Source organism: Seriola aureovittata, chromosome 1, assembly GCF_021018895.1.
Source record: "Seriola aureovittata isolate HTS-2021-v1 ecotype China chromosome 1, ASM2101889v1, whole genome shotgun sequence".
Lineage (NCBI taxonomy): Eukaryota > Metazoa > Chordata > Actinopteri > Carangiformes > Carangidae > Seriola > Seriola aureovittata.
In genome coordinates, this window is record NC_079364.1 from 15366243 (window position 1) to 15467595 (window position 101353).

Consider the following 101353-nt stretch of genomic DNA (forward strand, 5'->3'; position numbering starts at 1 on the left):
CTGGCTGGATGACAAAGACTGTTATTAGCAAGGATAATATTGGAAAATACTGTCAAAACACAATCAGGACCTTGAGGACAAATATAGCAGAAGACCTGACATTGATTTAGATACTGCAATTTTCATCTGCATTTAGAGGATCCTCAGTGAAGCTGCAAGATGTCCTCAAAGAAGAAAATGATTTGATGTTCTTAAAGAGTAGGAGGATGACTTGCAAGAAATGACAAGTCACCCAGCCTTACATACACACAGAAAAGGGGGGAAATAAATATAAACAAAATCCAGAGAGTCTGCTGCACTCCTGCAGATGGGAGAATTATTGCATAGTATTTTGGAGAGCGAACACGGGCAAAAAAACCCACTACACGATGGCATTTTGAGCTTTTTCTTTCTGCTGTGCCATTTAATGAGCTCCATTCTTCTCCTTGGCAGCACAAATAACAAGAACTGAGACCAGAACCATTCATAAAATTCTGGTATACTCTGGGACTGATATTTACAGTTTGGTGGGGGGGCGGCAAATTGCTTCAGGAGGTTAAACTGCTGCTCTTCAAGATCAGTTTGTCTGCAGTATTTTCCCTTGGAGCAGATCTGCTGTAGCCTAATTAGTCTGCCTAGTATCTTTTCCTGCTCTGGTCTAATTACAGAAACACATGGGATGAGAACAGCCTCTTCTCTGCATCCGGTGTGTCTCACAGTGAGCTGGACCAAAGCCAGACCTATAACATGACACCCCCCCCCCCCCCCCCCCCCCACCGCCCCCACCTCCACCCCGCCACACCTTGATTTCTCCCGGAGTCCCGCTGTCTCTATCTCGTGGTTTGATCCAGTATTGCAGCAGGTAGCTTACTCTTTCATTTTAGATCTCATGGCAATAAAACTCCAAAAGTGCTTTCTAGTCGTGCTCGGAAGGATGAAAAAAAAAAAAAAAAAGTCTCAGAAATCCTGCGCTTCAGCCGGATGTGTCTCACTGCTCAGGGATGGAAAGCAAACATCAAATGTGCACTGTTCGGGTTGTTGTGGCGCAAATGTCTCGTCGTTTGGACAGAAATAGGTTATAAGACTTTGTGTCCTGGTCTTATGGAAATGGTCCGGTCAGATCCACTTTCACAGTGAATCAGTGCGCAGCAGGGACGCGTGCAGCAGGGAGGCTGTCAGTCCTCACCATCCCTCCCATTGGCTGCAGCAGGATGCTCGGCGTCTCTCCTGTTTCCTTGATCCTCAAATGCAGCTGGAGCCGATGCAGGTTTGCCACGGAGCGGGAGAGGGAACCTTCACCTGTAGATATTTGACATTAACCGGTGTTTCACCGTCTCCGAAAAACCACAAGCCACTTCTGAAGTAAAGGCTGGGCGCATCGGATATTGCATCGCTGCACAGTCTCTGGAAATAACTTCATTATTCCAGTTTTTTTTTTTTTTTTTTTTTTTTCGCGGGCGACTGTCGCCCTGTCCTCTGGTATAACGGGTATAGTGCAGGCTGTAGTGTATGGAGGGATGTTGGCATGGCTTGCACCAGGAGAACCAAAACTTTGGTGTCCACATGCGTGATCCTGAGCGGCATGACCAACATTGTTTGCCTGCTCTATGTCGGATGGGTAACTAATTACATCGCCAATATTTACATCAAAGTCCCGATGCCTTTGCCGGAGAGAAAGTTAGAGGGTGACAAAAGAGGCGACACTCTCCGGATCATGCAGAGGCTGGATCGGCTGGAGAATGTGGTCAACCAGCACATACAAGGTAAAGCATGAGAAAGTTTCACTGTGTTTATACCTTTTACTTCAAAGTGTGAATTCACAGTGTGTGTGTGTGTGTGTGTGTGTGTGTGTGTGTGTGTGTGTGTGTGTGTGTGTGTGTGTGTGTGTGTGTGTGGTCTGGAGAGGGATAGAGCAGGAATTTCTTTTGTGTGTTAAAGATCAGGTTATTTGGAGGGTGTGATAGAGGACAAAACGTCCTCAGTACAGAGAGGCTGCAACCTAACACATCTGAGAATGACACCTCACATACAAGAGATTAATAATTAATCATAAGTAGGCTGCAATATAATAATATTATATTACATTTCTTCCTCAAACGGAAGAAAGCAGGTCAGATAAATTTAGGCGGAGAAGAATTTATATACAACATTTATGTCATGATTTACAGCGACAGACTCTGCCTCTCCTTCATTAGTGGGCTATACCTTTGCCTTTCGTTAAGGTTAATGCGAATGTTCAGGTTCTGCTGAAACCAGCTGCTCATTCTGTAGAAAAGGGCTCCTCATATCTTGTACTGCACTCCACCTGAAAATGTGGCGTGAAGCAGCATTATGCATCCTTACTGAGAGCCATAATCCAATAAAGTGCTCAAGATTCCATGCAGCAGTAAGAGTTTCATACCTCCCTCAGTAACTCCTTACCTCATCTGAATGAACTGGGATTATAAATGGAACTGTTAAAAAGAAATTCTCCGCACCTTGTTTAGCCCACATCATTCGACTTGAACTTGCTCTTTTACTTTTAGGAATGTCTGGAATCCCTTTCTTCTCAAATTCCTTCAAGCCTTTGCTCCACTCCCGGTGTACAGTTTCTTTACGCTTGATCACACACAGTTAATTTGTCTCCACTCTTGTGTCTTTAGAGGAGCTATTCTTGTCATCACATGAGGGCTCATTCTGGGCAGGTCCCAATTTCAAATGGCACAGAGCTGGTGCAAAAAAAAAAGAAAAAGAAAAAAAAAGCAAAGAAATGCAGACAGAAATCTATGCATGCTTCTTTTTGAGCAATAAGGCTCTGTGCTGAGCTGGGTTAAAAATTCCTCCAGGAGGCAGGTCTCTATTTCACCTTGGCACCCATAGGCATCTGTGGGGAGGAACTTTATATTTGTCAGCGTGGTCAGGGAACATTTCTACAGGGATTTTTCCACTTTAGCAAAATTAAAACTAAAAAAAGACACTTTCAACTTATAGCTTATACATTGAATAGCTTGTTTTGTCCATGGTCTCTAGAATCTGTAGGCTAACGTGTGCGTTTTTGGCAGTTTTAAGGAATAGTCCCACATTTTTGGGAAATACACTTACAGTGGGGTCCAAAAGTCTTAAAAACAACTCAGACATTTGGACCCCACTGCATTTGTTTCCTTGCTCTAAGTTAGACGAGAAGATCGAAAACAGGGGTAAACAGCTAGCCTGGCTCTGTCTGAAGTTATGGCACCTGCCCAGAAACGGTTTCACACACAACCCCCTCCATAAAACCGCGACATATCGTACACTTAGGTGTTTGATTGGAACAATATGTAATGTGTTAATTTGTGAGCTTTCAAGGTGCTTTTCGAGGTTTCTTTATGCTACGCTAAGATAACTGACTGCTGGCTGTGTAGCTTCATATTTGCCATAAACACATGACAGTGGCGTCAGTCTTCTCTTCTTAACTCTCCACCAGAAAGAGCATAAGTGTATTTCCCCCCAAATGTTGAACTCTTCCTTTAAAAACTAACCGTGGCTCATTGTCTTTTTATGCCACTTTTAAAACTAGGACACTCATTCTGTAATTAGTTTTTAAAAAGTCCTGCATATCAAACATTTTCACCCATTCTCTCATGAGCTCAAACACTGTCAGCCAGCATCATTAGCGGCTGCTTTGGGTGTTTGTACCCATTTCAGTTTACGAACCTGTTTCCAGGCCCCAGACGTGAACTGCAGGGACGTGACAGAGATCACATTAATACCAACAGTAAGTCCCTGTGCGTGTCATTGTGGAGGTTTGGAGCGCAGCGTCGTTGTTGACAACAGAATCTGGTGGGGATAATGCCGCAGGAGATTGTTGATGCCGTATAAGTGCACATTCACGACAATAAGAACTCTTGCCATAAAATGACCTGTCACTTTAAATACGAGCCACATTGTCTGGGTTTCCCTGATAATTGCTCTGAATTTATTTGCTACAAATAAAGGCCCGTAATCTTGAGTCTGTGAGTGGCTGACGGCATCAACAGTCAGTGAGCTTCAGGCAGAGCCAGAGATTCATTAGTGCACTTTTGACATCTCTAAAAATACATTTCCTTCCCATATAGTGTTGTGAGACAAGTGCAGAAATTGTAGGCTGTATTGTGACACTTGCATCCTCCAGTTCAGTACTGTCCTGGTCAAACAGTCACACACTCTACATGATGCACTTAGTTTTAGTGCTCCGGAGGCCAGTGTGAGCTCCCAGAGCAACACTGCATGTGAGAATGAAACATTTACTGCAGCTGAATCACTGTGGACAGTCAAGAGGGATGTCTCTGGTGTCGTCTTCACACTCATGGAAATATTCCACTACTGTAACTGTGAGATGGAGTGAAGTGGCCTGTTACCAGGACAGAGCAACATGGCAACAGCACGTAAAGCGGCTGAAGTCTCTCTTGTATTAAGTACAGTCAGCCGAAGAGAATTTATTGGATAGTTGGACAGAGCAGGTTCACACATGCTCACCATGAGGGCTGTTTGTTACACTCACTGCTTTATGCTACCAAAAAAAAAAAAAAAAAAAATCAGGGAAGAATTTAGCAGCTGCTTGTTATTGAACTAGAGACAGTCTGCAGAAGACATTGGCAGGTTATACCTCAGTATATTTATGATGTGGTAGGAAAATAATAATTGGAGTACTTTATGTTTGTTTACTTGTTACTCTAATTCAATCATTTTTATGCTTTTGTGCAACAAGGTTACTGTGCATATGTTTTCATCCTTTTGAATATTTCCATTTCTTTACAGAGGTTTACGGTATATAATCAGATTTCCACATAAAGCTATTATTGTGTTTTGCTTTGCTATCAACGCTGTGTGGCTGTTCGTTGACCTGGGTGAGCAGCTGCATACAATTACCCTTGCACGGATAAATAAGTTTAAGTAGTGTTCAATTAAAGCGAGTAGATGGTTTTATAATGTGTTGATCATGCTGTTGATTTAGTCTATGAAATGCTGGCACACACAATTTCTCAAAGCGCACGGTCATCTCTTTTAATTGTCATGTTTTTTGTCTAGACATATTCAATTTGCTGTCACACATGACAAAGAAAAACATTATCAAAACAGGTGATTCATTTTCTTTTCATAGACTAATCCATTAAGTTAGTTAGTGATTTACTAATAATTACAGCTGTTTGATCGAATTCAATTAAATACAGTCAATGCCTCAGTTGAATAGTTCGGGTTTAAAAGGTGATTCATTTTTTATGTTGACAAACTAAAACAATCAAAACTTTATGTGGATACTGATACTGTCGATGCAGAGTTTGTATTGTTAGAAAATCTGTAGTCCGAGCAAACAGTGTCAGATATATGTACATGACTTTGTTTTAACAAAGGCCTGTTTTATTAGCATGGTGTTCATGAAAAGGCAGCTTAGTTCATGGTTTGCTTTGACCTCTGAGGATGTGCGTTACCAGCGTGTTGTCTGATTGAGGCCTGCGAGAGCTAGTCATCAACACAGCGCTGATCTAGCTGCAAATGATAGTGACAGTTCCCAAGATGGCTTCAAGCAAATCCACCCGTCAAGTCAATTGAGAAGCACAAGTAAATCAGCGCTTCTGCTGATGCTCAGAGGACAGTTATATTTGGGTATTTATCTGATGTGATTTTCCAGAGTGACATTGAATGCAGCAGAATAAATGAATGACGGAGAGAAATAGGAGAGGGGTGGGAGCACATGTATATATGGATGTGTGCTAGTGTTTGTGTGCATGCTTGTGCTTGCAGGTTATGGAATGCAGCTCAGGAAAATACAAGTTACACTTGTACATACAGTACTTCCAGTTTCTTAGTCCTCTGTCCTCTGGGAGGAAAAACTGACAAAATACAGTGTAAAAGGAAGGCAGCCTTCTTTCTTACAGAATAAATAATCTGTTCTTAATAAAAATTAAAAAACCTATTAACTAAAGTTTTGGATGATAATATAACACTCTTACATATAAAATGCATGAATGGGTGTCATAAAGGTATGAAAGAAGTGTTAAATGCAGTACAAATTATCAAGGTGTAAGTGCATATTGATGCTGCTGCAGAAATTGGGGAACATTTCTCCTTTTAAAATGATCTTAATTTGCAGAGACCTCACTTCCAGTGATGATTGTGCTGTTTCAATCTGTCGTGTAACTTCCTCTACAAAAATAAATTCATTTGGCAACTGTGAGAGCTCGTTACCTCAGCAGGTAGGAGATTGCAACAAATCACAGAATTGCTGCTGCCATGGTGAAGGCAGCTGTTTTTTTCTTACTTTCTTCTTATAGAGGCAGGTAGTAGATTTATTTATAGAAGGTGATGATGATGATTTTGTAGTATTATGCGTATTTTAAGTGTAATAGATGATGACTGTTATGTGTCGACAGGGAACAGTGACAGAGGACTAGTGGTTCATGAAGTGAGTGGCTAATCAAGGTGGATGAGGGGCAGGTGTGCTGGCAGGTGATGCTCAGGTGACGGCAGAAACAGCTGAGGGCCGTTGCTGGGTGGAGAGAGGAGGCAGCGACCGGGCAGGTTACAGCCAGATGGAAAGAGGGATGGGCGGACCATGGTCACCATTTGAATTTAGTGTGTTGTTTTTTTAATGTGTAACTTATCCTGAGGGGAACATGAACATCATCATCCATCAAAGAGTGGTTGAGATATTTAAGTGTGGACCAAAGTGGTGGACCGACTGACAGGCGGACGTCACTGTGTTGGAGCGAGGTTTATATTCTTTCATTTATTTATTTATTTTCAAATGCAACATAAGCAAACATTTTTGAAAACAATAAAATTTGTTTATGATCGACCAAGTACTGGGCTAGGTATTTTACAGCTGGTAGACAAACTGAGTACTGGCAACATTTGTTCTAAATGACTGCAAACGTATCTTTGGCATTTCTGTACAGCAGTTTAGCAAGACATTTTGATTTATATATGTCCATATGATAGCTCTGCCATCAATAATATATGTCGGCTGAGTTATCCGTCTGGCTTTACCTTTAAAAGATTATGTGATAAATAAAATATATGTTGAGGGAATATTTTTGTCTTGCTGTTCAGAAAGCAGCCAGGTAGGACACTGGGCGCGCTGAGACACACAAAAAGCTGCATACAAATTTGAATGCCTACCGTAGCTTAGAAGTTGTTATGAATTCATCACTGTACACTGATCGTGCTTCTCAGGTCAGTGATTGTAACCAACATATAATTGGCTCCTGTTGAAACAGAGTGAAGAGAAGAGGCTTTACTGTTCTCCACACTTGATACATATAAAATGAAAGTAACTGTGGTTTCTATAAAACCTTCTGCTGTACATTTATTGAAAGATTGATTATCTCCCAGCAGTTGCTGTTTGCACTGCCTGTCTGTAGGCAGGGCTGCAGCCGAGGTGAGAGAGACAGAGTCCGGGGTGAGGAGTGCGAAAATAAAACAGGATATTCTGGGTGGTAATTCCAATAAATCTGGGAGTTATTGAAATATAGGGATATGAGTGCACTGGAGAATATTTGGTAATGAAAACAATTAATTATCCCGACTCCAGAGGGCAAAATCATCATGAAGAGAATAAATTAGATGTGTAGAAGCCTCGTACAAGAGTGTCGATGCAAAGGTCGTCCCTTGACAATTTGTACTAAATAGATCAGTTCACTATTGCAAATGTTCTCAGTGTAGTTCTTGTCCCCTCTGATTTTCTGCAGCCTCAACAAAAATATGAAAACAACGCTTGTAAGTCTGATGGAAATCTAGTTTAGCTGTGGCTGTATGAGATTTACATTAAAGCTAAAGTTGACAGCAAGTCATTTATCTGATATACACTGATATACCGTGATGTATTGCTAAACGCTTCATTGATTGGTCAAAGAAACACTGTACATATTTTCAGGGTGGATGTAGAGCTGCATTGAATTATTTTTGACCAGTAATAGAAAGTGTCTAAAACACAGAAACTCATGTACTATCAGCTTATCAAATACTGGTGACGGACTTCCTGTAGCAAATATAGGATGTCTGGAGTCCTCTCTCTTGCCTGGTTTGATCTGCAAAATAATGTAAAGAATCATATCTGTAGCGATAGCATGCTAAACGTTCAACTTTCCAACCTCGTCTCCTAAAAATGTCATTAAAATACTGCTATCAGCATAACAAAGAGGCATGTACATTTAACGTATCTGCAAAGCGCTCACTGCCACACAAAACCTGCAGTGTGATTTGATTTTATTCCCAATAACCGGATCCTGGCAATTCAATAATCCATGTTTTTGTGGTTGTGTTTTCGCAACTGAAGCTACCAAAAGTGGCAATCTTGAAGGTTTCGGTCCTGATTGATTTGGTGACACCTGCAGTCACTGGTGGCAACAGCAAATGCAGTTTAATACTGCAGGTCACAGAATTCAAACTATTATCGTTTTTATAAAGAAGTCAGGAAATAATTTGCCTTTTTCCATCATTTTGTGAGCAGCCGTGATCTGATTTTATGCTGCAGACAGCATGAGTCTGAGAGAACAGCAGGGCACAGTGAGAGGAGTTGGTTTCACAAACAGCTTTTTTTCCCCCCTTAGCCGTCAGGACTCACATTCCACTAACATGCATTGTGTGCTGTTGCCCATTGATGTACTTGTCTGATGTTGTCCATTCATGTTTTGCAGAAAATAACATACTGCACTGAAAACAAATTCCACTGGCCTTGGTCGTCTGGCTAATAAGCAATCTATATCTACACGCTGAGAAGTTGGAGGTGTGCAGCCTGTCGTCTGCAGCTCTTCATGTAACAGCTCACCGAGGCTGCTTTGTGTCATTCCATTATCCCCTGCAATATTTCAAACCTATTCGCTGTCAGAAAATGTCGAAAATGACCGTTGTCTTGTTTTTTTAGATGCATTTTTGATTAATGATAGAAACAAACACTTTGCATTAATTTTTCAGCCCTTCACTGAATTCAGTTTTATGCTTTTAATGTGAAGCTGCAGCAGTGATGTTCGGTTTGCATTAGCAGAAACTTAACAACAGCATTTTTCTGGGAATGTCGCCACAGACACCCAGTTCATAATACTGCAAATATACAGTATAAATATTGCAATACTTTCATCAGCCGGCCACAGAATCAATCACCGGCAATTGTTCAGCAATAGATAGTGATTAACAGACATCTAGTTAAATGAAAATCTTCAAGATTGAGTAATACTGAAGAAAAACAACCACAAGAGCAGAAGAAGGTTCAATAAATGAGCCCATCTTTTCCTTCTCCCTCCTTACAAAATCCAAGAGTATGCAATTCTTGAAATAGCTAGATCTGCACCCACCATCTCCGCTGGTCCCGCTATAGTTTGTTCCGAACACAGCAACATAGTAACGTGGCTCCACAAACCCTACATTATTAATGTTGAAGAGCTGAATTTGTGTGTTTTCACATTCAGTAATAATTGTTCTACATGTCTGATTTTAGAGGCGTACTGCAGCCATCAACAGCTGGGGGAGTTCAAATTGTTATTACAGTGTTTTATCGACAACACTTCTCAAGCAAATACCATTAGAAAATGATTGCTACCAAAATACCCACCTGTTTGGAAACCCACTTGTGTGAGGTTATTATGAAAGTCGAATTCCCTGTGTGGGTTTCTCATAATAACACCATACTTTCTCATAATTCTCAGATTGAATATCATTATGAGAAAGTTTTGGTCTTATACTTAATATCTTAAACTCCGCTGTAACATCTTTACATATTACATATCGACAGTAAAGGCACCAGCACTAAGGACAAATCGAAGTGTTTTGTTGCTTCCTGCATTTAAAATTTGTCAGCAGTTTTTTTTTTTTCTCACTCCTCCTCTCTACTTTCTTTTTCATAATTAATGGCACTAAGTGAGGAAGTGTTCTCTGGTTCAAACACACCCATGCCATTATGTACAAAATGGTTTCATCTGCTGATTAACAAATGTAGACTGTCATTTCCTCGTCCAGTAGAGTGTTGTAAGTTTCTCTGTTTGGACTTTTTCTAATGATCTAAACTGTCAGTGCACATTTTCAAACCCATGAGATAGCTTTTAGCAAAATACGGCAAAAGCAAAAAGTTATTTGCCCATTTCTGGCTGAGATAGATAATACTTCAGGCAGACATTAAAATTAAATTAAAAAAATTTAATAAAATACATATATATATATTTAAAATAAAGAACTATTATTGAACTGAACAAATAATTCAGCACATTGATTCAAGTCACTACTAAGCAAATCACAATGAACTTCCCATAAGAGTCTAAAGTGGTAACAGAGCACAGTGTGTTTTATCACCCATATCATCAATTATTTTTTGATTGATCAGTTCATAGTTTGGCTATAAAATTACATTATATTGTTAAAAATGGGCTTTTACCATTTCCTACATCCCTAAAAACCCTCAAAAGCAAATCCTGACATTTAAGAAGCTGGATGAAGGAAACATTTGGTTTCGTTAAAAATAAATGACATAAACAATTACTTGAATACCAACGTAGTTGACAATTAATTTTCTGTTCATCAACTAACTGCCCAATCATTAAATCTCTGCACACAATCCTAAGAGGAAAACTGATCTGTGCTGCTGTGCCGCATTCACTGTCCCATGCAGTGTAAACCATGTCAGATTTATAATGTGCAGTTCATATGTGCTGTCAGTACATAAAGTTTATCTGTTCAGCCCTTCACTAAATTCAATAAAGTTCTATTAACTAACCTCTTAAACCTGACTACATGAGTTGTGTTTGCAGAAACAACATTTTTCATGCATTAGATCGAAGCTGCATTTTTTCCACTCAGCAGATCCATTTGTCTATACGACGGTCAGTATTCAATTCATCTTTATTGAGTCAGCTGATACTGATGTGAGGTTATGACGGGGCAGGGTGGAGATAGCTCACAGCATGAGACTCGACAAGACTGAAGTGAATTACTGGTGCCTCGAAATGAAATTCATCAAAGCTAACTATAATTGAGATCTTCTATCAAAATGCATTTTCCCAACCTTCATTCATCATTAATCCGTCGCTAATATAGACACAACTGGAACTGTCGTCATCTGCTACAAAGCATTGCACTAATGAGCCACAGACCCTCCAAAAAAACCCCCAAAACACAGTAGGCATGGATGGTAAGGTTGCTGTTCACCCACAAACGTCTGAGCATACTTGAACGCACCGCCAATGTAAATTTTCATCTCCCCAGCTTATCGCAGCTAAGCTGTGTTTGCTCAGGACAAGAATTACTTAGGGTCCTCCTGTGATTTGTAATAACTGCAGAGGTTGTCTGTCTTCATCATCCCGTGCAAATCTGTTGGCTTTGTAATCTGTAAAATAAAACATGAAGCTGTATTAAGTATTAAGCAGTGATTTTAACCCATAGAGAGTGCATATAGACTATTGTATGTTTGATATTATATTTCATGCTCTATGTCACCAGTAATTATAGTCCTTATTATTTACCTTTATTAATTATTACTTTTTTTCCCTTTTTTTCTGGCAATTTGAAAATACACATAAAAACATGTGGAGGGAAATGTAACAGAAATCCTGACTCTCTTGTCCACCACAGGCTTCCTCTTTAACACAACTGCACTTTTTACCTACTCCTCACAGGCCGACACGTTTTCTCTGCAAAATTTCCCCGAACAAATTACTTAAAACTTTTTAAATCCAATCAAAATGTATCACATCTCTTCCTGTTATTTGCACAATCCTCCACCAGAATGCAATTGTAATAGAGACAGAAGCATCTTCCCTGCAGACAAGCATCAGTGTGCTTCAGATCACTAACAGCAAAAATTAGGTGCAAAAGGCTTAGTTCCCAGTTCCCAGCTAATTTCACTCCTGTTTGAATTGGGCTTTAGGAAGAATGTTCACAGAATTAAGTCAGATCTCTTATTTACATAAATGCTTGAATTGATGTAATAGAAAAACTTGATTTCATGTCTTACGAGATGTTTCATATAGGTCTAAACATGTAGTCTTGTAGCATTATGTCGTAATATATCATGTACAATATGTCTATTGTCATACGTAATCACTATATACATATAAACCAGTCTGCAAAAGATGATGTTGAGCTCAAGTGGAAAGTGAACTTGATAATTTGTTTTCAGACGGGGTGAAATGTCTGAGTAAAGAGTAAAAACTAAAAGGCAAGTTTAACTCAAGGTTTTACTGTTTTTAAGTTCAACAGTTCAGTGCTTCTCTTTCTAAACTGAATTATTAAAAGGAAAAGTGCTTTCAGGCAGTTTTCATGGACAAAATTTGCAGACAACAAAAGCAAGTAGAAAAGATTTTTTTTATAATGAAATTAATGAGAGGAAATTAAATTAAAAATGTGAATGAATTTTTTACGTGATTAGTACAGCTAACTTATCTCACTGCCTATATATCACATGAATAAAAGTTGTAAAAAAATATTGAGTCAGTTTGCTGGCATGAAGAAAAAGGTGAAACTATCATAGTGAGAAGATTTCCTCCGCTACATTTCTGCCACTTTGTCTGACATCCTGTCCTAAAGTCCATATGAAAGTATCCAAAGTGCGATCCACCTGTGCCCCTGAAGATTTTATGAAAACTTACGATCATGTTCGTGAAATGAAGAGGTTGTAAAAGTGTTTCATTCCCTTGTTCTCAAACCTTTCAACCTTTTCCACCCATCACCGTACAGCTTATGGCTCCGTACAGTGACTGTCGAAGATCCGGTAAATGTGAGAAGTATCTACATGACTCAGCCGTCCTCTACTGTGTCAGACACATGTTGCCTCGTGTTCATGACTAACTGTAAGTGATGCTGCGAGGACTCTTCACCTGTGACCAAACTGCTTGCCCTGGCGTACAGACGTGTCATTTAGAGTTTAATTTAAAGTCAACTGCAACAAATTTAGAATTGACTTATGTATAGTAAACTGAAGGTCTTAGGATGTTTTTAATGTTTGCACGTGTGCTGGGCATTTTAAACAATCCTCTGATATTTTAAAGACCTAACAATTGATTTATAGATCGACTGTCATTATGTCATCATGTTGGCCAGATTTACTGATGATAAAAACAATAGCTAGTTGCAACCTCAGAGCAACTGTAGCCACCAGATTATTTCTGTAGGTGTAAAATATTTTCCTACGAAAACGCCAAGACAACTTCGCTCCCGGCTATTGGTTATCTGCTTTCAACACAGAAACCAGATGAAATTCTCACTAGCTTGGAAAGCTGGGGGAGGGCATCTGGTTATGGGGGAGCTAGAGAAATGGCAGCATTAAGTGACTTATATTTTCACAGCTTTTATTATACACCTTTGAGTTTATAAAAAAACTAAATCAAAACTTATTGTCACGATATGTGAGCTTTTAATTTAAAAAAAAAAAGACTACTCCAATATAAAGGAAAGATACAGAAGAGGAAAAGAAAAGTAATGGTGACTCACACAACTATTTGTACTGTTTCTGAATCCCCCGCTGCTTTAAATTAACAATACCATGAGCACACAAATGGTTTTGGTCGCATTATGGAACAGTTGATGCCTAAAGCTCTGCACTTGCATCCCCCGACTGTCTGTGCCTCTTCCTGGTAAAAGTGCAAGCCATCAAATATTCACAAATGCCTCTAGAATGCAAATGCTTAGCATAAAAATAGATCCAATCCATTTTAAGGAGGTGATTCGGTGCAGAAATGAAGTCATTACACTCCCCCCCCAAAGATAATACTCAGAACTTGGTCTGTATTTGCATGGGGATATCTCAGCTGAATTATACACTGAGGAGAACAACAGTTGGTGCATCGCAGCCCCAGAAATGATTTCTTTACAACACTTTCGGTTACCGTCCGTAGTCCTCTGAAGGAGGTGCATTTGTCGCTGTCAGAAATGTTGAGTGCAAGGTGTGTAAACTGTGTACACAGTGTACGCCGCAACATGTGGTCAGACTTGCCTCTCGTGTGTTAGTCACTCTGTCTAGAAATGCGGAATAAGATGATTCAACTTTTCATTTTTAATTGACAAATCTGTGAAAATGACAAACCTCGATCTTGACTTGTAAGATCACAGAGTCTTGATATTGCTTTGATGTTGATATTGGAACTAAAACTGTGCTTCTCTTCCCCACTTGTTCATAAGATTGCACTCTAAAAGCTTTTGGAAAGGTTTTGGATCTTCTGACAAAACATGATAGGGGGATGTAGCCATCAGGCAGCGCTTTGTCAGCTCGGTACAGAGGCCAGTGGCTGCCATCAGCAACCAGCCAGCAGCCAGTCCGCCTGGCCTGAGGTGCAAACCCACACTGCGCAAAAAAATCCCCTGTCATGTGCTTTTGTGGGGCATCTGCTGTGTGGTGATAAGGGCTGGGCTGTTTCACTTTTTGCAACACAGCACAGAGTTTTGGAGCTAATTATTTATCTCTTTGTATTGTTGTCGGAATTAATGTTAGATAAAACTCTCTCTCAAACTATACGTTCTGTGGCGGAGTCATGATTCGTGATAGTGAGTACACAGCAGGATGTTAAGAAAAATGTGATGTGCAAAATTTAAGAGCACATCTGCTACACTCTGATTACAGAACTGAAACACAGAGCAAATAAACTCTCATATTTCTGTGCTCAGAGCCGTCTTTGCCCGAGCATCAGAATCAGCAGCCTCAGGTTCAACACATTGAGGACTCACTGGGCTTGTCAGCGATCGCTGTGGCTCCACAGGCTGAAATGCTGCTTGGTGCCTCCTGGACAGAACATTAACTGTTGGTTGGTGGGTTCTTTTCAGGTGGTGCGCTGAGGCTCCTCGCGCCTCGCCTCAAGCTGCAAAACATTCTTTTCTGTATTCTGTATACAATAGAGGAATCATGTTCTCTTTGTATATTTGATAATGATGCTAATGTTGTAACAAAAATAATCAGTGTATATATATATATACAGATATATAATATATATATATAGGCCTATCCTTAGTGGTCTGACTAGTTTTCTTGTTTGGTTGGTCTTGGGGAGGGCTTTGTGCACAAATGCTCACTGTAGATGAATGTTTCTGGTACTGCCCAACAGTATGCTCATGGTAATTTGATTGATGCAATAAAAAATAGTTCTTAATCACTTCAACTCAACAGCCACACAGGCAGTTAACCAGCAGGGGGGCTGGTGTTGTTAGTCACTGCTTACTCCCATCTGTGATTTGAGCATTCCCTTCACTGAGTAACGTACAGAGTGCTGAGTGTGAGCTAGCTAGGCCTCTACTTTGTGTAATGTGGGATGAACACAGCACTGCGTCTGTGAGAGCCACAGATAGCTGAGTAGACGTTGAAATCGCATGAACAAAAAAAAACAACCTCTAGCTGCACTATCATATAGTTTCTATTTTCTTACAAAAAAATGAATTCAAATTTCACTTTAACATATTCCTCTCCCAAATGAGATAAGCTGTTTTACACATTCATAACTGTTGTAGCAAGTCTGGTGTTTCACATAGTTTGTTTATCACTGACAGGCTTTTTTTTTTTTTTTTTTACGTTTTCTACCAGAGGCATGATAAGCCTCATTACTGGCCTTTAGCTTGTTTCTTCACCCTGAACGGGTGATGTGAAAGGTGCAACACATTTAGCCAGCTGGTCTTGCAAATGGAGACAGCCTGAGGCTATTTTTCTCCATTTCCTCCTGAATGAGCACACCAGTTCATTCTTGCATCTGGACTGCGAGGTTTTATATGACTGAGGTTAATGACACCTATGATAATAAAATGCGTCTCATTTTGTGTCAAAGTCGATTTTAATTTCCATTTTATTTTCCCAGTTTTTATTTTTCTTTTTTTTGGGTGGTTTACTACGTGTTTTATCGATTGTATTCTTCAGGTGGATTTTGAATTACAAACAACTCTTGCAATATTATTTGTATTTTAGTCATTTACGTGATAGTCAATAAAATGAAAAAACAAACACACAAGAGAGCAGTTGAATTTCTGTAACAATCACTTTGTCCTCTATGTTTTATAGTAAGTGCGAAGTTTCTCAGGCTTTTACATCTTGTACTTTATGTTGTGTTTTTCAACCTCTGTTGAAATGAGCATCAAATGAGCAATGCATGGTTATACAGTGATATCCATCAATATTTATCATAGTTTGAAATGTTGGATTCTGTTTGTGAACCTTCAGTCCGTGATTTCTAGAGCTCTTCATTTACAACACACCATGTTTACTTCTACATGAAAGCAATAAACCAGAGGGAATGAGAGAAAACATTTAGATGAAGTACAACCTCAAAGGGCTCATTAAAAAATCTCTCTAAGAAAGGCAAGGGCAAACAACAAATAAGGACATTGAAAACCAATTGTAGCAGATGTCAACACGGCAAAACATGTTTGTTTTGTCTCCGTAAGATGTAAAATTTAATGTAATGTAAGCTGACCTCAAAGCTGCCTTTTTAAAGCGATTCTTATCTCTTATCAGATCAGTGTCGTTGGAAACGGTCGACAAAGACGTGAAAGATAAGATAACGATAAGATAATCATCAATGTATTGACATTGTTGAAAATATCAAGGAGCATCATGTTTCACACGGAGTCTACAGGTTTTCATCTGAAACAAAGACAGCACTAGTTTATTTGGAAATGGTATGACCGATAAAGTCTTCGTGTGAGTAAATTAGAGCAGAACAGAAAAATGAAATAAGGAAATACATAGGGAACATTTTTTTTGAATGTGTATTTCTTGAACTACTGCTTGAATTTTGAGACTACTGGGATTGACAGCAGCTTCATCACATTTCAAGCGGGTGTTATCCCTCCTCCACAGACGGCTGTACAGGTTGACCCAGAGGTTATTTCTCCTCCCTCTGAACAGAAAGGAGAAATCTTGATTGATATCATTGTCCAGGCCTTCAGCTAACTTGCAGATGTTGAGGATGGATAGTCAGTTACCAAACCTCAAGAGCTTAATCTTTTTTTTTTTTTTTTTCTGAGCCTCTCTGTCCATTTCCACTAGCTAGCTTTTGTCTCACTTTGTCTCGCACTCCGCTCTCTTGTCAGCATTTCCAGCCACAATAATGTTGAAATAACCTCCACTGATTTTAACCCACAACATTGACTCACATGCCTCGCATTTGTTTTTGTTACAGAAATGTCTTTCTCCAGCTTTTACTTCCCTCAGAAATGCACTTGTCCTGGTCCTTGATGGTTTGTCTCAGCTGAAGTCCAAATCCTTCCTGATGCCTGTGTCAGAGAGCCAAAGAGCAGGAAAAGTGACGCGGATTTAAGACAAGCAACACATTTTCCAAAACTAACTTCCACACTGGGATCAGTAAAATATCATCTTGCTTTCGTTTAGAAATCCATGTCAGTAACATTTTTATTTTTTACCCAAAACACACATATGTTTACTAGTTTACACAGGCAAAGTAACAATGCAATTATATACACTTTAGTACTGTTACTAAACCCTGTTTACACGCAGCGGGTCAATAATCAGATATTTCCCTAACCTCCTTTGTTAATGTGGAAGCACAGCTCACTTATTTTACAGTAATACTCATAATGACACAAGAAGTTGCCTCCTGAGTTGTATGGGTGTGCAACCCTGTCTCTGCAGACAATATATCCATATACTGCTCATTTGTTCAATTACATTTTGTTTTGATAAAAAAGAAAAAGTAATCCAGGTGGCATTACATTTCTTTCCAAACATAGGCTAATTGTTGTTGCATTGTATGGAAATCTAATTTGTAGGAGACAGAGTTGGTGTGTGTGTGTGTCAGGAGGCTGATGCTGCAGTTAGATCAAGGCTCTGTAGCGGGAGCGCTCAGCTTTACCTCAGTGTGAATGTGTCTGAATTACACAAATAGTCAACTGCTCAGTGGAGGAATCTAATTCTGGAGGATATTTTCAGTTTTAGTTGGACTTTTCATACAAAGCTTCATCCTGTCACACTGCTGTTAAAACTATGCTTTCCCTTTTTGAAGTCTTCGTCATACACGTGTACATTTAAAAACTCGTTCCGCCATGTTTCCTGTCTACGTGATGTTTCAGAAATCAGGTTATTGAAGTTTAAAAACAAAAGAAAAGGATTTTGAAGTGCACGTAAACACACTGAGTTACAGCAGCTCAGCAGAAGGTCAGAGTCACAAAACAAAACCTCAGCACAAATCTCCAGAGATGAGCAACTTTTTGCAATAGAGACCTGTTCTGGTTATTAAGTGACCTGTGCCTTATTTTCCTGAAAACTCCCCAACTGAAAAAATCAAGGAGCTCTCCATGTGAATAATTGATACTCGCCGGTACCAGCCATGAACAGAGGCCATGATCAAAAACAAAACATGAAATAAAATACTGGATGTCTGTATCCGCCATACAAATCCATGTAGACTTCATTAATATAGAGCAAAGACTTCTGTTTCTGTGCAGCGAGTATAAGAGAAAGACAAACTCTGCAGTGTTTTAAAGATCCTGTTAGTACTTGTCAGTGAAATATTAAACACAGCGTGTCAGAAACCTTCACACTTCTGAAGATCTTTTCCCATTTATTAAAAAAATCTCTTCATGGAGCGTTGCAGTTGGAGGTGAACATTACTGTACAGCTCAGCTGGAATTATTTTCATTGTTAGAAAGACATCAAAAAATCATTGTCAATCGTTGACGGACCTCGACTTACTTGAGCTTTAAAGTTGGTGTTCATATCATGATCCTTTAAGAAACTATAATGAACAGACTGCAGAGTCTGTTTTAATTTTTCATTCATTCATTCAAGTTTTTCTTTGTTAAATCATGTGGTTTAATCTAATGAATCTAATTGCCATTCTGGAGCAAAATTTAAATAAATTAAAATAAAAAAAAAAAAAGCAAAGAAACAAAAGATGTCTGTTCTATAACTTTCACTTTCTCTCTGCATCACATTAAACACATGCAAACACAAAGCTTTTGTCAGCTGTCTGTCAAACGGCCGGTCCAACACTTCCAGACTGAAATATCTCAACAACTATGGGATTGATTGCCATGAAACTTTGCACAAACAGTCATGGTCCCCAGGGGACTAAAATATTGATTTAGCATTGCACTCCTGTCAAACTGACAGTTTTATATCATAATCAGAACTGATGCATCAAAACCAGAGATAGAACCAGACCTCATTCCCCTGACGTTTCCTTTACTGCCACCAGCACAACAAATTCTTCACTTATCTTGACAAATATCTCAACAGCTTCTCAATGGACCGGGACAAAATGTTCTACAGACACTCACAGTTCCCAGATGATTCATCCTCATGACTTTGGCGATCATGAAGGTGATATTTATCCCCCCACAGGATGAATTACAAGTATAACCTACTTTTATACTTTATGAACACATGCCTGCAACACTAATGCGTTAGAGCTGCTGCTGTACTTTGTGTTTAGTGCTAATTATCAAATGTTAGCGTGCCAAACTAAGATGGTAAACATTAACTAATACTAGAGTTCTTTAAGCTTAGCTATTTGGATAGACAGTCAAGAAAACAATAAAATTCAGTCGCGTACAAAATAAAAACCACAGTAAAAGCACTACAACACATTACATCTTCCTACATACACAGTAGTTCAAGGTTAGGGGTTTATTTGCAGCTTTTTTGCTACTGGTTTAACTAAAGCACTCATCCATTTTGTCAGCTGCACTCTGAGTTTAAACAAAGACCTGACTTGCTTTTTCTCTTTAGGTCATAGGGGACGCTGAAATATTTTAAGACCCCTTTTCCCGGTCTTCTGCTCATGTATTTTTCAGGACTTTCTTTTTGTTTTGTGTCTTTTTTTTTAACTGTTTAAAAACCTCCACAGTGATCACAATTCAAATGTTGTTCAAGTCAATTTCCATTTGTCTGTCCCCATACAGAACAAAATGTTATCAGTTCCTCCCTAATTGAGCTGATTCTTACTCGTCAGGGTGTGCAAACCAGCAAATGGGTTTGATGGAAAATTAAAGGAAAAATAGGTCTTGCTTGAAAAATGCAAGGGGTTATACTTGAAACGTCATCGCCAGTATATAATTGATATTTGCTCCGAAAGATGGATGCCCTATGTGACAGATTAATGGCATTCTTCACCCTGTGTTTTTCCATGCCTTTTAAGTTTGCTCTCAGGTGAATGTTCTGAAATATTTCTGATTTATATCCTACCCTGATGAGTGCTTTTCTGAGGCTACACCCGAGACACCAGTTTATAAAGAAACCCCCACCACCCTCCCCATAAAGGACAAATGATGTTAAACGCAGGGCACAGATAAAACTTGCCAGATAAAAAGTGAAAAGATAGAGCAAAGATTTTTTTCTTTCACAGGCTGAGTGCTGAGGAAGTCAGATCTGATAGGGTGTTATAGAAAAGGCATTGCAGATGACTGGATTTAATGGAATGACAAATCCAGCTTTTCAAGTTGAACAGTGGGAATGAGAAATGCGGTGCAGGAGCAAAATGTCCAGAGCTTGATATCAAATAACGCCTGCGCTGTCTCATAAGATCTACTGTTGTTCAAAGGAAGGAAAATATTGCAGCGAGTTGCTCAGAATGTGTTGGTTTTAATGACATTGAATTTGTAAAGGAGAGTCCTGCTCCTATACAGGATGAAAAAGCACAAAGAAAGCTTTTGTAGCCTTCTGAGGGGCACGAGTGATTTCAGCGTTTTAATGAGGAGAAATGAACAAAAGCGGTAGAGATGACAAAGGCCACTGCAAGTAAACATGACCCTCCTCCTAAGTTCTGCCACTGCATATCCACTCGTGGGAATAAACAAAGAGACAGACAAAGCTACACACCCCTCTCTTCTTTCAAGAGGAAATTGTCAGTGTGACGTGCCAGCCACTGATGCATCCTAATGAGTGAATTTTCCCTTCCTCCAGAGCCAGTCACGGACTCCTGTACAGCGTCTTTACAGTAGTGGACACAGCTTCCCACCCAGTAAACAGACTAATTGGTTATTAGTTTTATTTACTGTCAGAAAAGAGAGGACTTCCAGTGAGCGAGGAGTAATATTTATACTGTAAACTGTAATTGTGCTGTATGTGCAAAGCTGGTCGCGGTCAGTGTGTAAGAGCGGCTGTGTTCTGCAAACACAAGCATCTTCTTCATAAGACACTTTACACAGGTAGATAGGTAGGGCTCCGGATGTCTACAGTGTTCTCATCTGTTTGTTTTTTTAAGCTCTGTTGACAAGCTGTTTTACAAGCTGGTCATCAGTTTATCAAACTCGCATTGATTGATTTCTTTCGGCCAATTAGGGGCATCACAACAAGATGTAAATACAGCATTGACATTCTGTCATCTTATATCTTTTAAGTTGTTATGGAAAAGCATATCAGTAAACACTTATCCAGGAGGAATATTAGCATTTATTTGGAGTCGTGTTTCAAGCCACCCAATCAGAGTGAATTCAGTCTTCACTCTTGTTGTAGCTCTGCTTTGTTCTCCACCAACTCCTGAGAGAAGTATATCCGTCAGTGTTCACCAGCTAGGCGCTTTGTGTGCAGGAAGCATAGAAGTGTGTTTTATCAAAGCTTTTTCACTGAAAACAGCCACCTGCTGATGAGAGCCAAAACAAAATAGTGAAGCTGTGGAACGTAAACCTGAAAAGACGGTGAAAGGCACTGTGCTCCACAAAGCTCAGAGGAACTGTAGAGTCAGGTGATAACGCTCTGCGGGTTTGTCACTGTAAGAAACACCTTTCACATTACACATTCTTTTGACCTACTTTTAATATAAAGACCTTAAATAGTGCTGCCGTAAAGCTGGTAACAAAACAAATCTTGCCACAAGGACTGCTGTCATCTTATGAAACCAAAACTTACAAAGCCCCTGTGCACCATTATTGTTGCCCTGTATTTTAGTCTGTTTTCTTCGAAGCTTTGCAGATTGCAGATCTTGGCACAACATGGAAGTAAATATCTTAGTTCATTTTGCGAAAAATCCCCAAAACAACACTCTACTGCCGTACAGTTAACAAAAACTTGTAAACCACCTGCAGAAAATTCCTGTGATGAAACCAGTTGTGTTTGTAATGAATCCTGCTGTGTTCATTAGCTGGCCGTTAAGGCACAAATTGCGAGCCAGTTAGTTACAGTAAAAACTAAAAACCTTACAGTCCTGGTGGTTTTATAACTGAAGGACTGACTGACTCACATGTGGTCTGCATCATTCTGTTCTTCTGTAAAATAAGAACAGGAATATTTTCAGCTTACACAGATAGAAAGCTGTTATATAAATGTCTGTGCATGGAGAGGACCTTGCACTGAGGGTGTATTCCACCTCAGTCTTTAGACTAGACTATGGACTAGCCAGAGGGTTGTTTCTTGGAGAACTAACCTCTTGTTATAAACGCAACAATGGCTGAAGCTCAGCGCCGCCACCACCCGCTCCCGGAAAGAACTCTTCCAGCCTGCCAGCAATATGTCCTACTACCTGCATCTGAAAAGGTAAAGGCATGAGCAGAACAAGCTTAGTCATAAAGAGATGAGAGCAAGACTCACCTCCTCTGTCACTGGAGAAGTAGAGCAGTTTTAGCTTAACAGTACTTCTGAACTGAACCTGTCTCTTCACCCGCTCGCATGTCAAAAACAAAAGGCCCTCTTTGAACACAAGCTACACATTTAGACGTGTGTGTTTGAAAGAGGTTAGAAGGAGGCCGTCTACGTCAAGCTGTTGCTTAATGTAAGTTGTTGTATTTTTCTATTTATAACTCTTACGTTCGCACTCGGAAGAGATGCCAACATGGTGAAGTCGAACTAGGGGGGAAATCTCTGAGCAGAACACAAGACAAACACATCTGAGCTGTGATGGATTCCAGGCAAACCCTCAGTCTTAGACTCTTAAGTCTGTTCGCACAGCAGTGAATTAATTGTGGGGACATTTGCTGCTCTGACCAGAACACCAAACATGCCTGATGTTTACATTTATAGACAGAACAAAGCCTCTTGAAGAAAGCGGAACACAAGACAAAAGTAAGAAACAACCGCTAATGGCTCCGGAGAGACACGTCGGAGACTCCTCTCTGGCAGCAGGGGGGTTGATGTCATGCCATGACTGTTGTTTAATCTCTGGGTCTACATATAGAAGAATGGAATATTTTCAAAGAAGGGACCAAATCAGCAGCTTAGTCCTGTGTCACTGCTTGATAGACATAACCAGAAAAGGAACTATCATATGTGCCTTAGCACATGTGCACTCATGCTACAATGTCCTGAATTTATTACTGTTCTTTGAATGTGTGTATTGGTATTCTTACTCCTGATAGGTTTGTTATCATTTATAGGTTGTGCCTTTGTTAAATTCATATGTTCATATTTCCATAACCAATAGACATAAACAAGTGTTTGATCTCCTTAAATAGTTATTTAGGAATTTGTTTTAACAAAGTAACATCATTAAGCATGTGACATTGGCCTCTACTAGACATCGTACCAGGAGGGGGTGTAGGGATGCCACCAACCAAAAAATGGTGAATGTGTGTGTGGAAGCATGCACTGTTGTCGAGACCGAACGTGAAAAGCAAAATGATCTGATTAAGCTGACAGCTGCTTTGATAGCAAGTCTTAGAAACACCTGTGTGCCCTGAAATTTTGATGTGGATGATGAGATCTGTTTTATGCCAAAGTCTTCTCCTCCCCCTCAGTCGAGTCAGTATCAATATACAAAGAATATTTTGACTTCACCACAGCTTTGATGTTTCGGCTTCATACGCCGCTCTCATTATGTTGGATGTAAAATGCCACAGTGACAGAGGATAAATTGCAAACCGTCTGCTTTAATTGAAGGGTATTTACAGACAGAGGAATCAGAAGAAGTACAGACTCATTTTTAAATTTGTCTGTTGACAAGGTCAAACAGGGATCCTCATCTGACTTAGACAATATTCATTTATCGCTTTTAGTTTGTAGTTAACTATCTATGATTTATATAAGCAGCTGACATTAATGTGGCAAAACAGAAATGAACTGTGTTTTGGTTTAGTGAGTAGTATGGCAACATACTGTAAATGATGTCTACATTATCCCTTAAATTCATGTTGGTGACTGATTTTTTTTTTTTTTAATTAGCTTTTTCCTCAACCATTTATACAGCAAATGTCGAAAACAGTTCTTTCACACCTAAGTGGCTCCCAGTTTCCCAATAATCATCTATCTTGGAAGTTAAGAGGGACTTAAATTCCTACTCATGCTTCCTGAAGCAGTAAACTGCATGTTTTTTTCCGCTACATCATAAATATAAGTCACTTTTCCTGTGTCTTCATCAAAAAAAAAAAAAAGATTTATATTTTATATTTCTTGGTTTCATGATGGTGCCCCAAAGTTTTTCATGAGTTCAACAGAAAACCATTCCGATATCTGTCTATGTAGATGGAAACCTTATTTCAATTCAGCCAGTCAAATCTTGCATAATGTGAGTGTTCTATCACAGGCGGAGCAGACGGTCGCACTGAACCACACAGAAGCAGCTACAAAAGAGCCACAGACAACAGCTCACATAAGCTTTTCTGCTAAACTCTTCTTCTTCTTATCCCCTGTCTTGTCCTGCACTGTAGCTTGTTGAACCAAACTGAACTACACTGCTAACATCAGATATGTTGCTAATTAGCTGCTCAGCTGCGGCGCATTAAGCAGCACATAAATGTACCTGCAAATGTCACTCGGTCTGTTTAAGTGCTGCTGTTTTCTTTACTCTTCAAAACCACTAACAAGGCACTGTCTTCTACAGAGCTTCTTTGCTTCTCCTTCCCTGTGGTGAACGTGCACTCTGGCAGCCCGCCAGCCGCTGTCAATCATAGACACCAACACACAGAGCAGGAGCATATCTGATATTTCCCCAAACACCTTGTTTTCTTCCTTTGGATAATATAAAATAAAATAAAACATTTTTAAAGTCTGTGGTACTGGAGATGATGCTTAGAGTGTATCTCCTACATACTGTATCTCACATCTCTAAAAACCACTCAAATATATGTTCAGCATCTGGTTCACACTGAAGATCTCTTGACCGAGATTTTGCCCTTTTATAGATTTTCACTAAAATTGTTATAAGCCCCCCCCCCCCAATAGAGTTTAGGGTTTAGACAGGCAGGTAAAAAAAAAATCTGCCCTACAGCACTTTTGTCAAAAGTCTACATCTGTACCACTGTGACTTAGTGTAGCACATGACAGAGTTATCTCCAAGGTGTCAAAACTGATAATGATTTGCATGTGAAATTCAAAACATTTTCCTCTCCACTGGCAGGAGGGGGATGAATAAACATAATTTGCTAAAAATCTTTGTGCATTCTGGCGCAGTTTCATCACTGTGAACTATTTTTTATGAGCTCCAATTTAATAATTTAAAATGGGCTGCTGTGCGTCTAAAAAGTTTCTGTAGGGCCTGGAGGGTTACTGTTCCTTTTCAGTGACTTCGTTGTCAAGTGTCTTAAGTTTGTTCTCTAGCCATTTTTGTTTTTGCCTGTGTTTATGACAATGAGTGTGCGCATGTATGTGCATATCTTTTCTACTGGCTCTCTCCTCTGTGACTGCACACAGCTATAACTCAGTTGCCTTGCTGTGCACGCACTGGAAGCACACTTCGTGCTGCAATCCACACACGCCCAGAGTGCTGCTGGGAAGCTTAGGGAATACTTCCCCTGTCTACACACATACACATACGCACACATGCTGTTCGCACTACTTATTGCCTCAGGTACTTGGCTGTGCTTTACTTGAGTTAGCACCGAGGTTAGTTGACTGAATGTGTACTCAGGGGGAAACCATTCTCCAAACAGCAAGGTTACAGTAAGTCACATGACCTGCTTGATTCAAAACACGTCATGTGAGATACTGTGAAATGTTTTCGCTTCATGTGATTCATGTAAACGACTTCAAAGATTGTACTAACATGTTTGTCAGATATCTATTGTTTGTATGTTGCCAAGGTTACCCTGTCCAAACAACACTACCCTGACCTAACCGCTGCTGTAGGGATTCACTGCTGAGGGAACCGTCTCTGTGGGTTTAATTAATCACCGCCACATGAATGGACCTTCAGGCATACTTGCCAGGACTGAAAGACTTTCAGAACTTTCATCCTGTCCTTAGTCTAATCACAGTTATGTCTTATGAAGAACTGAGACACTTTCCCTCTGCTTCACATCAGTGAGATTTTAACAGCTGTCTGTTGAATGTGAGGAGCTGAAGTTATTCCGCCTCAGGCTCGTAGCGTTCACTCTGCATTGTTCTCTCAGCTTGGATGTTGGTCGACTTTTTGATTTGTTAATGTTTCACAGATGAATAACTGCGTGTGTACAATGTTGTTTTGTTTTGTAAATGTGAGAGACTTTACTTTGGTATTTCTTAATTAGCCATAATAAATAACTGCAACTGTAGCTTTCATTACAGCTAAAATACAAACACTATTATAGAGAATAAAGCATTTTGTTTTGGTAAAATCTCATTGGTAATGTACATTATTACCACTGAATACATTATTATAGTAAATTTTTACACAGCTCCTCACCATTCAGAGCTAAAACACGTGCAGGTATTCTAGCTAGCTGACAGCATCTAAAGAAAGTAGTAATTTTATATTGGTTTAGCATTAAGCTTCATGTGTCATTAAAATTTAAAACAGAGCAGTTCAATATTTTGTAAAAGTATGCTTATTTGCTTTTTTGCAGTCAGTTGAGAAGAGACCTTTATGATGTCTGTCCGTTGAATATATATAGCTATAGCCCTCAGCCAGTTAGCTTGCCCGCAGCTAGTGAAGCAGCGAAGCCTGTAAAATGAACTTGTTGTACAACTATTTCTATATAAATTAAACAAATGAATAATAATGTTTAAATTAAATTAGAAATTCATCACGTAAATTTATGTAAACATAAACATGTCCTCAGATGTGTAAGAAAGGCACTGCATCGTTGGATTTTACAGAATACAGATCCTGTAACTATCACATTCCAAAGAAACTTACTGCAGCCTGAGCTCCTGCCTTTTCAGAGGCAGCTCTTTTTGTTTTGGTTCATAATGTAATCTCTTCACACCTGCCTTTGTGCTTTTGTCTTAGTCCTTACTTGGCTCTCTGCACAGTTTGTCACTCGTATGTTAAAACAATCTCCTCATGAATATTAACCTTTCCCAAGCTGCTTAAAACACACTAATGTTCAGACACGCACACGCACACACACACACACACACACACACACACACACACACACACACACACACACACACACACACACACACACACACACACACACCTACCTCTTTGTCTTACTATATTCATGGGGACTCATCATTGATAGAATGCATTCCCTCGCCCCTTCTCCTAACCTGACCCAGCACAACTGAATGTCTAACCCCTAACGTAAACCTAATTCTTACCCTAACACCAAATCTTAATCTTCTAACAGCCTTTAAATGTGCATTTAAGTATTTTGGGTCCAGCGTTTTCGTCCGGAACAAGGACCCTATAGGTATAGTGGGCTCCAGGGTTTCAACCCCCCCATCCCCCAAACACACACACAAATTTAACCTTGCCCTTTACATATGGTTTCACCAAGGTCCCAGCTTTTTCCCTCCTCTCCTCACAATAATGCCGTGGGTGTTTGAGGATTCTGAGTTCATGCTAATGTCTCACTACAAGATTTGTCTTCGTTTATTAGCCTAAAGTGTTCATTCATCTTTATCCTGCTCCTCTTCTTAAACTTAAAAGACAACATGATTTAAAACGGCTTAGATAAAAAATGGCACAAAACTACTACATGACAAACAATAATATTAATATTATTCAAAGAATAAATGATTCTTGTCACTCTTCTCCTAGCTTGCATTTCATTTCAATCTAAACAAGAAAACAAAACTGTTTATTATGTCTGGTAGACTGTGAATTGTTCCTGATAACCTCAGTCTGTCAGCAGCAACCTGAAATGTGAAGCTTTATAATGAAACTGGTCCATTTATTCTATTGTTGTATAGCTTCAATATGCTGCAGGGGACTGATGTCTTTGCTTTTAATGAAATTATTAAAAGACGATCCCAGAACCAATTTTCATTAGATTTAATTTCCTGCTGATTACGACATTTAATTGACAGTATGTCATTATTATCCATGACATGGAATTCAGTTTCACTCCAACCTTTGAAATTAGGTAAATTATTATGAAATATTATTTTCCCTCCATTTTCTTCTCTGGTCATTTTATTCTCTGCAGGAGTATAGGTGTGATAAGGTCAAACTAGTTTCTCTAAATTATACTGAGGCAACCTATCACACAGCTCACAGTGTTTTTCACCAGTTTCAGTGCACATCAAATGACATTTTCTTTTCTTAGCTTCATTGGGTCACCAGCAACCTCTCACCCCCACCCCCACCCCTATGTTTTCACAGTTCATAAATATCACTGTGCTGTTCAATAATGGTAAAGCTCATCTGACTGTGGCACATTGCATAATTTCCCAACAGGTACTATGAGTCAACAAAATTGCTGTTAAACAAAAAACCTGGGGAAGCTTTTGTGTGTTTTTTTTTTTTTTTTTTTTAATGTAGAAAAAAAATAAGGTTACACTTTCATTTCAGAGCGAGACACTGTAATCATGCAAGTGCAGTTGGGAAACTTTCATATATACTCTTCAAGATGATATCGTTTCATTTTTTTTTTTTTTTATCAGCTTTACCTACTGCATTTTTGGCATTTAAAGCACAAGCCTGTGGGTAAAGCACCCTGACTATTAAGCACACTCAGAGGTTTGCCTCTAAAGTGCATTAAAACCTCCTGGAAGCAGGACAGAATTTTTAACAGACATTTTTTTATGGAGTCTGGACATGAACTGAGTCCATCAACAAGGACCACAAGCAGTAATAGACTGTTTTTCACGCTAAGCTTGTGTTAAATGTCTCTCTGCTCTCAGTGCTGTCAGTGTTGCTCAGCTATACGATGAGTCAGGGCTGCTCTCATTTTGAGCCCTTTCAATACAAAAGGAGGTCTTGTGTGGGTTGAGAACACAAACAGAGAAAGCTACACTTTCTCCAAAAATGATCACACATTACCACTTGATTAATGATTACAGGAAGCCTGTGTGTTTTGGTCTAAAGATACCTTCAGGGAAATTAGTTTCGCTTTCCCCTCTGTTGGAGGTCAAAGAGCAAAGTCAGCTACAGAACAGTTCACCAGCTGCTGGTAGGAATTGAATCTTTTGTTCAAGGACATTATAGCTTCTCATCATGTGTATGAACTCCGGTGCTTCCTTTGAAGGACACAGAGTCAGTCTTTTTAAATCACAGGCCACCCTTCACCTGCTAACATATATTACAGCTCAAAGAAAACAGCATTTATCACTGTGATTATATTAGCGCTATCAATTTTCCACATTCCTTAAATGTCATCTTACGCACAACCTCACTGGAAGGTTGAGAGGCTGTGGCCTAGACAAATACTCATGCTATTTGTCTTCCTGTGCCTCCTAGAGACTCCAGGGAGAGGAGAGGACGGTCAGGCGGACACATCATTCTCTGATTCGTCGCTGTTCGCTCACTGGGGTCAGGAGCTCAGCCCGGAAAACCGGCGGGTGGCGTTAAAGATGTTCCAGTACTATGGATATAACGGCTACCTCAGTGATCGGCTCTCTCTAGACAGGCAAATACCAGACCTGAGGCCTGATGGGTAAGAGTGCAGGCAGAATGATGCTCAAACACTGTCATTTTTATATATGCTACTGGCATCCACACTAGATGCTAGCTGTTGGTATAGTATCCTATGTTGATTTTGATTGTGTGTAAACTGATGTTTCTCCTCACTTGCTTCTCTTGGTGATTACATTTGCCCTGAAAAGGTGCAATACTACATAAAAGTATCAAAACCAATGTGTGGTGCAGTGTAATCGTGGTATCAGTTAATATGTTTGTGTCTTCATGTAGGAGTGGGCAATTAATTCCTCTATCACAGTGCAGTGTATGTAATTTTATATTGTGATGTGATAATGAGTCTACAGCCACGCTAGAGGCACTGTGAGGCCGTGCACGAGCTTAATGCTCACAATCACAATGCTGACATGCTGTTGTCAAGCAGATATCGCAGATCATCATGTCTGTACTGTGCCATGTAAATATTATATCATGGTCCATGTTTACCAGCCATGTTGTAACATTTAGTAATTAGTAAAAAAAAAATAATAATTAAGTACAGCGGAGGCTGATTGACACTTTGTAGGTATTTGGTCATAAAACAATGTATTTGACCAGTTGGAATTTTGCCCTGATGGTGGCGCGAGATGAACAAATGTCATGGTGGCTTTAGAGATATGTCAGTCTGGACTAAGTAGCTGACAGACTGACATCGCCATCCCTGACTTTTTTTTTTTTTAATCCTATATTAACAAATATCTGCAAATATGATCTAACACACCCAGAGATATTAAAGGGGTAGCCACCATGCTATAACCAGCATGGTAAACTTACATTGTCTCAGTGCTGCAACTAAGTATAGCTACAAAGTTGTGAATTCATGCCCATTATAATTTCCCAGAGCCCGAGTTGCCGTCTTCAAATGAATTGTTTCATCTGACCAACAGTCAAACAATGAAAGAACTATGGAATTATGGCACTTTTGCTTGAAAAATGGGACAATTAACCAACTATCAAAATAATTTCTAGTTAGTTATATCGCAAACGATTAATTGAAAGATCATCAGTGCTGCATCTACAGTGCTGTTCTGTGCTGTTTTTTAAGTTCTGAGGACCTTAAGAGGCAGTTGCTCCGCAGAAGAACACACTGTTGTTCCCTCTCAAACACTGAGTGCCTCTAAGTGAAAACCATTAAAGAAAAAGACTGTACTTCTGCCTACAGCATTCAGTGCAAATACCTGCTGTTGAGTTGATTATATCATGTAGACGGATGAAAACTCTATTACTTGACAGTCAGCTTGATCAAGGGGTGATTCTTATTGTACCAATATGTCACACGTCCCCATGGATATCTGAAGCTGGCAGGAAAAAGGACATACTTTCCATTCACAGCATATAAAGTAATGGACATGTGCCTTTCAAAGCCTTCTGCTGTTATTCATGCACTGTGGGCACTTTGATTAAGTCCTAAGTCCTTTACAGGGAATTGTTCAGACCTTGCTGGCTGGCTGTGACTCTGTGACTGGTTTTCAACACAGCTTATATGTTCACATCACCAAGGTTACAGCAGCACACTGACATCCCGGTGCGAAAGTTTACACAGCTCAGAGAACTTCGGGGCATTTTCGCCACTGCACATCACTAAACTCCCTTCAGACCATCCGTTCCCACTAATACAGGCTCTGTGAACTCATCCAAAACTGTTCCAGGGGATACATTAATCACACACATTTTGAATCCATGTTTTCTTCACACATCTCCCAAACAAAGTGCCTTAACCATGCTTTTCTGTAAATAAAACATGCTCCTGTCAGTAATTAACAGCGTGATATGGTAACAGCCATGTGATTGTGGTTATATTCCACAGGCAGGTAAGACACCACAATCCCAGAGCAATTCAGTCTTCACGATTAAATTAAATTAAATGGTGATGTCAAAAAGATTATTATGGGGAGTTTGCAACAGATTTAGCCACCACCATCCACATACTGTTATTGAGGAAATAATTGCATGATGCATAATGCATTTGTGTCATTCCACACAGAAAACATCAATTTCAAAAAACATTATCTGCAGCTTTATGGCCATGTTTTTACAGCTCACTCTCTTATTTCTTAGAAACGAGCATCAGTCTTCTCTTGGGAGAAGAGGTCGGCCTCCTCATTCACAATGAAAATGTCAGGACACATTGTTTTAAAAGGAAAAGAGAGGACCTTGACTGACAGTCCTTAGCACATGGCCTTTTATTTATTGCTCCAAAACCAATCCCTTTTATAACTGCATCACTATTGCAGTAGCAATCTGATCATTATATTTCCAAATATCTGCTGGCCATGAACTTGTGCCAGTGCCTACATTTATACCTTGATTCATGAAAATAGGGTCCTGATACAGTCTGCCAAGTAGCTGGGTTGGCATGAAATCTGACATTCCCCGCCTCTCCGGGAATCAATGTCAAATGTATCTGTTAATCCTTCAGACAAGATGTAGATCTAACCATTGCCTCACCAAGGATTTGTTATTTCTCCTCCACAGGTGCAGAAACATCACTTATCCTTTAAACCTTCCTCAAGTGAGCATTGTGTTCATTTTTGTGAACGAAGCCTTGTCCGTCATCCTGCGGTCCATTCACTCAGCCATCAACAGGACGCCCTCCCACCTTCTCAAAGAGATAATCCTGGTCGACGACAACAGCAATAACAGTGAGCAGCATCATTTTTAATACAGCAATTGACCGTTTGTTAAACCCCCCCTCCCCAAACAGTGTGCATTTGTAGCAAGGTAACTATAGGCTATTCAGGCCTATTCAAGCTTTGGGTTTCTTGACATGTTAAGTTTGCATGTGGCTTCAGCAAGAAAGATACTCTGCATTTAAAGGATTTGGCGGCAGTGGAAGTATAAGGATAGATTTAACAACTTTCTGGGTTTTAACATCATCGGTTAATAATTTTTTAGAGAATCCAAGGGTCACCTACAGTATGTGACCTCAGTGTATGCAGAATCAGATCACAGACAGAGATTACTCTTAAAAGCCAAAAGAAACCAATGTGAGAATATGATTTATTATTATTATTGTGTGAGTTTGACTTAGGTGGAGGAACTTTGAGGCTGTTGGCTCCTAGTCTCACCCTTTCTTGACGATGTCTTGTGATCGTCATTCAGTTGCACACATTTCAAATGACTGGTCAGATGCTTATTGCCAATGTGGCTGACCTTTAAACTTGTTTTTTCAAACCAATTTTCATAAAGAAAAAAAATGGGGGGAAAAAAATGATTTGTTGATAAAAGTCCTTCAAATGTTCATACAAACTGGCTTCAGCACTACACACCACACGCATGCCGGTGCTATAAATCCTTGGGTGCCACCATAAACACAGTTCTTCTTCTGATGGTTTTTGGCATTTGGCAAACAGCTTTTTGGTGCATTAATGCCACCTTCATGTTCATTACTTGCAAATGGATTCATTCACCAGTTCAATGAACAGTGCTCATTTAGCACATTCATGCACAACACTGATCACAGTGTTGCCACCTGTCACACTTTTAGCTCAGAATATCCACTGTCAAATACAGTGTCTCACGCTGACCAAAACTATGTAGAATATCGGCTCCTTTTCCTCTTTTTCTTTGTGCACCATTTACACATGTGGCATAGTGGTAACTTCACTGTTTCGATCTTCTGATGTGGCATTGTGATCTTATGGTAGCCTTATCAACCTAAACCTTTTTCCTCACAGCAAACAGGCGAGCTGTTGCTCACAAATTCCAAGTTTATGCAGTGAAACGGTTTAAGGAACCAAGCTGCCGTGTTCACAATGAGTCAAGCACTTTCAAACCTTTCAGCACATTTTTATGTTTATTTTTTATGTTGTTTCCTCTGGAGAATGACTTTTTATTCCTGGCATGTCAGCTGAGTTATTAAAGGTAGTTATCAATTTTGCTGCTTAAATGTAATAATATTTGCAGTAGTGTCATTGCTGGAAGCATAGAACTTGTCAAATCACTGAAGTAAATAAAAATAAGGCAACAGATAATAGGCCTAATAATGAAAAAACTGTTTATTGTACTCAGCTTATTAGTTACTCTGCTGTTGTTTTCTCAGTGCAGAAATATCTTTATCTTTATGCATTCATAGGTATAGCAGTGGTTAATGAACCATAAATTCTATGTGTATTTGGATGTACGCCTGTATTTTGGTTTGCTGTGTCATTGCCTTTTGGAACTTCACAGTGCTTCACAGTGGTGGAATCTTTTTTTCCCCTCAAATTCATTTGATGGGTCATCTCACCCAAATTACCAATAAATAAATAAACAGATACATTCAACTAGAAATGAAACTGTTGTCACTTTTCCCTCATGGTGTCTGGCCACTTAGATAGCTAGATTCAATTTGAGATATCTGTCTCTAAAATTCCACCAATACAATGGAGGTGAACGGAATTATTTGGTACTGCGTTAACATCTCTTTCCACAAACAGTGCCATTGTTACTCCACACAACACAGTGTCATCCATTTTCACTGGAACTACTTTCTACTGCAAAAATAGTCCCTACAAAAACTGTCAATCATGAGGTCTGTGGAAACCAACCCACCAATACCCACCCACCCCCCCGCCATCCTCACTGGACAATGGCTTCCTGTCCTTATGAATCCCATTTTAACCCCTGAACAAAGTTTGAAACTAACTCATGGAGCTAATGTTATCATTTCATTCCAGCTGGCTAGAAAATAAAGTCTGCTTTTTTCTATATCTGAAGTGAAGGACCCAATTTTTAGTTATCGTTGTAAACTGTGCATCACATGTGCAACAATTGGAATTCAAACAACCATTTCAAAAAGTACTTTTCATCAGCTTTGTGCTAAAGGAGGCCTATAGTTTAAATATCACTGCTTCATGTGTGGAGAAATCGGTATCTGTGATATGTACTGCTCCTCTCATGGCCTCTAGACTCCTTTTAATGTTTTTAATTCGAGTCTGTGTTCACTGGATTGAACCGATAGATGAATAACACTAATTAGCTGCAGAGCCTGGATATTTGCCCTGAGGCAGATAACAATCCAGCAAGGTGATGAAGTGTTTGCAGATATCTTGTCTGCATTTGCAACCCTCATCCATACATCTGCATGCATTGGATGTTGTGTAAACAGTATTTGGTCGAAAAGATATCCAGTATATGCTGACAATGTGCAACTGCTGAGCTCTGTTCGCCCATTATTACAGAGACTGGCTGTGACTGATGTGTGAGAATACTAAAAGGTGACTTTAGTCTGCCGTGCAAAGCACAATAAGTTGTCTTGAAGTAACCTGTGAAAAGTGGACCTTGTAATTTACAGTGTAAGGCTTAACGACATTACAAAGGCAGAAAGCAGGCTATAAAACGGTAATGATACTGTGCCAAGGTCATTTATAGGCAATACACATTTAAATGGGCTGTTCTGCTTGTAACAAGGACTGAGACAACCATTAGGGGCAATCAACATGGCAAATACTGGCACTGGGAAGAATATGTTTACCAAAGTCAATTATGCAAAGCATGTAGCGTGGCCTGTAGCTTGCTGGAAGAGAATATAGATCACTTTGGTATTGTCTTGCTAACGTGTCTCAACATGTTGGCAAAAGAATGATCTCTTATTGACCAGGAAGGTGAATATATACAAAGTTATCCATTCATTAAAAAATGAAAAGGTGAAAACCCAAACGTTTGCTCCCATTCCTCCTAGCACAGGAGGATTATCACATCACATCTCATAAACATTCATATTTCATCACGTAATTGAGAGCTAGGAGCAGTCGCCTTTAGCTCCCTCAGATACCCAAATCATGCACTGACATTTTGCTGGTGGCATTTCACCCTGTTTGCTTGAGCACTCTGTCACACTGCGTCTGATAGGCCTGGTGTTATCATTATCACCATGACTGTGAATCTTATCTGTGCTAAATGTCATTAGCCCGCTGACCCGTGATGCTGCTGAGATTGCTGAAGGGGTCATCGTCCACAGCTAACCTCCCAGGCATCCACAGCTTTACATTAGTCATCCGCCACTGTCACAGCTCACCTCCGTGAGGCATTAGCATGCAGGAGAATGTGTAGCCATCAAGGGAGAGAAGGGCAAATTGACCTAGCTGATTCTGCCTTAATTGGATAATGTCCCAAGCTGTGGCCCAAGAAAGGCTTGTCTGTGTAAGAGCGAGGTTTTGAGAAGGGCTCACTTATTAGACAGGCTGTCAGAGGGCTTATGATTCAATACTTTAACTGAAATGATTAATACCAAGAAGTCTTGTATATGTGTGAGGGTGGACGATTTGGTGGCGAGCAACTAATTTCAAGCAAAATGTGCTTTGTCTATAAAAGAAATTAGTGGAAATGTCCATGACAATCTCTAATGGCCCGCAATGACTTCTTCCATTTGCCTGTTTTATCCTTTAAAATGTATAAATATTTTCTAATTTACTGACTTGACCAAGAAAAACACCAAATATTCCCATTTGAGAAGCTAAAACCAGTGAATTCTCTACCATTTTTTCTTAAAATTAAAACAATTACAATCAGATATTAAGATATTGCTGATTGTTGTCAATCGACTAATCAATGAATCAACTTGTCTTTTCAACTCCAATTAAGCTCAAGACCTGTATATTCATGTTTAGCATTTACAGCAGGTGACAAGTTATTACTGATCACTTGCTTCTCTTTGACACGTTCATCCAGCACCTCAGGTGTGCAAAGAAGTTCTAGCAACTGTTTAAAACCAGTTTGACATCCCGCAAGCAGTCTCTGCAGGTCTAGCCAATGAAAGCTGAATACACACAAAAGCTGGGACAATATCAGCACAAGCCAACAAAGCCGAGTTTACAGCACATACTGGCATAAAATAAAAGCAGAGCCCATTTGTACTGGAACTTCAGCGGCATGTGTTAAATGTTTTTTACAAACTGCCAATGGAGCCAGGGTTCGATATGAGCCTGTTGGAATTGTGGAGGACGAGCGAGTATCAGTTGGATATTTTAAACATGGATTTTCACAACCGCAGAGTTGTGTAGTCAGAAATTGCCAACTTGTGTAGTGCTAAGTACACAGCAACTGTGAGACCTGTATCCATGCCGATTTGCCATCTGCTGGGCCAGCAATAACGCCAGCGTGGTAATCAGTGGTGTTTAGTTTAAACACGCAGGAACAGAACATAGAGTATTTGGCACATAGACCAACAAGCTCTGTTCAGACATACAGTAACACAGAGTGATGGAGCGGCAACAGGTCGTAGATGAAAGGACACAGTTTATCCCATTCATCAATCAGAGATCCTTTGCCTGGTTATAAGCAGAACTACATATGAATGTCACTGTCACAATTCAATTCTGTGCACACTAAGAGAAAAGCTAAAGCCTTATAAGACTATAAGAGAGTGTTGTTGTGAATTAGAAAAACAATATCCATATTCAGGTAGTTATACACATTTTTATTCCATGTTATTTTGTCATATTGCACTGAGGATAGTATAGAGGTGAGCTAAATGGCATGTTCACCATTTCGTTGCTCACCATCAGCTTTGCTCTTTATCTTCTGAGACAGACCTTTACTTGTTACATTGAGAATGTGTTCCTGCATAACTGCACAGTGATGTAAGAAACCTGTTCGCATATTGTTCTAGTCCAACTCCATCCCAGAGCCCATTGCTTTCCAGCTGAGCTTCAGCAGGATATCGGTCCTGAAAGATTGATGACTGTTGGCCATCAGCCATTCCTGGTGTAATGAACTGTGCTTTATTATGATTTGTTATGAGGCATAGCACTTCATCTTTCTTGTTTTCAATTCACTCGCACCTCAGAATGTCTTAATTATTAATAGATTAGGAATTATTATAGACAGAGTAATCTGGTGGAACGTCATGAGCAGCTGCTTGCATGAGTAACTACAGTAGCTTTTCTCTCCGCAAACCTGAATTAGTAAAACTGAGTGTTTCTGAGCCGTGGCCTTCCTGGTCCAGAGTCCCTCTGCTTGAAGTTCTGAATATCTAATCAAGGGCAGGTTTACACCCGGGATGTTAACCGATTGCAATCAACAAAGAAGGACAGAAAACCAATCACTGCTCGTCTGAGTGGGATGCTATAATACTAAACATACATGTAGAGTACCATAGAGGTTCATGTTCAATGTAGCGCATATAGTGTGAGTATTATTCCTCTCAGGACTTGTTGATAGCAGCAGTTCATAATTTGAAATGACCAGCAGCTCCAATGGTATGATAAGTGAAACTCTATTTCTGACTGTGATATATTTTTACGAAATAATTGTATTTGTAATATTTGTATTTATTGACTCATGATGTCAGTTCTTGCCCAGGTACAGTTAAGACAAATTGAAGTAAGCGATGTCAGTATAATTGTGGCCACTGGTAGAGCTATGAAGCAATATTTTTACAAGCGGGTCTCTATTTTGTTAGTACAGTGCACATGTTTGAACACATGCTGGCAACAACAGACATCACAGTCCTACAGTGGGTTTGACAGGAAACCAGCAAAAACAATGTGACGGGTAGAAAATATGCTAATATTAAGTCATGAGCTGAATGAACTGAATGCAGATGGGCAGCGGCTGAAATAAATGAAAAAAACAAACAAAAAATAGTAATGAAAATAAGAAAACAATTTTTAAAAAGATCTAAACCAGCGTAATTTCTATCAAGCCATCTTGATTTTTTTTCTTTTTAGTGTGAATGCCTATGGCAACCTCTCACCCTCAGTTCATCATCAGCCCAAAGCTGTGAAGCTGTCCTCGACATGAAAAATCATAATCCTAATCATTCAATACTCATAATGGCCAAATACTATTTCGATTTTTAATTAAACTGATACATTGTTATTTTCTTATATTCAACAAAAACAACACACACTATACTTGCAATGTTGACATTTAACTTTTTTATTAACTTTAACTTGACTAACCTTTCACTAAATCAAGATGCCTTTGAGAGTTTATCTCTATCTACAATATTTATACAGATGGATGTCACATACAGTACAGTCTGTTTTCTCTTGCAATACTGTTGCTTGCATACTTGTAAATAACTAGACCTACCGCCTTGTAGTTGTATGCCTGCGCCAACCAGTCAAGTTGCATTTTACATCCATGACTGTCCAGATATATAGTGAAGACTTTGAAGAAATTTAAAAAAGGGATTGCGTTTGCACATTATGACATTATGATGTCACAGTGAAGTTGACCTTTGGTTTCAAGTTTAAGTTTATTTGTCATATGTACGTTTACACAAGGTTTTACCATTTGAATAAAAAATGTCATCACTTCATAATTTTATCCTATTAGAGATTTTTGTGAAATTTTGTAATCAGTATATGAATTTTTGAGTTATGGCCAAAAATGGGATTTGTGAGGTCACAGTGACCTTGAACTTTGACCTTTGACCACCAAATTTTCATCAGTTCATCCTTGAGTCCAAGTAAATGTTTGCACCATGTTTAAAGAAATTGCCTCAAGTTAATGAGATATCACGTTGAACCTCTGAATAAACAGTACCTAGATATGGAAATTCTTATATTAAATTCTTGTATTTTATATTAAAATTCACTGGTGTGGAGGCATGAATTGATCTGCTATGAGATGTGCTCACCAACAGGTGCCAACTTTAGCTACTTTTCTAACAGAACTCTTTTTCCAGTGTTGATGGATCAGAAAATCTAACTTTTCTTGACTTTATAAAATGCCGCACCTCTAAAGAAGCCGGGCGAAGCATGATTTCACGGCGACTGATTTCTGTCTGTTTGCAACTGCTCCCCATTCCCCTTAAAAAACTCAAAAGGTACCACCAGTAAAAAGTAAAATAGTGAGCTCACAGCCTCAGGTAATTTATGATGAAACACTGTGCTGATAAAAGTAAAAAAAGATTTTTCAAGCTTTATTCTGTTGATAATAGAGTATAAAGTTATGATATGGTGGTTTTGCTTACTCCCTGGCTCCTGCTGTCATTTGACAGTAAACTCAAAAGCGTGGCCTTACAAGGACAAGGTATTTTTCACTTGCCTTGAAATTTTTTACTTGAACCACATGGGAAACCTTTAATATTCTACCATAATTTATGTATTTTTTAGAAAATTTGCAGAATTATTGCTAACACTTATAACTTGTAAGGAAGACTATAGCACTGACTCTTTTGTCCTGCAGGGTATCTCACCACACAGTATATAGCTCAGGTAATAATGGAGGTAAACAATGAAGCCAAACATTAAACTAGACGGATGTCCTCCATCTCCTTCCCCCGTGATTTGAAAAGCATTGCAGGCTGAGTCTTCTATATTGCAATATCCCGTTATGACTGGTAAGCCCCATGGAGGTCTGCAGTGCTGGCTCAAGCTGCTGCCTCTTTGGTCCAGTGATCAAAGCAGTGAAGCGCAAGTATTTTTGGACCAATAAAATACTGCCCAGTGAAGGAGGACATGACAACATCTTGTGGGTGGAAGTTTGTTCACAAGCTTACTCACCGATCTCAAACGGGATCTTCAAAAACTGCTCAGATATTAATGTAAAATTCCTGTGTCTGTGTGCTTTGCAGATGAGCTGAAGGAGAAGCTGCAGGATTTTGTGTCTGAAACGAACAGCCAGCGTCCAGGGTTCATTAAGATGGTGCGGCATGCCAAGCAGGAGGTCTGATCCGGTCCAGAGTGAGTGGGTGGAGGGCTGCCACTGCCCCAGTTGTTGCCCTGTTTGATGCCCACGTCGAGTTCAGCGTCGGCTGGTGAGTCACACACAACATGTGCTGCATGAGGTTAGCACAGCTCAACACAAGAGCGCTGGTTCTTGAGTCATATCACCCTGTGTGGGTTTACTGAAAATAATTTAAAAACAAAGAGAGCAGATTGGCTCATTTTCTAGAGACAGTATTCTGTATCTATTACAAAACCTTTCATACGATGTACGTATAGAACACGCTCTGTGCACAACATCACAACAATCACTAATCTGCCATGGTACTCTAAACTAATGTGATTTTATACCCTTATTGTCCAAATGCCTAACTTCAAATGATCAAGACATGAACGTGTTAAATCAATAGCTCTGCATTTTCCAAAATACCTTTTCACTTTCTAAAGAAAGACTAGATGAGAACATCAGTGCCACTCTCATGTCTGTTCATATGTCTGTTAAATAAAAGGCTAGCAAGCAGCCAGTTAGCTTAGCTTAGCACAGAGACTGGAAACACAAGGAAACGGCTAGCTTGGCTCTGTCTGAAGATAATAAAATGTGCCTACACTTTGTTTTTTACTGTTCAAGGAAACAAGACAGCACTCATTAATTAGTAAGCTTTCTTCTCAGCCTACTCTCAACAAGAAAGAAAATGAGCTTATAATTATTATACTAAATCTTTACATGATATTCTTTTGAATTAATATGCTTGTAGTCATACATATAGAGCATGAAGAGCTTTGATCCCTTTTGCGGATATTCAACAGTAAAGTGTGAAGTGTTTGAATAAAACAAACAAAAAAAATCTTTCAGTTTATCTGATGGGAAAAAATGCTGTTTCAGACTATAATAAATTGAACTGAATCATCTCTTGAAATTGTTTTTTAAAAGGGGCCCTTACATGACAGACATGATCACCAAGCTAATGGAGGAAGTCTGTCAAAACAAACAGTCACAATAAAATTACTTCCTCTCTCCATATTTGAAGGGCTGAACCCATTCTGCAGAGAATTAAAGAAGACAGAACCCGCATCATCTCCCCATCATTTGACAACATCAAGTACGACACGTTTGAGATTGAAGAGTATCCGCTGTCTGCCCAGGGCTTTGACTGGGAGCTGTGGTGTCGCTACCTCAACCCACCCAAGTCCTGGTGGCACAAGGGCAACAAGAGTGCACCAATCCAGTAAGTGAACACCACAGTGTCTTCGTAGCCTTATTCAAATATGATATGATTAATATAATATATGTATATACATATTATCTGAAGTTAAGTAGATGAATATCAAATCTACAAAAAGGGTCATTTATGCAGCATTCATGACAAAATTATATGTTATACAGGGTCACATTTCTCCTCTCCTTGCGGCTGTTTCTATAGCAACTGAGCAAAGCTAACATTACCTGTGCAGACAACAGCAACAGACAAATAAAACTGATCTCCATTATCTTCAATCCCCCAGGAGCCCAGCCCTGATTGGCTGCTTCGTGGTGGATAGGCTGTACTTTGAGGAGATTGGGCTGCTGGATGAGGGGATGGAGGTGTATGGGGGAGAAAATGTGGAGCTGGGCATCAGGGTGAGTAATAATGTCATTCGCCATGGCCGTAGGCCATTTTTCATCCAGGTAATATGTGGAAAATTAACTATGATAATGACAGTTGATGGTTGTTAGAAGCAAGGTCAACGTGGGCCTGACTCTCTTCTTTGTATGTAAAATGCTAAATTCCTTGAAAAAGTGACATTTGGTTTTATATGATGTGGGTGGCATTTAAAAACTGTGTAGAGGTGGAGTGGCAGTTATTAAATTCAAATATGACATGGTCAAGCCATATACTACGTTTTGACCTAGTCTTGTTTCTGTTGTTGACCTAAAAATCCAATTTTTATATGGTGACTTTACATATAATTGAATCGAACTTACCATTTGTAAGTTTTTAATTGTACAACGTGAGCTCAATGCTGCGGACAAAGCTCCTAAAGTGTCAAAATCAATAAACACTGTTCATGTATGTGTTTTTTCTTTAGCTTTTGGACAGGAATGGAGGTCTATGATGAGACGTTGGCTATGTAGGAAATAATTGTTAGTAGGATCAATTCATTGGGATTTGTTTACAATAAGAAAATGAAAGAATATCATCAGCCTGTTTTTTTAAACCCTTTTAAACAGGCAAACTAATGTAATGCCAGTTAATACATGCTTTGACAGGAACAAGTGAATACAGTGGAAGAAATTATCCTTTAGCGAGTATTCAAAACACATTGTGACCTGCTCTCTCTTGTGTCATCCTAGCTAGAATAAATAATCACCTCTAATTAAGTCTGAATGATCACCTCCATCCCCTGGTGATTCCACAGGAACATGTGAGAGTTGTAGGACTCAAAGTCATCGTTACTGTTAGCAGTGATGTGTGACCACAATGCCGAAATTGTTCAAAGCAAATGGATGTACTGTCTCTCTAGTTGTGTTACAAATTATGGAAGGCCACAAGGCACCACATTAGAATGATAATGTAAACTTGAAATTGCAGTCCCACAATAGTTTTGTAGTTTTTACATATGTATGTGTAGTACGAGAGTAAAAATTTAAATGAAATTGCAGTAATCATATATTATATTATTTTCATATTCTATGAGCATATTAAAATAATAGATATAATAATAGAAAATAGAAAAACCTATTGTAATGCTTTGATGATTAGGGAATTGCAGGCAAATTGGTGTCCCTCCTTGCGCTGGTAGTGGGAGTAGTATTCATTTTCATTATGACACCGTTAGAGCCTGGTGACATGTAAGCGTAAAGGCAACAGATTGGGGGTGCTGTTTCGCATATAGCATCTGAATCCATGTTTCTAGAACCCTAAAATGTTATTCCATTCATATCTCAATGTATAGAAAGGGCATTTTTTAAGCAAGTCTCAGAATTTCTATCATGAAACAACCTCCTTGATCCAAATCCGTCGGGCTTTAAGAGTGGCCACTCCACTGAAACGTCTCTGTTGTCTGTGACAGAAGCCATATGGGCAGCTAGAGCTGCAGGTCAGTCCTCAGCTCTTATCTTACTGGATCTATCAGCAGCCTTTGATACAGTGAACCACCATACCCTGCTGTCCATACTCTCCAACATGGGAATCTCGGGCAAAGCACTTTCTTGGTTTGAATCTTATCTCACTGGGAGCTCTTTCAGTTTGTCATGGCAAGGACAAACATCCTTATCCCATCCATACTGGGACCCCTCTGCTTTGCAATAAACACTTCCTCCTTGGGTCCAATTATCTGCTCCCGCTACAATAGGTTCAATCTTTGAAAATGAAATGTCAAATGCTGATGTCATTTTCAAATCATTTCATGTCACTTTCAAAATTGCATTTTAAGTGACTTGAATATTACTTGCATCAGTGGAAAATCAGGTTAAATTTGACATTTGAATATTGTCCACTGTACAACCAGGTATGACTTTGAAAATTTAATGTCAAACAGCTTTTCCATATTCATTTTAATATGGCCATAGAACGCCCATACAAGTATGTGAAAAAGGAAATGCAAATTGGATTATTTCATTTTCATTTTCATTATTACTCACATATATATATATACACATACATATGTGAAAAAAATGAATGTTTTTTTGGGAATTTTCAAGTTTACAATTATATTAATATATTCCCAAGGCTTCCATATATTCTTCTCACAGTACTATACTTAATTTGTACTACATCATCAGCTTTGACTGGGGGCTGAAAATTGCTCGGTGTGTGTTCAGTTCAGCAGTACCACAAGCAGATGGGCTGAAGAAAGAACAACCCTCCTTAGGGATAGCTAATGATAACTCACATCTACTGTACAAAGATCATTAATGCAGCTATCAGCCAGTTCAATAGCAGCGAGAAGTGAGGGACAACTCCTCGGCTGCACTCTCACTAGATTGCACTGTGAGAAGGAAATGGAGACAAGCTTACAACAGGACGTCGAATGTGGCAATATCCATCCTCGCTAATGACACAGATGCAATCATCAGTAAAGAAGGGAGATTGGTCCCCTAAGTCATTTTCCTCCAGAAATTACATGCTTTTAGAATTCCTGTGCCTGATAATAGCCTCACTGACGGCTTTATAGCTGGACACATTGATGATTTTATCACATACTATATTATAAAACAGCGTTCTCCCCCTCCTTACGTATTAACAGTTTGATGAATCATTTTGGTTCATTGCTCTGTTTCTCAGTTTTGAGTTCAGTGTTGCCCTCCATGTTGTTTACTTGCTTGGTTCTGACAGACTGAAGGAACTCGCCCTTGCCTGGAGGTTAATGTAGTGTAGAGTTCAGTAATGCTTTTGGAACAGTGGGTGACACAGTGAGCTGAGAGCTACAAGACTGGAGGACCCTGGCTTGGCCCCGGATTAACAGTGCCAGAGAGCCCAAGCAGGGTCCGTCCGTCCGTCCGTCCGTCCGTCCGTCTGTCTGTCTGTCTGTCCGTCTGTCTGTCTTTCTGTCCGTCTGTCTGTCTGCAGTACATTGGTCATGCCTCCAGACCACCTGCCAGCACACAGACTGGCTGCTGACGGATCCTCTGAGACACACTCTAACCAGGCCAACAGCTACAGGCTTTGGCAGAGGCTTGAAAGGGCTGTCCTGGGTAGTGTGAGGGTGAAATGAACCGCTGCTCTCTGTTCACATTTGGTCAGAAAATGGAAGCTGAATTTTTCTACCACGATGTACAAAAAGTTGCATTCTCAGTAAGCACAGCAACACAAATGTTTCCGTTATTTTGTGTGTCAGTTTCATAAAACATCCTTCTGTACAGTTGTAGTGTAGTTTATATGTGCATATGTACCGCCACTACCACCCTCTCTATCTCTCTCTCTCTCCATTTCTTCCTCAACCCAACCGGTTGAGGCAAAACAACCGCCCACCATTAGCCGGGTTCTGGTCAATTCTTCCCGCCATTAAAAGGCAGTTTTTCCTTGCTCCAGTCTCCAGGTGTTTGCTCATTCGGTAATGTAGGGTCCCTGTAAATGATATTATAAAGTAAGGTCTCTACCTCTTCTATATGAAAAGTCTCCTGAGAGAACTTCTGTTTTAATTCAGCACCATATAAATAAAATTGACTTGACTTAACTTGTAGTAAATATGTATGAATGTAGAATTCCTACACTTTCCTGTAGACAAATACAGTAAGTACCTACAGTGCCAGCTCTCTGTTAAATCCACACAGCAATGTAAGGTATCTAAAAAATTTTTACGTCTGCCATAATATATAACTGGGAGATTCTGTAACATCAGTTACAATAAGCACCAGTTACATGTTGAAAATATGGTAATCTAAATGTCATTGAAATAAAGGTTATGATCTGAAAAACTTAAATCCAGTTTTAACAGACTAGACATCTTTTTCCCCATAAATCCCCAATAACCACATTGACTGTTCTGTGCTGGCGAAATCCACAAGGCTCTGCTACATGAAATTAATTTAACTTCAATATATTAAACCTTCAGGTTCGTATTTCAAGTAGCTTGCCAACAAAAGACCGATCAAAGACCGTTTAAGATTGAGCTGCCTGCCTTTAAGGTTCCAGTGATCTCTCGCTAGCTGAGCTGGGTACACTCTGCATACATTTCTCATCTGAAATGCCACTTTAATAATTTCATGTGATTCAGCTTTTTTCAGTCTCAATTGGTTAGACTGAAAAACTTTTACATCTGTCGGAGAGGGCAACTGCTAACTGTGATCAACACAATATCTGTGGTTTTACTGCCAGAGATTGTTTGATTTTGCCACTGCAGTAACAACAGCATCTATATACAACTGAGATCTTGTCAATGAGGGGAAATTATGATTATGCAATCTGTGGTGTCTTAAAATAAATTTCTAAAAGCTGTTGATTGAAAGTGTGGTCCTTGTCCACCTGGCCTGTCACAGCTGTCTTACAGTACTGGCTGTCTATCTGAGCTTCAACTCACAATGTGTTGATTTGTTTTCAGAAAATCTGAGGAGGTGGGTGTTCAGCAAACCTAAGATTTAATTTTATTGTGAAGTGTCCCTTCAAGTCAGTAGAACACACAGCGAATTGGACAGGATCCTGAAACGGAATATAATTCAGTACAAATGCTTTCCTAAAACACCTGTGAATGCTGGGTAGTTTGCCAGTGAAGCCAGCCCGCAACAATGCATCACTAGAAGACCAAGGCAGACATCATCGCTCTCAACTGATGCCAGGACGGTTGTGTTGAGAAATTAGGATCATTGAGGGCTATGAAAAACAATTATGATGCAGGCTCTGTGCACAGTATTTACGAAAGGGGCAATAAAACACCATTACTGTCAAAATAATGATTTACACATTACAGTTTGCCCAAATGTGTCATATTATCTGGATGAGCATTTTGAATAGCAATGTGAAACATAGTGAAACGTTATTATACAGTAATATTGAGACTTTGGACACTTACATGGATTAGACCCTGGCAGATTGCACCGTGTGTAGCAGCTACCAATTAAAAAATAAAATAATTAAAATGATTGTAATATCTTCTAGAAGTGAATGCAACTAAAACAGAAGACATGGTCACATTCACTCAGCATTAACCAGTGACTCAGCTGTTTCTTATCGATCTGATATGCACTGTAGATGAACACTGTCAGAAAAACCGCATCAGTTTTTCACTTTCTTCCCTGCTGTCCTGACTTTCTCCATCATTTGAAAGGTGCAAAAGCTTCAGAGTTCTGTGTAATCAGACAGGATGAATGACAAAACGTTGTTCCATAATGACTCAGTCTGTAATTGTAGAACAGCACTGATTGAGTTTCATGACCCCCATGCTGCTGAAAATCTATTGAACCCCACTGTGTAATCTCAGACCAACAGGACAATCAATGAGAAAATCTTTTGTCTGACAGAGGTTATGTATCCCTCTAGTACAAGAATAAGAAATACGATAGCTTCATGCAATATAAAATCAGCATAGTGAACTACAATAATGTTGTTTGGACCATAATTTAACCCTAAAAAAACATATTTTGATGCAATATTTTGTATAATAAAAGAAAATAAATGTAGAAACGTTATACATAATAAGAGCCATATTAACAGTATACAACTGTGAGCTACCATGACTGCTAATAAACATCAGTCTGCTCACATAACTCTGATTGGCTTCATTACTCTAGCTCATTTAGAGCTGATTGCAAAACTATTTTAATTGCCTGTGAGGCATTATATGAAAAAGACCCACAGTTGATGGTTCAACTTTTAGCTGTTTGAAACCATACCAGCTTTAATTTTGTTTTAGTCATGTTTATACCTGCCCTATTTGATTATTACATTAATATCACTGTATTACAACTACCTAATGATCATAGGAAAGTATAGCAGGCTATCACTATCACTGCATGTATTGTTAGAGGATAAGCAACAATGATTTTCTATCATACAATATGAACTGTTGGACTAAAATATATATTAAATATGTAGAGATGTTATATGTAATATATAGATGTTATCAAATGGGCACTATGGTTGAGTTTAATTATATAGTACTGTGCTATATTACACTATAACAGCAAATTTCATTTTTTATAACCAGGCAAATTACACCCTAGTTAAAACAATAGAAGCTGAGTTGCTTTGATTAAAAAGACAGAATATGGGGCCGATGTCAGGAACTGTGTTGTTTTAACTGGCATCACAATTGTAGGGGGAAATTAAGACTGGGAGCAACGGCAAAACTTGTCCAGAGAAGGATTTGAAGAGAGGGTTGTGTTTCCCTTTGCCGTATCGTTGCCATGAGCAGCAGGGGAGTGATATACAGTTGGAGGACTTAGCGAACACAGTGTGGCTGCAGCATGTGTGAATAATGATGTGTGGTAGAGTTTCAGTAGCACGGAGTAGATACTGGTTGCAGTACCAATTCTGGTTGAAGTGTGGGCTCGGTGTAGTATACAACCCCTATTTCATTTTGTGCACTCCTTCCCTGAGCTTTTATCCTGGATTTTTTTGAATTCACAAATCCATTTATCAGTGAACAATCTTTCTGAAGTCATCTCTCTCCAATAAGTTGATATTGGTGGTTTTTCTTTCTCCCCTGCTGAAAGTTATATTTGTTGCAGTGTGTATTGTGATATAAAAGTGGATATGCTTTGATTTACATATTTATCACCTCAAATAGTCAAACAGGTCCAACAGGAACTGAAAGTTAAAGTTCATGTCAAAAACTTTAGTTCTAAATGGGTTTTTTTCTTATTTTTGTTAGGAAATGTAAAGGTGATGGAGGTTTTGACCCATAGCTGTTTGAGTGGCTGCCTGTTTATTTCATGCACATGCACGAGGACGCACATACATGAGGGTGAAACTACACACACTCCCACCGTCTTTACACTATTCCACTGATCTACAAATAGAGATAATCTGACAAAATATGCAGCACTAACAAAGGCAAGAAAGAAGAAGACCCAAAGCTATAGTGAACATGACAATAACAACACATGCAAACAATACATGTTTCAAATTTGTAAGTAAAATCAGCTTTTAAAAGTGTTTTTATCACGTTCATTACACCTCGAAGATACACATGTGTTTTGATGTGTAACACTGATGTAAACAGAACTTTAGTTCGTTTTCAAGAAATCTCCACGGGGCACCTTGAAGTATTTCAGTAAACGCCTTATGAGCTCAGATATTTATTATAAAATCTTATGGTCCAATGTGAAAAGTCTTAATAAAGACATGCTGTGGAGAGTGAGAACGTGCTTGATTATGGTGAGAAATCTTTCACCCCTGAAGGTGTTGCTGTGTGGATAATATGCCAACATGTCTGAATGATTCACACTTTTTTGTGCTGATGATAACAGTTCTGAGGAGGAAGGAAACTGTTTAGATTATGAAAAAAAAATCAAGTCCCTCATCACAAAGATTTTTGTTCTCAGTGGGTTCAGTTTCACGTCCACACAGCAAAACTGTACTCGTCAGTGTTCCCACTGCAGCTTTTTATTTGGAAATAAGAAGCTCTGAAGTAGTTGCAACTGGTAAGATTTTCCTCAGTGCAGACATGCCAAGAGATACTCGACATTGACTCGACAGCTGAATTAAATTCTTTATAGTGTTGCCTCTGGAGGTAGAATCAGTCTACAGCATTACAGCAATCACAGTGGCATTTTAGAAGACTAATGAATTAGATTTCGACTAGTGAATATAAATGTAAAATATCTTCCTTTTTTTAATTAAATCTCTAAAATGTCTTTAGGTATTCATTATATCACTCTTTAGATTAGATAATCCTGAAATACTAAATAGTTTCCTGTTTGATTTCATTATCCACACTTTATGAAAGACGTTGGATGGTAATTACAGATACTTTTTTATTACTGAAACACAGTTTCTGCAAATATAATTCAACCCAAATTAACACATCACTGGTTACCCATGGTTGTGTATGTATAAAGTAATAACATTAACAGCCCCTGGATAATTGGATAACACAAACAACAAGTGAAGAAGCTCATCAACACCTCTATCCTTCTAGAAAGATCCTTCTTTTTAGTTAGACAGGATGTGATGTTAAGTGGTACATTAATAATTCAAGGCTATGAATCTTCACTTGGCTGTCCGTATGCAGCCCTGTCGCATTCAAATTACATTTATATGCATTTATTCTTCATTAGCGGTTTATGTTCAAGGGCAATGTTCAGAGTCAAGTGAGGGTCAGCAAAATCAAAAAGAGGATGGATTGGCATGTAAAACACTGACCCTCAATACTGGCAGCCTGTTTTCATTTCCCTTATCAATCTGATAAAACAAACTACTTTTTATTTTTTAAACTATTAGTTCTTCAGAATTACCGAAAATATATTTACCTTTTTTCTTTTTTGGGTTTTTTTTTTTTCTCTCACTGACCTTTTGTGGTATATAGCCATGCAAATAGTTTTGGCTTAATTAGTCTTTTGGGATTTCTGTTTCCATCATAATACAGTGGAGACAGGGGGTGGGGGGTGGGGGGGGGGGGGGGGGGGGTATTTTGTTTGTGGTCCTGACAACAGAGATATATTCATTAAAAAAAGATGGTTATCTACATGAAATTTAAAGGTAAACTGATCAAGATATTTTAGGAGAATGGACTGGGGGGTTTGTCACCATGTTTAGTGTAGGGCTGCAGCTATCATTATTTTTCATATTCCATTAATCTGATGCTTATTTTCATTTATAAATTTTTTGCCTGTGAAACATCAGGAAACAAAAATCTATCACAGTTTGTGGAGCCATAGGTTTAAAAACTTTAAAAGTGTTGCATTTGAATGACTGTTTATCTTGCTGGTTTATCTGATGACCCCCTCATCATTTAATTGACTATACACTTTTGTTGCCTAGTTTATTGCCTACAGTCCAACAGCACAAGTATACTTAGAAAATGTTATTGATTTCTATTAGCTGGCATGTTGTGTGTGAAGTATTTCATTGGATTAAGGCAGATTTTAATGGATGAAAGTTGAACATAATGGCAGGGGTATTCAAGTACAAGTCTTAAAGTTTCATTTACCAAATTCCCACAGTGCGATTGATTGAGTGACTGATATTTGAGTTCTAGGTGTGCTCACAAAATGCACTTCTGTATTAATGTGTGATGACCAGGCAAAGACAGCTGGTGAGGTTTTGTGGTTTTTACTGTTGTCATAGTGATGTTTTACCTCTTCAAAGTGGACACTGTTTGAAAATTAAGCAAAGTGGTCTCATGCTTTCCTCGGGTAAAATGATCACACGTATTTTTCAATCTACATGCTTAAAATATCAGCCTATATTTGAATCAGGTTCCTTCACCATGGCTACTAGCAGTTAAGAGGTGTGTTGACATGATAGATATGTCTCATGTGTTAGTGATCTGAATCAGGTTGCTTTAAAACTTAAATTGTATTTCGATCCAGATCTGTACCAGAGATTAATCAATGGAAGATTAATGTTCTGTGGATTATTGTGGTTCAACCTACATGCTGTTTTCATCTTTATTAAGCATGGCACTGAGATTGCAAGCACATCAACTTAATGAAGTAATACAACCATTTTTTTATATTGTGTAATGTAGAAACATTACATTACAACATTTGTCTAAATTTTGTCACAGGTGTGTCAAGTTTGATAAACACAGCCTTCAAGCTAGATAGTAGGTAATACGTAACTCAACTGCCCTGACTGTGTATTTGTCCAAGGTGAAGACAGTAGAGATGTTTCCTGCCCATCTTCCTCTACAAGTTGATTTAGGATTGTCTGTAAAAGGTTCAGCTTTTCTGTGAAGTGAATGAGAAAGGTACTCCCCTTTTCAGACAGCAGACAGGGCAAGCTCCTGCACACACAGTGGAAACTCTATGCCAATTGTCTGCACTGATTCAACTCTGTGCTCTGGGCGGCAAAAGAGGAAGCTAAGCTTCACCTTAAAAGTAAGTCTGTGCTTTGATGTGAAGGGGTTTATTATCACAAAATACAGAGGAAATGTGAAATGAATGCAGTGGGAAATATTAGGCTATTTTTTTAGAGTCAGTTAAGGTTTCTGGGGGCACAGGAGTGGTGGTGCGGGCAGATGAAAGCAGATAGCTTCAGATACAGTATAACATCAAAAACGAACATTCCTAAAGCAGCATAGTAAATCACAGAATGTGGAGCACAAAGTTCCAGGGGTTCTGCTCATCTTGTCAGGAGGCTGTAGAAGCAAGTGTTTCCATTGCTGTGGCATTTCTCTTCAAGTTTGATAGTTATCATTGACAAGGTGTCACCACATTTTCACATCAGTAACTATCAGGATGCTTGTAATATCATTGCTACCCATAGATCCTATAAAATTCCAGTTTGCAAGGCATTTCTGATAAGATTTATTTTTGTTTTGAGCGTAAATGAAAAAAATTATCTCTAGACCTCACGTCTAGTAAAGTGATTTTGGATGTGGTGACCAAGAACATTGCTAGAAATGCCGTAATCTTTGTGAAACCTTTCCTCTGTCTTGAAACACCCTGTGGTATCCTGCAGGAAAACAATCTTTTCAGAGAGGTATGCTCTGCTCATCATATCCTTACATCTAGCGGTGTTCAAACGTCTGTCAGCTTTTATTAAGGGGGATGATGTTTACAATGAAAATCCACCCTACCTCATCATATCCCTACCTCCAGTTTCAAGCAATGAGTCACGGCATGACTGATGCGTGAACTCATAGTTCTGCAGATCTCAGTCCACCCAGCTTGAAACGAGATGTTTTTTTTTTTTTTTTAAATCCTCCTGGTGTCTCGAGTATGTTTATCATCTTCACTGAGACGTAACATATCCCGTAGTGCTCTCTCACTGAAGGTCTGGACGTATGCCTGTCTTACAATTCATGGTATGTGGGCACTGTGAAATACTTTTCAGGAATGCATTGGTCATTTTTATTCCATGAGTTCATGACATAAATCAAGAGTGCTCTATAGCTCAGTGATAACAAGTTAATAATGGGATGATATCATGCAGTCATCAGGTAATATATATGCTGGCAATCGCAATGTAACTTGATAATATTGGCATTTCATTTTTGTAATAGGTAATTAATGGGCAAGAATATCCAATGTATCACATTAATAATATCCCTGTCAAACTTGACCGTCTTGTATGTAGTTCACATTGACAAAAGAGGCAGATCTTCCACTCAGAATTTAGTCATTAGTAGTTAGACAATTTCAACATGCAGTCAAATCCAATACAAAAAAATATTGATAAACAACTTATCAACTTATTCAATTACCAGTTAAAATGTGGGTGAAGGTGGGTTAATATTTGATTAAAAATGACTGTTTCTGCTGGCTTTTGTTGAGAATACAGAGCTGTGGGGGGGGGGGGGGGGGGGGGGGGATAGCATAACTGGGAATCATATTCAGACAGAAGAACAATACTGAGCACAAGAGTGAGCAGCAGAGAAATGTTTTAGGCTGCAGGAGTGGTTTGAGATATTTTATGTACATCTTGATCCTTTTTTTGGCTTTGAAAATTTTGGAATCCGTTGTTACTGACACAACTTCAAGCTGCTGCTGTTCTCAGTGAAGAAGAAAAACACAAACACGTTACAGCCGCCTAAGCCTGCAGGGGGTGAGTGCTTGACACTCTAAAGATAGATTTTGGGTGGAGGACTTTCACGCAGTGAATCATACACAAACCAGAGGTTGATGAAAGTTCATGAATTTACTAAGTAGATTGACTGTCCAAACATTAAGCTTAAGCTTGTATTTTCTGGAATTTCATTTGACATATTGCTGCACCATAAAAGTGCATCATTATTAAGCATCATATCCCCAAAAGATTTTGAAATAACCTTGTGAGCACTCCCATCAAAAACCACTTTAATCACCAGACACTCTGCTTGGTTACTGGCACAACTGTACATAGAAAAATGAATAAATGAATGAGGCACTTCCACTCACATTACATGCCCATTAAAGGTATTTAGCTTTTGCTCTTATCCAAAGCAAATTATTATGAGGGCAGCAGTAAAATTAGCTTAGGCTCAGGCTGATGGTGCCCTGATTATAGATCTAAGCAAACATTGCTGAAATGTGAGACCACGTCTCTGCCAGAAAAGTTCTACAAAAAGAAATTAGAGGAAGAAGAATGCCTAGAGAGCGAGGAAGATCGGATTTAGGAGCATATTTGCAGGAGGATAGGGCAGAAAGGGGATGGATACAAGAGGGTACGTGAGGTATTTCTTGAGGAGGTGAGTTTTACGTTTACAAGGGAAAGGAGTGGTTTTGCTGTCCTCACTCACACTCTTCCATTGCTGTAGGGTGAGGACCAGACTTTTAATAACACCAAGTAGCATCAAACATAGAGTGGTGATTTATCTGTACCATAGTGTGGATGAAGTTTGATATCGCCCCCTAACACATGACATGGATCACATCACGCAGCATGGAGGTGGAGTGCAGTCACTGATCACGCCACCATTATGGAGTTCGCTGCACTGCTGTTGAGCCATGCTCATGCTCGGCAGCGAGCTGGAAAACACATTGTATGAGTCACCATGTAAATTAGATGGTGGGTTCGATCATTCAAGGGGAGTGCACTATTAGGAATATTCAACCGCATAAAATTGCTGTATTTTGAATAGAATAACAATACAGACCTCCATAGTAATGGAAGACTTCTGTCTTGACAGTAATGACCCATTTCTTGTAATTAATTTGAAAAAGGCAGCAGAAAATTAGTGGTTAACTACAGGGGCGTCACAACGGCAAAAACTCAGAGGCATTGTTTTCATTGTCGGAAGGGAAAACTGACAGCGAGGAACGAAGGGAGAATTATCTTTGGGCCGAGGTTGCATACAAGCTCTAATTGACTGTGTTTTAGAAAGTGCTGGCACTAGTGTCCCAATGTTTTATGTGCCGTTTTCAGCTTGAAAAAAAACGCCAACGTTTTTTGTTAAATTGGGTTTACAGAAATAAGATTGAAGACTGATTATTTTCTTTATCGGTTAATCTGTTGATTTTTATCCAAACTAGCCGCACTGCTCTAGGAATCTGTCGGTCAATCCACCACTTTGGTCTAGATTGAAATATCTCAATAACTGTTTGATGGACATATCTTCAAAATGAATGACACTCCCGTCAGCCTCAGTTGTACTTTGTGTTCAGTGTGAATCAGCTAATATTAGCATGTTAACATGCTTAACAAGATGTTTAACATGATACCTACTAAACATCAGAGTAGTAGTAACATTATGAGCATGTTGCTCAGCATGTTCCTAACATCAGTGGAGTGGACACCAGGAAGTTGCTACCTTGTTAGTGGCTAATGGGGATTCAAATAAATAAATGAATGAAAATCAGCAGCCTCAGAGAGTTACTAATTAATTGTTTTTCTCTATTAAATGTCAGAAAATTGCTAAAAATTAAGTTTAGAATTATAAAAAACTGGAAAGTAGTAAATCCTTGAGAAGTTGAGAAGCTTGAACAAGCTTATTTTGGCCATTTTGCTTTTTAAATAATTAGTCAATTATCAAACTAGCTGGCAATTAGTTTACTGTTGTCATATGTTTCTATCACCTTTTAATATGAAAAATCACCATCAACATGGCCAAAGTTTCGATTAATGAGGTGAACATACATATGTAACAATAATCCTCTGAAATCTGAACAGCAGGTTCCCAACATTTCTTTCTGTGACAAGCAGATTTTCTTGTGCAGTCCTGCACTCCAAGCACAGCTTGTTCTCCCAAAACTGTCTCCTAGAGCAGTATTACAGGCATTTCATGTACTCAAGCATACAGTACACCATACAGGTTTACTATGTAGTTGTTTGTTGACAGCAGAGTAACATGTTACTAGCAGCATTAGCTTTTGTATTTCCTGACAGCAGACATTTGCACTGCAGTCAGCATTTTAGTGTTCGCCACATGTCCAACTATAAACTGGGGAATATATAGAAAAAAGTTTATATACAGATTGTGATTGACTTGTGAAGACTAAATTCACGTTTGTGTCACACAATAAGCAGGTAATGGACTTACAATTTACCAGAGAGGTCCTGCTGCTGTAATATAGGTTACTGTGGATGTTTGTGCTGCCTGCTCTCATATTGCGGGTCGCATATGGTCTCGAACATGTATAGATGAATTTGAGAAGCTGCCATTTCCAGTCTATTATGTAATGTTTCTTGGTAGTTTCAGTTTGATTTCAGTACTTCCTTGGTGCTCACAAGCACTGGGTGCTGCAGCTCAGCAGGCTTCTGGAGGTTAGCCAATCAGAAGAAAGTGGGTTTTTTAGGAAGGGAGACCTTAAAGAGCCCAGAGCTAATATTGCCTGTGTCAGTCAGATGCTCAAATGAGGGGCTGCGTAACAGACAGTGTGAGATAAATAAAGATTTTTTTTGAAACTGTGACTCATGCAAAGCTACTCTAGTGGAGTGCCAGAATAAAAGTATAGAGCAGGAAATGAACATAATACACACCCTTTAATGATAACGTGGGTCAATCGGTTAAGTGATTTGTTAGCATACCACCTGGCTCCCTGGTTATAATAGCTGTAACATGCAGTATGTTAAAGTTATGTGACTGATCTACTTTTGGAAATTGCACACGAACAGGCATATCAGTCAGCAATATGGAGTTTCAGTGCTATGCCAGGAAACCACTGCTGCTACAACTAAACATTTTCTCTTGAAGCACTGAACTTTAAGACCAAATGAGTATATTATATGAGTTCCTCATATAATATGTACTCAGGCTCAATTTTATGTCCATTTTAGATTGGGAAATGAATAAATGAAGATGTTCCTCAGATAGTTTCATAGTCTCAACTGTAATATATATATATATTTTGATCAATTGCCTCCCAGAGAAATCTCACTATAAAGATGCCTTACGTGTTCAGCCTTGTTTTTGATGCCTGTTAACTACACAGCCACTTCAATAAGTGTGTGAGTAAAATATATACAGTTGTATTTTGTACATACTGCAACAACCGACCACAGGTCCAGGCTTTACCTCTTCTTTTTTAAATTAAGAAAATAGTTGAAAAAAAAGCCTAAGGAGAATAATTGTCAGTGACAGCACACCAATGGGTCATGGACAGATCTGCTTGACAGCCAGTGTCCTGTCATTAGTGTCCCAGTCACATCCACAGTTTATGTCACATCTGATATTTGTTATTTACCCTTGATGATGGGCAAAGAGCACGGGAGGAAATATAAGGTTTAAGGAGATAAGACAGGTATGACGGGGCCTTCCCATTTAGGATTGAATATGTCATCAAAAGCACTTTAATGTCCAATCTGACATGGAGACGAAGCCAATGACGAAAAGCTAAAATAGGTATAATGTGGTCCGATTAATTGATACAGTGGAATCTGAATCCATAGAATTCAGGTGATCATTTACCAGTTTAGCAAGTGCAGTTTCAGTGGAGCGACAGGCCCTGAGAGCAGATTGAAAAGGTTCAAAAACATTCCTGTTAGATGTGTGGGCTGAAAGCTGTTGAGACACAAATCTTTCTAGTACTTTTAAAAGAATGGAAGGTTAGACTGGTCAATAGTTATCCAGTGACCCTGGATCAAGATGGTGTCTGTAAGTTTTACCACAGCAGTCTGAAAGTTTTTTGGGACAATGCCAAATGTAAGGGACGAATTAATGATATAAGAGACGGTACCAATGAGTTGTCACTACAATAATCTGCACTCTGAGGATTTCCCTGGCTGGACATAAACTAGTGGACTCCAAAAACCACCCGTCCTATAAATCTAGCAGGCTCTCTAATCACCTGCAATCTGCCAAGCTCTAAGTCCCTAACGTCAAACATGACTTAAACCCCTGTCTATATTTCTAGATAAAATATCAGCGTCTATTCCAGGATGAAAGCCATCTGCTTTCAGCAGGTCAGGGGGGCCCTATAGGAGGAAAGCCAGTTGTTGATTAAACAGGAACAGGTAGGAGAAGGAGCAGACAGCAGTTGTCAGTCTCATGGAAAATCTCCTGTACTAATGTTAAGATCAGTAAATTTCAGTGATTGAGCATCCTCCACAGGCTCTGGTAGTGACAGCTCCTTTCATGGCCCCATATAAATGAGAGCATGTTAATAGAAGAGCACATCTTCATTCCTCCTGCAGAGTCTTTGAATTGCTTTGAGATACCATTCAAATTCTTCAGATACTAATCAGCAGCCTTGTACGGCCTTATTCATTCCCTAATTCATTCCCTCCAAGCTTTAATACTCATTTTGTTCTTTTCAAAGTTTTTGTAACTCAGAAATCCATATCCTTTTTGATGTATTAATGCTAGTCCTAAAAATGACAGAATAAATTGAAATATGCAAAACTCATATGGGAGATTATGGCTGTTAACGAACACAGGAAAGAATGTAAATAAGAATATAAATCAAGTGGGTTTACATAAATCACCATATCCACATAACCAACTATTTTAATTCTTAATTTCGTGTTAATTAGAAATGCATGGGAAAAGTATAGAAAAGGCTAATTATGCGATTATGCATAGCAGTTGAAAAAGTGCACAAAGCTGCATTGGTTTCTTTGTTCTTTGCTGCATGCAGTGCACAAAGATTTGCGTAATCTGAGAATACAATGTTGAACAACATGAAAACTTAAACATGTATATGATGCTGAAAAGCTGTTGCAGAAAGTATAATTGCGTTTCTGTTATAGCTTTTTGTCTCTATGAAGGAATATGCTATAATCACATCCCATCACCATTTGCTGAATGGAGCTTTCACAGTTGGGAAAAGTTTGGGGTCCTGTGCCTCCCAGAGGTCTTCATTATGTGAGGAGTAAGTGCCGCTGGATTTTGGTTATCAAGGACTCCGGCTTCTCTTCTGGACACTGGAACATTAACATTTTCCACCATGGGAACTCCTTTCTCACAGTCAAGGACACATTAAGATGCAGAGGTTATGAAGGGCCTCTTGTTATTGGCCAGTACGGTACATGCTTTGAGCAGCCTAGAAGTGATGCCATCATGGGCCGCTGAGCACACTGAGTGGATTTAGATCTGACTAGTCTCAAGCCTGACTGACAGTCTGTTTTTAAGTCTCATGCTAGCACTAAAAAAAGTACAAAAATGCAAAAATAACTTTACATTGACTGATTAGAAAAATAATACAGTGAAAAAGATCAAGGATTCACAGCTCTACACAGACAAAAAAGGCATTTTTCATCAGATTAATGAAACAACTCAGTAGTGAGATTATGTTTTTCATAAGATTTGTGTTCCGGGGTAGCATAACGAATTCTGCTCTACTGTAACTTTTTACTTCCTAAAGTAATTGTGCTCCCCAGAACATCCAGGATGAACATCAGGTGCAAGGCTTATACAGTATGTCACAGCATATCTGTGCAGCCTTTGTTACAGCTGAGGTTTATAGCCTTGATGATTGTGTGTGTGTGTGTGTGTGTGTGTGTGTGTGTGTGTGTGTGTGTGTGTGTGTGTGCGCGCGCGTGTGCGTGCGTGCGTGCGTGTGTGTGTGTGTGTGTGTGTGTGTGTGTGTGTGTGCGCGTATTGTGATTTTTAATTAGTGCGAGACCACAACTGAAAACAGTCAAATGAACTCTAAAAAGTAAAGCAGACACATTGCTAGGCTATTGTTGTCGATGGATGATAATTTTCTCTTTTCTTTTATATTTGTCATGTTTAAAACCAGGTGTGGCAGTGTGGCGGCAGCGTTGAGGTCCTGCCCTGTGCTCGGATCGCCCACATCGAGCGTGCTCATAAGCCTTACACTGAGGATCTAACGTCTCATGTGCGGCGAAATGCCCTCAGAGTTGCAGAAGTTTGGATGGATGAGTTTAAAAGCCATGTGTACATGGCCTGGAATATTCCCCAGGAGGTGAGTGGTCGTGCTCCTCATGTTATTTTCCTAAAATGTGCAAGTCACAGTCGTAGTACATATTAAGTTGGTGAAGTAGTCAATTTTGACCGACAAGGTCTCAATGTGATATGCTGTCACAATATTTGATTCATAGTTTAACATACAGTGTAGGTGTTCCAAATCTGTCTAGTCATCAACAATACAAAGGAATCAGTATTTAGTTTTTTTGATTTATCACAAATATGAAACAAATATGTGACTATTTTGAATAGTAAACAAAACAGGTGAAATAAAATATATGATTAAAAAAAATCTAACATAATAATAATAATATCTAAAAATCAGGCTTTAATAATACAATTCCTTTTACCATTCAGTAATTCAACTGTTGTCTAATCACTTTGAGGGACTAGTATAACCAGCAGCTCCTTTCATTCACCTTTTTTTACATAAAGATTATGTTTCTGTCATTTGGGCTTCAAGTTGAAGTTGAAGTTACATGGCATGCGTCTTCCACAGGATTTCCACAGGATCTTCTATTTACATCTTCACTCTGTATTTATGGAAGAGTATTCTGAGCTTTGATCACCACTAGAAAACATTTTACCGCTCTGAACAGTGTCTTCAGGGTGTAGGAACTATAACAGTATTTGTGTAGGGACATAATGTTAAGTAAGATGTTAACAGTAAGCCAGTCTTAAAAAAAAAAAAAAGAATGGTTATTTTTTGTTGAGAAGCAATTAAAATCAAAACCCACAAGTCGTAAGTTGTGTAACTGAAGACGAAAATATACCCTTGAAATTTCACTCTTAAAGTTTGTAAAGTAAAAAACCTTTCAGTTTCTCAGCTTTACAGTCAGCTAAGATGAAACAGTTTATACCATATTGCATGGCTTCTAAACCTTGTCAGTATGTATACGTGTCCCATTTTTCAAATGTCAGATGTCAGATACAAACTGGCTACAGGCTTAATTGACAGATGGCAGAACCATTGGCACTTCATACATGCAGAAATACAGTAGGTGTCATCATATGAGCAACATGTTGCAAAAGATCACATCACAGTATATGGCAATATGGATTATTTGTCCCATCCCTAATAGAGACAACATGACAAAAAGAGGAGCTTCAGTTTTAGTTTGTTTTCTTGTGTGTGTGCATGCGTGCGTGTATGTGTGTGTGATTATAGCCTTTTTTGTGTCATAATCCAAAGGGAACACACAGAAATCCAAATCAGATGTGCAAAAACGATGCACAAACCCACAAATATGAATACAGATGATATCGACTGATACCTTCATAAATCTACAGGACCAACAGGCAGCTCTGTTCTCCAGCAATCTAAATGTTAGAGGGTTATCAGCCGCACTCCTCCAATCACAGACGTTCCATTGAATCATGCCCCTGACACCTCCAGAAGGCTCTAATGAAATGATTTCTTGTCACTTACAGAATGGCCTGAATTGAATACGTGCCACAGAATAAATAAATACATAATTTGATTCAATAAAAGGGTCCAAATGGAGACATTAGCAGTTAGAAAATTCAATACAAAGAACGACAATAAAATTTTAAAGGATTAATTAAAAAAACGAACTGGATTAGAGCGATGACTTGGGAGCAAAATCATTAATAATACAGAAAGAATAAATTAAATATAGAGAAAGGAAGATGTGCGTAATTTATTTTATTCAATTATGTATTTTTTTCAGCAAAAACGCAGACAAATGTATTATTTTGAAAGAAAGACATCTGCAGTGTCAACAACTCACATAGTTCAAAATATCTCATAGTCTGGAGAATCAACATAAATCTGATATAAAATGTATATGCTAAACACTGTCTGTGTTTTTTCAGAATTATATTATTGTTTTATTTTCAGGGTTTTGAGGAGACACTGATTTTTATTTGATCTTCAGATGGATTTCTGGATTCAGCTGAACTCAAAATAAATAATCCTACAATGTCGTCTTATGTTAAATGTAGCATCCCTCAAAGGCGAAGTCAAATGTTTGTTCACTGAAGCTTTTTTTTTCTCCTGCATAATCTGTTTGAATATGTAAATCCATGTTATGAATAGATGAACATCTGCAGGCAATTCATTCAGTCAATAATGAGGCGTTTAACAGAGTCTGTACTCAAGAAGCATGAAATTTAGCCCCAGTTTTAGCCCCATGAATTAACTACACAGCAAAATTGTCAGTGTTAATTTACCTCTGAGAGTGTAAAAATCAACGCAGTGCACACTGTTACGCCCTCACCCATCTGACTTCACTTTTTGTCGTCAGCAACAATTGCACCTACTGAAGCCTTTGGAGTTATTACTGACAGGAATCAGTGCCATTAGATGAAATACAGTGGACGCTATGGGGCAGATGGTAACATTGATGGTAACAGTGATGGAAGCAGGATCTTAGCTTAAATGCAACCAGCAATAAAGCTATATTGAATACTGCATTTAAAAACCCACTTATGTAAAAGTACAGAAATATTAGCAACTAAATGTATTTAACTTCTCATTCTGCATCAGATTTACGCTATGACTGGTCATGTATATTATTCTATGTGACATTTTCATGTCACATTATTAGATTTTTTCTGATGCAGCAAATAGCATTTTACTGTTGTAGCAACTTGAGATGGATCTATCTTTAGATGCCATTAGGTTGTTTAGTCCAGTGGTTTCAAGCCGAGGGATCTGACCTCTCTCAGACATCTGTAACATAACAAGCCCCCAAAACACATAGCTTTTTTTGTAAGTCAAGTATGTTGTGAGCCACTGGCTTAATCCTAACAATGTATTATATTTTATAAGCTTTGTCTATGGACCATCCAAAGGATGTTTCAAAACAAATACTTCAAAGTATTTCACAAGCAAAAGGCATCAAACAGTAGGACATCAAACAGATACAATAAAAATTATATTAAAACAAAAACAAACAAAAAATATTACAAAGAAAAACAAGGGAATTATAAATGAGTCTTGAGATATTTTTTTTTAAATGCCAGTTGAGTTGGATGATCTAATAATGAAAGGTAAAGTATTCCAAAGTTTACATATAAAGACAACAAATGCACAGTCTCCCTTCATTTGAAATCAGGCCCAGGGGACATCCAGAAGGCACTGATCTTCTGGCCTGAGAGACTGTAGGTTTCCATATAGTCACAACAATTCAGAAATTGACTCAGGGCCTTCACCATGTAGAGCCTGGTAGGTAATAAATAATGTTTTATATTTGATTCTAAATTGCACAATTAGCCAATAGAGAGAGGCCAATCCTGGAGAAATGTGTCTACATAAGAAATCAGGCTGCAGTATTTTGAACCATCTGCAGAAAAGCTACAGCTCCTTGACTAAGGTAATAGTATAAAGAATTAAAGTAATCAAGGCATTTGAACACAAATGCTTGAATTAGTTTTTCAGCACATTCAAAAGATAGAATGTCTTAGAGATATTTCTTAACTGCAGAAAGGATAATTGCACAAGCTCCTTAATGAGCATGCCAAATGTTGTCTATGCTGTTTGATATTTCCAGAGTCCCAGTCCCACAGTTTGGTGCGGTGTCTTTTGAGCACTACCAGAACCTGTAAGGAGGACCTCTGTTTTATCCCCATTCAGTTTTTGAAAATTTTGACACATCCAGACTCTCGTGGCTTTTAAGCAGTCATTTAGGTTCACTAAATTGCTGAGATCCTCACATAAGATCTATTGAAATAATACGTATATTAAAACAGCCAATTAAAAAGGCTAATGATAATATACAGAAAGTAAAATAGGTCCAAGAACAGACCCTTGAGGCACACCATAGTCCAAAAACAGCAGTGTGAAGTAAACAGTACCTACAGTCATCAGATAAATGTAGTGGAGAAAAACAGTTCACTTGTAGTGAAGTAAAAGTCTAAAAGAGCATAAAATGGCAATACTGATGCAATTTACAAGAACCTCAAAACTGCAGTTAAGTTCAGTACATGAGCAGATGTACTTTCCAGCACTGGTCACATGAGACTGGCCCTGATTGTGGCTGCGTGGTGGGCCAGCTGGAATAATACAGTAGATGGTTTCGAAGTCAGAAAAAGAAAAAAATCAAAACCCTACAGAGGCTATTCAAATACATAACAAATGACTCCACAATGCTCCTCAATGCCCCATTATCTGATTCACTTCTTCACAAACCACGGTTAATCAATTTTATGCTTTGTGTCCATCTGTGTCTCTCCCTCCCTCTGTGTTTGCTGTGTATGTGTGCGGCTGTTGAACGAATCCAGGACTCAGGGATTGATATTGGCGACATCTCAGAGAGGAAGGCTCTGAGGAAGAGGCTGCAGTGTAAAACTTTCCGATGGTACCTGGTCAACATCTACCCTGAGATGAGGATGTACAGCGAAACCATCGCATATGGAGTAGTAAGGCGACGACTCCCTCTTCATCCAAAATTAAATTCAGTGCCCACAAAAGCCAGAACAGGGCTAAACCGTGCCTGAGCAAATCATTCTAATCCCTTGTGTTGAGATCCGGATGGCTGCAGTCAGGAACACAAACAGTTCACAAAGACGAGGTTGGCTGCAGAAACTTTGACCTAAATGTTAGAGTAAGAATTTCCTCTTGGTTTATTGTGATGGAAGTAGATACATAGATCCATGAATACATAGATTAATTGAAGCTCATTTTAAAAATAGATGTAAGGGGCTTTCCAGCAGAATTTTATTAGTCAGAGAAGCCAGAAAAACTGACAGCCAACAGGGCATGCTGGCAGTGTTTCTATTTGCCCGTTCTTAGTTTTTCTCAAACAGCTTTATTTCCATGGTCCTCCCACCCTGCATCACTGTGATGCACCCTAATACACAGTGACACACAGGCCGCAGTATTATGGCACTGCTTTCTATGTTCTATGGGTGATTTTTTTTTCTTGTACAAAGTGACAAATGGTGGATGGATATGTCAAGGAAATAGGCCAGCCTCATTACATTCATTTGTCCAAGTTAGTTGACTTCATTATTCTATATTTGTGACTTGCATTTGATAGGTTTGCCAGTCTTGGTGGTTTGAGGAGACACTGTGTGGGAGCAACTCGTCATCCTTATTCAACACAGTGGTATAGAATAAATAAATAAATAAAATCAACGTCCATAAAGCTACTTTATTCATAGTAAAATAAAAAATACATTCTCCAACTTCCAATTGTTCAGTTAGCTCTTAATATATGCTAAATATATGACAAAAACTTTTTCATGTTTATATATCAAAATCCCTCTCTTTGCTCTTCCTGTAAAACACCCTGTGACTATCAGAATGGTGTCACAGCAGGAAGTGTGCGCCTGGACTAAGAGTCTCCAGCCATGCTAGTGGTTGTATGAGGTTGTACTAAAAGGTAAAACAGTGCTTTGAGCTAACATGCTCAAAATGACAATGCAAACATGCTGATGTGTAATAGGTATAATGTTTACCATCTTCATTGTCGTAGTTCAGCATGTTAGAATGCAAACATTTGCTAATCAGCACTAAATACAAAGTGCAGTTAATGTCATTACTTTTTAAGGTATTTGGTCATAAACCAAAATATTAGACAAATTGAAATTTTGACCTGAAGATGGCACAAGAGTAAAAGTCAGGAGATCACCAAAGTTAATACTATTCATCCTGGAGAGGATGTTAATCTATGTAGTAAATGTCATGGTAATCCAACGAATAATTGTTAAGATGTCTCATTCAAACCATAAATGTCAAACCCGTGGTGCAAGAGGAAAAGTCATCACCCGAGTCATTAGGACTAATCCTCTGTTAATCATGAATGCCTGTGTAAGATTTCATGGCAATCCATCCAATAGTTGTTGAGATATTTCAGTCTGGATCAAAGTGGTGGACCAGCTGACAGACCAGCATTGACATCCCCAGAGCCGTGCTACCAGCACAGACAAAATTTGCTTTTGTTGGCAAAAACTGTTCACATTTCCAAAGAAGGTGTTTTAGGTCTTGTTTGTTCATTTTCCCACCTCCTCCTTTTCCTGATCAAAAAATGTAAGTGAGCAAGGTGTGGGTGGAGGCCAACCGTCCTCTACAGCTCTGTATCTCCCTACAGCTCCGTATCTATATGCACTAAGTCATGCCCACATCAGAGCAGTCCAATCACATCTGGGGGATTTGATTTAAATCTCTCTTGTAACTTGTTACATTTCATTCAGAAATATGTCACATTACAGTAGCTGAAGATGCTCTAATTGCTTTCTCACTGTGACTTTAACCTAATGCTATCCCCGAAGGTGTCACTTAGTGTTGCATATTCACTATTTTTTCACTCACACAGTAAAAAAGTTTAGACGTGGGCCGTTGCGCAGGACCATGTGCTGCCTGTGGATTTAATGATTATCAGATAGAAGTAGACATCTCCTGAGCCAGTAGGGAGCTGTATCCTCCCTAGCTGAGTTCTTTTGATCTCACATCTTTACCTAATTCACTCCTCATACAAACCACCATCCCTGGAGCTCCCTAGGGTGCAGTTTGTATCTGGCAATCAGGCAGACCTTTGTCATGACACGCATGAATAACTCTCTGGGCCTCAAAGTCTGCATCATGTTCATCATGCATAACGCGTCTGATTTACATTCTTATAAAGTCAAAATGACTTTGAGAGGATTCACAATTTATATGTTTCAACCTGCTCAGGTCTACCTTCTTCTGTATTTTCTGTAAATATCCTTTTAATATTTATTCTCTCTTTAGTGAAGATGCCTGTCTGATGCTGTTTCATTTTTGCTTTCTTTTTTGGTTAGTAACGCTTGTAAACATCACAGCAAGCACAAATAAATGCTTAGATAATAATTTTTTTCCCCTGCAGAAATAATGTGCTGAGGAGTTGAAGAGAGCAGGTGGTAGATGCATCTTTCTCGGTTTCAGTGCGTTTTGACTGGAATTACCTTTTACCACTTTTCGTAATCCATCAAAATTCAAACAGGCAGCACCACTCTTCAGAGCACCATGCTTTATTCACCCAAGCCAATCTTTTCTTACCTTCTTCAGTGATGGTGTCTATGGTTGTTTTCAGCTTCCTTCTAAAATATACAAGTGACTTCTATACGCATATGTAGAAGTCACATTAATACTAAAGCATACAAGACATGATCATCATGTTTTAAAATAACTTTCACAAAATACTGCACTGTAACTGTAATTTAAATGTTTAATATATATTAACAACCATCTTTGAGAATATTATTTTGCAAATGCAAACTTTCATCTTATCCCATCAGTGGGTAGAAAGGTTGAACATTCATTTTTCAATATTACCTCAACCTCACAAATTTGTTTATAGTATAGTTTTTTAGTATACGCAGTCTTTCATCTCTCAAAATTCATATAACCCCTAACTAATTTCAAAGACTGTCTTAAAACCCCTGAAAACTTAGCTTCAATTTTCACTTTATTACATTTTATATTTGTACCTAAATAAGCAGCAATAAACAACCTTCTTTAGGAATAAAAATTTATTTATTTATTTATACTCTTAAGATATTAAGTATCTTAACACTAACAACACATTTTGAGTAAATTACATACACTATCACGTCGCCATCTATCGATCCTTGTCCCATTTCATCGTGTATATTGCAACAGAAGTCACTCAATTCAATTTTGCCTTGTAAAAAAAAAGCACTATTATTTGTGATATTTAATTAAGTCCACAGGCAGCAGGAATCAGGAGTAATATCAACTGGCCAACAACCTAACAGGCTAATAAGCACTGAATCTACCGTGGCACATGAATGAATCCAGCAAGCCTTGGAGCTCTCAATCGGTCTTTTCAGTGTGCAGCTCTTCAGGTACAGAAAGTGTTGAGGGCAGCTAGTGTGTAGAGGAGCTGGTATCAGCAGCAGCCGAGTCAAGTTGAGTTGAGTCAAGTATACTGGTGTGCATTTGTAGTATAGAACGGTCTCAGCAGCAAACACATACATGAAACATTGGTATCCACACACTGTGAATACACTCGCAGTAGTTGTCATTTTTTTTTAGCCATTTTTCAGTTAGACAGAAAAAGTCCAGATTAGAGCCAGACAGAAGATGAGTTAGTTGGTTGCTGTAAGGCTTCTGATGTTGAAATGAGTTTCATATGATTGATGGTTTGGAAAGTTTTGAATAACCTCTGCCTCTTCGCTGCAGGGTCTCGACACTCAGTGGTGTTTGCAGCAGATTTTTTATAAGAGAGGCAGTAGACCTGTCAAGGTCTCCACAGAAACAATAATGCATTAAGATAAACTCTATGTTAACAAAGTTTAGTTTGTTAAGGGGGAGAAGCCCGGCTCAGAAAGTTCTCACTCACTGACCATGACTGGCACTGGACACACAATTGCAAATTGCGGCGCAAATCAGTGGTGGCAGATGACCGGCCTGCTGGATCGGTGATTTGCTGTAGTACCTGGGCTTTCCTGTGCCACATGACACAGGAATAGATTACAAGGTATGCCAGCAAATGATGATAGAAACTCACTGCTCACTGAGCGCCCAAGAGTGCGCGGTTGCCCAGCTGTTTCCCATCTGCGTTAATTGATCTGGCCAGACAGATGCACACAGGTAATGCAGCTGTGAGTAGCAGCAATATTCCAAAAATCACTCTGTGAAACACAGCCCAGGGGTCCTGCTGATGAAAAATAGTTTTGCACTAGATGCTGTTTTTTGACAGGCACAGCTCTGTGGAGCGATGAACGGCCTCCTTGGTGGAACGTGAGGTTGCAAGGTCGCAGGACCTGCCACAGTGCAACTCCACGCTGCTGCATGTGTCACATATAAGTGTTTTCTAGAAATCAAGCTAGCACTAGCATGACACTTGAAAGCAATCCAGTTGGCTCCTACCACTGCCTCTACCTTCTGTGTTAGACTTCGCCCAGCCCTTCGTTCACATCCTCAGCGTGTATCACTTCATGCTGGAATCAGGAGCTTGCTAAGCTCTGAGTCAGCTGTAGCAGTGTTTGATTGATTTACAACCATGAAAAGCAGCAAGCTAAGAAACTGAGCTAAGTGACATGTTCTGTCTGTCTATCAATCTCCTCCATTCTGTTTAATCACAGTGCAGCACCTACGCACAACAAACAGCGCTTCAGTGACAGTCAGTTGATTAGAGTGTGTGTGTGTGTGTGTGTGTGTGTGTGTGTGTGTGTGTGTGTGTGTGTGTGTGTGTGTGTGTGTGTGCACATGTTGGTGTTGGTGTTGCAACCATCGGTTTGATGATGTAAAACTATGGCAGGGCAAATGAAATTTGATATTAATTCTATTCTGCAAATAATAGTGTTAATACTTTAAAACAAGCCAAATATCGTCTTGACATTGGCAAAGGCATAAGATATCATCAATCACTCTGATGACCATCGATCAGAGATCATCATCCATCAGCACAAACTTATTTAAAGCATATTTCAACCAAAAAAATATCAGATAACAGTTACACACTGTGGCTTTAAAGCAAGCTTAATTTGTCAGACAGTACTCAAGTGAGTTTATACCAAACATATTATCAATACATTTGGTAATACTTTTACCTGATGATGGCTAATATCTGGGTTACACTTATCTTTTGTATCTTATTGTGTGTGTGTGTGTGTGTGTGTGTGTGTGTGTGTGTGTGTTTTTAACTGTGTGTTTCTCTTTGTCTATCAGCTGAAAAACTCTCTGAAGAATGATCTGTGTCTGGACCAGGGGCCCGACAATGACAACGTCCCTATTCTGTATCTCTGTCACGGGATGACACCACAGGTCAGAGCTCTCCTGGGCTTTCTGTCTCTCTCTCACTCTCTGCACTGCTGTTTCATGCAGCGTGTAGAATATATCCAGATTTAATATATCACTTCTATATTTTATTTCCATCTCGGATTTTTCTTCCTCAATAAAAACCTGTTCCATCTCGAAGAAAAATTACTCGCCTTTCCCCTGCTTTTAGATTGGATCAAACTCAGTAGCTTTATCTCATAAAACAGAATCAAGTTTTCTATTTTGCCCTCTGCAGAAACAGTCCTCCATGTTTTTAAATATTAAACTCGTCCCCATTTTTCATACACCTCCTTGTAGCGGTGACATGTCCTAACCGAATCCAGCTCAGAATAAAATACACATTATTGACCAAACATAATACGAAATCCTGTTTTTAAATGGTTTCAGAAGTTAGATTCCACCTGAAAATTTGTCTCTGTCTTTAACTTTCTTCAGTTTAATGTCAAAAGGTTACTTTCTCATTATCACAGGCATTTAAAAGATTAAAACGTTAAACAGTAAAAGATTCAGGTTCAGACAAACAGCCTGATAAACTTCAAGTTTATTTCAGCTGCTCACTTAAGTGTATCTCTCGACTCACGATTCAAGATATATCTCAACCTAAATAACAGGGAGTTGATTATCATTTATTTTCTCCAGCCTCCTCCAGCTCCTATTGATCCCCTCATCCCATTATGTCTGAGCAGGTTGTTTTCAAAGATTGTTTAACCTTGCTGTGGCAGTTGTAAACGTATCTTATAGAGTGCGGCTTGATCTCACATTATCCCTCTCCATTCAAATGAATCTATTGAACGTGTCAGACACATCGTGCCTGTATTGATATTTACACCACAGTGCACATTAGAAGTGATTCGGGAGAAGTCTTTAATGAGAAATCTGTGGAATCGTATTAACACTTTTTCCTTAAAACACTCATAAGTCAACTTCTGCGGCCCTTTCTGAGACTTAGATAATATTAAAACTTAAGAGTTATAAATATGTTATGTGCTGTAAATCTCTCATAAATCCAGGCATATCAAACAAAGGATTGGGGTAGCACCAGCGTTTCTAATGAGATTAAGGATCTCCTCTGCAAGACAAATCTAGTCTGCTCTATTTTTATATTTCAGTGTTACATCATCGAGAGGAATTAGCCCCTGGATTGCCTCAATAATGATACAGACACTGTTGCAAACGTTTGCTGTAGTCAGTGAAAATGTGTCATTGTAAGTGCCAGCTACTTTTCATTGATGATGCTTTGGGAGAGCTAGACTTTTGTATCCGAGGTGCTGGGTTAAATGCAGTACATCAACATGCTGAAAGAAAACTGCACAGGCACACATGAAAGGGTATTACAAAGCTCCCAATCCAACACGTGGCTGATTTTACAAGAGCATGTTGTCAGCAAACAGTACAGCACTTCAGCTCGATCAGTAATAAAAACATACCAACTTAAGCACAGCAACAATAGAAAAACCTCAGACACATCCGGCCTGGCAGCCTGCGCTGCTGCTCCAAAAATGAGCCGCTCAAACACACACAAAATAAAAAGTCACGCTCGTCAGACTGTTAAATGTCTGGTGTGAAGGAGGCCGCTTGGGTGTTATCAGACAAATAAGATTAGAGTAAAAGGATAAGAGTAAAAGTAAGACAGGCAGCAGAGGAAGCAAACCTGGCCCTGATTTTTTATTTTTAATAATGCAAAATATGTGGGGGGTTGGAGTCAGAAAGAAACTTTATCCCAGTCCCACTTATGAAATGCATTGACTTCTTCAGACAGAGCCTCCGTTTAATTGTCTGCTCTCTACCCAATTTTACTCTGATATGAATCAAACTCCCCCATGATCTTCTTGTGCTTCTTTATCATTTGGATACTACAAACCAATTAACTGAATTTAATTTTGTTTTTCTTCATTTGCTAGTTGAAGCTGCCAGTGGTGGAAGAAGTACTCAGATCCTTTACTGTAGTGAATGTACAAGTAAAACTATGTAAAAAGCCCATTCATCCAGAATTCTACTTTAGTAAAAGTGAATTATCAGCAAAATGTACGTAAAGTACAAAGGTAAAAGCATTTATTCTGCAGAAAACGAGCCTGTCTGACTGATGAATTATTATATATGACATTATTAGATTGTTAATACAAATGCATCAACATTTCACTGTTGTAGCTGGACAAGATGGAGCTAATTTCAACTATTTTATACAGTATACTGTATACTATAGTGAGATTCTGATACTGAAACTGCTAACAAATCTCAATGTGCCCCAACTACACATTGTTTTTCTGAGAGGTCACAAGGTTTAACCTTTTACAGTGCATTATTTTTCACGTTCAAGTTTGAAAGTGGAGTGGAAGTTTACTCTACGCAAAGAACAAATATCTCTTTTCTATTAGCAATTAGCAATTTCATATAATCTTATACAGTACATCCTTGTTTTCTCAAAGCTTTTGCTTATCACTCTGTGTGAACTACACCCAAACTAAAGCTAGTGTTATGCCAAAAGTACAATCAATATATTCAATCTCTCAAAAATCAATCTCTTCCCACTCTCTGTCTCATGGTCATACCATTAAGTCTTTTTCTTTTTGAACACACAACATGCTTCTCCTGCTTCATTGTTGAAAATGATCATCAGTTTTTGTCAGCTTCGTATGCGCAAACAACTGCCCTTCAAAAAAAATCATTTGGGAAGGATTCCATCACAGAGGGCACAATTATTCCGTTTTTCGCCCAATGCCTGAATTAATCATGAGCTTCTTTTGTGTGTCTGGCCTTGTCTTTCCTTGTCCTCCATTCGATCAGGTTAGCTGTATAAATACACATATTTAGTGTATGTAAATCACCCTCATAGATGTCTCTTTCATAGTCAAGACAATCCAAGAGGAAGCCTCATTTGCTGCATAATTTATTGCCTATATGGTCATATACAGCTCTAGAAGGGCCATTATCTAAATGTCAACCCCAGTCGTCTCAACATTCAGTGTATAACACCACACAGTTTGTTCATAGCAGGATGTGGTGTATCTTGCAGAATGTGTACTACACCAGTACTCAGCAGCTGCACATCGGGCTCCTCAGTCCCACCATTGATGACGACGACAACAAGTGCCTGGTGGATGTGAACAGCAGACCTCGCCTCATTGAGTGCAGCTATGCTGCAGCCAAACGCATGAAGCTCCACTGGCTCTTCACTCAGGTGACAACACATGACGCAGCCACACACGGTCAGAAAGTACAAGGTTAACATTCGGTTTGCTGTTGATATTCAGCCTCAGTTAAGGTAATGTGTCAAATGTGACAGGAAAAAAACTGTGGAGGTAGCATTTAATCATTTAGGTGATTTAATTTACTGTTTGACTGGAGTTCCCCTCAATCCTGTACCTCCTTTAGACGTGAAGAGTCACTGAAACTCAATGACTGTCTTACTTCATTAGAGGCTCTGTGCTTGCAAACTGTGTTTTGGCTGAAGAAGTAGCCACCTCACGAAATGCCCCATGACAGTGGGTGAATTGGATTTACAGCATGCTTTGATTTGGGCTCAAAACATCTCGTGTTATTCTCTGCTAAGCTGCCTGCTGTCGTGTTAATTATAGATTTTTGTTCCTCTTTTAGTCACATATGTATAAAATCCCAAATGTGCTTCATATTAGACGCTTAAGACAACAAGTAAAATATTCTTTTGACCATGTCTCCTCTGGACTGCTGCTACAGGTGTGTCCGTGGGGTTTTACAATGTAACGGGCCCTAAGCATGAAAAGGTTTTATACGCTTGAACTCGTTTGTCGTATCTCCTCACACTGGACTTTAAATGGTTATTTTACTTAACTGTGTATAATTTAGCAAGTGGAATGCGGACATATCAGCAAGGCTAGAGCATATCATGTTTCTGAAATATGGCATCAATTATTGAACGGAGCAGTCTACAAATTAGTGAGAGAGAAAGTTTTTTTTTTTGTTTTTTTTAATTCAAATGTTGCACCATTCTGCACAAAACCTAATTAACAGAAGATATTTTTAATCTTTTTCCAGTGGAATGAGCAAAATGCTTCACTTCCTTCATCCACTGTAAATAGCTCTAAGTGGTTTTGATCAGCCTTGCTTGGTGGAAGGAATGAAACGTGTGCTTGCATGTTAAGATTAGACATTAGTTTGTAGGTGCTGATTAGAACAGCAAACACATGTTCAGTGGGTGGGACTGTATGGTTTGGTTTGCTTGTGTGGATTTGTGGTTATGTGTGGGTGATGCCTTTTTTTATTTTTCTGCCACAAATGCCTATTGTTCTGCATATAGCATAGTAAATTTAATATAAACCCTATAGAAAACCATAGCATCCTAAGTCAAACAACAAACATCCCCCATGCTATATACTCACTTACACTGTACATTCATTAGCCGACTCCTGGAGACTGTTTGAAGAAGGTGTTACACTGGCTGAGAAAACCCCAGAGCAGCTGCTTTTATCAGTTAATGTTTCAGATTTTCAGGGATTCTGGGTTTTACTTTGGCCTCGTTCCAGACCTCTGAGTAATCGCCCACATCTTCAATATGTTCATGGATTCAAACGGGTCTGGTGGTGTGCTTAGCGATGGCTGTTCCCTCCGGTCTGAGAAACCATCAGCCAATCACAGCTTTTGGATTTCTATGGGTAGAAATTGTGCTTACAGCACAGGTTGTGGTAAGTCCACGTACAAAAATAACAGCTGTTAAGAAATCAACAAAGATATCCTCTTAAAAGATTGTAACGTTAGACTGAATTAATGGAGTGAAACAAAAATGCAATTAAGTCCAATTATTAAGCTGGTTTTACTCTGCCAACTTACCCAATTAACTCCAAATATTCTTGTAACAAGCTCCTCTAAATCAGGGGTTTTCAAAGTCTGACACTGTGACACTGTGGGCTCACCCTCAGACAAAATCAAGACAACTGTTTCATCTGCTGCCTGAGAAACACTCCCACAAGCTCCCGTAGGAAAGCTCTCTATCACAGGTGAAGTGATTAACTAAACATACATTTGCCAAACCAAACAGTTAATTGTCCTTGAAGTGTTTTCACTTGTTAAACCAAAAAATATTTCATGAAAACACTTCCAGTATAAGCATATAACTCACCTTTGTGTAACTTGGCGAGGTTTGTTTTCGAGCGTAGAATGGGCTCGTTGTTGCCCCTTGTGGCTGTTGTGGCTGTCTCGGCGCTGTAATGAGCCCATTACAACTTAGCACACCACAATGAGGCAAGAAAGACGCAGCACTAGAAAACCTACTTGGACAATTGACACAAAGGTAAGGTTTATGCTTTATGTGTTTTCAGATTCAGTTTTGCAAGAGAAAATACTTGTCGGATGAAGAATAAGTTACTGTGTCAGTCCTTTACACCATCAATAAAAGAGCGTTCTTGTCGGGCAACAAACAAAACCTTTTTATTTATTCCTACAGGATGATGTTTTTTGATACAGATGTTGCACCTGTAACTCAGTGACACGCAGACCACAAAAATGAAGCCGTCTCTGAATAGGGCTCAAACAGCTGGTTTAACATGCAGGCTCAGGCGCTCTCCTGCAGTGTAGTCTGCCAGGACCTGATCCAGTCTTTGATAACAAGCCCTATGGAGATTGTGCCTGCGTGAAAAGAAAGCAGGGTTGAAGTCTCTCAGTTTGGGTTCTGCTCTACACTTAAAAACCTTATAGGCAAAAATAACAAGTAAATACTGAAGTTCTTCTATATGTTTTCATTCCTCTGTTGAGTTGCTCAATTATCAGGGAGATGGTGTAGATGTTATCACATCATAAAATATTATAATCTAATATTTTCATCTTTACAGCATGCACAGCTCAGCCAAAAGCTGGTGTACCCATAATGGAGAGTCAATACACAAATTATCTAAAATGGATCTCGCTTTGTACAGATACCCTTTTTGTCTTGATTGCACTCATGGGCTGGCTCAGGGCATATTAGTCCATAAATGCCTACTTCCCACAGTTTATACCAATCTGGCATCTATAAAAAATGTCTCTTGGACCTCAGAGACAGGCCAGACTCTCGTGGAAACACACAAAGAATAATTTAGCTCACAGTCAGTACAACCTGTCCATCCATGAACCTTAGGTCTTTTTTCTCCCACGTCCCTCTGCATTCCCCTAGTAGTACTGAAAGAGCTCTCTCCTCTCAGCTCTCTCCACACTGTGTGTGAATGTTGATGGTCTCCTCTTCAGTCCCTTGCCCTTTGTCAGTCCTGACACTGTAATGAGAAAATCCTGCCTCATTTCATCAGGACATGCTAGAACATTTTTTTGCTGAGCTGATGCGCTCACTCTGTTCAGACTGGCAACATCTGTCATGTTAAAGTTTGTAACTTGTTGTACCTTACTTTCATTTTGCAATAAAGGTTTATGCTCTTCCTTCACACTCCGTACAGTCCAGACCATAAGTGCTCGGACAGTCAAAGTTTAGGGGTTCCAAAGTAATTGGACAGATATACATGAAGTTAAACATACATTTTATTTGATTTCATGCATATCTGTCCAGTTACTGTACAACTGTACAAATCATTTTTCCCATAAATCAAATACTTAATTACTTGATTAAATAATCTATTTTACACATTATTGTAATGGTTCAGAAATTTGATTTGAGCTGTCTTTCTACATCAGTACCAGATGTTTTTGTCCCTGTCGCTCTGTTTTGTGTTTGTCTTTTTTTTCCTCTTTTGATTCAGTTTGTTCATCCTGAGTATTCTCTTTCAATCTTGGAAGAAAGCTAATGACTTCACTGGCAATTGCATTGTTGTTTTTGCCTTGAAACTATGTTGATGCTATCTGGTGGGCCCAATGAGGATGGTAGTGTGAATCAGCCAAAACGCCCCAGAGCTTAGCAGCAGCTCACGTCCATATCTGTTCAGAGCAGTGTGGGTTTAAAAGGAGGCAAGTTATGTTGTGCACACAAATTGTTCTTCGGGAGCTCGGCACAATTTTAACCATCCTGCTTTTATCTTTTCAGGGAGGATCCATTCAGAACAAGAAATCAAAGAGATGCCTAGAGCTTGTCGCGAGCAGTGACAATGAGTTTGGATACCAACTGGCACTGCAGAAATGCACTGGACAGAAATGGTTCATTACAAACGTGTTGTTTAGCAGCTCGTTGTGATCGACTGCTGAAAGCAACACCTGAGTGAATAGCACACCGGACTGGATGAAGTTGGGTGTTTGGTTTTTTTTTTGGAGGGTTTTTCTGTGAGTGTGTGCACATGTGTATGCGTGTGTGTCTGCGTGCGTGAAAGGACGGTGCGTGGTTGAGCAAGCTCATTTTGAGCACCACAATGTCCACTGATGAGCGGTCGACATCACATCATAAATGTTAAACATTTTATTTTGCCTACAGGATCAGCCATAGTTGGCAGATATTTTGCAGATTTGACAAGGTAGTATATTTAGTATATTTTGTGGTAAATACAGTACAGTCAGATTTTCGTTGACTTAAAAAATGTAATAGGTTCATGTTTTTGTACTTTGTTCATATTTGCTACTGTGTAGCAAGCTTTCTGAACCTGTCCCTGCTGTAATTATTTTCTTTTAGTGTCTCAGGTTTGTAGGTTTATTATGCGATTCAGCTCTACAGTTGTGGGAAGATGTTGGAATAAATCTGAAAACAATACATAATTTTCTAAATGTAAATATTTCAAATATTTGTAATATATAACAGTAAAACAACTGATGTAAACTACTGAGTGCAAGTGCCTCTTTTCTTTTGTTGTTGAAGGCACAATTTGTCTGAACAAAGAGGGTCATCCTGTCATTGAAATTGAAAGGACTGGAATCTGCCGTCAACCCCAAATAGATTTTGGATTTTAAACCAAGAGTTCAATACACTGCAACATTAGGAAAAACACGTACGTACACATCACATCACATCTGTCTTAAAACAATAGCCAGGTGGCCATGTGAACAGATGAAACAGGTTTTGTTTGCTGTGATTGCTCCTCATGGTCGGACCGGCTATTAAGATGTACCTTCGCAATGTGTTTCCCGTGTAAGTGATAGGGGGCAAAATCCATGGACATGTTATATTGTTTAAAATATTGTGCATTTCTGTATTTGTAACTTGGTTGTTGATATTTGCAGCACATTTTGTTGTGCACTTTTGTCAAATTGGTGATGCTTTCTTCATTTGCTTGTGCATGTATTTTCTTCTGTTGCAGAGTATTGAACACTCAGAGCCACCGTAGCTTTGGCCTTTGAAAGGAACTTTTCATTGAATATTGTGCACACATACAGACTAATGTACATGCACGTACCACACCATTTAGAAAGTGCAGAGTCGCGGAAGTGATGTATTCAGTTTATAGTGACAAATGCATGGGCAGAAGCTGAGAAACAGCGTGGCTTTCTGCTCTGACTGTTGTGTGCACCTTGGGAGGAGACGAGTAGCACAGCCTGTTTTCAACATGCCAGTCCTCATTACCATCCATATTCAAGCAGAGCTCGGCAAACCATGGCATTAAATATACATGGAAACCCACTTTCATCAAAAGGACTAACACATCTTAATATATGCAATAAGAGCGCCTCTGCATGCCCAACTTTTGAATGAAAGAAATCCAACAAAAGAATTCCCATGAATGCCCATGCACATTACTTGCATCTTCTTTTAGTTGAACTCTTGTCCTGACTGCCCGCTGGTGCACTTTCCAAACATTACTTTCAGCTTCAAAATGACTGTAGATGGGGAATCTGTATATGTATATTTGTTTAATATTCTATTATCATACATACATTTATCACCCTTGTTGATTTAGCACATCATTTGGTGCCACAGAGTGACATAAGGAGGTTTTTTTTTTTTTTTTTTCAGGTTGGCACAGAGTACACAGCAGAGACATAAATTCCCTGTAAATCTGGAGTAAAAGATACATCCAACTGTATCCCACAGTGATGGAGCTGTGGAGCTGTTTCTGTCTCAGTATGACTCACATGCAATATTTCAGAAAAGTACTGTCCTGATTTCAATGAAGCCGGGGTGATAATATATCTGTATTGCCTTTGAGATCTAGCATTTGCAAAATTACAGTTATTTACCTTGCTGTGGGAATTAAATGCTGATTTTTAACAGGTTCATCTCTTTCCTTCCTGAACCAACTGTCATTTTTTATGAAGAGTCCTTCTTCAATTTAAACCTTCTACAGATATGCTGATCTGATTTTGCCTTGTATATAGCAGAAATGCGTAATTGAACCAAACAGGCACTGTGTACTATTTGTGGGAAACAGGATATTGACTGTTGAGTAAAAGAAATGCCTCTTGGTGAAAATATGTCCAGGAAAATATCCTTGATTCCCAACAGTTTTGTGGCTGTCCTTAAATTGTTTTAATTATTTTTGTGCAGAGTGCAAAGTTTTTTTAAAACAAGCTTTTGAAACATTTGGGTGTAGGTAGCTCAGGTGAATCATGAGATCACTTCATGTAAATTACAGTATAATAATCAAGGACATTAGTGAAGTATTTATTGGGTACCTATAATAGGACTATAACAAGTACAAGGGGTAATGTCAAGCGATCAGTGAATAAGGAAGTAACAACTTTGTGTTTAAGAGGGAAATTTCAGTATCTGTAAAATTATTATTCCTCTATTTAATAATTAATATAATTAGTGCGTAAATGACAGGAAAAATGGGTAAAATGCTCATATAGCTCACATATGTTTTCGAGCAATAGTTCAGTTTGCTTTCTTTCTGTTAGATGAGAAGTTTGATACTAGTCTCATATCTGTACAGATCCAGCAGTCAGTTAGCTCAGCTTAGCATAGCATAAAGACTGGAAGCAGAGCGACAACGTTACTGTTGGACAGAGCCATGCAAACTGTTTCCCCCATTTCCAATCTCTTCATGCTAAGCTAAGCTAACTAGTTACTGGCTGTAGCTTCATTTCTACCATGCAAACTTGACAGTAGTATCAATCTTCCCAGCTAACTCTCAACAAAAAAGAAAATAAGCGTGTTCCCCAAAATGTCAAACTATTCCTTAAAATAAAATCTAAGTTCTCTCTCGCTCTCGTTCTCTCTCTCTCTCTCTCTCTCTCTCTCTCTCTCTCTCTCTCTCGCTCTCTCTCTCTATAATTCATCTCTTTGCCTCTTGTGGGAGACGGCTCTGAGAGGCATCCTATCATGTCTTGTCATTATATTCTGCCCCCGACACAGAGACATAAAACACTGAGGGATATATTCCTGGCAGAAGTCGCTGTGTGATCAGGGGAAACAGCTGAGTTTTGAATACCATATGACAAAAGGAAGCAACTTGTCAGAAGTGAGAATATCTGAATGCCCCCCAGGAACCACAGAGGCAGCTTTCTCTGTTCTCTCTCCTGCAGGTGAGCCACAGGTAGCTGAGGAGAAGCTGTCAGTAGCACAGGGCGTATGGGACACCACACACGGAAAGACAATCAGGTAATACTCAAGCAGTTGAAAATAAACATAAACCCTGCCAAAGATGAAATGACTGTTCACTTACAATCTAAAGCGAGCCATCAGTGTTAGAAGGAAATTTTAAGTAGAAAAACAGATTTATCAGAACAATGCATGTGGGTGTGAAATCTGCACTCACCACCCAGCTAAAATGCTTCACATGTGGATAAATGTCACTGTTAATTGTTTTCTGCGAGACTGAATCTCAGCTGTGGCTGTGTTTCCATGGCTACAAGTCCTACGCTGCATATTCTCAGATATCCCCAGGCGTCGGACCGTAGGTGAGCATATTAACTGAAAAGACCTGACAGGATGTAATTGCCCGCAGATGCAGATGTAACTTTAATCTCTGCCCTTTTTATGTCACGCCTGAACGCTTTGACCTATGCAAATGAACCAGCTGACAAATCTGTTTGTTTTTGTGCGTATCGGTCTGTGCTTGTATGTGAAGTAAAGGAGCGAATGAGCGGATTCGCTACAGCGGAAATAATATTCTCGACAAGGGGGAAATTGAAGTGGAAGTCTGAGGTCATAATGAAAAGGCTGAAAGTGAAGGGGAAATCATTTCTAACCAGCCACGCACAGAAGTTACTGGTGTTGATAATGTAGTGTAAAAACATTCACAAAAATTCTCACAGTCATCACACAGTCCGTATAATTTAAAATGTAGTCACATAAAATTAAACATCATTTGATACTTTCACTTACAGTTAGCGAATAATAACTTCTCTTCCAAGTGTTTTAAATACTGTAAAAAAAAATAGAAATGCTAATAATCGTAATGTGAAAATGGATCAAATCATGCAGTTTTATACAACCTGCCTTAATTAATTTAATCACTTAATCAATAAGATGAATGACAAATAACTTTCTACTTTAACTTCAAGATCTTCATTCATTACCATGTGGGGGGAAAAACAAGTGGTAAACACAACAATGACAGAACACTTGATCACAGACAGCAGTTATGGAGCAACATTAACATTCACAGGAGTCATGTTTTTGGCCACCTGACGAATCTAATCTGGCCGTTTAGTTGCTAAATGCTCCACTCTGTTCACCAGCTCATCGCTTACTGTGTCTGTCTGCTGTTTAGTGCTGTGCGGGTAGCACTCAGAGTGTGTTTGATCTTATTCACTTAAAACTGCTGCATTTTGCAGGTGGAAACGATGCTGATGTGAACAGTGAGACTGAACCTTAACAGTGGAGTGGTAGGCTGGAAAACCAAAACCATGAGCTGAAAGAAGTTAAAACACCTCGTAGAGCTGAAGGAAGCTACAGAGTCAAGTGCTATTTCTCTGTAGAGGGTAAAACACATTTCACAATGCACAATATTTTAATTGATTGTTGATGTGAAATGTTGATCATTGCAGCTTTAAAATCTACTTGCATGAATTTATCAGACATATTTTTCTTTTTCCCAGTTTAATACTAATACTACAGGTCCTTGTTAGTCATTTTGTTTGCAAAACAGTTACAACAATGAGCCTGAGTATTACATAGTTCAGTTTTCTGTATCTGCCAGTCAACTAAGTTATTAACCCTGGAAAAAAAAGTCATAGGGCTCATTGGCCGAGCAGCTGGGATCCCACTATACATGTACTACTCTTGTCATATTCAGTAAGTGTTAACAAGTAAGAGGATGTAGATATTGTGGCATTTTATCCATTACAATTTAACTGGCTTTTGACAGTGATGGATGAGGCTCCATGAGGAAGCCTATAAATCAGATTAAACTGTGAAAATGGGTATTGACTGTATTATCTGGATTCTATTTGCTTTTAGCTTTTAGTAACTTCTTCCTGAAGTTAAATCTGTCTTCCTTTCCGGAAAGCCTTTGTGTGCATTATCCCTCTTTTGAAGTTGGCATCAGCTGTCACTGAATCAATTACTGTTCATAATCTTGATTTACTTACTTTAAAGAAAAAGCTGAGTCAAACCTTCTGAATGTATGATCCTGCTGGTGGTGCAACAACTTGATGTTCCCTCTTCACACTTATTCTTCAAATAATGCCTCCTAATTGAAGCACTTGTTTCGGACGTTGGAGATGAATTCAGTTATTCTGAATATATGCTTCATTGATTCATAACTGTTGCTAAATACAGCCATAATACACCAACACACAGTCACTCCTATTCTGACTTTGTTTAAAGGTCAGAATAGTTTGGGATATTTTACAGAAAACAACATGTGAATCACAACATGACATGTGTGTGCTTACCTTGACAAAACACTGTCAATCACATCCAATCAAACTTCACCCACTCAGTCTTGCTAAATCAGATTAGCTGAGTTTTTGACTGAAAAACTGTAATAAATGGTTCTTTAATCTGCAAGGACTGACTTTTTTTGGCCATTTGGAGGAAGCAGAATTAATCTGTTAGCACTTCATTACCTTTAAGCAGTTACTGAGCAACATTATCATTCATTTGGAGTTGTGTTTCTGGCCACCTGGCAAAAGTAAATCCAACATTTACTCTTTTAGCTCTGTTTTTGGTCCCTACCAGCTCCTGAGTGAAATATCTGGTTCTTCAACCAATGAAAGCTACAATATGTTCACCAGCTGTTAGTTGCTCACTGTTTGCCTGCTGTTTGGTCCTGAGCAGGTAGTAAACATTGGGTTTGGCTGTAAGCACCTGTCTAATGTCGCTGTACACAATACTATGAGAGCAATACTACTAAGTTGTAGTTAATGAGCTAAGCTCATAATAATTCTCCATAAAGCCAATGGAAGCTGCAGATTTGAGTCATAATTCTCATTTTTCATCATTACAAACGAACCCTTTCATATTGTTGCTGTGTTTTCCGATTGTCATTTGATACAATGCTATTATAAAATATTGGTTTATTGGTTAAAGCCACTTTAAAGGTTGTTTTTCTTTTAACTTTCATTGTTGGTAGTGGACAAGTATTTAAGATTTGAAAACAAGTTTGCAAAGGAAAAGAAATTCTGGGAAATTTTACTTTACTTTACTACTTTACATTTTACTTTAAGTCCCACTATTTAGCATTTATAAGCTCTATGCAAACATTTAATAGTTTGTTTCTAACACATAATAATGTCTTGTAAGCAGTACAGTGTAAGTACAGTTTTTTCAGCAACAATCGTAACTTCTCCTAGAAGGCATATTTTATATTATTACAACCATGTTTTATATTGTCACTCATTATCTATTTACACGTCAGCCTCAACTCAGTTTGTTGAGGTATAGTATTAGTATACAGGGTTCTTCAAATTGTATTTTTGGCATTACTGCTACTCTGTCCTTTTTGTCCCCTTTTTATAGTGTGTATAAACCTATTCTGAAGACAGAAGTTATAGAAACATTCGAACCAGTGAAGGCCTTCTTGTCAGGCCACACAGGAACAAAGAGAGCCTGGGGCAGCATGGGTTAATCAAAATTTAATCATGCCTCAAAGGCTGATTCCATCTGTACATACATAAGACACATATTTATGGTTCATTTGACTGTGACAACAATAGTCTACTTTGTCACTGCTCACTGACAATACCCACCCCTGACACCACTGACATAAATTTCAGACAGCCACTTTCATGAATGAGAAGAAAAGGCTGAAGTCCATGAACTCACATCCTGTACACTCCAGCAAAGTCTAATTACTGCAATCTGGATTTAGACTCTTCTCTGTTGCTCTTGCAGCACTATTGAGAGAGACATCTTGTGAGCACTGGAGCAAAACTCTCTTCCTATTCTTGTCCTCCCGTGCACAGAGCTGCATTTGATACAGGATCCTGCCAAACAGAGGAACTGATCATGAACGCTTCCACAGCTAAAGATTATCCTGGTTCTGTTCTTCCTCTGGATTTAGATTTCTCTGAGAGATTTCAGTTTGTCTAAGTAAACACAAAGAGCTCTGCATAGCATATGCATCAAAGCTTTGTGGTTTAATGAAGATTAGGGACATCAGAGTTGTGTCAACTATTTTTTGGATTCACATGAATCAAAAACATGTGACGACTGTCACTTTCAAGCGTGTGTGATTCTGAACTTACACTCCTGAATGCTGAGGAGACGCAGGACTTGCCAGCTTTTCAGCACCTGTCTCACACAATCTATCAATCAATCTGTTTGTCCCTGTCTGCCTTGTTCACTGTGTCTATGTGCAACCATAAGTACATTTTCTGCAAGTAGCCTCCTATTTTTTTCTACTTTATACTTCTACTTATTTCTAACTTCTACTTGGGGAATGCAGTGCACCATGTTGTGAGTGACATCTCTGGACACAATGGTTCATCATAACACACTGATACGCACTGTAGAAAAAAAAAAACAGCTGCATGAAATGAGTCTGAATAAACAGACAAATATGTAGCATGGCTTAAGATAAGAGCATTACTGCATTTGATAGGAGACATTAGCTAATTTGAAGCAGAATAAATCAGTTGTAGCTTTCATTTTGAATGATATTTTCATATTATCATTTGTTTGATGTCTGAAGATCCAAACAAACATGCTGACCTCGGTAGAAAATTAATCATTTCTGGCAAACGGCATCTGTCAAGCAGATGGAGAGCAATGATCTAGTGGTATGTGCTTGAGAAGGAGAGAAGCTCATTTCTATGACCACCTGGCTCTTAACTTATCAAGAGTACACAACACAATTCTCTATAATCCTCTGTATATTACAGGAGAAAATCCATCAATAGTCTGAGCCTGAATGTCCTCACAGAACCCATTTAGATGAGCCTCCAAAAAACAGATTGCTTGCCATATTGAAACTCAGATATAGAATTCTATCTAACAATTCAGTAATTTTTACTTTTTGAACCACTTCTCACTTCACAAGACAGCAACCCCCGACCAGCTGTCTTATGGATTATACAGACTTTTAAAAATCCATTTCCTGTTTCACCAAACAGAGGTTATGTTTGTTGTGTGAGATGGAAAAAGAAGATTGCTCCTATGTTGCAGATGTCGTCATTCTAGGTAAAGTCTCGCATAATCATATGGAGGATATTTCTGGAAATGTGGCGTGAGCCTGCGATTTACATTGTAATTTTGAATCAGGAACTAAAAAGATACTGTCCATGTTTAAGTATCCAAATGATATTTAAAGGCACAGCGGAAGAAGGAAAGAAGACCATGGGCAACAGTTGGGAATTTTAGAGGAAAAAATAAATAAATTTGAAGTTGGGAATAATGTGGTATGTGGGTTGTAATGTACTGGTTTAGTTTTGCACATTTCTCTTGAACAAGAATTGATAAGTTTAGCAAAAAAAATTTTAAAAAAAATCAGTTTCTGTGAGGCTGTTCTCCCCTTGCACAACAAGAAGATTGTTAACACCATTTTTTCCAAAACTTCAGTTATGTCATTCACTGCTGTGCCCTGTATTTACAAAAATAACTATTTTTATTTATTTCTTCTTCCCTCTAAAATGCATTAGTATTTTATTAATACCTGTATGATACAATGAAATTACTCTGTTAATTGCAGGCTGCATTATAAACCATATCTTGTTTATTAGTGAGTTTTACAGGTACTTGTAGGCAGATTTGTTTACCCTTGCCAGGCTGTTACCCCGCGTTTCCAGTCTCTATGCTATAGCATCATATTATATGGACAGATATGAGAGTGGCATCGATCTTCTCATCTAACTCTCTACAGCAAATAAGCATTTTTCAATCAGCAAACAGCTAATCTGTGAACATAAAATGTGCCTGGGTCAATGCCTGTAACAAGTGGATCTATTAGTTAAACTCAGTGGAGCTCAGGCGAGAGCATGACAGGTTTGGGAATCGGTTCAGATCGGTCGATGTTTTCATACAGCTGAGCTAAGGTTTGTGCTAATTGGAAAGGGAAGGGAGATATGTCAAGAACATGACAAAGGGGAGACAGAGTGTAACATGTGCAGTCACAGGGTACAGAAAGAGATCAGCCCTTTTTCTAGAGGTTAGATCAAATGCCAGCAAAGAAATCTTTCCTTTTAATTTCATTAATCTCATTTTCATTCCCTTTGAACTTTGGTCAACACTGCAGTAATTTTACAACCGCAGGCTGATCTTATAATTTTATGGGGTAAAAGATGCTCAAATGACTTAATTGTCACCTTAGTGAATGTTGTTACTTATTTCTGTTTCATCATCAGCACCTATATTTTAATTTCTTTACTGACGTTGCTGATCTCACACAAATCCACCAGTGAAATGTGCATTTGAGCTCTCCTTCATCAGTCCCAGGCTCTAATTGTGTAATTAGCTGCTGCTTTCATGAAGCAGACTCTACACAACTGCAAACATCGGCCAGAAATTGAACAAGACACTTTCACGTCTCCAAATCCAGCCTTTAGTTTTCATTTTGTAGTCTAAAGTGAAAAAAATTTTTTTTTACTGTATAAAAAGACATATCTCAAATGCTTACATGAGATAAGATGAGGTAGTTAAACACAGTATAGTAAATTCAGCATGTTTTAAAACTGGCTTTGCTACAGTTTTGCTACCATGGCATCTATACTTCGCAAAATGTTGGCTTCAAAGTACAATATGGCAGAGCATCAAAATCAAAGACCCTCAGCATTGAATGTAGTTGAGCCCTCCTCGTTTTGTTACATTAAAAAAAAGGGGTAACCAGTATTCCTTGACTGGGACAATTTCCAATTAGTTATCAGTCCGTTTAACTGCTCACAGGGAAACAAAATCTTCTACAAAGCAGGAATGCAAAATTCAGACAAGGGAGTTTCAAAATATAGATGCAAAGGTAAGGAGAATGCACAGATTGATCATTACCCAGAGAACAAATCTGAACACTTTGCATAACTCTCTGGCCTCTTTTATATTCAGGGCCAGGGAGTCATTGGAGTGAACTCAAAACAGTTCGTTAACAATCACTTCTTTAATATGCTTCTCACTCTGCCGTCCTCAATGAAAACAAATGACCTGAGCGGCATGAGACACAGGGGTGAGCAACTCTGATCTTGTTTTCCCGAAAGAAGAGATGTGACAGATTTTAAGATGCTGAAGCTGTTTGAAATGCTAATGCTAATGAAAAAACATGAGGGGAAACACCCACGAGCATGTGTACAGTCTGTATGCCAACTCACAAACAGGTGCAATGTTTGTTACATGATGGATGGTCAGTGTTGTGTTTACCACTGTGAGACTGCAGTGACTCCAGAGAGCAGAGATGTTCTTCAACTTCTACTGCCTCCTGCACAATATAAACACTGCAGCTGAGCCCTGCTCTTTGACTTACAGGTAAGGCGGCTAATGCTGGCAGTATTTGCACAGCTAGAGGGGTCACCCAAGGTCATGAATGAGGAGAAAGAGGAATTGTGTGATTGATAGCCGTGGCGTATGACTGTTTGGCAACTCAAGCACCACCTACCCTGGTATCAGACCTTGGTAGTGAAGAAATAGCTAAACCACAAATCAAAGCTCTTGATTTACTGACCGATCGTTGTTATTACCATCATCTCTACAAGCACCTGAAATGAGATGCCTCCGAAAGAGAGCTGGTCATACTCTGACTGACAGAATGAGGAATTCGCAATTTCAGGGGACCTTGGCATCCAGCCAGTGTTCCTCCATGCTGAGATACGCCAGCTGAAGTGGTTCAAGCTCCAAATCAAATCACCCCATGGTGGAAGACAATGGGGCAGCCTCAGTCAGGACATGCTGATGGGACAAAATCTGACAGTTCTCCTCACTTCACTCTTCTTCCTGGCCTGGATAAATGGTTAGAAAATGGACAGATTCACCTCGGTCAAGCATCTTTTCCAGGATCACCCCGACAATATTCAGCATTACTGAGTCTCTGTAGTTGAGGCTGCACTCACTAAGATTTGAATGAGCACATGTACGTCTTATTTGTCAACTATTTGATGGTTCCCACTTCATAAATGTGAGAATTTTCACTTTTCATTGTCTTAACATTATAATAAGTTGGATATTTTGAAGGTTTTGAACTGTTAGTCAGACAAATATCACATCACATAGGAACCTGATTGTACTTTTTCACTGCTTTATATAATAAATGATCAAATGAGAAAATAGTTGGCAGACTAATCAATTATGACAATACCCTCCAAACATTTGCTCCACCTCAACCATCTACAACCTTAAAATGCTACTTACATTATTAATTTTTCCAGTGACACAGCACAGCCTACAGCAACTTCTGTGCAGTACAAAACTGTGGTACATCTGTAATCCTCTGCATAATCCTAAAGCAATGCCGTTTCTCTCAAAACATTAAAAACAAAAATTAGTAGTAAATAAATGTAATTTATAAGAGGCTGTTTTGTGACTAGGGTGGCATGGTGACGCAGTGGTTAGCACTGCACACTCCCACAGGTCCTGGGGCCTTTCTATGTGGAGTTTGCATGTTCTCCCTGTGCCTGCGTGGGTTCTCTGCGGTTACTCTGTCTTCCTCCCACAGTCCAAAGACATGCACATTAGGTTAATTGGCGACTCTAAAGTGCACATAGGTATGGATGCGTATGCAAGTGGTTGTTTGTCTCTATATGTCGGCCTTTGATGGACTGGGTACTGTCAGCTGGGATTGCCCCCCCACACACACACACACACACACACACACACCCCCTCACCCACCCCCCGCGACCATGCAAGCATAAGCGGGATGGATAATAGATGAATGGATGGATGGATGGATGTTTTATGATTTTGGATATAACTGAATTACAACAGTGACGGGCTCCTATTGAACATGGTACCAGGTAGTAGGATGGTGATATGATGCAGTTTGTCTAGTCTGTTACTCTAGTTTTCTCTAGACTGCAAACTGTTGCAGCTGTGTTTCATGAATGGGCTGACTGAAAATTGTCTCCACTGCAACAGAATCAACACAGTGTAACAAAGATAAATTTTATCTTTCAGCATGGCCTCACTTAGGGTCAAGTGATTGAAAATGAGATGAATGAGGTTTATTTTCAGAATGACACATAATATGAGCCCCTTTTTCTTCTTAGTTACCATTTTGCCAATACTGTCCACTCCAGCACTATAATCAGCATGTTACGGTAACATGCGCAACCATAACAGCCAATGGTGGAAAAGAATTCAGATCTTTTACTCAAATTAAAGTACAAACAGGCTACAACAATGTAAAACTACTCCATTACAAAGTAAAAGCCCTGCATTTAAAATCCTGCTTAAGTAAAAATACAGTTGTTTTTTTTCGCTTAAATGTAAAAGTACTCATTTTGCATTAAAATGTTCCCTGTGACTGCTGTATTATGATATATGACATTATGAGATTTTTATCCCAATAAACATCTGTTTTTGACACATACAGTGGATTCTTAATTCAAACTGGAGAGGATCATTAGAGAGCTAATGGAGCACATCAGACTCGGGGAGACTTGTGAGCTCCTAATCGAAGGAGGCTGATTCAGTCACAACAACAAAATGAGTGGGAGGTGCTGAACCACTTTCAGATTAGGTTGCAGCTTTTGACCTAACACCGCAAAAACACATTATGCCCGTGGAGGAGATGAGAAAAATTTACTTCAATGTAAAAAAAAAACATATATATATATATATATATATATATATATATATACCAAGGTGTCATTCAGTTTTGTAGGGGCAATCACTTTCCACTTTTCATCAGGGTTGCCTGCAAACCTCTCACTACACCCAGTTGATCTGTTAGTCATATTACAAGATTGTTTACTCACTGCTTCCACTGGAGCCTAATGCCTTGAACTCATATGAACTCTAAATCTCTCATGAAGAACAAATGTTTATGTCAGGTTTTTAAGTGCTTGCAGCTATATGGTAGAAATTTCGTAGATTGTCTCACAATGATGCCTTTGTCACAGCAGAGAAAACATTTTTAACTAATATATAACTTTTTCATCTGAATGTGTTTGGCATCGTTCACTGAATATTCATAAGTAAACTGAGTGAGTAATTTGGAATTCTTATGGGACAGAATCGAGTAAACATGGGGTTCAACTAAAAGGTTACGTGGAGGTATGCAATTAGCACAAGTCACCAGTTTAATTAGTCTGACCACACTTCTTTCTTTATACTGAATTCCTTACATTTAAAAGACCCCTCTCATTCGGGGACCTACAGAACCTCCATCCTGTATCATGGGCAGTTTGCAAAAGGGAAATGATGGAAAATGTCCACAAACCATCTATTTTTTGGGGGGGGGGGGTTTATTTTTTATTTTTTATATTTTTGCACTATTTTTATTGGAACGTGTGGTTGCATAATACTCTGTCCACAAACAAAAGAAAAATAGTTGTCCCATGTCCCATTTCTAATTCTGATATTTCTAAATGACATGTCTGAGGAGAGCTACCTGGTGGAGATACAATGTTAGCATGTGCACATGGATGCTGAAAAGGATCAAACAGTTATGGTTTGTTTTACCCTGAATGAAAAAATACATATCCATTTAGAAAAACATGCAATATCAAATATGACTCAACTATCTCGCTTGCTAGATATATTGTGTAAACTCTCATTACCAAAATGTTAAACACCTGTAGCCCTTTTGTTGGAACCTACTGCTTTTACCCTGCTTGAATTGCCTGCTGGTGTTTAAATGACCCGAGAGCTCAAGAAAAGATATCACATCACAACAAGAACAGAAAATCACAGAGCAGCGAGAGGGTGTTAAGAAGAAATAAAACTGACAGGAGTGGTAGCATCATGCCTTACGGTTATGTTTAGTAAAACAGAGGAAGAAAATGAACAAGAACATAGAGGACATTTATTTACTAAATTCTTTACCAAGAGAGGTGGATGTATCGTCCAAATGTGGCCACTTTTCTGTACCAAAGTGTTTTCGCTCTATTGTTTCAGTTACATTAGTTTCACATTGCTGCAAAAAGGGTTTGATTATCCATGAGCCTGAAATGTCCCAGTGGATTCACCCCCCTCCTGATGAACAAGCTTCAGCAACAACAGACAGCAGAGGGATTAGTTTGATGTGAGTTTATTTTTAATATCACCAGGAACAAGATTTTTCTACCAGATGCATTTAGTTTCTCAGCAGCAGCAACATGATTTGCCGCCTGTATGTCAGCAGTCCTTTACAGCAATTTATCCTATTCTTAATTTCAAAAGAAGCTTTAGACACCATGCCAATAATGAAAGGCAAGATGGTTATAAAATGAAGTTAGAGTTGGTGGTGTTTGGGGGGTATTAGATAAATATGATGAACAATAAAGCATTTGCATTTTTCCATTGTCCTTACCAGTTTAAACATAACTCAAACCATGTCCCCATTGTGACAGCCCCTGTGTCACAAATTAGTTGAGGGATAAGTCTGGCAGTTCTTCATTCTTTTGTCATTGTCAATAGATTTTGTAAAAACACCAAAAACAACATGTTAGTTCATCTTTCCATACTTCCTGACATACTCCATCTATGCCGCTCAGCTCCAGTTCCTACTAATGACAAAACTATGGTGGCCCAGACGGGTCAACGCAATGCAAAAAGCCACAACACAAGTGAAAAAGCCACAACACAAATACAAAGCCATAGTATGAATGCAAACGCTGTCGCTTTTGTTCTTGTGTTGTGGCTTTTGCATTCTGTTGACCCCTCAGGGCCACCGTACAAAATCTTATAAAAACAGATAACAAATATGCTGTGTGGTCTCATTATTTAGAGCTAAATAGTCTCCTAAAAACAGCCGCACACAGAGGTTTTTATTGAGCAATATTCAAACAGGAATAAAATTAAATCTGATGGGGACTATTTTCTGCCACATATGCTGTATGCTACAGTGAGTAGTGTTGGTAGCACCTACGGCAGCAGGACAGTGTATATGGGATCCACTCAAAATAAGCTACTCTGCCCATGTTCATTGTAATGAAGGGAAATGTAATTCAGCAGAGGAGTAAGCTATATCCGATTCTGGCTACATAGACAATACTTGAAATGACTGTTGGTTTGGGCATTTCGTGGGATTTATGGGTGATAAAAAAGCAGATCAAGCCAAATAAAAAGTTCAAATGAAATTAAAGTACAATTTTGTCTTGATAAACATTTTGGCTTTCAGTGAGGTGGAACAGCAGCATGATGGATGCATTCATATACATTAGATCCAGTGCTCAGTAGGCACGACGTAGGTGGTCTGTACTGATCACACAACCATGGAACATTTAGTTTCTATGGCTCAGGATTTGCTGTGGCATTCTTAAATGTTATGAAATAGGGCGTCCTTCCAACTGTTTCCCTTTTTCACAACAGAATTGTTTGGTAAAAAATAAAAATACAGACAGCAGTCTGCAGCAGTCTCCGTGCTACACTGCATGGATGTCTGCAAGCATAGAACATCCACAAAATCAGACCACAAGTGAAATGACAAGTCAGTGCCATACCACACCAACAGCATAACACAGTGCCTGAGAACAACTTCACATCCTGTCAAACAGTGTATTGTGCCAACTGAACTCATAAGGATGAGTAAGGCAGAGTCTGTAGCGTGTACTTGATAGCTATCGAAAGTGACACAAAATCTTGCAGACACAATAGTGTCATTGTGAAGCCAACCCACAGTGATAGCACTGATCTAAAGGATGCTACATGTTGTGTGACACCATCACAGCCTCCTCCTTCACGGATTCATTTGCTACTTCACATAAGATGTTTGTCATTATCTCATTGTAACTACAGCAGTTTCATTAGAAGCTTTTAGTTTACATCACACCGAACAAAATGTACTGTATTTAGAATGAGTGACAAGTTGGTAACATCTCAAGTCATTATATATTGCTGTTGACATAGCAATAGCAGTATTTAATGACTTGAAATGTTACCAACTTGTCAGAGAAAAGAAGATCACATCCGGTATGAAAAATACGTTTTGTGAGCTTAAAAAGAAATATTTTGTGCACGTATCCTACTGCAGTTTTAAGCAAAGACATTGCCTAGTTCCTCAATATCTTAATAGTCGTAGACTTTTATTTGTAATATAAAGCTTTATTTCTTTTTGAACTCTTTTACACATATTTCTATTACTGACTGTGGTTAGACATATGCCTTGAATCTAAAATGCAATTCTTGCTAGGTAATAATTACCATCATTTACCTTGAGGTTCTGAGATTACAATGAATGTAATTCTTCTCTAACAGTAAACAGCTGATAGGCTACTGAAATTAAATGTGATAAATCAAAACTGTGTAGTCAAAAAACAAATCCTAAATTCACCGGTCTTATTTTTCTCCCAGACACCTATTTCTTGAGAGTAAATAGTATTCGATGTTGACTCACGTTAACTCTACACTTTGCAGGGAAAAAATTAAGTTTCGGCCTCTTCCCATGATATTGAATGAGAATGTGAGTACTGAAGGGGGCCCTGATCTTCTGAGCTTGAAGATGAGGAATTGATTGCCAGAGTCTCCTTGAATCTTTGATATTGATTATTGCCTATGTGCCAACCTAATAAGCCTGTCCTTGATCGTGCATTTAGTGTTGACAGAAAATCATTTCATATGAAGCTGAAAGGTGGGTTTACTGTATGGTGTACACAGTCACATGCAGATACAGTTTTTGGGACTTTTTCTATGTAATTGTATATACTGTACTACCCGATATGGGGTATTTGTACTCTGTACTTCTGCAGTTTCAGGGGATATATGAAGTACAAATGATTAACTCAAATACACTCAAATTGTATTGATGTATTGCATGTCTAGAATTTATCATTGCCCAGTGTACATTTGAATTCCTCATCTTGTGTTGATACTCTCAGGTTTGTGTTGACAAATCACTGAGGGTGCAGGTAAATTTCAGACATGGTTACAATGACTGTGATCTGTGCTGACAGTGCTGAAACTGCAGACAGGACTTCAGTGGCTCCCGGAGCAGACTTGAGCACCAGGACAGGCAGACAGGAGCATGGCCCAGCTCTCCCTGTGTTGAGCAGACGTCTCAGGCCTGGTCACATTACCTCAGCCTGAATGGAGTTTGTCTCCCAGCTGCTCAGCTGAGTCCTCACCCTGTCACTCCACTCTACTGGGATCTATCCCTGTCTGAGTCTATGCTGGGAGACATCTGTCAACACGTGTAACGCACTCCAGGAACAAAACCAAAGCCTGTACCATGTGGGAGTTACCTATCAGTGCCAATACATCTCAGCCTGCACAGAGAAACAGGGTGAGTGACAGGAAGAACGACAGATGTATTCAATAAAAAAAACATTGACAAGTCAATCATTTCTTTAAATAATAGTTGTTTTTTTAAGCTAATTCAGATTTTTTTTTTTTTAAAGTGGCATAAACTATAATAAACCCCATAATCCTAATCTCAATGAAAATGCTTTGATATATTTAATATATCATACGATTATATGTGTTTAAGGATCTCAGAGGATGAACATAATTTCCATAATTTGATGCCGATTTACATAATACATCTTGACACTACGTACAATAAGCAGTATCGTGAAGCACAACAGCTACTGTATAATTTCTATAGTACATGGTCTGCAAGCGAAATGGTGTGTAACGTAGCATACATTTTGTAAATGTCAAAATCCAGGGCTATTTCCGTCCTGCCATAAACCAGCATCAGCAATATTGATGACTCCAGTGTACACTGCAGGTATAATGAATATTCAGCATTTGGTGAAAAGACCATCTAACAGAGGGGAGTGAGTGATTGAGTGATGGTCTGACCCTTTTAACAGCCTGAGATCTCAGCGCTTTTTCAAAAACTTCTGCCTGGTTCAGTTTATTAGTTAATGCTGAGTGGCTTCTTCAGCCCGTCCCAGCAAGGTAGAACAAATGCCAATACATTTAATCAATATTTATATGATTAAAGCGGTTACTGTGTCCAAACATGCAGTGCACTCATCTGCCGTGCACTACCTTTCTACTCAGAGGATTAAAGTGGAAACCAGAGAACAGTATTTAAATAGTTTGAGTACATTTTCAGTGTTTCGTTGATTGTTAGAGGCAGCGTGCGTGTGCAGAAATATGAATGTCAAATCACAAAATAAAATAAGCCCCTTCATGTTCTTCATATTTAGTCATTAGGGGATGCATGAGTGATAACTCCCCTCAGGGTAACATCCTCGGTATCTGAGTAAAACCCTTAAAGTCCTTTTATTTATTTATCTATTCATTTATTTATTTATTTATTTAGTAGAGTTAAGCATGGGATTTCAAGCTTGTAAGTGATGAAGTGACACTGCTTGGAGCAATTTTTTCTCCCTTTTTTTTTCCATTAAGATTTCATAGAAAACCAAGACCCATTTGAATGTTTTCTGCATGACAGTCCTTGATACAGTAAAATTCATTCATTGTTATTGTTTCATGCTCTGAATACACAACATATTATTGGCGGAACTATTATCAGCACCCTATGGAATTCATTCCAGTAAAAAAAGCAATACTGATTCCTGACATACAGCGCACCGAGCCGCAAAAAGACATGAAATGAGAAGGCCATCAACCCTTTTTGAATGCAATTCTGAAATTGTTCATAAAAATGGCAAAATATGAAAAGCAAAAGACCATGGTGACAGTAATGGTAAACTTCAAAATGTGTACTGTGCAGAAAGGGCTGATATCTGATGTGTTGGATATTCTGTGCTCCTTCTAATTCTCGTTACATGCCACGATAATTCATCTAGCTCTTATTTATGTTTATGTTATAGCCATTATACATATTTTTATTAAGTAAGATTTTGTCCTGCACAATTATTTGTAACCAAAAGTGGCTAGGTGCATTAAATTCGGTCGAAGAAATAAGTTGTGGCATGAATACTCTATTTTCTAAGACTGTTGCTGTATCATTTCTTTGTTAGTTTGTTGAACCCTGATATGAGAGCAGCAATAAGCTCTCATTGAACAGCTAATAAACCTCCATTGGCTGCCTTTTCTTCAGACTCAGATGAGAGTGTTGAGCTTCAGCGCTAGTGCCACACTGATTTTGATAAATGACTTTATTACTTGTTTGGATGTTGAGGGACGATGTTTTTCTGCTGCCCAGTACATTAGTTCTTTGTCCTTACAGAATGATGCCAGCAGACTTCACCCAAGGCAGACAGTACATTACACTGACTGGTTTCATACTGGAGAGGAAGCACCTCTTCTATTTTTCAAGGAAATTGTCTGTTCCACAACGATGTCCCAGGGCTTTATACAGTGTATTGTCACCTGGATTTGTTGGCTATAGGCTATTTTGGGGATGAGCACCTTCCGGCTGCAAGATGGCTAGATGGGTAAGGACACTGTCCCAAACAAGGTCATAGGTAGAGTGCACATGACAGCTGGTGTCCATCCTACTCAATATGCCCTGGACTCTCAAGATCTCTGAAAGTGGATCTCTGGAGAATTGGTTATACTGCACATGAAACTGTCTCGTATTGTCTTGTATTGTACCATTTACATTGCAATCGAAACAATAGTTTGTTGAGATATTTCACTTAAAACCAAAGATGTCAAGCTCATGGTAGTGGTACAAGAAAAGTCCGGATCACCAGAGTCATTAGGATTCATCATTTGGGGACAATGAATATCTGTACAGATTTTAATGGTAACGCACCCAACAGTTATTAAGATATTTCAGTCTGGGCCAAAATAGTGGATCAAATGACCAAAAATAATAGCATTTGCATTACTTATAAGTGCTGATGAGGTTTGTTGAAATGGTTGAAAAAAAACAGCTGCATAAGTGTGCACCTACATCTAGATCACTGATATAAAAAATAATATATTTCGTGATACAAAGCTGATTTTATGACTCACAAAATTGGATGTTCAGTATTTGGTCTTTTTTCCACTTTCTGCTTCTTACAGAGAAAACACTTTAACTTCTCCCCAGGGAGCGCTCTCCTCTCCAACAAATCTCATGCTAATACCATCAGGCCCCCAGGTAGAACCCAGCCAGAGTGTAAGCATAGCTGGAATCAGACACAGGGTTTGTCACTGATGACTCAGACAGTCCCTCAAGCCCAACACAATTTGGCTCACAGGACAGCCACCATAGCTCTACCTCAGCATATTCATGCAATGTGTGCTCAGAATATTAAAAACACAATCAGCACGAGCAAGTTTGGGAGTCCTGTATGTTAATTTGCAATATCTGTGGGCCACGCGCCCTTTCTGCCATGAATGAGCTACTCCATCAGCAACAAATAAGAGCCAATTAGATGGCGAGCATGGGAACCCTCATGTAATAAATGAGAGCCATGTCTTAGATAAACCTGGCTTATGAGAGCAGCAACAGCAGGAGGAAGTCAGGGAAGCGCTATAAGTTTTTGACAGAACCTAGACTGTGCTGTAGGGTGGGGGTGCCTGGGGGAGGGGATTCAATAGGCCAGTATGTATGAATAATTCAGACAAGCCATGGTTGTTCTTAATGTGATTCATGTTCTGTATGCCGAGAGTTCAGTCAATTAAATTTGCATTCCAAAGAGGATTTTTTTCCCTGCTGTCCTGATTCCTTAATGGATGATTTCCAAACTTGTTGACCCATTAGGTATGGAGCTCTAGTAATCCTGAAGGGTTTGTATGCCCCTGTAGTATGTTTATGCTCATATATGCACATTAGGTGAGATTAAGAGTAAAGGAGTAAAGTAACAGTAGTTCTGTAAAAGAAAGGAAATACAAATCTATGACTAAGATCAGCTGCACACATAGTTTTTTTCTCATGAATGTCAGCTGGATTTTTAGTTTCACAGACATATCTGTTTGCATGTGTATGTGTTTTTAGGGGGTCTCTCTCACACAATTTCACAGCATTAAAGATCTAGAAGCAATAAAACAAAAGTAAGCTGGTCCAAAAAATGAAATCCATTATTATGGTTTGCCTGAATTGCGGCTTATGGCCTCAACTTATGTATGGTCACATTTATAACATCTTTTAATAAATATGTAACGTGACACATACTGTGTGTTCAAATGCAGTAGGCCACAGCTGTACAAATGTTACTTAGATCCTGCTGTGAACTATACATTATTTTGAAATTTATGTCCAAATTGGGCAGTAAAGTAGTATTAAAGAACAAGGCAAAATATATAAACTACATATCACCATTAACTTTTTATTTGTTGCTTTCATTTGACAGTCACACTATACAGACAGGAAAAGCAGGGAATTGCAGGGAGACAACCAGAAAACCAGCATAACATTTCAACAAACGTTCTCAGGTTCACTTCAGTATAACTCAAATATTTAATTCTCACTTGGCATAGCCATGATTATGATTAAATGATTCATAAATTAGGATAGATTTAGAATACGAATCATTTTGGGATTATTAGTCAGGACAGGAACACAAACTTTTGACTTAGAACAAATGTGCAGATATTTTTAAAGAAAAATGAATCATGCCTCCCTTTCACAAGCCTCATAGACTATTTCCACAGCACTCCACTCATCACAAAGACATTTTAAGCCTATTGTCTGTATTTTACATTGACCTTTACATTCAGTTCTATGACCTCAAATGATGCCTTTGCCTTCCACTGACTATACAAAGTAGACAATGTTGCAGGAAGCACTGTAGCACCATCTACTGGCTCCAAGATTTACCAAGCAATTCACAAGTTTTCATGAGGCATTTGTTAATTTTCTCATTTTCTCTCTGCTTTGCTTTTGGAAGTATAGTGTTGAGTATTTTTCTGGAAATCATCTTTAATTAACTCACACAATCGTTTCTATTCTTCTGTGATGGCTAAAATAATAAATAAATAAAAATTGTCTCCTATTAAGCCCTATGATTGACATATTCTCTTTGTGAATTTTTCTTTTTTATTAAATATAGTATAGAATATACTATGACATCAAAAGTATTAAACTTACTGAATTTCATGGTATTGGAGTGGAGAGTGGCCTATGAAGAATTGTCATAACTTGTTAGGGTGTCACTGTTATCATACATCACTACCTGCTAACAAAAAGCCTTCTCACAGCATAACACTCGTACCATGATAATCGAAGGTAATGCTGGTGCGAGACGGATGCTGCGACATGCTCCCACTCGACAGAGCACTTGGTCTGACGTTTGAAGAGTTCATCTTTATTTCATCAAAGTCTGGAGACTCCAGACTTACCCTCATTCTTTTCCTCCCTCAGGCCAATTACAAAGGCCATAGTTTTATCACTTGCTGAACTTGCTGTTGTCCCTCTGGCAAAGTAACACAGTCATTTTGCATTTCTGTCAGTGCTTTCCTCTGGTCTTGGTCTACACTATCACTAACTCTCGGTTGTTCCACGATTTATTATTTCATAATTAAATAGTCTTTATGGTTCCTTTAAACAATGAACGCCCCTTTAAACTTAAATCATTTTAGTATACCTCTCACCAGATATATGACTTCTCAGGGCCAGCTTTAGGCATAAGCCAGCTAGGCAGTCACTTAGGGTGCCACCAGCTGGAAGGGCAAGCAAAGAGGATTAAAATATAAATAAATATTATGCTCGAAAACATGGTCAAGACGGCCATAATTGAAAGTCTCTTAATAAAACACCTGCTCCTCAGTACAGAAATGACAGAAACTGTAATCTAGAGGCATCGAAGACACAAATGAACAGTAACCTGATATGAATAACCAGATTATGTTCTACATCATACCCTGGATATGGTTAAAACCAGGATACTACATAACAGGGATTAGTGTACATGTAAAGATTAACTGCTAGATAGTGTTGATGGCATGATATAGAATAGAGGTTGAATAAAGTTATATTTGAAATAATAAAGTATAGTAAAATTATTATAATTCAGATAAAATATTCAAATGAAAAAATCAGACCTTTCAGGAGCGCCAGCAGACGTGTCACAGAGGACACTGAAATGTCCAGAGACAGCTCTCCTCATATGCCTGTCTCTGAAATCAGTTCAGTGGATGTTATGGCAGAGTTTGGGCTCAAATGACACAATGGGGGCGTATCTGTTTTGTTCATGTCCAGTCAAATGAAAGAGTGTCACTCAAGTTAAAATGATCTTTCACTCCGGGGAATTTGGATGCACATTCAGTCACTTTGAGGTGTCACTGCAGAGCAGCTGAGTGCTTATTAATTTAAACATGGACAGGTTTTAATTTTTCATTCCTGTGTATAAAAAGAATGTGTATTAAAAAATGGCTGTGACATTCAATGTCAAGTTGGGGAAAACTGAGACTGAAAGATCATTCTTGACTTTAGAAAAAGCAACAAGCAAAAACATCTCCCCATCTCTCCACTCAGTAACAGAGTGAGCATGATCTTCACCAGAAGAAGGAGATGCCCGGATGGAAATGTACTGTACATGTTCAAATTTCCATTTTTTCTGAGTATTTTGAGGGACCTCTCATCCAAGTTTTTCACCCTCAAGACATTGGCTAAACACTGTGGGCACATTAACACAATCTAGAAGGTAACACACCACTTAGGTCTGTCCACAACATGGGCTTTAACTCCGTTAGGGCTACCTGGGGCCTTTCCTGCCTTTCCTGAGTCTCCACGCATGTTTCCCCCCCTGGTCTCTGTGGGCAAAACAATGTAGGTGTCTGCTGCTTTAAATGCAAACCTCTCCACATGAATACAGTGTAAAGTGTCAAATATTTCATTAGCTTTACATTTAACTGGCTTTTAAATGAGTAGGTCTGCCTGCACATATTTGCAAACTGACAGTTGGAAGTTTATACTTTCAACAACACCTCTGTGAAAAAATGTAAGGCTTTTTATTTTTTTACATAAACATATGTCACCAGTTCACAGAAAAGCACACCTTAAGTTCTTATGAACATTGCTATTATTGTAAAGATGGCTAATGTGTCAAAATAAAGTATGTTTCTACTTAAAGGTCCAACACCATCAGTAGATCAGTAAGCTTGCATCAAAGAGAAACAAACCACTGCTGTGATAACCAACTCCACACCAGCACCGACTGAAACTCTGTTTTTCCTCGAGTGCAAAGCTAGCCTTTGCTGATTTTATTGGCACACTGGGCTTAATTAACTTGGGGTAGAGTGTTTACTGTCAGACAACTGGCTTCATTTTGCTTTTGATGAATGATTGATGCCTCTCAAGGGTGAAGCAGCAAATGAGCACAGGCATAGAAAAAGGTCTAACGCTCCCTTGACGAACATGGAAAATGATAAAAATAAACATCATGAAACAAACATCTTTGAAAGGGATGGGATGATGTACATCAGTATGTGTCAATAAGAATACCTACAGGGAGTAACCTTTAATCTTCACTCAGTGATTACATAATATAGCCGAGTAACCAAGACTTTCTCAGACACTTTATTTTATTGTGTTGTTCTTCCATTTGTCAACTGACCCTCTGATTTATTCATCAGAACAAGGGACATATATCAAGGGTTTGAAGAAACTTAAAGATTTCTTAAGTTCTAAGACAGACAACTTTGGGTTTGTAACACCACACATGCTCACAAGATCAATTAAAGAGATTAGAAATAATGGGTGAAAAAAAAACAGGTTCCTGTCTCACGCGTGTAAATATGTGTGATAAAGTAATTCAACTCAATGCCCACTCACTTGCTCTTTCTGATATTAGCTGCATCTTCATCAACAAATGGATTACGTGTATGTTCATTTGTCTAAATATTCTAAGAAGGGAACGTCACTCTTTAGCTCACAATCATAGATATTTTATAGAAATTCACTGATCTAATTATAAGGAAGGCATCCCTTTTGATCATTGTGTATTTCCCATCAGAGTTTGGTTTT

The 101353-nt window shown here is 38.8% G+C and overlaps 1 protein-coding gene across 1 annotated transcript; it reads left to right on the plus strand.

Annotated features, from left to right (window-relative positions):
• Positions 1-805: 805 nt before the first annotated feature.
• galnt18b (UDP-N-acetyl-alpha-D-galactosamine:polypeptide N-acetylgalactosaminyltransferase 18b) lies at positions 806-78503 on the plus strand. The gene is given in 12 exon segments (XM_056381354.1): positions 806-1742; positions 29367-29562; positions 32058-32224; positions 40090-40176; positions 40179-40272; positions 41209-41406; positions 41684-41798; positions 59364-59549; positions 63797-63934; positions 69174-69269; positions 72298-72462; positions 76261-78503. Coding segments are annotated over 12 exon segments (1827 nt in total). The 5' UTR covers positions 806-1504; the 3' UTR covers positions 76408-78503.
• The last annotated feature ends 22850 nt before the right edge of the window (positions 78504-101353 follow it).